The sequence below is a fragment of the Balaenoptera musculus genome, chromosome 1 (genome assembly GCF_009873245.2).
Source record: "Balaenoptera musculus isolate JJ_BM4_2016_0621 chromosome 1, mBalMus1.pri.v3, whole genome shotgun sequence".
In the NCBI taxonomy this organism is placed as follows: Eukaryota; Metazoa; Chordata; class Mammalia; order Artiodactyla; family Balaenopteridae; genus Balaenoptera; species Balaenoptera musculus.
The window spans coordinates 8,958,447-9,096,641 of NC_045785.1; the positions used below are offsets into that span (position 1 = coordinate 8,958,447).

General features: G+C 52.4%; 6 protein-coding genes across 21 annotated transcripts; 3 read left to right on the top strand and 3 right to left on the bottom strand.

The window, feature by feature from the left end:
* The first annotated feature begins 2,783 nt into the window (after positions 1-2,783).
* Positions 2,784-17,545, top strand: LOC118903569 (angiotensin II receptor associated protein). Of its 3 annotated transcripts, none has more exons than XM_036868748.1 (5): positions 2,784-2,925; positions 10,520-10,554; positions 13,150-13,255; positions 14,114-14,360; positions 15,810-17,545. In XM_036868748.1, the coding sequence occupies exons 1-5, from the start codon at positions 2,899-2,901 to the stop codon at positions 15,911-15,913; spliced, it is 519 nt and encodes a 172-aa protein (XP_036724643.1). In that variant the 5' UTR covers positions 2,784-2,898; the 3' UTR covers positions 15,914-17,545. The 3 variants fall into 3 exon arrangements, with proteins under 3 accessions (XP_036724643.1, XP_036724651.1, XP_036724660.1); XM_036868756.1 differs by having other exon boundaries at positions 14,114-14,309; XM_036868765.1 differs by having other exon boundaries at positions 14,114-14,288.
* Positions 17,546-27,891: 10,346 nt separating this feature from the next.
* Positions 27,892-48,237, top strand: C1H1orf167 (chromosome 1 C1orf167 homolog). Its single transcript, XM_036824583.1, is given in 24 exon segments — positions 27,892-27,961; positions 29,044-29,967; positions 29,970-30,277; positions 30,491-30,534; positions 30,607-30,726; positions 30,950-31,157; positions 31,988-32,124; positions 34,477-34,592; positions 35,052-35,238; positions 37,391-37,566; positions 38,072-38,252; positions 39,888-40,062; positions 40,204-40,334; positions 40,997-41,425; positions 41,543-41,627; positions 42,169-42,260; positions 43,291-43,622; positions 44,305-44,570; positions 46,129-46,234; positions 46,611-46,773; positions 46,971-47,089; positions 47,092-47,219; positions 47,464-47,565; positions 48,048-48,237. Coding segments are annotated over 24 exon segments (4,755 nt in total). The 3' UTR covers positions 48,204-48,237.
* A 475-nt stretch (positions 48,238-48,712) lies between these two features.
* On the bottom strand, positions 48,713-62,042 carry MTHFR (methylenetetrahydrofolate reductase). Of its 8 annotated transcripts, none has more exons than XM_036872406.1 (13): positions 62,004-62,018; positions 60,996-61,109; positions 59,378-59,623; positions 57,978-58,216; positions 57,006-57,116; positions 54,056-54,249; positions 53,086-53,336; positions 52,663-52,797; positions 52,308-52,488; positions 51,883-52,065; positions 50,950-51,051; positions 49,978-50,097; positions 48,713-49,592 (listed from the first exon to the last, which is right to left on the bottom strand). In XM_036872406.1, exons 3-13 carry the CDS (start codon positions 59,608-59,610, stop codon positions 49,374-49,376), a joined length of 1,968 nt encoding a protein of 655 aa, XP_036728301.1. In that variant the 5' UTR covers positions 59,611-59,623; positions 60,996-61,109; positions 62,004-62,018; the 3' UTR covers positions 48,713-49,373. The 8 variants fall into 8 exon arrangements, with proteins under 8 accessions (XP_036728301.1, XP_036728377.1, XP_036728172.1 ...); XM_036872482.1 differs by lacking the exon at positions 62,004-62,018 and adding an exon at positions 61,545-61,987 and having other exon boundaries at positions 59,378-59,620; XM_036872277.1 differs by lacking the exon at positions 62,004-62,018 and adding an exon at positions 61,545-61,987.
* A 149-nt stretch (positions 62,043-62,191) lies between these two features.
* Positions 62,192-90,716, top strand: CLCN6 (chloride voltage-gated channel 6). 7 transcript variants are annotated; one of them, XM_036871753.1, is made up of 25 exons: positions 62,192-62,474; positions 63,264-63,323; positions 69,122-69,187; positions 69,543-69,608; positions 70,475-70,609; positions 70,923-70,924; positions 72,057-72,120; positions 72,213-72,452; positions 73,085-73,211; positions 73,861-73,928; positions 74,965-75,023; positions 75,885-76,017; positions 76,836-76,949; positions 77,222-77,388; positions 77,931-78,057; positions 80,771-80,897; positions 81,159-81,312; positions 81,456-81,615; positions 81,706-81,812; positions 82,827-83,013; positions 83,805-83,962; positions 84,107-84,263; positions 85,858-85,965; positions 86,110-86,235; positions 88,665-90,716. In XM_036871753.1, exons 1-25 carry the CDS (start codon positions 62,388-62,390, stop codon positions 88,743-88,745), a joined length of 2,880 nt encoding a protein of 959 aa, XP_036727648.1. In that variant the 5' UTR covers positions 62,192-62,387; the 3' UTR covers positions 88,746-90,716. The 7 variants fall into 7 exon arrangements, 5 of the variants coding, with proteins under 5 accessions (XP_036727648.1, XP_036727729.1, XP_036727840.1 ...); XR_005022197.1 differs by lacking the exon at positions 88,665-90,716 and having other exon boundaries at positions 85,803-85,965; XR_005022218.1 differs by lacking the exons at positions 86,110-86,235; positions 88,665-90,716 and having other exon boundaries at positions 84,141-84,263; positions 85,858-85,963.
* Positions 90,717-94,593: 3,877 nt separating this feature from the next.
* On the bottom strand, positions 94,594-96,387 carry NPPA (natriuretic peptide A). The gene is made up of 3 exons (XM_036867639.1): positions 95,842-96,387; positions 95,417-95,743; positions 94,594-94,894 (listed from the first exon to the last, which is right to left on the bottom strand). The coding sequence occupies exons 1-3, from the start codon at positions 95,959-95,961 to the stop codon at positions 94,883-94,885; spliced, it is 459 nt and encodes a 152-aa protein (XP_036723534.1). The 5' UTR covers positions 95,962-96,387; the 3' UTR covers positions 94,594-94,882.
* Positions 96,388-103,908: 7,521 nt separating this feature from the next.
* On the bottom strand, positions 103,909-106,001 carry NPPB (natriuretic peptide B). Its single transcript, XM_036864687.1, has 4 exons — positions 105,840-106,001; positions 105,156-105,623; positions 104,638-104,893; positions 103,909-104,094 (listed from the first exon to the last, which is right to left on the bottom strand). The coding sequence occupies exons 2-4, from the start codon at positions 105,279-105,281 to the stop codon at positions 104,078-104,080; spliced, it is 399 nt and encodes a 132-aa protein (XP_036720582.1). The 5' UTR covers positions 105,282-105,623; positions 105,840-106,001; the 3' UTR covers positions 103,909-104,077.
* Positions 106,002-138,195: the final 32,194 nt, after the last annotated feature.

Here is a 138,195-nt window from a genome sequence, read left to right on the forward strand (position 1 = left end):
GGGAAGAGATATGGGAACATATGTATATGTATAACTGATTCACTTTGTTATAAAGCAGAAACTAACACACCACTGTAAAGCAATTATACTGGAACAAAGATGTTAAAAAAAGAACAGTTTCGCTTTCCTTTGTCCCTGTGGGCTCCCTCCCCACCCCTGCTGAGTCTGCTCCCACTCTGCCCCGCCCCACCCTGCCCCACCCCCATCCCCAAGTGCCTCTGGCCCCAGCTGGTCGGGGTGAATGCAGTGTCACTGTGTGAGCTGCAGGGACATTCCACAGGCCCAGCCTTGTGCTTCATCTGGCTCCAATCTGTCTTCCCCTCCTTGCCTTGTTCCATCCTTTGCATCTCAGCCTGGGCTGTATTTTCCTGTGACGTGGGCTGTGGAGCTGAGTGGCTGAATGTCACAGTCGTGGAACCAGACCTCCTTGGTCCCCAGCCCAGTTTAATACCAACTAGTGATGTGCCTTTGGGCAAGTGTCTTAACTCGTCTTAGCCTCAGTCATCTTACTGTAAATCAGGATGAGAATGGCACCTACACCACAGCAGTTATTGTGAACATTTATTATGAGCACTTTTCACACTGTCTGCCACAGAATAGTACTTAATAAATGTCAGCTCTAATCCCAGGAGTTGTTTTGCATTTTCTCCTTACAAGGTGATCACGGTTTTATTACACACCTGCAGGCTTGGATTAAACACCTCTAGGATCTGGGGTGGATGGGGAACATCTCTTAGAAGGAAATAATATGATAATAATGTTGTAATACCCACCAGTTATTGAGGAATTCCTCTTTTCTAGATACTATGCCAGTAATAATAATTAATGATAATTAACTAATAATGAATAACAAAATAGTAGCAAATCCTGATTGAGTGCTTACTGTCTGCCAGGCAATGTTCTAAACATTTTTTTGTGTATTAACAAATCCTAACAACCCGTTGAGGAAGATACTATTATTATCCTCATTTTACAGATCAGAAAACGGAAGCATAGAGAGGCAAAGTGACTTGCTCAAGTTGAACCAGTAAGTGGACAAAGATAGGACTCAAACTCTTGTTACTCTGGTCCAGCTCGTCCCCTGGGCTCTGAATCCCAAACAATCCTACCCAGTGCAGCCATTTGTCTGGTCTCTAAAGCTTACCAGCTCTCGGTTACTCTGGCAGACATTGTGCTGTTCTGCCCCCCGGCTGGAGGGCTGTGTCTCCAAAAGGGGCATTAAATTAGGCCAGCGGACCCTGCAGCCCTGCAAAAGTTCCCACACCCACCTAGAAAAGTCCTTCTTTGTATCTGAAGAGAGTATGTGACTTGATATGATCTCAGGACCCACCCAGGCAGTTTTTCAAGTTTCCACGTGGTCTCTCCCCTCCTGGAAATGAGAATAAACACTCAGACAGACTCAAGGGGACCCTCTAAATGAAAGCCAGAGTTATCCAAATGAAAGTGTTCTCTGGTTATGGGTGGAGGATGGGTTGGGGAGGAGGATGGAGGGGCTCTCTGGAGGGCAACCATCTTTAAGAGAGATGCCAGGTGGGAGAGCCCTTTCTTTCCTCGATCCCTTCCATTCACAGCTGGGGGGCAGACAGTGTCTTGATAGAATCTTCTCGTGTCTTCTTCCTTCTGGAGACAAGTGTGACTATAGGTTTTCTGCTGGTCTTCCAGGTGGATTTTTCTGAAGCTTTAAGTATGTTAACTCAAGAAGGCTCCAACCATAGGCCCCTTGTGTATTGATAATAACAATGTTTTATGTATATTGCCCATTTACTAAGTGCCAGGCATTTGTTCTGGGCACTTTACGTTGACAAAGACTCTACCTTTTTTTTTTTTTTAATATTTATTTAGTTATTTATTATTCTGTTTGCACCGGGTCTTAGTTGTGGCACGTGGGATCTTTTTTTAGATGCGGCATGAGTACTTCTTAGTTGCATGAGTACTTCTTAGTTGCGGCATGCCTGCGGGATCTAGTTCCCTGACATGGGATCAAACCCCAGCCCCCTGCACCGGGAGCACAGAGTCTTACCTACTGGACCACCAGGGAAGCCCGGACAAAGACTGTATCTTTAACCAAACTGTAGTTAGGCTCCTCTGAGCCCTCTTCTTGACTAGGCCTCAGCCCAGCCTTCTGCATCCTGCATAGGCCAGTTTCAGCAAGAATCCTGCTAAGTCAGTTTAGCAAGAATCCTGTTAGGTCAGGCTAGCAAGAATCACCCTATCCTTGATGTTTCCTCTTAGTCATACTTTTGCCATCCACTGACCCTTCACTCTGCTGCTTGCCTATAAACCCCTACTTGTCCTTGGGGTACTCCGAGTTGGGCTTGATCTCTCCCTCCCCTATTGTGTTACCCCTGCCCCAATAGTCTTGAATAAGTTTTCCTTACCATTTTAGCAAGTGTCAGAATCATTTTTCCTTCAACATGAATTAGTTCATTTATCCTCACAAGGATCGTCTGAGGTCCGTAACTGTCTCCACTTTCACTGGAGAAGGAGGGAGGAGAGAGGGTGCCCTCTGGGATGAGACACCAGCTGTTGCCGCATCTGCAGTTTGTACCTGGACGTTCCCCCAAGCTCTCCTGGCTGCAGGTGGTCCCGTCAGCCCACCTGCAGGGACTTCAACTCGGCGAGATATTGTGCCCTTTGCGACGCAAATCTGGATGTTCTCCAGCCGTGCCGGGAACTACCTGGGCAGTGGCGGGACTAAGGCGCGAGCAGCCGGACGCCGTCGCCTAGCAACCGGGCAACAGTCACGTGACCCAACTCACGTGCCCCTCCCCCCCTCCCCGGGGTGCGGGGGTTGGAGCTGGGGCCGCGGGCGGGGCGGAGCCGGGCAAGTTTGTTTCCCGAGTTCGTAGACCAGGAGCCCCCGCGGTTGTCGCGCAGATTCCCTCCGGCTTGGTCGTGATGGAGCTGCCCGCCGTGAACCTGAAGGTGGCGATAGGAGGGGCGGGGCGGGGGTGGCCCAGCCGCTGGCGGGCTGGCGGGCGGGCGCGAGGCGGGTCTCTCCGAGCGTGTTGGGCGTTTGCGCTTTTAAAGTAGGAATTTAGAGGTGAGAGGACCGAGAGTTTGGGGAAAGAGGGGTGGTAGGGAGAAAGAGAACGTACAGAGCCCAGGTGAGAAGGAGGTGGGTGGATAGACCATAGCAAGGAGAGGGATACAGAAGGCCAGCAGGAAAGACCGAGAGGAAACTGGAGGAGGAAAGGGAGGGAAGGGGCCCCCTCTTCCCAGAGTCAGACCGGTCCAGCTGGGAGCGCCGGGCCCCAGAGGCTCGCCTTGGCCTGCGCGCGCAGAATTCCCCTGGAGAAAGAGGAAGGCGCGGGGGGGGGGGGGGGGAGGGGAGGGGAGGGGCCCACCGAGAGCCCGAGGGGGGACTTAGAGGCGGCACACCTCCCCTCCACGGAGAGAGGGGCTAAACCTTTCACCTGCACCCCCAACACCAACCTGGTAGCCTCCTTTGTTGGCAGATCAAGCTGTGATCCCGGACGAGTGGTTTTTCCAAGTTTATAAATTCAACGTCTTTATTTCGTAAGCAACACAGACACCAATAGAAGTTACTTAAAAGCAGAAAACGCCAACTTTGCGCATTTAGGGAAACACTGGAGCTTCCTGGGGTGTCTTCATTTCCTGAGCCGTGTCCTCAGCTGTCAGGATGCCAGCGGCTGTTCTTTTTTTTCCTCCCCGCCCCACCAGCCCAGTGCTTCTTGGCTCTGTTTGCCACTGAGAGGCTGAAGCCTTTAGCTTTGGTCAGGAAGGTATGAACCTTGGCCCAAACCTGCCATTTTGGGTCTCAGTGCAGTTTCCTTTGAGACTGTATCCAGGAATGCCCTTTTACTCACGCATGACAAAGAATTTAGCACCCGTGGTGTCTGGTACTGAAGGAATCTCAGAGATAGATGACTACAGAATGATACATTATCCATATTTGGATTATTAGACATCGTCTGTACTGTGACTTCACATGGGAAGACGTCCCTTGATACTTTCCTTAATACTTGCTTCAGCAAACCTCCCCGAAGCTTTCAGTCAACGGCTAGGGGGAGAGATGGCTGGAACAAGGGAATGGACTTGGATTGAAGGTTTAGCTGGGAAGAAATTTACATGAGGGCAACTGAGGTTTGTTGGTGTCAATACTCACTCTGTTCCAGCCCATGTGGGGTTAACGTTGACCGCCTTTTCTCTAATTAGAGATTTGCCTAAAATAATTGCTAAGAGGGAATGAAATGAGGGACAGAGCCGCAGGAATTGAGAGGGGAGAGAGCCCGCATTTTGGGGCCATCTGTGGTGTGCCAGGTTATTTATTTAATCACATCAACCTTGTGAGATTTTTACAGATGAGCAAACTTCAGCTCAGACCAGGTAAGTAACTTGCCAAGGTCCCACAGAGATTTAGTGGCAGAGGCAGGATTTGAACCCATCAGGGTCAGGCTTCAAAGATGTGTCCTTTCCTGGCCACCAATTAGTTAGGACTGACTTCTGCCTTGACATTTTCTGTCCACGGGGAGGGCTTAGTCTGTTTGGGGCTTTTTTTTGAGCAACTTCATGGGTGGGACAGGCCACACACGACCCCAGATGTGAGCTGTGCTAGCTTTGGGTGCCCGGAATGAAATATCTGGTCCTTCCCTTGACTTGGGAAATAAAACATCATATCTCCAAGGGTCTTAGCTGATACCAATCAGAGACAAGTAAGTGCTGTGAGGTCCTGAGCAGCTACGGTTGCTAGGTAACATACAGGACATCCAGTTGAATTTGAATTTCAGATCAACAATGAATAATTTTTTAGTATAAGTATATCCCAGGCAATGTTTGGGACATTCTAGCAAATTATTCATTATCTGAAATTAAAAACTAACTGGGTGCTCTGTGTTTTTGTTGTTAAACCTGGCCACCCTGTGGAGAGAGCTGTTGATCCTTGTTCACCGCCGTCTGAGTGGGGTGTTCTGAGACCAGAGCCCCTTGGGAGCTGGGGAAATGCACCCCTGTGGCCCTGCACTACCCCCTCCCTCATTTCACACATTCCTTGGGCATTGGCTCAATGCCTGCTTGTGCCCAGCTGGAGTGGGCAGTGGTGCCAGGTGAGCAGAAGCAACTGCCCAGGCCCTCTGGGCAGTCGCTAACCCAGCCCCACCTGTGAGGCAAGTCCTGAGCTGGAGGAATGTCACTGTGACAAGCTTCGAAGGCACTGGGCTTGAGTTCGTGAGGTCTTGGGAGAAAGGCCCTTTGGAGGAGGGTGCAGGGGGTAGTGTAGCATGAGGGTTAAGAACTCTGGAAGCTGACTGTATAATAGTAATGAGGATGGCCACGTCTCGGGGGCTGACTACCTGGCAGGCATTGCACTGAATGTTTCGCACATCCCTCCACCTCTCTGTAGCCACGCAACACCCTCGTGAAGCATTATTGTCCCACTTTACAGAAGAGCAAGCAGCAGTTCTGAGAGCTCAGGTGACTGGCCCAGGGTCACAGAGCTCTAAGTCACGGAGCTGGGGTCCAATCCACATACTTGGCTGCAGTGCCCACACCATTAACCACTGCCCACCTCTGCCTCTGCTCTCCAGCAGCCCTGAGTGCCGTTCCCTAGCCTCAGCCCTCAGGAGTCCTCGGGGATCTTGCTGCCTCATGCAACAGGCCACCTAGTGTTTGCACAGGACCAGGAAGATATATTCTGGGTGTTTTTGTTTTTGTTTGTTTTTGGGTTTTTTTGGCCGTGCCCTGCGGTTTGTGGGATCTTAGTTCCCTGACCAGGGATTGAGCCTGCGCCCTCGGCAGTGAAAGTGCAGAGTCCTAACCACTGGGCAGCCAGGGAATTCCCTCCATACAGATTAATATAGAGACTATATTTTTCCTGGGAATTCCCTGGCGGTCCAGTGGTTAGGACTCAGCGCTTTCACTGCCCAGGGCACAGGTTCAATCCTGCAAGCTGAAAAAATACAAAAGTGTATGGTGACCTCAGGTCTGTCTACCACCCGTCTGGGAACTCCCACCCCAACCCCCTGTGGGCCCTCTAGTGGCAAACGAAGGGTCTAAGTCCTGGTCCGCAGGACCCTTCGGTTTCCCCCTTAGCCTTCCCTTCTCAAGGTCAAACCTCCTCATTTCCATCCACTCTTCCCTTGCTCTTCCAGATCCTGACCCTGTAGCACAGTGGATAGAGCACAGGCTTTGGGGCCAGACAGACTTCTGTCCAAAGCCAGACTTTGCTGCCTACTAGCTGTGTGACCTGGAGCAGATTTCTAAACCTCTCTGAGTATCAGTTTCCTCACCATAAAAAGAACATAAAATTAGGCCCTACCTTCTAGGGTGATAAGAGGAGGATCTAGTGGTCCAGGAGGTGGTGTAGCATCACATTTTTATTAGCAGGAAAACTCAGACCAGATAGACCGATTCTGAGATTTGCATCTGGGCTCTCTTGTTTATAAGCATTACCATTTGGGCCAATTTACTTAATCTCTCTTAGCCTCAGTTTTGTCATAAGTAAAGCAGGATTAAAACTCTACGCCAGACCGTTGCAAGGATGACATGGGCCGAGTGTTCAGGGTAGTGTAGACACGTGACAGGCAGGGCTTCATCAGTAGCAGGGGTTGATGTTGTTGACGCTGTTTCTGGATGCCTGTTGCACACAGCGCTTCCGGTTAGTAAACAGGTACATCCAATGACCGTCAGATGCCTGTCTCTGCGGTTGAGGCACCCCCATGGGACACGTGGGTGATGGGTGCTGCCTCCATTTCACAGGGTAGGAACCCGGGGCTCAGACACAGGGGGACGTGGCCCCTGGACCAGAACCCAGGTCTCCTGCCCCCAGTCCAGCATCCTACGACCCCTTGCTGCCTTGGCCCATTGGCCCTCCCTGTCCCCCAGTCTTCTGACACATCGGACACCGGCTGGGAAAGGGCGGGGCAGCCCCCCCCCGGGCCGAGTCTATAGGAGGAGTCCAGGAGCTCAAGTCTCTGTTTCCTCTTGCCCAGTCGGAATGGTCAGGCTGCCCAGGCACATTCTCAGGCCCCTCCCTCCCTCATTCTCTGTGGCAGTACCTGGGAATCCCCAGTATCCCCTTGGTTACCAGAAACCTCCCCCAGAGCCAGCAGACAGTTCTTTTGTGCTGAGATGAGGGCTGTCAGGAAGGGCAGAGCCAGTTTGGCTGGGTTTCTTTTTCTTTTCTTTATTTTTACTGGCATATAGTAGATTTACAGTGTTGTGTTAGTTTCAGGTGTACAGCAAAGTGAATCAGTTATACATATACACATATCCACTCTTTTTTAGAATCTTGGCTGGGTTTCCTGTTGGAGCTTTCCTGCACGTTAGACCCCTCTGGGCCTGGGTGGGTGTGCCCTCCCATTACAAAGGTGGGGAAACTGAGGCAGAGGAGGCTTAGTCTTTGTGGGTTTCTTTTCCCAGGGCTGAAGAGAAGTGATCCACTAATGCTACGTTTCCTAAATATTTAGAAAACAAAAGTGATGTCACACCGAGGGGATGTGTGTCTGCTAAAGATCTGCAGGATTTCCAGATTATACTCTGTTCTGCCCAAAAGAGAGGGCCTAGTTTTGGACCTTAGCAGGTGCTCACTCCATATTACAAGCTTTTCTGGCTCCAGGAAAAACTATCCCACAGGTTAAACAGAATGGTTTCCCCACAGGCTTCCCTGGGTCTCAGCCTTTCCTCTTACCGTGATAAAGCTGGGCTCTGCAGGCCAAGAGCACCCCTTTATTAAAGACCTGCAGTGTGCACAGTCTAGAGGTGGGAACCAGAGCACTTGGAAATGAAGACCGTTTCTGAAATAGAAGTCAAGGGAGGGATGGATTTGGTGTTGATTTTTGGGAGTAGTGATGTGAGCTGCCTCCCCTGTGGCTCCTTCCTTGGTGTCTTGTCTTAGTTAAAAACCCGACACCAGGACCACCGTGGCTGGCCACGTGTCATGGCCTCTGGCAGGTCCTTCCCCTCTGTGGGCAGGGTTTCCTGTTAGACAGAGGGGGACAGTGTTTTGCTCTTAAGATAAAGATCAGAATTTCGCCCCACACCCTCCAGGCCTGGCCCTGCCCCACCCCCAGCTTCCCGTCCCTCCTCTCCACTCTCCTCTTCCACTCCAGCCACATTGGCTTCTTTTCCGTTTCCAGAATGTTCCATGCTCCCTTCTGCCACACAGCCTTTGCAGGTGCTGTCCCTTCTGCTTGAAATGCTCTGCTTTCCCCTCTGCCCCTGGTTAACCCTGGCTCACCCCCTTCATCCCTCAGAGAAGCCTCCTAAGCACCTCTCCCTTGCTGCAGAATGAGGTTCCTTTTCCTTTGCTGTAACTTCCTTCACGGCAGGCTGTCTCATTGGGAATCCACACTCCTAAGGTGATTGTCTGGTGCACAGTGTCCCGCCCACCCCAGGTGTCAGGTCTGGGAGGGCGGCCCAGTGCTGCACCTGCCCAGCTCGCCTTTGAATCCCCAGGGTGGAGGCCAAGCAGGTGCCAGCGATGCCAGCTTAAACTGTACATGTTTCAGAAACTTAGCGCTGTGTGATCCCTCCTCTTCAGCCCCTGGGAAAAGAAACCCTCAGAAGGCTAGGCCTCCTCTGCCTCAGTTTCCCCATCTTTGTAACGGGAGGGCACATCTGCCCAGGCCCTGGGTCGGACAACACCTGGCTGTGCAACCTGGGGCAAGTTACTTACCTCTGAGCCTCAGTTTTCTCAACTGTAAAATGGGGGAAATTGTACCTCAGGATTGTAAGGAGGAAATGCATTCCTATGCACAAAAATCTCAGAATTCTGCCTGATGTGTGGGAGGCACTCGGTAATAAATGAGGGAAGGTGATGGCAAAGATTCCTTCCAGAGCTAGCCTTCTGTCATGTAGACTCAGCTTTTTCGGAGTCTCAAGACCTGTGTAAAGTCAGGTGCAATCGTCCTTACAGAATTGTTCTAGTCCTCTGTAGCCGGAGGAGGGATTCTTTGGGGGCTGTGGACCATACTCTGAGCTTTGTTCACTTCACTGAGCACTGGGGGTGAAGGTGGGGTATCCCGGGCGTCTTCCCCGGATGTCACCTGCTCCCCATGTGGAAAACGTCTACGTCCGTCTCAAGCCCAAATAGCTCCTCTCCGCTGAAGGCCATGCATCCAGCGTGAAGGCGAGGAGCCCTGGTTCTGGAGTCAGACTTACAATTTAATTTGAGTTTTGCCATCAGTGCAATCGTGATCAACTTAATTTACCTCTGAGCCTAGTTTTCTTGACTGTAAAATGGGAACGATTCTAGTATCTGCTCCAGAAGCTGTTATGAGGCCCAGAGAAGGTCATGTGGGGCGCTGGGCCCAGGGCCTGGCACATCACAGGTGAGCCATAAATAGTAACTCTTCTAGAAATGCAGCCAGAGTTCCTTGTTGCAGGCGGCTCCCTCTCCTTACCCCCTTGCACCAGACCAGAAGCCACTGCAGTCCTTCCGTCCGCCCTTGCTCTCTGGGCCCAGCATGCCGTCCCTGCCCCAGGCTCTTGGCTTCCCCCTCCCAACTTGACCGCTCCGTGCCGGGAGCAAAGCCCCTCAAGGGCCCCCGCCGACCACCAGGCCCCACTGAGGCTCCCGACTTGGGGCTCCTGGCCTCCCGCAGCCTCAGCGCCACCCCTGGCCCAGCCCTCCCCCTCCTCGGGGCTCTGGGTCCTGCGTCCCTGCCTGTGCTTCTGGTGTCCACTCTGGAACACCCCGCTCTCCCTCTCCTTTGCCTGGCTGGTCCCTGCGTCCCCTTTAGCACCAGCTCCGAGTTCCCTGCTTCTTTGGAAGCTCTAGCTGGCAGCTGCCCTGTCCTCCCCGTAGCATCTGTTCCTTCCTTCTTTACTTGCTTTGCAATCAGGGCCCTTTTGATTACCAGGAGTAGAGACCAGTTCCAGTAAAGAGGACTGTCTTTGAAGGACATATGGGGCAATAAAAAGGGTGGGATAGCGCAGAACTCTAGAAAAAAGCCAGGGGGATTTCTTTTCTTAACAAATCATAGCGTGTTACCTTCCTGCAGAAAAGCTTCTGGTGACATCCCTCAGTGCACTTGGGATGAAATCCGTGCTCCTTGCCAAGGCCCTCAAGGCCCACCTCTCCCCTCTGGTCTTCTGCCACCGGGCTGCTCTCCCATTCCCTGGACGCACCCGGCATCCCCCCGTCCCCACACGGCACCCCAGCCCCAGTGTCCTAAGAAATCAGCCTCATTTGAGCTCCCCCCCACCCCCATTTCCCACTGAGGCTCCTCTGATTCCAGAGCAGATTCCCAGGTTCCCCAAAGGAGCCTCCAGCCTTTGGAAGCAGGAAGGGCTGTAGGTGTCAGCTGCCCCGAAGGAGTGGGGAGGGGTGACGTGGCAGCATCGCCTGGCTTGTGCCCTTCCTCCTTCTCTACCTTCTCTTCTATCACTGTGGGTGGTATTTCGTTTCAACAGACATTGCTGAAGCCCTCCTAGGTGCTAGGCGGGGGCTTCCGGTGTTTTCTGGCTCCAAAAGCTTTCCTGCCCAGCCCCCTGCCACCACGGTGGTCACACTCACAGATCTCTTCTCCACCCACTCCCTGTTTTTTGTGTGCCACAGGCGATCCTCCTGCTTCACTGGCTGCTGACGATCTGGTGAGTGACTCTCTCCGTGTCCTGTTCTGTGTCCACCTGTCTCCCAGGATCTGGGTCCGCGTGTCTCCTTGGGGTCTTGTCCACGTGTGTCCTGGGTCTGCAGCCATGCGTCTCACGGACCTTGTCCACGTCTCCCAGCCCGTTCCGAGACTAAATAGCACCTTTGTCAAGAGCGTCATCAGCAAGCTCCCCACGTTCCAAGGATGTCAGAGGGGCAGGCAGTACCCAGAGGCCTTTGCCATCACTGCCCTAGGAGCTTCGAGCCCTCATCCTCAGGGAGGCAACAGTCCAGGGCAGTACCAACCGCTCAACCTTCCTCCAGACACTGCCCGAGCCCTTTGGGCTTGTCACCCCTCTGGTTCTTCCCCGAGGCCTTCGCATCTGGGGGGTCTGAGGTGCTGAAGCCTGGGGGCCGGTCTCTTATACTGTGCTGGGGTGGATGTCAGGTAGAGCTCTGTGTGTCTGTGACCTTGGGTGAGTCACTTAAACCCCCTAAGTCATTTTCTCACCTATAAAGTGAAAGCATTACTGACCCTCCCACTTGTCCTGTAAGGTCATCGGAAGGTGAAAGCGTAACTTCTGAAACTGTAAAACTGCTAACCTTTATTGAGGGTGTCCAGAGGCCAGCTGCCAGGCTGGGCGCCTTCTGGGGGTTAGCTCAGCGGCTCAGCAAGTAGGCGCATGACACAGGGGTGAGGTCACTTGCTTAGGGGTGGACCTTCACTCTCACTTCACACCCCCTGCCCAGAGACGGCAGACTCAGGATTCAGACTGACCCTGTTCAGGTCCTGGCTCTGCTATATTCCAGCCAGGTCACCTTGACCAAGTGACTCCACTTCTCGGGTCCTTGGTTTCCATCTGTAAAATGGGTACAAGGAAGCACGCCACTCAGGAGCTGTGAGGGAGAAGCGTGGCAATGCTCTGCTCACCAGACACTGCCCAGGCCTGCACAAGGGAGGCCTGAGGACCTCAGGATTGATTTTCGTCATTACCGTCTGCTTTAGCTGTTGAGTTTCTGGGGAGATTTCTCTGCCAAACCAAGACTGGAGACCATTGAGCTCACGTGTGCGTTTTGCAGTTGTGGAAGTGCAGTGCACACGTTAACGGGTGTGAATAATGGGAACAGTGATAATCATGGTTAATGACCTCGAGGAGCAGAGTCAAAATCCAGATTTCTCAGTCACGCTCCCCAAGATTTTGAGTTGGTGAGGCCTGCTTTCTCAAAACCAAAAAATGAGATTACGTATTCTGAGTAAGCCTCGTTGTGCCCTACACTTAAGTGCTTTGCACATGTTTTCTGTATGGTACACTTCAGGGAATGCCATTTAAATTTATGAAGCACTCCACTGCGTGCTGGGGCCATCCAAGCTGAGTGAATACGGTGGATAAGAGCACAGCCTCTTGAGCCAGACTGCCTGGGTTTAAATCCCAGCTCTGCCACTTAGCAGCTGTGTGACCTTCAGCAAGTTACTTGACCTCTCTGTGCCTCTGTCTCCTCATCTGTAAAATGAGGATAGCAATAGTGCCTCCTTACTGGGGTTGTTAAGACAAATGCACATAAATGAGCGAATTTTTTTTTTTAATTTAATTTTATTTTATTTATTTATGGCTGTGTTGTGTCTTCGTTTCTGTGTGAGGGCTTTCTCTCGTTGTGGCAAGTGGGGGCCACTCTTCATCGCGGTGCGCGGGCCTCTCACTATCACGGCCTCTCTTGTTGCGGAGCACAGGCTCCAGACGCGCAGGCGCAGTAATTGTGGCTTACGGGCCCAGTTGCTCCGTGGCATGTGGGATCTTCCCAGACCAGGGCTCGAACCCGTGTCCCCTGCATTGGCAGGCGGATTCTTAACCACTGTGCCACCAGGGAAGCCCTAAATGAGCGAATTTAAAGCACTTATAACTGTACCAGATACTAGTAAGGGCTCTGGGTTAACTGTTATTTTCTTTGAGTTGACAAACAAGTAAACAGTTCAGTTAGTAGCAATACCCTACAAAATAAAAGAGGGTGGGCATTGTGTTAGAAAGTGGTGAGGTGGTACTTGAAATGGGGCAGTCAGAGAAGGAGTCTCGGAGTTAACAGTTGAGGTGAGGCTAAAATGACAAAAAGGGACCAAGTGTTCAGGGTAGAGGGGACAGCAAGGCAATGAATGGGAGGTATAGGCTGGGCTGTGTCACCAGATCCCACAGGGCCCCATAGGCCATGGTCAAGAGTCTGAATTTTATTCCAAGAGAACTGTTGGAGAACTTTTAGCAGAGGAGTGACGTCCCCTGACTTACCTAACTGGTTGCTATTTATGAATGGCCAGGAGGGGGCAGGAGTGGAAGTACGGAGACCAGCGGGGAGAGGCTAGTAGGAGAGGATGGTGGTTTGGAGCTGGAGGGACATGGCCAGATTCCAGATCCGTTTGGGAGGCAGAGCGATGGGATGTGCTGACATTTCTGGAGCACGGGGGGTGGGAAGGAACAAGGCCATAGAATGTGGCCTCTGCTTGTAGGGACCCTGAGACCTGAGAGCCTTAGGAGGTGACCTGTGGGAGGGGTGGGCACCTGTGGGGCGGCCACCTCCTGACTTGACTCAAGTGCCTCCTTCTCCCACAGGGGCTGCATCGTGTTCCCGGGCGGCTACGCGTGGTCTAACTTCACCATCCTGGCCTTGGGCGTGTGGGCCGTCGCGCAGCGGGACTCCATCGACGCCATAAGTATGGTGAGCTGGGGGAGTGGTGGGAGAGCTGGCTTAAGGGTGATCGTGGGCCCGGCTCCGTCTTCCCCTTCGCTCGTCCAATCTCCTCTCTCTTCTTTTTTCCCCATTTCCCACTTTCTAGAGCCTGCTAAGTAAGCCCACCCAGGCTAGCAGCCCATGTGCACCTTCACTAGTCTGGCCTGCTTCTCTGCCTGCCTGGCTCTGAGAGCCCGGAGTCTGCTCATTTTCTCCCCAGGAGGGGCGTGGGGTGGGCTCCCACCAGTGTCCCAGACTGGCCCTTCCCCGAGGGCAGTGGGGCACGCGCCAGTAACCCACCTCTAGGGCCCTCCTAATAGGGAGAGATGTGGCCGGGAGGCCTGTGAAGAGGGAACTCCACCACCTTGTGAGGTCGGAGTGGACACGGTCTGGCTGAACTGTCCCACAGGGGAGCTTCCCGACACCCGCTCAGACCCAGATGGCTGTGAGCACCAGCACCGGCCTCTTGGGATGGCTGAGAAGGGATTTCTTTAGTGGTGAAGATGGAGCAAGTGAATTCTGAGGGACCTTCCATCTCAGAGGCTCTGGACCCAAGTCTTGTACCTCGTCGTGGCCTCAGGATGAGAGGAGGTGGGGGAAGGTGCTGTGGCCCTGCACCCCTGCTCGCGGCCTCACAGCCCCCAGTCGGGCATCTCATCCACAGAGTCCTGCCTGCTGGCTCGATCTGTTCTCCAGCAAACCCCAAGGACAGAGTAGGGCACGAATGGAGCTTCCGGTCTGGTGTATATGGTGGGAGAGTGAGGGGGTGGGACAGGGGGGCAGCGGGCTCGTAAACCCGGAGGACACGTGGTCACCCCTGGGCCCTGCGCCCGGCCTGTCTTGCAGTTTCTGGGTGGCTTGGTGGTCACCATCTTCCTGGACATCATCCACATCAGCATCTTCTACCCAAGGGCCAGCCTCTCGGACACAGAGCGCTTCAGCGCTGGCATGGCCATCTTCAGCGCGCTCCTCAAGCCGGTCTCCTGCTTCTTCGTCTACCAGATGTACCGGGAGCGCGGGGGTGAGCTCCTGCTCCACGTTGGTGAGGCCAGCGCCTCCGGCCGGCTCCCCGACTCCCCTCTCGCTGGCCCAGGTGCTGGCACGCTGCCATCTCCCCACCTCTCCCCAGTCTCCGCCTTGCCCGCCCCCCAGCCCCGGCCCCAGGGAGCCAACCTTGCCCCCTGAGAGAAGGGCTCGAGGTGCAGGGCGGGGCTTGGCGTGGGCTCTGGAAGTCAGGCTGAACCGTGTGCAAGTTTCTGGTCTCTGCTGCAGGAACCCAGTGGTTCCCCTGGCCGTTCCCACCTGGTATGACCTTTCCCTGGCACCAGGCTGCGGTGCCGGGTCCCCCTCTCAGCTCAGACGTGGGTGCAGCTTGGGGCGTGATCCAGTGCCCCAGGCAGCTCTGGGCAGTCTGTGGCCCGAGGCTTGTAGGCACCTGCAGGGCCAGCTTCCCCTCTCAGCTCCCTCCAGCCCCATCGCTGGAACCCCCCTCTCCTGCCACATACGGGGTCTGGGTGGCCAAGGGAGGAGTGGTGCTGGCCTAGGCCGTGGGGGCCCCGGCCAAAGCCAGCCCTGAACTGCAGGCGCTTTCCCTCAGCCCAGACCCGCTGCCCGCTCCCACGGCCTCTCTGAGCTGTACCCCTTCTCGTGGTGGCCCTTCCCCTGCCCTCTCTGACGCACATTCTCACCTCCTTTCTCTCTCTCTGAGAGAAGTGGGGAGAGGTGTGGTCCTCCGCCTTTCACATCTGTGAAAGGTGAACAGTCAAAGGCCCAGAGTGGCCCTTGACCGGCTGGGAGAGCAGCTGGGCTAAGGGCAGGAATGGCCAGGGGCCGCCCACCCTGGGCAACCTCAGCACTGCCCAGGCCTGCCCGGGGGCGGAGAGGAGCCAGTGGCGTTCCTCCATTAGACAGATGAAGAAACTGAGGCCCAGGGCCCTTGGGGCCTGTTCAGGAGCACAGGACAGGTGTGCAGAGTGCAGAGGGGAGTGAGGGGTGTGGCACTGAGAGCCCTACAGCCTGCCTTGCACCCTCTGGGCTCTGCCACTGTGCCAGCTCTGGGGCCTTCTGGACACAGTCACACTGTATCCGCTCTGTCTGGGAGAGGAGCCGGAGGGGAGCCCGTGGGCCCAGGGCTGGGCGTCCCTTGGCCAGATTCCTGAGCATGTGCTGCTCAGAGAACCACTGAGGCCTAATGGCTAAGAGCCCTGTCTTTGGGCTCGTGCTGCTTAGGTTTGAATCCTGGTGTCCTCTGCTTCAAGCTTTATAATCTCAGGCGAGTCAGTTTATCTCTTTGACCCTCAGTTTCCTCATCTGTAAAGTGGGGACAATAAAAAACCTGCTCTATAGGGTTACAGGAGGATTGAATAATATATGCTAAAGGCTTGGTGCCTGGGGCTGCTGCCACTGTCACTGTCCTGCGTGTTGGGATGCCCAGCTCTGGCCTTTCTGGTCGAGGGATAGGGGGATGTTGGTTTGGCCTTGTGGAATGTCCTAAGTGCTCACCCTTCATTTTTTCTTTCCCTCCATCTCCCCCGCCCCCTAGCTTTCCTTGGACCTTCACAGGAGCACAGTGCCTACCAGACGATTGACTCTCCAGAAGTGCCTGCCAACCTGGAGAGCAGGGCTCACGTCCCCCAAAGATACTGAAGCCAGCCCCGCTGCAGCTGGCCCCAGCCTAGGGGCCAGTTTGAGGAACTGCGGGGAGGGGTGAGAGGAGGCTGCATCACCTTCTTGGTGCCTTGGATGTCATCCTAGGGGCGCTCCCATCCCCCCACCTTTCTCAGAACTAATGTGGGATGTGTCCTCCGGTTCCCCATCTCAGGGGTTCCCTGAATCAAGTGCCCTGAGAGGCCAGGAGCCCCTGTGCACACCTGTCCCAAACTCCTCGAGGCCTCTCCTCCCTTCCAGGTGTCCCACTGGTGCCAGGCTGGGAACTGTGGTCGCTTTTGTCACCTCCACCCTTAGCTGCTCCGTGCAGGCCCCGGGCCGAGCCGTGCCTGAGCCTGGCGGGGTCAGGCCTCTTAAGAGCCAGTGATGCCTCTACCCCACGCCTCTCCCGAAGTTGGCCAAGCCCTCCCGCAGGAGCTCTGAGTGCTTCTGGTCACGCTCAGCCCCAGGAGTGCAGGGGTGAGGACCCCCGGCTTCTCACTGCCTAGTCACTTGGGGCCCAGGACCCCGGCACTGGGGGCTGGTGGTGTCTGCAGCCTCAGAGATCCACCACGGCCTCCAGCTGCCCTTCTCAGAGCCATGGCATTAAAGTTCAGGGAATCCTGTAGCTGAGTGTGTTTTGAGCCACGTTTAATCTCCCATCAGGGCTGGAGCCTGGGCTTGCCATTCCTGGGAAGACTCCGGCGAATCCCCAGGGCACCAGGCCTTAGGTGCCCATTCTCTTGTGGCAGGAGGAAGCAGGGGCTCACGACCAGCTGGGCCTGCTCTGTGCTCGGCTCCGGCCCAGCCGAGGCCCCAGCAGAGGACGGCACTGTTCAGTGCGGCAAATGAGTGTCTGTTTCTCCGAATTCAGATGCCTCAGGTATTGGTTTGAATCCCGCCCTGCCCCTGACTGTGTGGCCCTCAGGCCCCCGTGTCTGCTGGAGGAGGGCTAATGCCTGCCCAGAGAGTGATGACGCAGCTGAAATGTACGGTGCCTGGCCCTCGGGAGGGCTCCCTGCGTGACAGCGAGGTTGGCGGCGGGGCTGTTCCTGGAGCCCATGATGATGTTGGGTCAGTGGGCCAGGGGCGGTCTGCTCCTGGCAGACCCTGTGTCTTGGCCTCAGAGCAGACGGGGACACCTGTCCAGAAGCTCCAAGGATCCCATGGCCAGGGCCCTACCCCACTCCCACTGGGATGGCATTGACCACTGGACCCCAGGTACCTGGGCTCTTTCAGGCCATCCTGGCTCGTCCCCAGTACAAAGAGGTCAAGGCCTGGTGCACAGCCCCCTCCCCCCATTCTTCTGTATCCGTCCATCCAAAGAAGCTGAGTGCCTGCCACATGCTCTGCAGGGGCCTGGGGCTACAGGGGTGGCCTCAGGTCCTGCTCTCGGGGGGAACAGGCATTAGGAGTCCTCTGTCAGGAGGCGAGAGCCCTGAAAGAAGGAACATGGGGCCTCCAGGGAAGGGACTTGTGCTCTGGGGCCAAGGGATGCTGGGTGGCTGCAGCTGTGGAAAACCGGGAACAGCCTCATAGTCAGACGGGGGTGGACAGATAAGCCGTGGTCCGTTCATTCTAAGGAATACTGTTCAGCAGTTCAAATGAATAAACCAGGCCTATGTCTATCAATGTTGGTTCCCCCCGAACGTTGGTTGCAGAATGGCACATGTGATATGAGAGCGTTAGTGTGAATTTTAAAACCTCTCAGCAATACCCTGTATTGTTCGTGGCGTATATGCGGTAAGATGTAAAAGCATCAACTAGAAGGACCCATGTCAGGCGCATGGTTGTGGCCTTGGGTAGGGGAGAGGAGGCTGGCACTCAAGTTCCAGTTCTCTTGCTTATACCAGTTCCTGGCACATGGGAGGCTTGCAGCGTATACGCTCCTGCATCTGGATCCTGAGCGTGTCAGATTTCTCAAGGAAGGAAGAGGCGGGGTGGGGGGTACAGATAGGAGAGGCTGTGTCAAGCAGAGGGGGAGTATATTCAGAGACCCCAGTTCCTTATAGTCCCAGACCCCCAAGTTGAGCGGATCCTTGGGGAGAGGGCAGAGGAAGGCCCCTGTCTGAGGTGGAGCTCCCCAGGAGCAGACCCTGAAAGGAAGCGTGTGACGTGGTGCAAAACAGGGGAGCTGGGCTTTCTTGGTCATCTGCCAAAGCTACTCCAGGGTTGGGGGACAGTGACTTAAACTTTCAGGCTGCTCTGGCTCCCTGACCGTGCGGGCAAGGTGGCCCCAGGAAGCCATGGGCCGTCCTGCGAGGAGAGGCCATCAGAGGCACATGGGAACAGTGAGGGCCACCAGGGTGGTTGCCCCTTTCCACACAGCAGGTCTCATAAGGGAGAGTGTCTAACATTCATTCAACAAGCAGTCAAGAGTCGATGGGAGCTGGGCAGTGTTCTAGATGCTGGGGATACCCCAGTGAGGGGAAAAAGCCCCCAGTACCTGGGAGATTCCGTTTTGCTCGGGAGGTTTTAGGCAGGGCACAGCTCGGAGGAAGGCCTGAGCAGGCATGTGCCTGCCCAGTCTGTTTGGGGGCACGGTCAGGAGGCCAGAGTGGCTGCAGCCGAGGATGGGAAGAAGGAATGAGGTCAGGGAGGCAGCAGGGGCCAGAGGGGTCAGAAGGTCATTTCAAGGACTTTGGTTGAGTGTGAGATGGGAGCTGCTGGAGGGCTTTGGGCAGAGTCGGACGTGGTCTGACTTACATTCTAAAAGGACAGTGTTAGATGGAGAGGTGGAGGTGGCACTGGTTATCAATCCAGGGGAGTCCTCCAGGCACTTCTGCCCACGGCAGCTTGGTATTGGAGGCGCCAAGGAAAACAGACGCTCAAGCACTGATGGATGGCGCCGGACTCAGGCTGAGAAGAGACAGCAAGATCGGCTTCAGTAGTGGCGTCGGCCTTCCGGGGGCCAGCGGGTCTCTCCTGGCAGCTGACGGGCAGTTTGCCTGTGCTCGGCCCTCTCATGGCGCAGTGGAAGGACCCCATTCCCTCCCCGAAGAGGACAGATAGAGCAGTGGGGTTGGCCGGGTGCCATATGACACACAGGCTTAAGCAGAACAAAGGAGCACACACTGGGCCTGAAACCGGGAAAGATGCTCCCACACCAGGCGCCAAGCTCGGCAAGGCTGTGTGGGCTCTTTGTCTCTTGGTGAGGAAGTGTCCCAGGCCAAGCGGGATGGAAAGGCCACGTGACGGAGATTACCTCTCCCAACATGGCAGCTCTTGGATCTGTTTTGAAGGCAGAGCAGCAAGCTTCACTCACGGACTGGATGTAGGAGAAAAAGAGGAGATCAAGATTGCAAGGTCTGGGGCTCGAGCAACTGGAGCTGCCACTCGCCAAGAGGAGACAGGGAGGTCAGGTTTGGGGCAATGATGCGTGTGGCCCCCTTTGCCTGGCAGAGCAATAAAGCTATTCTTTTCTACTTCACCCAAAACTGTCTCCGAGATTTGACTTGGCCTCGGTGCACAGAAGCTGAGTTTTCAGCATGAGCAAGGCCAGGAACTCAAGTCTCCAGTGGGCCGCACTTGAGGTAACGGGGCTTTCCAGCCAGATATTCTCATTACCGTGTTCTTTTTATTTATTTATTTTTTTGGCCGCACCGTGTGGCTTGCGGGATCTTAGTTCCCCACAGGGATCAAACCAGGGCCCACAGCAGTGAAAGCCCTGAGTCGTAACCACTGGACCTCCAGGGAATTCCCCCGCGTTCTCTTTAAAAGGCCAGTTTCTAAAGGGATTTGGAAAGAGTCCATATTTTAGTCTATAGGGTTTTCTCACATTCTAGAAACTGTCAGCCACAGGAAGCAGATTCCTCTTATCTCTGGTCTCCTGCTGGCCAGGGCTAAAGTCACTTATCTTGTCTGCAAATCTTGTATCCCTTGTCTTCACAAAACTGAGCCTTCCAGATGGAGGAGCCAGAGGAATTGCCCCGGGAAGGTCAGTGTCTTTTCCCATTGGCCAAAACTGGACCAGAGCAGGGGCCCGCCAGGCATGTCCTCACAGTCTCCAAATCAGCCTGGAAATTCCAACTCTCCAAACCACCTCTGGAGCCAGCAAGTCTTGATTTTAATCCTAAATGCAGCCTCTGACTGGCGGTGTGAGAGACTGGATGGTCTCTTAACTTCACTGAGCCTCAGTTAGATAAATGATACATCTCATTGCCTGTGTTAATTATTCAGAGGGAGGGATGACCAACGTAGGGAGGAAAAAGTTTTTCTCAACCCTCCTAGGGTCCCTGGCTGGGTCTGAAAATTAAACGGACAGATTTTTTTTTTTTTTTTGGCTGCGCTTTCGGGATCTTAGTTCCCTGACGGGGGATCGAATCCACGCTCTTGGCAGTGAAAGTGCAGAGTCCTAACTACTGGACCACCAGGGAAGTCCCTAAACTGACAGAGATTAACGGGAGAAAAGCATACAAAGTTTTTGAATTTTTATGTATACAAGAGAATGGAGACCCAAAGAAGTGACCAGAGCAGGAAGCTTTTAGACAAAGAAAAACAAGAAATTTGTGAAGAGTTGACAAGACAAAGGTGTTTGGGCTTGGGATTGTAAATGGTAAAGAAGTAACTAGGAAGATAAGGGTTTAACAAGGTCTGTTTTTACAGAGTTTTTGGCCAGAAATTCCCTGTCTCTGGTGATAAGAATGTCTTCTTTCCTCGATACAGGGGGAGTTCCTTGCACATGGGAGTTTTATGATCTGTTTCAGGGAAGAAGGGCAGGGCGGTGGGGGAAGGTCAGAGGGACATTCCTGCTTCTGCTGTTTTCTCAAAAACTCCTTCAGGGACTTCCCTGGTGGTGCAGTGGTTAAGAATCCGCCTGCCAATGCAGGGGACATGGGTTCGAGCCCTGGTCCGGGAAGATCCCACATGCCATGGAGCAACTAAGCCCGTGTGCCACAACTACTGAAGCCCGCACACCTAGAGCCCACGCTCCGCAACAAGAGAAGCCACCACAGTGAGAAGCCCGCGCACCACAACGAAGAGTAGCCCCCACTCGCCACAACTAGAGAAAGCGCGTGTGCAGCAGCGAAGACCCACGGCAGCCAAAAGTAATTAATTAATAATTTTTAAGAAACTCCTTCAGCTTAAAATATTCAATATGCCAAGGTGCCGTATTTGGGGGTAGCATGTCTGAACATCCATTTATCTATTCGTTTATTATTAATTCTATAAACCTTTATTGAATGCGTCCTACGAGTTTTCAAAAGATTGCAAAAATTGTCAGGAGACAGAGGTCAACAGATTATTATAAAACATTATATCAGAGATCTAAACTCAGAATCACAGATTTGAACTTGAAGGGAGCTTAGAGCTCCCCAGCCCAGCGATTTGAAAAGTCTGTTTTATTTCAAACACTTTGTTCAAAAGACATCTTACCCAGTATACGAAACAGAGCTAGTCTGACAGAGCACACCACCCTCACCCCATCACCACCGCCACTCTAAGGTAGGGTCCCTGGAGCACAATATGAAAACTGGTCCCCTAGATCCTCCTTATTCCGCAGCTGGGGACACAGCCCCGGAAGAGGAGACCTGGACAGGGCACATGGAAACTTCTTGATTTTAGAGGCAGAGTGTGACAGTGTGGAGGCTGGGATGCCAGGTAGAGTTTCAAAGGAAATAAATAGAACTTCTACAAATGAAAAACACAGTGACTGAAGTTAGAAAGTCAATGGATAGGTTAATTCATAGAAGAGATCCACCAGAGGAGAGAATCGGTAGCCTTGAAGATAGATGTGAAGGAATTACTCAGAATTCAGCAAAAACAGACAGAAAATAAGAGAAGAAACAAAGGATAGAGTCAGAAGGTCCTATATAAATATAGTCAGAGTTTCTGAGGGAGAGAGTGGGAGAGAGGCAACATCCAAAGAAATAACGGTGGAGAATTTCCAAAACGGAAAGACACCAAGCCCCAGATCCAGGAAGTCAAACAATCTCCAGTCAGAATACATAAGAGGAAACCCACATTTACAGTCATCACAATGGAACTTTGTTCACTCACTGATGTATCTTCAGCACCTAGAACAGTGCTGGCACCCAGTAAGTGCTTTATAAAAGTCATGGAATGAATAGATGAATGAAAACAGTAGAACACCAAAGACAAACACTAAGATCCCAAAAGCAGTTAGACGAAAAGTTACTGTCCTAAACGGAATGAAAATTGTCGACTGAAAAAAAAAAAGCACAACCTAAAAGTTGAGAATTATGTTTTATTTGACAGACAAAACTGAGAACTAAAACTCAGGACACAGCCTCTCAGCTCTGAGGGACTGCTTCGACGAGGTGAGGGGGGAACCAGGATACAAAGGAGTTTTTGCAACAAAGACCAGGTACTGGGAACATCAAAAGATTACCAAAAATTAAAGAAAAGCAGACATCTCAGGTTAATGAATTTAGCGCTTTTCTATGTATGGGAAGATGCAAAAGTCTGGGCTCCTTGAAATCATTCCTTTGATATGCACCTCAGCTCTCTGGGGCCAATATCCTGTGCTTTCTCATCCTGAGCCTCCTCAGGGCGCACCTTTGGGGGCGGCTGTAATGTGGTGGCTTGATGGCTGGAGCATCCTTTGTTTACTGGTATTGGCAGCAACATTTTTTCCTTCACTCAATTATACTGGCAGCTGATGTCTCAGCAATAACAATAGGAGTCAGAAGACAGAGGAATGGTATCTTTAAAGTGGTGAAAAAAATGACTGTCAATCTAAATTGTGTACTAATGAGTTATCTTTCAGGATGAAATACATGTTCAGAGGAACGCCAGTGGGGATGATCACCAACAGACCTTCCCTACCGAAACGTATAAGAACCTTTTTTTGGAAGAAGGAAATTTTTCCTTAAGGAAGATCTGACACGCATGAGGGAAATAGTAAACATGTGGTTTAGTGTTCAAGACAATAATAATCTATGTCAGGAGGAGCTGACCAGACACAGTGTTACAAAGTCCATTTTTGTCTGGAAGGAAGGTAAATACCGGATTAACTTTACACTTTGTTAAATTAAATATACATATTAAAATGTCTTGGATGCCTACTGAAAGAAGAGAAATAAAATGTGTAATTTCCAAAACAATGGTGGGGAAAAAAATGAAAAAGAAAACCTTGGTCAATTCTAAAAAAAGGCAAGAAAGGAGAAAAAAAACATGAAGTTTGACCATTAGCAAGCATAAAAATAAGATGGTTATATAAATATATCATAATCATACATTTGTAAATGACTTTTTAAAAAATTCCAGCCACTTTGTGTTTTAAGAGACACACCTAAAATATACAGACACAGGAAGGCTGAAAGTAAATCAATGAAAAAGTTAAGCCAGGCAAATGACCGAAATAGAGCTGGTAGAGCTAAATTAATATCAGATCGACTGGACTCTAAGGCAGAAAGTACTACTAGACATAAAAGAGGACTTAAGAGGAAGTAATAATCATCCCCTCCTTCAAGAATTGCTTTAGAGTTTAAAGGCTCTTTGGCATTTATTTATTAAACGTCTGATTCTCCCATCAAACCCATGAGACAGTACAGTAGGTGTCAGCACTCCCCTTTTACAGAGGCGGAGCCTGTGGTTCAGAGAATTTAGGGACTTGCCCGAGGCCACACGGCAAGGGAACTGATGTTGATCACAGGTCTTCTGACTCCAGGCCCAGTGCTCTCCCTGTTTAGAAAAGAGAAAACATAAAGGAAAGAGCAGGGCAGGTCTGGGTGGGGAACAGCATGGGCAAAGAGGTTTGGCAGGTAGAAAATGCCCGGAGAAAAGTATGATTGCGCCAAGCACACAGCGCGGAGGGGAGGGGGTAGGGCGGAGTCCAGCCCGTTTCGGAGGGAGCCGAAGGCGGGCAGAGTTGTGTCTTGCACGTGGAGAAGTTTGCACGAGGCCACCTGCCTTGCCTCCGGGCACACCGCGTGGGGCCAGAACCCGAGGACCGGGAGCGTCACCCCCCACCCCGGCCACCCGCATCCCCAAGCGCGCATGCGCACAGACCCCCCGCTGCCAAGTTCTCAGCTCGCGTGGAGGCGCAGGGGGCACCCTCCATGCGGCAGCCCCGCACTGGGCAGGCGCGATCTTTGATGTCCCCGCACCACCACCCCCCCACCCCGCCTCCACCTGCCTGGATCGTTAGCCGTCCTGCCTGAGATCCCCTCCAGGTTCAAATTCGACTGGGTGAAGGTGGACCAGAGGAAGACAGAGGCGCGGGAGGGCAGGTCCAGGAGGGCAGAAAACTGAGTCCTGGTGGGAAGAGAAGAGAGACTCATCACCTTAACTGGACAAGGATGAGGGTGGAGTGGCGGGGGGCAGACAGGGTGGGAGTTGAGGAGCAGATAGATGGGCCGATGAGCCCAGGCGTGGGATGAAGGGAATTAGGGGTAGGAAGGGACACTGCGGATTGAGCTGTCTCAAATCTCCTTTGGAAAGAGGTGGGGTTCCGGGGCGGTCCTGGTTAGGAGCATGCGCTGCGGAGATAGCTCCCGGGGTAGCCCTCTGCCACTGCTAACCGGCTATAAGGCCTTGGGCTGGGCAGGTAGTCTCTTTAAACTCATCTCTAAAACAAGGAGCCTACTTCTTAGGGCTGCGGTGCAGGTTAAATGACAGGATGCCTCCTAAAGGCTGCATGATGCTTAGCCCGATCCAGTCACTCCTTTAACACAATGTATAAGCCCCTACTGTGTGCCACATACTCTTTATTCTATGTGCTGTGAATACAGCAGGGAAGAAAAGAGACAGTGGCTCATACATAGTCCACTGCAGAGAGAACAGCAAACACTAATTTCTGCAGTCTGTCAGGTGGTGATAAGTCATGGAGAAAAATCATGCAGGGTAAAAAGAGGCGAGCGTGGTGAGGGTGGGTGTGGGCAGAGTGGTCAGGGAAGGGCTCCCTGTGAAGTGTGAGCAGGATTGGAGGGAATGAGGGAGAGAGGGTTCTGGGCGGAGGGGACAGCAAGTGCAAAGGCCCTGAGGTGGGACCATGCACAGCATTTGGGAAGCACAGTGAGGAAGCTAGTGTGTTCAGAGCAGAGAGGGCGAGGGGAGGGAGTAGAGGGGGAGGGTGGGTAAGGTAAGGGTGGGGAGCAGATAGCATAGAGCAGGGGTCAGCCAACTTTCTTAAAGGCCAGAGGGTACATGTGTGCAGCCATAGGCAAGCATAACCAAAGAGATAAGGCTGTGCTCCGACGTCACTTTGTACATAATAATAAGGTCCCTGAGAGAGGGCTTCGAAGCCTTGGTTGAGGATTGAGTGGGTTAGGGAGTCTTTGGGGATGTTTGAGGTGAGTCAGGACACAGCCTGATCTCAGTGTTCACAGGGCCACTCTGCCCTCTGTTGGGAGGAGGCTGTCGGATGTGGGCACAGGGCAGAAGAGGGGAGACCAGTTCAGAGGCAAGAGGAGGGGATGGCTTGACCCAGGGAGGTGAGGATGAGGTGGTGAGCCGGGGCAGATGCTGGGTGTCTTTGGAAGGTGGAACAGATGGAATTAGCTGATGGACTGCACGTGATGGGAGGGAGCGAGGAGTCAGGATGTCCAGAAGGAGCCGCCCTTGTGGGAGAAGAGCGGGATGGGAGTCTGCGTGAGAACCATCCGAAGCTGAGGTCACCTGGGGTGCGAGCATCAGGGAAGTGGGGGTCCCAGGGATGAGCGCGGAGAACAGGAACCAGCAGAAGAGGCTGGAAAGAGCGCGCAGGCAGGGGGGAGGGAGGGATACTGAGAGGTGGCAGCCTGGAGTCAGGGAGGCAGGGGCTCCGAGGAGGCTGAGTGATCACTGCCCTGCCGCCTCTGCTGCCTCAAGAATACTGAGGACTGGGACTTCCCCAGCGGTCCAGTGGTCAGGACTCTGCGCTTTCACTGCCGAGGGCCCGGGTTCGATCCCTGGTCGGGGAACTAAGATCCTGCAACAAGCCGAAGGCTGAGAACTAGCCAGGGGCTTGGCACTGCGGAGGTCACCTGGAGGAAAGGCGCTTTGGGGTGAAGGGAGCCCAATTGCACTGAGGTCAGCAGAGATGGAGGTGGGGGAGGAATTGGGATTTGGGGGTGATGAGAAGGGGAGAAATGGCCTGAGTCCCTCCTGGAGGCTCAAGAGAGGAGCGGGGTTTTTTTGGTGTTTTGCTTTTTTTTTTAAAATTTATTTATTATTTATTTTTGGTTGCATTGGGTCTTCGTTGCTGTGCTTTCACTAGTTGCGGCGAGCGGGGGCCACTCTTCACCACGGTGCGCGGTCTTCTCATTGCGGTGGCCTCTCTTGTTGCGGAGCACGGGCTCTAGGTGCATGGGCTTCAGTAGTCGTGGCACACGGGCTCAGTAGCCTTGGCTCATGGGCTCCAGAGCGCAGGCTCAGTAGTTGTGGTGCACGGGCTTAGTTGCTCCACAGGGAACCTGTGTCCCCTGCATTGGCAGGCGGGTTCCCAACCACTGCGCCACCAGGGAAGCCCTTGCTTTTTGTTTCTAAAGATGGAAAAAAATAACCACTTGTTGAAGTGCTGATGGGAATGAATCCGTCAGGCAAGGGGAAGTGTTGACGATGGGGGAAGTGACTTTGGGAGCAGGGACAGGGCACGGACACATCATAGCCTGTGTCCCGCCCCCCAGCTCTGTGCCCCAGTGGGCGTGGGGGGCTGAGTCAGCTGTGGAGGTCGAGGGTGCTTTTCCTGATTCACAGAATGGGACCTCGGAGGCCAGTGGTGGCCCTGGGTGCTGGCCTTGGGCAGGGGAGACGGGATGGCCCCCAGAGCACAGAGGAGGGTCAGGCTGGGGGTGGGACCACACAGGATGGGGGAGGGGGTGGAAGAGGCTATGGGCATGAAGCTAGTGAGCGGGGACACTTGTGGCTATTCTTTTCTGATGGCCCTCTTTGGTGGGTGAAACAGGAACAAGGTCTGCTGCAGGGGGTGAGAGGAGAAGAGGCGACAGAGGCTTGAGGACAGCAGAGAAAGTGTGAAATAGCTTCTAAGAGGGTGGAGAGGAGGGGACTAGAGTCTGATTCTCCAGCAGCCTTGGAGGCCCGCTTGAGATTGAAGGTGGTAATTTCGGAGCGAGGCCACCAGTGCAGTTGTAGGGTTTCCTTTAGTCACTTTAACCTATGTTGTGATTTTGCTGCGTGAGTGGCAGAGAGAGGGAGCCAGGGGTGTGCAAAGGGGATGGTTATAACGCCGGATGGTTAAACTGCAGGAGGCGGGAGAGAGACCTCACGGTGGGTTGGAGGACGAAGGGTAGTAGGGGCAGAGGGTCGGGTCTCATGGAAGGAAGGATGGGGCACCAGAGGGAGGGAGCTGGAAAGATGGGTGTGGGCTCTGAAACTGAAATTATGGGGTGGTGCAGTTTTTGAGGATGACAAAGTCTGGGCGGACCCTGGGAGCAGGTGACTGAGGTTGGGTGAAGGACAGGATGGTGGGAGGTTAGAAGGTCAAGGACTCGCAGACCAGGAGTTGGAGGGATTGTCCACGTGCAGGGTGAAACCACCCAGAAGTTAGGCGTGTGCTGCAGAAAGTGACAGTGAGCTGGGAGCTGAAATCGTCAAGGAATAAATGACGAGGACTTCCTTCCTGGCCTGCCTGGAACTTAGAACCAGAGCATTTTAGAGAGGAGAGAGGGAGAATGGTCGGGAGGGGATGACAGGAAGCAAAGAGGGCCCCCCCTCCTGCCTAGAGGTCTGAGAGAAAGAGCCCTCACCTGACAGGGCTGCTTGGGAAGCAGGGTCCACAGGGATCTGTCATCAGTGTTAGGAGTGGGTGCCGGAAGACACGAGAAAATTACAAGGGAAAGGGGTGGTACAGGGGTTGGGGAGAGGAGACCCCAAGGGGCCCTGAACAGGACAGCCGGGGCTGGACCTCAGGGCAACCAGGGATGCTGGTGAAGCGTGGGAGTGGGGACCAGGGCTGGGCGTGGCTGGGTAGGAGGTGGGCACCCTATCCTCCCCCCTCAGAGTCCCTCTAATCAAACAGGACCGGCTGTGGTGTGGACCAAGGTCACTGCCACCCTGGCTTTGCCCTGGAGCCCATGGAGCTGAGACCTGACACCAGCCACAAGGAGAATGTGCCCCCCAGGCCGGCCACCCCCCTGAGGCCAGGCAAGAGGTTCAGGGGGTCTGGGTCAGAGGTGGCAGGAGCGAGGTCCCCTCGGGTAGCAGCCCAGCGCCCCTTTCCCAGACAGGCCAGCCCAGGGCCTTGCTAATTCCAGAGATTAGCTGTTCAGGGCCAGCTGGGCCCGGGACAAAGTCTTCTAGCCCGGGGCGCGAGGGAGGGTCAGGAAGTCAGGACATGAGGTGAGGAGGGGGGCGCAGGAGTGGGCCTGTCTGGGGCCCCTGGCAGAGAAGGGGCCCTCACAGGTCGGTCTTGTGGCAGCGCTGGTGGGCTGGGAACCTCCCTGCTCAGGTTCCTGGGGCTTCCAGAAGGCCACAGAGCCGGCGCAGCCAAGAGTGGGAGCAGCCCAAGAACAGATTCAGATTCCTATTTACTTGCCAGTTTCTCTGTGTTCTAGCTGTGTGACCGTGGGGCAAGGTGCTTAACTTCTCTGACCTTTAGTTCCTATCTACAAACTTTCATGGCCCACTCTACCTGCCAGGCCCTCCCAGGGCATCTCACCCGCCCCCAAGAGGCCTTGTCTCCCAGCTTCAGAATCGCCTGGGGGCTGGGGAGACCGGCAGGGAGGGAGCGCCACCCCCTCAGGGCCAGAGCAGCCTACGTTTAGCTGTTTGATATGTTGAGTCTTGCTTTCACCCCAGCTGCGGACGCCCCGGCACCTCTTTGCTCAAGCTGGACACCAGGGAGCCGTCAGTGACACTTCTCTTTCCTTCCCCCTCTTCTAGGCCTTCTCAGCAGACCTGATCTGTCTCCTTCTCTCCACCCTCCTGCCGCCCCCATCCCAGCCCCATCATCTCTCGCCTGGGACCCCTCAGCAGCCTCCCAAATACCTCCCTGCTTCCCTGTGCCCTCCTCCCTGCCCCTGCCCTGTCCCTGCTCTGAGTCCCTGCACTGTCACCAGGTCGCTGCTCTGGCTCAAGACCCCCGGGTGCATCCATTGGTCCACCTGGGATGACAGAGCTGACGCAGACCTCTGGAGCCTGGGCTCCCTCCCGTGTGGCGCCCTGTCCCTCCCCAGCACTGACCACCAAGTGCTCCCCCAGGGCATAACTGTCTGTCCTCTTTTTAGAGCAGTGGAGACTCCGGAAGAGCCTGGCCAGTAGACATGGCCGGTGGGTGCCCGTGGGCCAGGCCGAGAGCAGGGGGCCTGCCACCACACCATCCCCGGGGGCAGCGCTGTGCCAGGAGCCCTGCCGAGTCCAGAGCAACCTGACCAGCCCCAGCCTGGGCCTCGCCCTGAGGGACACGACTGGCCAGCTGACCAACTCAAGCTTCCGGTAGCAGAGCAACTTGCAGCCCCTGGCCGGGAGGCCCCAAGGGAGAGCCCAGGCGTTTGCCATCCAGCAGAGCAACCTGAGCGTCAGGGAGACCAGCGTGGCTGAGTGGGGACGTCGTCACCCCTGGTCAGGGGCTCAGGAAAGCTTCTGGCCGCACAGGATGCCCAGGGGAAGCCCCCTACCCCGAGGGCCACTGGCTTCCCCAGCCTCCCGCCCGAGGTGGTCCCGGCTGCTGTGCACCAATACCCCCTGCCCAGACACTGGGCCCGCTGCAGGCCTGGGCCCACTTGAAGGGCACACACGGCCGGACCCCAGATCCCAGTGTGGCCTGGGGGGCTGGACCTCCAGGCTCATGGGGGAACCCCTCACCCTGGAGGATCTGGCTGTCCCTGCCCAGAGCCGGGCTCGGGCTCCGTCCCAAGCTGCCCTTCACCAGCTGCTGGCCTCCGTGCAACGCCTGGAGTGTGAGGCAGTCTGTCTCAGGTGCCAGGCATCCCGGGAACCCCCAGGCCCTGTGCGGCAGGAGCCCTGGACCACAGCTGGCCAGATACTCGCTGCTCACCCCCCGCCCATCCAGCCTGTTCTTGCTTCCTGGGATGAGAGGAGGAAACATTCCCAAGGTTTCAGGGAAACTGCAGGTTTCCCAGAAGCACCAGGGGTCCAGGATGGTCTCTCAGACTCTCAGGCAAGCAGCAAGCCTGCATCACTGGAGACTACTTTGGAGATGCTGCCCAGGTTGCCCTTGACCCTGGGCAGGGGGTCCTTCCTGCCCACCCTGTAAGGTGAGGAGAGACGTGCTCCCCAGGGACTACATTCGGCAGGGGACAGAGGGAGGACCCCCTGCTCCCTCAAGGGGCGGGCAGCAGGGAGGCCAGACTCTGCTCTTCAGCCTCGTCCAGTTCAGCCCGGGGCATCCTCGCTGGGCGGGAAGGAGGGGACAGGACCCCACGGGAGCAGGTCGGCAGGGAAGAAGAGAGGCCGGCTTCCCGTCCGCCAGACACGGCCCCCGCGAGGAGTGCCCTGCAGGTAGAGGCCAGAGGGGTCTGGGAGTGGGAACTGGGGGACTCCGGGTTGGGGGAGGAGGGCTGCCTCCCAGGAATTCTCGCTCCAAGCTGGCTGTCACTCCTCTGTCACCCTCCCTCAGAAAGGGAGGCCGTGGGCAGGCAGGCTTAGCAGGGGGTGTCCAGTCCTGCTTGCTTCTTGGCCTGAGTGCTGTGTCGTGTCCCTTTGTTTTCCAAGAACGAAGCCGGAAACACTGTGAGCCTGGAGTCTGAGATAGGCCGGTGAGGTCATGGGCTGCGGGGTGGGAGCCGGGGCCATGGTCCTGGGACGCCTCCTCTCGCATTTGCCTGCAGACTCGGGCCTGACGGAGATCAGGCCCGGATGGCAGATCCTTGCAGAATTTCAGGGGGCGGGAACCTCCCGGGCCCCAAGGACGGGAACACGGGAATGCTGCCCCCGGGAATCCTAAACCCGTGAGGCTGTCCTGCGTTCATTCTCCTGCCCCCAGGAGCTCTCTTGTCTGGGATTTCCAAGGCTAGCCCCCCATAGAGGGAAGTTCTCGCGGGGTCCAGCCAGCTCTCCTGCCGCAGCGTGGAGCCTCCCTGCTGGAAAGGCGACGTGGGTGCTGCTGAGCCCCCCGCTCTCCCCAGGACTGGGGACCAGGCCCATCCCCTGGTCAGCCTGGTCTGTCCCCAGCTGGCAGTGGCCGTCCAGATGTTTCAGAGCGTGGCGGCACTGGGTGCAGAGGCGGCGGGCAGTGGCAGCGGCCATGGCGCTGGGCCGCCGGCAGCTGTTGCGCGGGGGCCCACGGGCGCCGCGGTGGACACTGTTGCTCCGGGAGGCCCAGCTGGAGGCGGCGTGGGGACGACACACGCAGGCCCTGCTGGCGCGGACCTTCCAAAAAGTTAGGGGCCTCCAGGCTGGACCATGGGGAGGTGATGAAGTGCCCGTGTGTCTGGGGAGGAGGCTCTCCTGGGGCGCAGGTTGTTCCTCCTGAGTGATTGGCAGTAGCGGGGAGGCGGTGTCAGCCCAGACGTGACCGAGCTCTGCCTGAATTCAAATCCTGTCTCCGCCACTTTCCTTTTCCCCACATTTTCTCACTGTGTGAGCTTGGGCAAGTTACTTAACCTCTCTGTGCCTTAGTTTCTTTAGCTTTAAAATGGGATCATAATAGTACATACCTCTCAGGGTTGTTGTGAGGTTAAATTAACAAATATAAGGAACTCAGAACCCTGCCTAGCACATAGCAAGCACTCTACTGTTTCAGTGGTTGCTATTTTTTGTTGTTTGTTTTGCTTTTTGTTTCTGTTTGGCTGCACCGTGTGTCACGCGGGATCCTAGTTGCGCAACCAGGGCTCAAACCCATGCCCCCTGCAGTGGAAACGCAGAGTCTTAACCACTGGACTGCCAGGGAAGTCCCGGTTGTTATTTTTCACTAGCGGTTTGCCAGCCAGGACTAAGAGGGAACTTCTATGTTCTTCCCTCCTTGGGGAAAGTGCTTTAGGAGGGCCCAGCTCCAGGTTTTGTCTCCCAAGGAAAACCCTGCCTCTTGGGCTCTATCTCTCCATTCATTCATTCATTCATTCATTCCCAAAGAGGCAGGGGAGTCTAATGGTTAAAACCACAACGTCTGACTCATGTCCCCGCCCTTCCTGGTGCCCCCCCCCCCTCCACTGCTCAGGGTACATTTGAGGCTACAGCCAACGTTCCTCTTCCCCTTCTCTCTTGTCCCAGTGGAGAAACTTGATTCAGCAGCAGAAACAAGGGCAGCTTCACATCCAGGCTGAGCCAGGACCCCTATCCGCCAGGGGAGGCCAGGACCGAGTCCCCTCAGGAGGGAAGCCGGTGGTGGACACTGCCTGGAGAAGCAGGTAGTCTGGGACACCCCAGGTCGGTCAGTGTGACCTGGGCAGTGCTGGTGGCCTTCCCTCCCTCCTTGTCCCCCGTTTCCCCTCCCCCACAAGAGAATGAGGATAAAACCAGCAAATGTGGACCAAGATTTGTGCAAAACGATGTCCATCATGGCATTATTTATACTTCGTGAAAACTTCGAAACAGCCTAAATACCCAACAGCGAGAGAGAAAATTGTAGTTTAGCCATGTGATAAACATTTGGCAACAGTTCAATATGATGCTTATCGAGATTTTTTAAATTCCTCCCCACTTTTTTTCTTTATTTTTTGTTTCGGTAGCTTTACTGGTGTTCTTTCTAATCATAACAGTAATGCATGTTTGATTTGCAAAAACATTCGAGATAGATGGAAGTATTTCAATTAATTTGAAAGTTTCACCTCCTTCCTTACGTATATTATTCCCCTTCCTGGAAGTAGGTTTATGGATATTTGCATAGAATTTTTAATGAGAAGAAAAAGGGTTATGGAAATGTTCAATGAAGAAAAAAAGAGGATAAAAAAATAGTACCTAAAATATTTTTTTCTATGAACGTAAGACGGTGCATAGAAAAAAAAACCAGAAGCAAAAATACTAAAATGTTGCATAACAATGTGAATTACTTAATACCACTGAACTGCTCACTTAAAAATGGTTAAGATGGGGACTTCCCTGGTGGCGCAGTGGCTGGGAGTCTGCCTGCCAGTGCAGGGGACACGGGTTCAAGCCCTGGTCCGAGAGGATCCCACATGCTGCGGAGCAACTAAGCCCGTGTGCCACAACTACTGAGCCCGAATGCCACAACTGCTGAAGCCTGCGTGCCTAGAGCCAGCGCCCCGCAGAAAGAGAAGCCACCACAACGAGAAGCCCGCGCACCTCAGCGAAGAGTAGCCCCTGCTCACCGCAACTAGAGAAAGCCCGTGCGCAGCAACGAAGACCCAACGCAGCCCAAAATAAATAAATTAATAAATTAATTAATTTTAAAATGGGTTAGAATGGGCATCATCAGAAAATCTACAAACAACAAATGCTGGAGAGGGTGTGGAGAAAAGGGAACCCTCTTGCACTGTTGGTGGGAATGTAAATTGATACAGCCACTATGGAGAGTCCTTAAAAAACTAAAAATACAACTACCATATGACCCAGCAATCCCACTACTGGGCATATACCCTGAGAAAACCGTCATTCAAAAAGAGTCATGTACCACAATGTTCATTGCAGCACTATTTACAATAGCCAGGACATGGAAGCAACCTAAATGTCCATCAACAGATGAATGGATAAAGAAGATGTGGCACCTATATACAATGGAGTATTACTCAGCCACAAAAAGGAACAAAATTGAGTTATTCGTAGTGAGGTGGATGGATTTAGAGTCTGTCATGCAGAGTGAAGTAAGTCAGAAAGAGAAAAACAAATACCGTATGCTAACGCATATATATGGAATCTAGAAAAAATGGTACTGATGGACCTAGTGGCAGGGCAGAAATAAGACATAGATGTAGAGAACGGACTTGACACAGTGGGGGAAGGGGAGGCTGAGATGTAGTGAGAGAGTGGCATTGACATATATACGCTACCAAGTGTAAAATAGATAGCTAGTGGGAAGCTGCTGCATAGCATAGGGAGAGCAGCTTGATGCTTTGTGATGACCTGGAGGGGTGGGAGGAAGGCTCAAGAGGGAGGGGATATGGGGATATATGTATACATATAACTGATTCACTTTGTTGTACAACAGAAACTAACACAACATTGTAAAGCAATTATACCCCAATAAAGATGTATAAAAAAATTCAAAAAGTAAAAAAAGAAAGTCACGATAATCACATCAGTATTCCTTAAAAAAAATGGTTAAATGGTAAATTTTATATTATGTGTATTTTACCACTATTAAAAATACAAGTAAATAAATGTCATCCCCCATCCCCCCCCCAAAAAATGCTAAAATGATGGTCATCTCTGGAGTGGTGAGATTAAAGGTGGTTATTTTCTTTTCCTCAATTTTCCATTCCAGTGATGTATTGTTTTTGTTCCTATTTTTAAATGAAACAAATGTGTTTAAAATAATTATTTAAGTAATATTTATTTTAATGCACGTGTGTTGTAAAAAACCCTAATAGTATTGACGAGTATTCAGCAAAAGCATAACCTTCCCCCAAAATCACTTACATAATCAGGAGTAGAAGGTACTCTCTGGAACAGAACAGGGGGTGGCTCAGCGCGCCTTTGCTCCTGCAGGCAGACGGCACTGCAGGACTGGGGTGGATGGGTTGGGACCAGGTGCCCTCCCTCTGCCTGGGCATCAGTTTCTCTCTGGGCAATTTTACTCTCAGTCCAAGTAGTCGGAGGGAGGAGGCGGGAGCCCAGCCGATTCCGTTGTGTTCTGGGCCGAGGCCAGATGGAGGAGACAGGGGAGTCCAGATCCTGCAGGCTCTGCAACAGCTGGCTGGTAAGATGTGGGGCGCTGGGAAACGGGGGAGACGGAGCCAGGCCGGGCAGGGGGTCCTCAGTGAGTGAATGAGTGTTTATCGAGTATCTACTCTGGCAACTTCCCAGACAAGATCTCATTTGATTCTCTCGTGGTGACCTCAGCAAGGCATTGTGCCCATTTTACTGATGGGGAACTGAGGCACAGAGACATGAAGTGACCAGCTCAAAGACACACAGTATGAGTTGCGCACATCCTGCATTTGTGTGCCATGGACGCTGGTACAGGCCGGACAGAAGCTTGAGTGTTAGAATTGGCAAGTCCTTAGACATGACTCACTCGTGGGGAAACTGAGGCCCAAAGATGGAGAGGGACTGGCCGGAGGCCACACGGCCTGGGGTCCCAGGAGTCAGTGGTCCCTCCTGGCCCTGATGCTCCCCTCCGTTCACTTTCTCTTCCCCCTCTCTTCCCTCCCTGTAGCCTTCCTCCTGTGGTGCCATCAGAAGGAATGGGCCAGGCAGGAGAAGGGGGTCCAGGGAGAGGCCTCTGGGGCCATGCTGAGGACTCAGAGGATGGAGAGGCCCCCCCAGGCCTGGTGCTCTCCTGCTGCAGATGCAGCCTGGGTGTCCCCACTGGACAGCCAGTGCCAGAGGGCCTGGCTCTGCAGGTAGGGGGAAGTGGGAATGGGGACTCCCTCCCCTGAGGCAGAGGGTGGGATGCAGCTGGGAGATGCCCTTTAAGTCAATTCTTGACTCCTAGTGTTGAAATGATGAAAATAAGAAATGAATACATGTGCCATTTACTGAGATGCTAAGACCTGCCAGACACCACCCAGGGGCTGGGATTTAGTCATAAGCAAAGCTTAATGCCCGCTGTCACTGGCCCTCATGGAACCCATGGCCCAGTGCAGGGACAGGCAGGAAATTAACAATCACAAAGGGTGTATGTGTGTGTGAATACCACCAAAGTTAAGTGTTGTGAAGGGAAGAAACACAGATCTACATGAAGTTGTTTTTTTCCTTGTTAACTACTTTATTATGGGACATTTTTATCTTACATAAAAGTAGGGAATATAGGATAATCAACCTCAGCGTACCCATCATCCAGTTTCACGAAAATCACCTCCTGAGAAAATTTGTTTAATCTGTACCCTGGCTACTTCCCCCACTACATAATTTTGAGGCAAATCCCATGCATCCTACCATTTCATCTGTAAATATTTCTGTAGCATCTCTAAAACATAAAGTGTCTTTTAAACAACAGAACCACCATGCCAGGATCACACCTAAAAAATGAATAATTCCTTAATACCAACAAATATCTGGTCAGCATTCAAATTTCCAATTGTTTTACAAGCAAATATGTTGTTATAGTTTTTTTTTTTTTTTTGGTATTTATTTATTTATTTATTTATTTATTTTGGCTGCGCTGGGTCTTAGTTGCGGTACGCAGGATCTTTGTTGTGGCATGCAGACTCTTAGTTGTGGCATGCACGTGGGATCTAGTTCCCCGACCAGGGATCGAACCCAGGCCCCCTGCATTGGGAGCACGGAGTATTACACGCTGGACCACCAGGGAAGTCCCTGTTGTTATATTTTGTTTGTATTGGGATCTAAATAAGGCCCACATGCTGTCATTGGTTGAGGAGTCCTTAAGCTCTTTTTAATCTAGGGACTCCCCTCTGTTGTTTTAGTTTGTTTGTTTCCTTGCAAGTTATCTGTTGAAGAAACCACGCTGCTTGTCAGGTAGAGTTTCCTACTGTCTGCATTTTGCTGGTTGCATTCCCCGATAGAGTTTTCTTTTTCTTTTTTCTTTTTTATAAATTCATTTATTTATTTATTTATTGTCTGTGTTGGGTCTTCGTTGCTGCGCTCAGGCTTTCCCTAGCTGCGGCGAGCGGGGGCTACTCTTTGTTGCGGTACATGGGCTTCTCCTTGCAGTGGCTTCTCTTTGTTGCGGAGCGCAGGCTCTAGGTGTGCGGGCTTCAGTAGTTGTGGCACAAGGGCTCAGTAGTTGTGGCTCGCAGGCTTAGTTGCTCCGCGGCATGTGGTATCTTCCTGGACCAGGGATCGAACCCGTGTTCCCTGCGTTGGCAGGCAGATTCTTAACTACTGCACCACCAGGGAAGTCCCCGATAGAGTTTTCTATGAGAACTTTTGACAAACTTTTTTTGCTGCCCAGGGTTCAGCAGAGATGGGAAGGGTGCATGGCTGACTGGTGGAGGGACAGCAGACAGGAGTGCCAGGCAGAGGGAATGGAACAGCATGTGCAAAGACCTCTGACAGGGAGAGGAACATGGAAAATTCAAAGAACGGCAGTCCAGTCGGAACCCTGTTAGTATGGGGTTGGGGGCTGGGGTGGTTTGAGATGAAGCTGGAAAGGTGTGTAATGGTGGGTGGGGGACAGACCATGCAGAGAGTGCCTTGTTGGCAGTGGGGAGGAGTCGAAATTTTATCATCAGAGCAAGGGGACTGCTGCTGGAGGATTTTAGCAAGAGAGTAAGGTAATTTGATTTGAGATTTGAAAAATATCACTCTGGTTACCGTGTAGGCACTGACTGGAGGGGTGGGGGCAACAGTGGATGCAGGAGGGCAGGTAGGATGCTGCTGAGGCCATCCGGGCACCCAGAAGTGACGGCGTGGCCTGAGCAGATGGCATGCCGCACCATCCTTACAGCAGCCCCATTTTACAGACAAGAAAGCTGAGGCTCACAGAGGTGAGTGGCTTGCCCAAGGCCTCCGTGGTGTGGCTGGCACATGGCAGGAGGCTGCAGCTGCAGTCATTACGATGAGCACCAGCACTTTCTCTTGGCTCTCCAGGTGCTTTGGGGCCTGGCAGCGGTTCGTGCAAAGAGGGACCCGGTACCGAGTCCACATGGCCAACCGCCGGGCAGGGACCCTGAGGATGTGCCTGCAGCAGTGGGTGCAGATGAAGCAGCTCCAGGCCTCAGATGGGGCGAAGGTGACCCAGCTGTCCCTTTGTTGGCGGAAGGCAGGTGAATGAGTGGCGGGCCGAGGGGCTCACTCTCCCTCCCACCCCAGCGAACAGCATCACTTAAGCTCCTTCTGCAGTCGCCCAGTTGATTTATGGATTCTCGTGGTGGGAGGTGATGGGATCAGGAGCTTTCTCGGGGATGCAGCCTGGCAGGCCTGGGAGGGTCCGGAGGGGTCCCTGGAGCAGCAGGCTTTGGTGGGCCCCATCCTGACCTCCATCGTGAGCTCCTCTAGGCGAGAGACCTGTTCAGTCTTCCACCTGCAAGAGATGTAGCCCCTGCTTCTGGGAAGCTCCTGGTCTTAGGGGGATGCACAACCCCTGCCCCCGACCGACCAAAACCTGACAGAGGAAGATGGGGTGTTCCAGGTGTCCCGGTGGGGAGGGTTTGGGGGTGGTGGGAGGGGGCAGTAGCCACGAGGGGAGAGGTCCTAAGGGGCCTGAGGCAGCGACCACCAATGGCTTTGAGCAGAGGGAGGTCACTGATTCAACTCTTGTCTGCTTCTCAGGGAACATGGCCCTCCTCAGCTCGGCCCCTGGGGGGGCCACAGCCCAAGGCCTGGGGGTGGTGGCCCAGGCACTGCCCCAGGAGCAAGGCCAGGGCTCCCTGCAGGAAGCCGGCCGGAGGCTGGCCCTCCACCGGGCGCTGCTGCTCTGGAGGACGCCGCTCTCCCAGCGCCAGCGGGCGGAGTAGGTGTCCATGAGTTTGTGACCTGGGGTTGGGCCTGGAGGGCATGGGGTGGGAATGTGAGCAGTCCTCGGTACCGGATGGAGTGTCCCATAGGGAATGGGCCACATCCTGCTCCTCTCTGTGGCCCCAGCACGGGGCCTGGCACCCTGTGGTGCCCAGCAGGCATGGGGCCGGGGGAGGTAGCCTAGGGACACTGAGACAGTGATTGAGCAGAGAGCTGTGGGGGACAGGGAGTGGTCAGGGGCACAGACACGGAGTCCTGCCAAGGTGGCTGGAACCTGATGGGGAGGTTGGTTTAGTGCTCGTCTCCCTCCCCAGAATCTGGACCCACCTCTCACCCATCTCCTGGCTAAGTGGGAGCCCCCTGGTGGTGGGAACCGTGTCTGTCTCCTCACCACTGTCTCCCAGCGTCTTGCAGATGCCCAGGCTGCCGAAGGCACAGAACAAATACCGTAAATGAATCAGTGAAGGAGCCACTTTTTCCCCTGCCCCCATTTGCCTTATTACACAGCTAGAGAAACTGAGGCTCAGAGGGGTCAAGCAGCTTGCTCTAAATCACACTGAATCAGGAGCAAGAAGGTGCCTATAGTGAGACCCTCTTGTGATGCTTTTTATACAAGATGGGATGCTGGGATTCAGAGCCCAGGCTGATGGTTATGGGTGAGAGGGCCCATGGAGGTCAGGAGGGACCAGCTTCACTGACGGAATGTCAGCAGGAATGTAAGCCAGCAGCTGCAGGGTTAAGAATTCTGTCCTTAAAAGCTATACACCTAGCAGAGGAGCTCCCTCGCTGCGATCTATTGAAAGTCAGCCCTCGACACAAGGGGTTGTAAAGAAACAAACAGACAAAAAACCCAAAATAACAAACAAAAAAGAACAAAACAAGAAAAAAATAAAAACAAATCATAAAAAGCTATACACCTGGCATCCATCAGCCCCACACCCACCTGGTCCACTTAGACCCTCAGTCTCTTTTAATGCGTCCCTGAAACTCTAGGGAAACTCAGTTCACCATGACCCTTCAGAACGCAGCCCTCCCTCCCCCAGTCTATCCTCTGGCCTTTGGGAACCGGGTCACAGTCCATATCTCCCTGCAACATATCTGAGGCTGCCCTGTAGCCTGAGATGAGTGCTTGGATCCCAGGTCTGCTGCTGTTTGGAGTTTGGGGAAATGACCTTCCCCCAGGCCTCAGTTTCCCTATCTTTATAACCCAGCGGAGGCAGAAATACTGTTGTGGGCTCTTGAGTCTTGGGTACCTGGGCCTGGGCTCGGCCCCACCCCCCATCAACTGTGTGGCCCCCACGCACCCAGGGAGTGTGGCGAGGATCAACCAGGTGATCAGGGCAAGTAGCGCTGTGGTCTCGGCCTCAGCTGCTCACGGGGGGTCACCCTGGGGGCTTTGGAAAAGTTGGGAAGCCCAAGCTGCACCCAGACCATTACATCAGAATCTCCGGGGCTGGGACCCCAGTGAGCATCGGTATTTCTTAGAGCCCCCGGTGGTCCTAGTGGGTGGCCTGTGTGGGAGGTGGGGTTGCCCAGCTCTGGCCCAGCGTTTGGCTCATGGTGGCACCCTTCCAGCACCCCCAGCCAGGGGTGAGGGGGGGCCCCGGCACTCACCTGCCCCCTCCGGTAGCTCCTTCTTCGAGGGCGTGCAGCAGCGTGCGCTGCGTCACAGCCTGAGGGGTTGGCGCCTGCGGGCGTGGGATCCAGGCAGTGCCAGGGCCACCTTGGCCCCAGCGGTTCTGGGTGGCATCCTGGGTTGGGAGGCCCTGCCGGGCCGCAGGACACCCCGCAGCTCCCTGGAGAAGGCCAGGGGCAGAGGGTGGGGAGGGGAGGGGAGGGGAAGGGGGAGGGGAGGGGGAGGGGAGGGGAGGGGAGGGGGAGGGAGGGACGGGGGAGGCGGGGTGGCAGTGCCCGGGGCACCCAGGACTCCACACCTCCTTCCCCAGTCTTCCCAGGCCCCCGCCCTCCTGGAGGCGTTCCGGGTGAGCTTTCTGTGGGCATCTGGGCAGCGGCAGCAGGCGCCGGCCCAGCAGTCCTGGGGCGCGGCAAGGTGGCACCAGCGCACCCTTCAGAGGCGGTAGGGACCCCTCCCCAGGATGGGTGAGCCATGCTGCCCACCACCCTTGGATTTACTGTTTCCCATCAATCCTTGCCCTTCCCACCGCACCCCCTTGGGGTCTGCATCCCAGAGGGCTCCCCTCACACCCCAGACTCAGATCCTCTCAGAGCCTCCTGCCCTCCTACCCTGCCCTGCTGAGAGGTGTGAGGTATTCGTTTCTCCCAGAAATTTCACGGCTGTGGTAATCCCAGCTTTGTCCCTCACTGGCTGTGTGATCTTGGGCAAGTTGCTTAACCTCTCTCTGCCTCTATCTCCCCGTTCGTATGGGGGTAATAATAGGACTCACTCCAATGGGAATCAGCGAGGGAGGGGCACGCACATCCCCTAGCACAGTGCCTGGCGTTAGTAAACACTCAGCCCGTAGCGATGTTCCTCACTAGGAGCTGAGCACAGCACTTGGCATCGGGGGTCTGGGGTCCCACTGTATCCCAACCACCTGTCATTGTGACCCTCGGAGCAGCATTTAAGCCCTCCAGCCCCCAGCAACCCACTCTCCCCCATGATGGATGGAGGGAGAAGAGTCACCCTGAGCCCTCCCTGCTTCTGAGGGGAGGGGAGGGGAGGGCCGGGCTGGCCCAGGGTGGCAGTGACCACCTGAGGGTGGACACTCCCCTTCCCAGCATCCTCCTTGGCTGGAGCCACTGGGCAACAGCCCAGGGGGCCAGGAGAGAGCTGGCTGCCCGCCGGGCCTGGGATCAGAGCTGCAGGGCCGCGCTGGGCCTGTGGCGGCAGCGGCTGGTGCAGCAGCAGGAGACGGAACAGTGGGCCCGGGAGTGGGGCGGGGACAGCAGCGACGTTTACTGGGCCACTGGCACTGCTGGCAGAGTGAGTCGGGGACTGGGACGGGGCACCAGGGGTGAGAGGGGGCCAAGGTCCGTCAGGGACACCCAAGATTCTGGTCCTCTAGCACAGAGTCCAGTGATGGGACGCTTTCACAGGCCCCCCGCCCCCGCAAAGACTGGGTGGCAGAGCAGGACCGGGGGGCGTGGATGCTGTAGGCTTGGGTTCACGTTCCCCGCTCTTCCATTCCCTGGCTGTGTGGACTTTAAGTGTGCTACTTAACCTCAGCTTACTCATCCGTAAAATGGGGATAACAGTGGTACCCACCCCTGCTAGAGTGATTGCGGGAATTCTGTGAGACAATCCACACAAAGTGCTTGGCTCAGAACCCAGCTCCTCGTGGGTGCTACCATCATCATCACCATCTTCATCTTCATCCTTGTCATCCTCACCCGGCCTTCAGGAGTCACAGTGTCCTCAGAGCCCAGCACAGAAGGCGGGGATCACTGGGGGCAATTTTAGAGGCTTCTCACTCCACCGCTATCATATCAGTGGGCTGGCAGGTGGGGATTTGGTTGTGCTGGAAAGTTCGTGTCCTGTCCACTGGGGACAGCTGCTTCCCCAGCCTAATCATTGCCCAGGAATGTTGGCCCGGTGTTGCCAGACCTCTGTTTTTACAGAAAAGCTGGAAATCTGTATTTTTATGTGAATTCTCCTGATTCCTAAACATCGTCAAGAAATTAAAAAAACAAAACAAAACAAAACTCTGAGTTGGTTGGCCTGGTCACCAGTAGGACACCTGTAAATGGGAGCATTTTAACCCAGACAGTTAGGTGGCCTCCTTGGTTCCCACTTGGGTAGAGGGCGGAGGCTGGCAGAGCAGGGGCCCGCGGTTCCTTGGGGCCCAGGCTGAGGCTGGAATGAGCGCCTAGGGGCACTTCAGCGTCTCTCTGGCCACAGGACAGCAGCTCCGGCGTGAAAAGCACCAGCGGTGTGTGCGGGCCGCCTCCAGGGCCTGCGCGGGGCCGTGTTCCGGGGCTGGCAGGAGGCAGCAGCTCGTCAGAGACCCACGGCGGCCGGTCCAGAGCGGCTCCTACTGCAGAGGTGGCCGGGCCTGGGGGTGGGAGAGCGAGGGTCACCCCCACCCCAGGAAAAGCAGGGAGAGAGCCTAGGGATGGGAAGCTGGGTGGCCTCTGCAGCTCTAGGGGCAGGCCAGGCTGGAGGCCTGGGACCCGGGCATCATGGGCGTGAAGGGAGACCCCAGCCTGGAGTCAAAACCACCACGCTTCCATTATATGAATTGTTTGGGAGATGGGGGATGGCAAGCCCCTAATCCCACCCAATGCCCTGACAAGCCCCAGGTCTCCACCTCCTGGCCAGGTCAGCCCTTTGGTTTCAGAGCTCACAGTTAAGATGGGGAAATCAGGGACTTCCCTGGCGGTCCAGTGGTTAAGACTCTGCGCTTCCACTGCAGGGCGCACGGGTTCGATCCCTGGTCAGGGAACTAAGATCCCGCATGCCTTGAGGCCAAAAAAAAAAAAAAAGATGGGGAAATCAACTCCTCAAACAGCCACCACAAAGAGAGAGAAATCTGAAATAGAGATGTTCTAGTGACACACATATACCGTTCATGGGTGCATGTTTAAAAGCAGAGGGGACAGATGACACCTTCTCCCAGGGTTGGTTCTGTACAAACTCACACGCGTTCACAGTGTCCCCACGGGGGCACTGAACCATTCACCGCAGAGTGGCTGATGTTTTCTTGGTCCATCTGGGAGCGGGGACCACATTCTCCTCACTGACCTCCTGCCCCAGAGCGGCCTTGTGAGGGCAAGCAGGGCGTTCATGTTCTCTTGGTGGAGAGGGACCTGAAGCCACGACTGCCGGGTTCCTACACCCTCCCGGGCAGCACCTGCCCCCGGAGCGGGGGTGAGTGCGTGCCAAGGCCCCTAAAAGAAAGCCAGAGCTTTCACGCGTTATACATCCATCCATACGTTCTTAAGGCACAGGGCTGTGTATGCAAAACTGTGAAGAACCAGTGATGGTTTGTGGGGAATTTTCGGGTGTAATTTTGAATTAATGTGACTTTTGACTGGGAAGGCGGCTGGGCCCCTTCTCTGCACCTGTTCTGCAGCCACTTCCAGGCCTGGTGTGGAGTAGTGAGAGACACAGGGATGGCCCGGGCCAAGGGTCCAGCCTTCCAGGATGGCCTGAGGAGATGGGCACCAGGGGCCACATTTGCCAGTGAAGCCCCAGAAGCTGCAGCCCGGCCTCGGGAGCAGCGCGTGGCCCGGGCCTCCTTCTCCTGCTGGAGAAGCCAAGAACAGGGACACCAGGTGGACATCAAGCTGAGGAGGGCCCGGGCCCAGCAGGCAAGGCAAGGGGCCCCGGGCCAGTGCTGTGGGGCCCGCCAGCAGGCAGGAGAGAGAACCCAGGCCCAGGCCCTGCGCTGGATGCTGTGGGCACGTGAGTCCTTCCTGCAGTGGGTCAGCCGAGACCATGCTGCCCCGAAGCTGAGCGCCAGGTGGGTGCCCATGGCCTGAGGGCAGCCCCGCACTGTGCTTCCAGCTTAGGCCTTGAGCTTGTTCGGGGTCAGGGTAGAGGGTATTTGTCAGCCGGTGGCAGGTCTCAGGGGGCTAGGGGTGATGGGGAGAGGAGGTCCTGGTCCCTGGGGTCAAATTCCAGCTCTGCACTTTCCAGCTATGCCACCCCTCTTTGGGCAAGTCTAACTTTGAAGGTCCAAGGAAGATTACAGGCCTGCCTTGCAGGGTGGCCCCGGGGATCAGGATAATAACGTGTGCAAGTTCTCAGCTCAGCTCGGGCCAGACACATACCGGGTCCTGGATGATATAAAGCAGTGCTCGTGGGGGGATGGGAGGGAAGGAGCAGTTGGCAGGACTGCTTTCTCTGTGTCCCCAGTACAGGATGCCTGTCCCTGTCATGTGATAGTCTGCTGCTCTCTGTGCCCATTTGAAGGTGATTTCTCCAGAAGAGGGATGGGGGAGGAGGAGCACAGGCACGGGCTTTGCCTGGAGGGCCCCTCCTGCAGTGCACCGGCGGGGGCAGAGGAGGGATCCCTACAGCCCGCCCTAGAGTCCCGGCCCTGACGGCCTCGGTGTGGGCTCCTCCCTCCCTGCCGGGGTCCTAGAGGCCTGCGCCCACTCAGCGACCGGGGGCCGTGTCCAGCGAACTGCCATCACCCAGTTCCCGCAGGCTGGGCCCAGGCGCCTCCTGCGAACCCACTGGGCCCACTGGCGGACAGCGCTGCTCAGAGTGTGGCTGGAACCACAGGCCGAGGCCCAGGAGGCCAGCACCGCCCACCCCAGGCCCAGAGCCAGCCTCAGGCACTGGCCTAGGCTGGCCACCAGAGGGCACCTCCTGGTGCTGATGAGCGCTCCAGCCCTGGGGAGGCAGGTGAGGCCCGGCCCAGGTCGGGTGGGAGGTCCAAAAGGACCTCAGGGCCACTGGCCTCAGTCAGCTTGATTCAGCCCCGATGGTGAGGGTGGTTGCATGCTTTTCCAGGACCCCAGCGGCCTTGTGGACACCACCCCTATGGGTTCTCAAGAGCCTCCTGGCCGGGCAGACAGCCAATTACAGGTCCATCAGCACTTACTGAGCACCGAGTGCCAGCCCAGTGCTGGTCTGCTACAAAGAAGCACCCTGGGTCGCATCTGTTAGGGAGACAGACACCTAAACTCATTATAAGTCATGGTACAGTCTAGGATCAAGAGAGGTAATTGGGGTCAGTAGAAATTTTTTGTCTTTTTTTTTTTTTCTAATTAGAAAATGAAACATGCTCATTATAGAAAACCCAGAAAATATAAATGAAAAAATATTCCTTCATGACTCTCTCTACCCAAAGATAACTGCCAGTCCGTCTCCAGACCAGAAGCATTAGTTCTGATACCAGCAAATGGTGACAAAGAGCTGGGTGGCCTAGCACGAGGGAAGAGGCCACAAGGAAACCCAGGCACAAACAGTGACACTGCATGGCAGTCTAGGGACATGTCATTGCGGGACACATAGCCCCAGAGTCACTGGCAGGCCACAGAGTGTTCCTCAAGATGACCTGGCATCATCAAGAACCCTGTTTCAGGATGCCACAAAGTATGTCATAGACTCTAGAAAGTTTCTAAGAAAAAAGATTAAAGTGGTTTGTTTTAAATGGAATTGAAACGGACTGGCTTTGGTTGTTTGCAGAATCCACATATTTACCTATGTGGGGCTATGGTGACAGCAGATTCTGGGGTCTCAGGGTATTTAATTTCTAGATCTGTGTTTCAAGAGAATTTTATTTTCAGAGTATGTTTATAAACACTTTCATTCCATTCCTGTCAGCAAAGGCAGGCAGGGATCCCGTTTACTGATGGAGAAACTGAGACTTGTAGAAACAAAGTAAATGTCAGGAACGGTAAATGGTAACTAGGGGGCTGAATTCCAGGCCCCCCCTCTTTCTACCGCACGCACACGCGCGCCCAGGCAGCCCTCATCTAATGACGGGGGCGGGTTTTATGCCATCTCATGGTGGCACAGACTCCCTTAGAGAGCCCCTGGTGTCCGTATAGCTCAGTCGCTGGGGCTCGGGCCCTGGAGTCAGACCGCTCCCAAGAGGTGAGGCCTCAGACAAGTAATTTGACTTTATGAGGCTGAGTGGGGAGAGTAATGCCCACCTCACAGTGTGTACCTGGCACAGGTAAGCTCTGTGGTAGCCATTTTTGGTCCACTCACCTTCCTGGGTCTCGAGCCATGTGGGAGTATGGGGAAAGAGGCAGTGGCGTGTACTGATGGCCATACTACTCTCGGGCCTTTCCTGTCTCCTCTGGGAGCCTCGGGGCTCGTGGGAGAATCCGTCCCACTTGTGTGCACACAAATAGGAGGCCCTGTTACTGGTCGGGAAAGGAATCCTGCCAGGTCACTTGGGCCCCTAGATGTCCAAGCCCATTGGTTCAGGGTTTCCTCTTTGTTCCCTCAGGCCCGCAGCTGCAGGCCACAGGCCACAGGGCCTGGCCTGCCCAGCCCAACCAAGCACCACAGCCCCAGTGGACAGAGGAAGCAGAGAGAAACGTCCCGGACTCAGAGTAAGGACACTCTCCCTCGGGGAATGAACAATGGCTGAAGTGCAGGGATGAGACCGTCACCAGCCCTCACGGGCCCGGAAATCAGCTTTGAACTCTTGGCGAATCTGTCTTATGTATTTACTGTTTTCCCCACCCATCTCCTCTTCTGGAATATTTCACAATTTTGAGAAAACAATTACAATTTCTCCGGCCCCACCCTTCGGGGCCGCAGCCCAAGCCTTTGCAGGAGGCGTGGGCAGAGGTGGTGGAAGCAGGGACACAGGCTCAACACCATTTCTTGTTAACTCTCTTCCTAGGGCTCAGCTTCCAGAAGTACCGGGGGGAGAGCTTACTCCCCTGAATGATGTGTTAACCTCTTCCGACGCCCCTTTGCCAGGTGACAGAGAGCCTCCCCTCCCAGCTGGGAGCCCTGCCTCCCAGCTCCAGCTGCAGGGGCCCAGATGCGCCTGCTGGGCGCAGGGCCAGCGCCCTATGGGGCCAGAAGGGGACCGCAGCTCTGAGACCAAAGACCTCAAGGGCAAAGGCGAGGCCGAGAAAAGGTGTCTGGGGTGGGAGCAGAGCGTGTGTGTGGAGAGGAAGGGCTGAGAGTAGGGGTGGAGAGGGAGGGCTGAGGGTGTGGGCGAGGCTGGGCTGAGGGGCTTGCCTGACCTGGGCCCTCTCTGGCCGGTGCTCGTCCCGCAGGATTCTGCGGCCCAGGTCCAGGCCTGTGGCTCTGCCCTCTTTCCTGGCCATGAAGGGGTCGTGATGCCCTTGGCTGTCAGGACACACACCAGGGCCTCTCCCCTCAGGAGGAAGTACCTGCAGTGCTGGCGCCCTGAGGCACTGCTTCGCCGGCTCCGGGGTTCCCCGCAGGCCAGGGCCGGGCAGCTGCATGGCAGCGCTGGGTAGATGCTCGGGGGACGGACAAGCTGGCGCCGACACTGGTGAGTGGGGCGGCCCCTCCCCACCCTCACGCTCATCTCCCGTCATGTCCCGTTCCCAGCCCTAACCCCTGGAAACACAGTCTCTGAAAGGAAGTTCAGGCCTTCCGATCTACGAAGCCTGAAAGCTCGGGAACAGCTGCAGGAATCTGCATTGTTAACACACCTCAGATGACACCTCCTCGTCACATCCCCTTCCTCCCGGTGCCGCAGAGCTGCAGGCAGGGAGAGGCAGCAGAGGGGCTGCGGGCTGCCGGGCCGGGGACAGTGGTGGGCCCAGCTTGGGGCCTCTCGCGACTGTCCCCATAGCTCAGGCAGCGGCACCTGAGGCGGGCCTGGCGACTGTGGACCCTACGGCTGCAGGTGTCTCAGCGATTACAGCAACAAGACGACGGCTGGGTCCACTCCCAGGTACTGGGGGGGCGGCCCCGCCCCCAGCAGGCCCTTCCTAGCAGTGCCACGCCTGCCCATTCCTGAGCTGCAGCCCTCCCTGCTTGGTGCCCCCAGAACCCCTTCTTTTTCAGGGGAGAGGTCAGTTCAGTTAGAGAAAACAGCCTGGATTCCAGAGCCCTTCGTTCAGCTGGTGACCACGTGCTGAGCACGGTCCTGCCCTGTCACTGGTCTGGGGACAGGGCTTGGCCTGTGGCACAGCTGCTGCTCACACGCGCCTGTGCTGAGCGCCCCTCCCTGGTACGCGAGCGCCCCTCCCTGGTACGCGCTCAGAGCCCAGCTTCCCTGATCACAGGTCCCATCACTTCCAAGCCTGTGCGTTTGGCCTGGGGCAGAGGGAAGGGCCTCCTCTTCCCTGGGGGCAGAAGGAGCTGGGCCCCGGAGTTCTTCCAGCACTGACTGCACGTACCCAGGAGGGAGCCAAAGAGCTTCCTGCTGCCTGATTCCAGGCCTCTGAAACATGGCACCAGCGCCTGGCAGCCAGGGGCCTGAGGAGCAGAGCCAGCAGCAGTGGGAGGCCGGGAAGCAGGTGGGAAGCTGCCAGAGCCCCTGTGCTTGGTGGACTTGGGGTGAAGCAGGGGGCCCAGCAGCAGCTGTGACCCGTTCCCCTGGAAAGGAAAACGGATCGGAGCCCCACCCACCTGAGGAGTACAGGCTCAGGCACAAGGCACTCAGGCCAAGAGCTCTGAAGGACAATGAAACGCCCTCCTTAGCCCCAGCTGCTTCTCTCAGTCTCTTCTAAAGGCTGCCCCCTGCCCCACCCAGCCAGCCCCTCTGACCTGCTTCCTCTGCCGTCAGGCTGCCCTGTGGACGACCGGCCCCCTCTCCTTGCCCTGAGCGGTGAAGACCCGCAATGTGCACGTGTCAGTCACAGCCCCTGGGTAGTGCGGCTTGAGGGCTGAGGCCTGGGCAGCACTGCCAGACAGACAGCTTCCGGGACAGGGTGCACGGAGGGGAGGGAGCAGCGGGCAGGAGGAGGTCCTGCCCGGAAAATAAGCCAGGAGGAAGTCAGTCCTGCTCGGGCCAACCTCATCTTCACCCTCGATGGTAACAGGCAGGGTATCCCTTCACCCCTCAGAGCCAGGGGAGAAAAGGTAAGGCCAAGGGCTCCACCACGCACAAAGGTTCAGACACCTTTAACCCTTCAGAGGTACTTTCTCTCTCGAGCCACGGGAACAGAGACAACTGTTTCAAAAAGCAGCGCTGTAGAAAAGGGAGAAACAGCTGAGCTCTCGGCTAGGAGGCGAAAACTATTAGGTTTCACTCCTAGGTCCGTCCAGGGGCCAGTGCCTGGCAGGGCAGTGGTCCGCCCCTTCATTCCCGAGCGGGTCGTGCCTGGCTGCCAGCGCCTTGGAGGTGGAAGCCTGCAGCGCCTTGACCTTGCCATGTCTCCTCTGCAATCCCACAGAGCCCACTGCCATGTTCGCTTTGCTTGTCCTCCATAGGCCTCAAAAGCAAGGTCACTGGCAGTCCCAGGCTGGCTCCTAAACCCTTCTCAGGGAGGTTGCGTTCTGCCCACGTGCTCCTCGGGGGGGTGGGGCTACTTCCCACCGGAGCACAGACGCTCAGCCCAGCAGGGAACACCTGGCTCCCGTGTGGGGCGGACTCCGGTCCAGCCAGAGCCTGGAACCCTCACACCAGGCTAGCTGCCGTTGTCGTGTTAGGGGGTGGGGGGACGTGAAGGAGAACAGGGGTCTCCCAGAGAACCAGGACGGAGAGGAGGAAGGCGGGACACAGTGGCCTCAAGCTAAGGGTGTCAGGGCTCAGGCTCACGGCGCCTCCGTCTCGCTCTTGTTCTGGGGGGGCCTGTTGAGAAGCTCAAACGTGTCTTCCACCACCTGCCACAGGCAGCTGTCCAGCGGGAACTCGTTGTCCACCAGGTTGACCAGGAAGTAGTTGTCGTGGATGTACTGGATGATCATGCGGGACGGGGACTCCTCCTCATACAGCTTGCCCCACTGCTCGATCCACAGGGCGAAGGCCTCGTCCTGCACGCACGCACAGGCGCGCACGCGCAGACACACACGGAGACACCGGCACACACACAGACAGAAAGACACAGGTCCATACGCGGTCCCACGTACAGACATACAGACACACACTCAGACACGCCGGCCAGGTTAACAGGGCTGCCCTAGGGCCAGGGCTCCACACTCAGCACCCCAAGGGCCTCTGCTGCTGCCCAACAAGACGTTTCCGAGAACAGAACCTGGCCCACTGCCAGTGCCACCCCCGCTCCCCAGCCCAGAAGTAAACACCATGCGTCAGAGTCAGGGCGCTGCCAGCCCTGGCGGTGCAGCCTCCAGCCACCCCGTCTGCCCGCCCAAGGCTCTGGAGGTGGCAGGGCAGGCCTGCTCCCGGGTCCCCCCTTACCTTCCAGAACATGAAGCTGACCGGGTCCACCACTGTGGGCTGGATGATCTCTCGCCCAGGGAAGATGCCCCACGTGACGGCGTTGGGCTGCAGCTCGGGGGCGTTGGTGATGTTGTCACCCTGGGGGGGGGAGGGGGGCGCGGTGGGTAGGGGCAGACTTGGGGTGCAGACAGCTCCAGCCCTCTCCCCGGGGGTGTGCTCTGCCCCTCCTCCCACCGTCACCACCCCACCCCCGCCCCGGCTCTGCAGCTCTGTGACGGGCCACAAGCCTGAAACCCAGACGTCATCCTGGGCTTCTCCTTCCTCCTCCTACGTACCCAGTGGTGCTCTCACTTCCTCTCGTGTCTAGCCTCGTGTCTAGCCTGGCCAGGCCTCTCTTTGCTACTCAGACCACCAGGGCTGCTGACTCTAGTCTCCCCTGGCCCTGTTAGCCACACAGCTGTCCCCTGGGACCTGCCCAAAATAAGACATGGCGCCAAGGCTCCCTCTTGCCTATACGGGAAAACCCAAATTCCAAGCAGGACAATTGAGACCGCTGAGGACCAGGCCCCGGCTTAACGCTTCAGCCTCACTCTGACCCCATTTGGCAGTGATGCCTTTGCACGCCCTCTGCCCTTTCCCTGGGATGCCCTTTTACTCCTCATCCTTAAAGATTCAGGCCACACAGGAACTCTGCAAACACCTCCCCTGATCTCTCAAGCTGGACATCCCTCCCTTGGATCCCCAGCTTCTTCCTATGCTGAACTTTACTGTTATAAAGTGCAACTGCTTACACCCATTCATAATTATTCACTGATGGCCTCCCTCGCTAGGCTGGGAGCTCTCGGAGGGCAGGGACCTGGCTCTGTCTGCATATCCATCTGGCATGATGCGTGGCCCCGCTGGGGCGCTCCATGACTGCTGAATGGTGGAGTAAACGTGGTGCCCTCACCCCGGCCCTGCTGAGCGCCCTTTGACCCAGGGCCGGCCCACCTTCACATCCACGATGTGGTAATTCACCCGGAGCTCGTACTTCTTCAGCACCTGCAAAAGCGCCTCCACTGTCTCTCGGGAAGTGAAGAACTCTAAGTAGGCCTGCGGGAGGGAGACAGGTGCCATCACGTAACCCCCAGTCCTTGCTGGATGCCTTCGCTGGGCGCTGCTGAGTGGGCCATGTGCTATGAAACACCAGACGCCTGCCCTCCTGACCGTCCCAGGGAGGCATCCACGAGGACACTTGTAGCAGAACACTTAAGGCGTCGGGACTAGCGGTGGCCACTAGTTGGGAGTTGAACCCATAAGCAAATGGAGGGGAGCAGGTACGTGAGGTTTCTCAGTCTGGACAGGTCTGAGGGACGTCTGCCAACCCTTCGTCCAGCTGGGGAAGGTACCATGGAGAAGTCGCTCCAGAAGCTGTACAGGGGGCCCAGTTTGGCAAGTAAGGCAAGAGAAGCCTGACACACCCCATCCCCCTATCTGCTGGGTGGAGGGCTTCTCCAGCACCACCTGGCCACCAGGGATTAAGCTGGGCTTACTTAAATTCACTTCCCAGAGCCCTCAGGCTTTAGCTTAGAATGTAATTTTAACTCCAGCAGCCCCAGGAGAAAGGGGTCCACAAGGAACAGTAATAATAGCTCCCAGTTAGGGGATGCTTCCCACGTGCTAAGCACTTTATGTGCTTTGCCATGTTTCATCCCCAGAACACGACGTGACATATCCCCATTTTACAGAAGGGAAAGCTGAGGCCCAGAGTGGTCAAGCGACCAGCCTACCCAGGTCTGTCCGACTCCGAGCCTGAGCTCGCATCCACTCTGATCCCCGGCCGCTCAGAACAAACAGCCCCCGAGACGAAGGCCTCTGTCCCCAGCCCCGGGGAACCCCTGCAGGCAGGTCAAGCGGGGGTAGCCCCGTGCGTCCCTGCCACACCTTCTGGAAGACATAGCCCCCGCCGGGGCCCCAGCCCACGACGGGGTCGGAGGACGGCTTCCCGTTGATGCTGGGCTGGGAGTTGATGGTGAGGATGCCCCGCCGGTTCACTCGCAGCAGCTCCTCCTTCATCAGGCTGGTCTCGGCCGCCAGGGGCTCATCGTTCCAGGGCAGGCAAGTCACCTGGGGAGGGTAAGCCGGGCTGGGTCCCTCCCGGTCACGGTCCCCATCAGAGGCCCAGCCTGTCTCTGCTTCCGTAAGCCCCTTCCAGGCACCCCACGTGGGGACCCCCCAACTCACCTTCTCCCTTTGCTGAGGTGCCACCTCCAGGCACAGCAATGAGGCTCAGGGCGGGGCAGTCACGCCCGCGCCTGGCCCATGGGGCGAGGGGAGAGACCCAGGGATCCCATCCCAGCAGCACTCACCTTATAGCCGTTCTGGTTGGGCTCTCCTGAGAGGTAGTGGGCAAAGACTTCAAAGACACTTTCTTCACTGGTCAGCTCCTCCCCCCACATCTTCAGCAGCTCTTCCTTTGGGGACTTGCTCTTCAGGTAGAAGAGGTAGTAGTCCTTCAGCTCCCCAAAGGCCGGAGAGGAGGAGTTGCCCCTGGCGGAGGAGGTGCCCGGAGGTCAAGGCACACCCCTGACCTTGGGCTCCAGACAGGAGCATCCACCTGCCCCGGGGCGGGGTGTGGGGGGCATTCCTGTGAGTCCTGTCCCGAGGGCTCCACCGTGATGGGTCTCCCTCCTCCCAAGAAACGGTTCATTTGCAATGGCTCACCAGCGGCCGTTGGGGAACTCATCCCACTCCTGGGTGCGATAAATGTAACTCTTTGGTCTGGAGGCCCAGAAGATGGGACGGACATCTTCCTCCCGGCGCTTGGGGTGGGCACTGATGGCCCAGGGCAGGGGACGTCTGGGTAAGAATGGAGACAGAAAGGGTCGGGGCTTGGCCAGAGGGAGAGGGCACCACTGAACCTGGGTTCTTCCATCTTGACTCGTAAACGTCAAGCCGGATGGCATTCCCGCTGAGACTGGAGCCCTAAGGGTGCCACTAGCCACGGCACAGACATCCCTCTGTGCCCCCGTGGCAGCCAGCACTGCCAGCTAGGGCGCACGCATTCTGTGACTTCTCTCTGATCTCCCTGCCCACCCGACTCTCCTCTGTGGCTCCAGGGCCTGAATTCGGGGCCACTGGCCTCACCTGGGGTCCTCGATCCACATGCCCAGGCGCTTCAGCACCTCTGTGGTGGCCATCTCGCGGTTGAGGGTGTAGAAGTGCAGGCCCGGCACCAAGCCGCTTGCCAGAAGCTCCTGGCACAGGCTCAGCGCCTGCTCGATGCCGTAGTTGCGGATGGCAGCGTCGTTGTCTTTGATTGGCTCGATCACGTCCTTGATCTGCTGCGGCACCTCCAGCCTGGACAGCTTTACAAGCTGCCGGAGGGAGTGGTAGCCCTGCCCAAGACACAGGGGGCTGCGGGTCCCATCTCCCTGCCCGTCTCTCACCCCAAATACTTATCCCCCCACCAGGCCTCCTGGCTCTGCAGTGTGACACAGACTGACCCAGGAAAGTCAGACCGTATTGTACCAGCACTTTTTGTACTCTGCAAGGTACAGCAGCTGCCCACAGCATTGTTGCCATTGGTCTGAGCCGGCTCTTTGGCCCCTAGATGTATCTATTGATAAATGGTGGTCATCTAAGCCAGTGGTTCCCAAGCCTGACCAATCACCAGAATCGCCTGCCAAACTTCAGAAATGTACAAATTCCCAGGTCCCACCTCAGATCTATTAAATCAGAACTTCTAGGCATGGGATCTGGAAATCCATGTTTTAAAAGAGCTTATTAAATGATTCTGGTGACAGCCAAGTTTGGGAAACACTGATTTAACCCAAATTTATAATGAGAGTAATAATCCCTTTTAGTGACACTTATCAATAAGCCCCTCCAACAGTTACTGTTGCTATTTTGGGGAGACATAAGAGGTAGTCAAAAGAGGGTGGCAAGACAACATTTTGCAAGGACTGAGCACCTGTCTGACGAAAACCTAATGAGCATCAAAGAAGAACTTTGGCCTGAACTCGGCACTTCAGGTTCACTTTGGCCTGAACCAAGGACCTGGCCTGTGCTAGGCCGGGGGGTGGCGGGAGTCCATGAGCCCTCCGGGGACCCTCACCTGAATAGGGAAGATTCCGGGGAGGATGGGGCAAGTAATGCCTATCTCGGAGCAAGCCTTAACAAAGCGGAAGAAAGTGTCGGCCTCAAAGAAAAGCTGGGTGATGATGAAGTCGGCTCCCGCTGCCACCTTCTCCTTCAGGTGCTTCAGGTCAGCCTCAAAGCTCTCTGAGTCGGGGTGGCCTTTGGGGTAACCTGCCAATAGGGATGACAGAAGGGAGAGACTGGCTCCACCTGCTCAAGGTGAGTGACGAAGCAACCGGAGAGCTGGGAACGGAGAGCTCCGGATCCATACCTTCCAACCCCACAGCACGGACAGGCTGAAGCGGTGATGGCTGGGCTCATCTGATGCGCCCCTCACCCTGGAGGTGACCCTCGGTGAACGCTGCCTTAGAGCCGCCCTCCCAAGAGTGGGGGTGGATTGCCCCCAAACACCCGCACTGTCCTGCAATCAGCCAGGCCAATCCGGCCTGCACTTTGTGGCCACAGAAGAGAGGAAATGCTACATTCACACTGGCCGGGCAGCCTTGGGGTAATGGGCTTGACTCTAGGTACTGGATTAAAACAGTGCTTGTAATTTCATATTAAAATAACTCCGGGGTCCCAGACAGTGCAAAGTCAGAAACCACGTTACACAAGGAATAAGTGAAGAGAGTAGAGATGTTGTGCTTGAAGAAAAGAATGCAGAAAATATGGTAACTATTTCTAGACGCCCACAAGTCTGTCACTGGGAAAAAGGAGTCACCTTAGTCGAGTTCCTCATTCATCATATTCTGTGCTGCTTCTGATGGCAGAACTAGGATCAGTTTCAGAGAGCTGCCCGACAATGGAACGAGCAACCCCACAAAGGAATGAACTCCCAGTGTGTGAGAACGATGCGGCAGGGCGATGACCCCGTGCCGGGGATGCCGAAGATGGGATTCCGGGGGTGCCTGGGAGGTGGGGCCAGACGTCCCCTAGGTTCCTGACTAGCTCAGGGAACGGCGCACTCCCTTCCCTAAACGACTGAACTTACTAGTGGCTCGGCCTGCACAGGCCTTAATGAGCTACAAGCAGAGTGCCGGCTTCCTCAGCCCGAGGCCAGGGCAGGACCCCGAGCCAGGAAGGGGCAAACCTGAACCCACCCTGTTGGGTAGCCAGGCTGCTTTGCTGTGATAAGGCAGTTTTGTTCTTAAGAAACCCTGAGTCATCAAAGATGGATATAAAAACTACTACTTTCGGGGATGGGCGTGGGAGGATTAAACACTAGCGCTTTATACTTTCAATAACAAGGCTATTTTTCCAGCAGAAATTTCAGAAACAGAGGTTTTAATAGCTGAAACTCTACAAAACCTCAACAGCACCCAACAAATCCAGCAATTGCTTACATCTGGATTTTGCTCAGTTTTACTATATTCTTGTTCTGTCGTGGCCAGCTGGGTGCCTTGTAATCCACCGGTCCTCTTTTTCATCCACTTTACCATAAGCAAAGCACCAAACCGCTCACAGCTCTGCTGGTTTCCCCTCGTGACCGTCTAATGCCCACCACACGTGGGCACATTCCCCAATCAACCGACTGTCTCGTGGCCGCACGACCAACGACACTTGAATTCCTACCTCCTCATCGGGGCCTCCTAGACTCATCCACCTCAATGCCCTCTTCTCAACACAAAGAACAGCAGACATGTACGTGGGGGCCTGGGGGCGCAGCCCAAAGTCCCCACAACAAGTAATTTCCTTGAGGCCACGTGGCTTGTATTTTTAAATTCAGATCACTTTGATTTGCTGCTCCATAACGTAGCCATGTTCATTCTAATAAGAATGATATGATTTTCCCCAAAATATTTGAGAAAAATTGTCATGCCAAGGTGATGCGTCAAATTAATCCCCGGACTTCCTGTGTCCCTGGCACACACTGCCTCACCACACCCAAGCCCCCGTTTGAGAAGCTGAAGGCCCAGACCCCATGAGTCAGGGCAAAAGGGAAGGCCATGCCATCTGTTTCTAGCAGGTGAACCTTGCCTCCGGCTGTAGCTAAAGAAACTAGAGTTGAGCCGATGCAGTTCTCTCTCCTGAGGATTTGGAACTGATGCTGAGACCTGTCAATCAGTCTGGGAGAGTCAGGAGCAGGCGGCGGGTCACATGTGTACCGTACATATCAGAGACAGAAACAGCGTACATATCAGGTCTACTGGATGAAGCATGAAGCAGCGGGGGGTGCAGAGAGAATGAGGGAGGGCCTTGGATTCTGCCTGCCTCCTGGTTCCAGCGCTTAATGAGGTCTGATGCCATTTCCTGACCTTGTTCTGAGATTCCCTGCCCCCGGAACCTTAATAAATATACCTCTTTTGTTTAAAGAAGAATAGGGCTGGGAAGCAGGCTAAGAGCAAGAAAAGGCAGAGGAAGGGACGTCCCTGGTGGTCCAGTGGTAAAGAATCCGGGTGCCTTGCAATGCCTAAGATCCCACGTGCCGCGGGGCAACTAAGCCCACGCGCCACAACTACTGAGCTCGCACGCCTCAACTAGAGCCCGCGTGCCGCAAACTACAGAGCCCACGCGCCACAGCTACAGAGCCCACGCGCCCTGGAGCCTGTGCGCCACAACTAGAGAGAGAAAACCCGCAAGCCACTGCTAGAGAGAAGCCCGCACACCACAATGAAGAGCCCGCGTGCCGCAACGAAGACCGGACGCAGCCTAAAATAAGAAAGAAAAGAAAAAGAAATAAATAATAAAAAGAAAAGGCAGAGGAACGAAAACTTAAGGGGTGGTGGCACGCCTGGGTGGACAGCGGATGACAGAATGATGAGAGGGCAGACGCTCTTTGATTCACCCCTGCACCTCCGTCACCCGGAGCGGGCAGGCCGGCGGTGCGCTGAGCTAGCGGGTCCTGACCTGAACGCCGAGGAGGCTCTCTGTGCCTCTCCTTCCTTCCCCTCTCCGGCCCCACCCACTGGGATACCCCAGCCTCTCACCTGCCACACAGACATCGAAGTAGTCACCAAACTCGCTTCGGATGTGCTTCACCAAGTCTACGGCATAGCTGAAGCCTCCTTCCTCCTCTTCCCACTGGTCACCTACAGGGTCTGCAGGGTTGGAGGTCACAGAGCTGGGTCTCACCCAACCTCCAGGTAGCCTCTCTGTTCCTTCTCCCCCCACACCCAGGACCATGAGCACCTCGAAGGCAGAGCCTTCATATTACTCAAGTTGGGGTCTCCGCTTTCTAGCGTAGCACTTGGTAAACAGCGGGAGGGAAGACAGCAGCCAACCCATCAAACAGTCACTGAGCACCGACTCCGAGGGCCCTGTGCTGGCAGCAGCAGACAGGGAGCAGCTGCAGCTCTGCGTTCAGCCTGGAGCATCGGAGATCCCTTCCCTACTCACACCTGGGTGTGTCCACGCACCCTCACCCAAGCCCACTGCTCGTTCGCCCACCCCCTTGGAACCCTCGCCTCCCGGGAGAATCTTCCAGTCATCTCAAGTGAGAGGCGGTCTCTGGGGTGGGGAGCATGAGGTCACAAGTGCCCACCCATCAGGCTCCCACTTCCCACACTTGTGTGGCCCAGTGATGGTGCGTGCCAGAGGCATAACCAGCTATTCTCACTCCTAGGACACATGCCAGAGCTGAACTCTTCGACTGGGCCAAAAGCCAGGTGCAGCCAGGGATTGATTAATTGATTAATTGATTGTGTACGTCGGGACAGAGGGTTATCAGGCACCGGCCGCAGGCCCAACTGAACTCCTACTGCGAGGTCAAGAGGTCAAGGAGTGGCTCCATCTGTGTGTTGCCCATGGTCCTCCTGACCCACACTGCCTATTGATGCTACTGGCAGGGACGGTACCCTGAGTGTACTCAGTGTGGGACCTGGAGAAAAGGAAAGGACCGTTCCAGGGACAGAAGTCTTCAGGAAAGCAAGACCCCAGAGAGCAGAGTGCTGGCTCCACACCTCCCCTCAGCGCCAGGATGTTCTTCAGGCCCAGACGCTTGGCCTTGTGCAGGTGGCCCGTGATCTCTTCCCGGCTCTGATGGCAGCAGGTCATGTGCAGGATGGTCTCCAGGCCACAGTAGTTCACGGCGGTGCTGGCGATCACCATGGACGAAGTCTCCTTGTCTGAGCCAGGGTCCCCTGCTGGATGCCAGGTCACATCTATGAAGAGGGGACCACCTGCCCCCATCCGGTCAAACCTGTAGGGAATTTCTCTCTGAAGACGGGCTCTTGGGGGTACACCGCCCTTCACCACCTTCCCATGGGGTCTGGGAGTTAGAGAAGCATCACGTGCAGGCTGGAATCAGACCGACCTGCATTCATATCCTGGCTTTGCTACTCACTAGCTGTGTGATCTTGGGAGAATGACTTGATCTCTCTGAGCCTCAGTTTCCTGATTTCTATAATGTGGCAGAGGACGGTGCCTACTTCATAATAATACTCTGAGGATATCATGACAGATGGCTCCACAGCTCTTAAAACAGCGCTGGGTACACGGCAAACACGCAATCAATGTGCTATCGTTACGATTGCTCTTACTGTGGAGATAATATATAATGACGATAAAACCAGTCTGTGTGAGAGCAGCCCTCTGGACTTTTCGAAGTGCTTTGCACATTAATTGTCTCCGGTGAGTTAAGACATTTCAATGGTCAAGGGTTCGGGGAACCCTCAGAGTGGCAAGCAGGGCCTCATTCTAGGGACAAAGAGGGTCAGCAGACACAAGTTTCTTTCCTGCCGCCCCCCAGTTCCGGCGCAGCAGCCAAGAGTCCTGCAGAGCACGGCCACATTTCCATAACTAGAATCAAGAGCTATACGTGTGCACATGCGCTGTGTTACAAGCTATAACGTGGTGCATTGAAACATCTTTGTGCCTTCAAACGTCACAACCTTGGGAGTGACACATAAGAAGTGCAAGTGATAAAAAGCATAAACTTTAAAAAAGGAACTGCGATTCATCAAGTGCTAACATGATCCAGTTGGCATTTCTAGATTTCAAGATGCATAATCCAAATTCCTAACTTGCTGAAAATGTTTTTCAGCCAAGCCGCCGTTTTGTAACTTCCTAAACTCTCCTCACGATCCAGCCCCAAGTTCCGCCAAAGAATTTCGTCTGAGGGAATCAACATTTTTAGCACATGGAAGAGTGTGTCTAAACATTCCAGGTGCTTGGAGGGACTTTTACAGACAACAGAAGCTGCGTATCAAAGGATCTACCCTGGCTTTGCTTTTTTCCAGCCCCTGTGGCTGCCTTTTCCTGCTGGGTCAAAGTGCAGCCCAGCCTCAGGGCGGACAGCTCATCTTTTCCCCCTGCCCCCATCCCCCAGTCTGGCCCTACTCCTCATCTTGCGTTGACTCACCTTGAGATGAGATTGACAGCTCCCTCAGCAGTTCGAGGAGGGAAGAATTCTAGGGAGAACCACTTGTCACCAGATTCCATCCTCCGCTTCATCTTCTCCCTGAGCCTCTCGTGTCGTTCCGGGTCCAGCACCGGTGTGGAACACCTTGAACTATCCTTGGAGCTCTCGCTGCCACTGCTGCTGCCCTCCCAGCGGGGGCTGGGGCCGCCATGCCCTCTGGGTTCGTTCACCATGGCCGAGCTCCTGCTGCACGGGGTGAGGCAGGGGGCGTGAGACGGCAGGCAGGCAGCCGAGCCCCAGCAAGGCAGGGTCAAGCGAGAGATGCTGCATTTCCACGCAGGAGGAAGGCCGGTGAGGGTACGGGTGACAACGCGCCCACCCGGTGGCTCCACACGCCAGTTACGACTGTCTGCGCTGCCTCGCTCCAAGCTTTGCCCTCCGCTGCTGCCTGATTCCGCATATGACAGCCCCCACCCAGCACAGAAACATGCTCCTGCAGCCCGTGGATCCTCCGTGACCGCTACCTGATGGAGGGTGGCACTGAGAGCCTCGCGCTGCCGGCCTCCCAGGCCCGCATTCCCAGGGAGGGGCAGCAGTGCCCCGCCGGGAGGACCTTGGGTTTTGGACGGTCCATCTCTGCCAGTGTAAACTCAGACCCCAGACCACTGGGGAAGAAATGGAGGAACCTTCCCCAGCGGGTGTGTCCGACTGGGCGGAGCTGTGACAAAGGAAGAGCTGAGAGCAGTAGCCGGGGCCGGCGCGAAGGGGCGGGGGCAAGGCTTCCCGGGCGAGAGGGAGGGCTGAGGCTCTAGCGGCCGAAGGCGGATGGAAGGAGGGGGACGTGGGACTGCAGACTGCAGGGTTCGGGTGTGATGAGGCCAACAGATGTTCAGGGTGACTGGATCACATGCCAAGGAAAGCACGGCTCAGCCATGGAAACATCTCCTGTTACTTGGAACAGTTTGTATGCATGCAGGCTGGAAGGGGTGAGGGCTTGACAAAGCAGCCTGATTTCTCCCGAGTTTGTGCTTCTCTGAAAAGACCATGTCATGGGTTAGAACATGACATTGGCTGGGTTCCAAAAATAGCCAGACCCAAATTCAATATGGGCATGAATTTATGTCCAACTCAGAACAAAGGTTGAACAGTCTGTGCCTGCCTTCCAGGCTGTTCTCCTTACACACACCAGTGAAGTCAGTTCAAGTGATTACGGCAACTGCAAAGCCACCACGGTTGAAGCCCTGAACCATGGCAACCACAGGCTGGCTGACAAGAGGGCACAGCGCCGTTGGGCAGTTTGGTGGGGAAAGTAAGACAAAAACTAAAACAAAACACTACTCTTGCACAGCAAGATGCAAACACACAGTCGTGAAAATCCAGGGTTTGGTGACCTGGAGCATTAGAGGAGCAACCAGGCCAAGTTCACGTCTTTCAGGGAATGTCCACGGCTAAGCCCGTGTTCTTAACCATTTTGGGGGTCCTAGACGCTTGAGAAACTGACGAGATCCAATGCTCCTCTCCCCTAAAACACACACAAGTGCACGTAACACACCTGGTACACCCAACGTCAAGCAGTTGAGACCAGACCACCCCCAGGGATGCCCATTTTGATTCTGACCTAAAATTCCAGTTTCTCTGTGGGGATGAACGTCAGGAGTAAGAAAGGGGAGAGTGTCAAGATCAGCCTAGTCTGGTCTTTCTTCCGAACTCCAGAGAGTGCCTCATTAATTGTCTGCTGGAACAAAACCAAGAGGGGAGAGGAGGCTGAACCACCCACAAACTATCTGCTCTTTCATTTGTTCATTAAGACTTACTGCATTCCTAGTATGTGCCAGGCACTAGCCTTCTTCCAACATTTTTCACGTGCTACCACTTAACCCATTTTAAGCTAGGATCCCATAGCACCCTGGGTTGCAACTGTGGGTTCACATATTTGTCTCCCCTCCCTCTTCCCAGCTCCCTGAGACCAGGGCCGGGTATTCTGCCTATGGTATCCCCGTGCTGGCACCCGGTAACAGCCAGCACTCACTGAGCGCCGACGGGCCAGGCGCTGTCACCCCGTCCTCAAAGCAACCCTCTGCCATTTGATGAGCACTTAATCGGTGCCAGGCACCGAGCAGTGGGGGCATACGGAGCCCACCACTCCCAGAGGGGTCCCGGTGGGCACCTGTGAGCCGCCCGATGCAGTGGGCGTCGGGGACAGCAGTGCCAGCGGCCCACGGCTCTTCTCCAGGTGCTCGGCAGGGAGCCGGAGAGATGCCTCTGGCGCGGGGGGCTCGAGGGCCGCGAATCTAGTCACCGGGTCACTAGGTCACGGGCGGGGGCGGAAGCGAAGGCCCAAGTCCACCTCCAGCTCAGGACCGCCTCAGCCCTGCGGTCCTTCAGTCCAGGCCGGCGGCCGAAAGTGAGTCTCCGCTTCAGGGTTGAGGATCGCGGGGGTGGCAGCCAGGGGGGGCTACTCTAGTCCCACCGAGGGCATGTGCGCAGAGGGGGCGGGCCGACAGACCGCCACCGCTCCCCGCCCTCCGTCCAGAGCCCGCCCCCGGGTGGGTGGCCCCCAAGGCCCCCAAGGCCCCCAAGGCCCTGGTCTCCCTCTCCGGCGACAACAAGCCTCGCTGCCACTCACCCTCTGGTCGCTGATGACTCAAAGCGCGCGCCCGTCGCAGCTGCGTGGCCCATAAGGAGGCGCGAGCAGAGGGGGCGCGGCTCCGGTGGGGGCGTGGCGCTGGTGTCAGGTTGCTTAGGAAGGCGGGGCCAGAGGGCGGAAACCACCCTTGCGGACGCCCGGAAGCCCCGCCCCCAACATGGCGGCGCCCAGAAGTCTCGTTGGAAGGCGTCCCTCTACCGTCATGTGACGCGAGCCCTCGCCTCACCCGTCCGCAGCCACTCCCCGTCTTCTTCCCAAGCTCGAGAGGGCCACGTGACACCCCCGAGGCCAGTCACGTGAGGCGTGGATCCCGGGTGGGAGGGGGTTGGCGGAGGGGGTCCAGAGTGGCAGTAAAGGAGGAAGATGGCGGGGTGCAGAGGGTTCCTGTGCTGCTGCTGCAGGTGGTGCTGCTGCTGTGGTGAGCGTGAAACCCGCACCCCCGAGGAGCTGGTAAGAAGCGGGTGGAGCCGGGCTGGGGAAGGGGCGGTTGCTAAGGGACAGCGAGAGGCGTTGCCGGGGGTGGGGCCGGGCCGAGCTGGACCCGCAGGTGGCAGCGGGTGGGGCCTGGGGACCGCAGCCTGGGCTCTCGAAGCATCTGCCAGGCTTCACGTGCCCAAGTCTGGGGTCATTTCTCAGAACCCTCTCCCTGGAATCTGAGGGAGAACCCAGGCCAGCTCCAGTTAATCCCATCCTTATTTTTTTTATTTCCATCTGAAAGGAGTTTTGAATGAAACGAGTGTTTTCGGAGTGAGCCCCCTCGCTGGACTTTGTGCATATCATGCAGCTGGCTTAGTTTTTCCAGCCCTTTCTCACTCTATCCCTCACCCTTTCTGGGTCACTGATAATCCAGCTTCCCTCTGCAAAGCACCCTGGGAAAACTTGAGTTGTTGTGTCCCCAGAGTTGACAAGTCCCTCCTGATTTCAGACTCGGCATGCTATCAGACGGAACCTGAACTCTTTCCTCCTTAAACTGGCAAGTGACATCTTTGAAGTGTCCTGAAGATGAGAGGTTATTTGGAGAATGTATAAGTAGGAATGAAGCGCTCAGCTGATGACTGTAGATCCCCACCACATCACCCCCATCCCAAAAGGTTTTTTTTTTTTTAGGTCTTGTTCCCATTTGATGATAATGGCTCCAGATGATTTAGAAACTAGTAGCTGGTTTCAGTAAATACTTCTGCCTCTTTCCACTTTTAAAACCATTAAAAAGGTCTTCCTTCTCTGCATCTGTTTTTCTAGACCATCCTTGGAGAAACACAAGAGGAGGAGGATGAGATCCTTCCAAGGAAAGATTATGAGGTAAGATTCTTAGATGCTGTCTTGGGTAACATAAGTAGTGAGTGACCTGCTCACTTCAGAGCGAAGCATTAGGATTCCAACCAGAGATGCTCTTTGACCTTCTCTCCCAGGGAGTGAGTGGGTAAGATGTAACTTCTTTGTGGGAAGGGGCCTGTTCAAGAAGCCCTTTTCTCACCTCAGCCCCAAAGCAGGGTCTGGGTGTGTCTCCAGGCTTTCATAGATCTGTGGCACCTTAACCTGGATAGAGCATGTGTTTGCCATTAGACCGTTTGCTTTTTTACAACTTGTAGAGACCCAGAGTCAAAGCCACTGACAGTGTTTGCTCGTAACAGGTGTGGGCCAGGAGACCTTGCTTCTCTTCTAAGAGAACTGAGTTTTCAGATGATTGTTTCCTGCCCAAGCAGCTTCTCTCAGAATTATCAGTTCTTGGTTTTAGTTCTGGATTTCAAGCATGGGACTCTGAAAGTCTGTGGGGGGTGTGTGTGTGTGTGTGTGTGTGTGTAGTAAGGCCAGTGCTGCTGGAGTGCCTTTTATCATTTAATCAGTTTATGATGACATTTCTATGATTTTTGAAATGGCAAAAACAAGCCATAGTTGTGATAGAGGATTTGTAAATGATTTACAAAAAGAAGCTAGGGAAAAACCCGTAACACTGCTCGTTAAAAGATGATTATTCACTTTACTAAACGTCCTTTTCCATGTTTTTTTCTTAAGTAATAAAGTGAGACTCTACTAAATACATTATTTTAACATGTTTTCCCCTCCCAGTTGATAAGAATTTTTGTAGCAATAGATACTTTTCTATAATATCTTTCTAAATAGGGGAATAACATTTCATTGTGCCACAGTTTCTTTAATCTGACTTCTCTATATTATGAACTGCATCGTTGTGACCATCCTTTCTTGTTCATCCTTAATTGCTTCCTTAGGATCAATTCCAAGAAGTGGGCTTAGTCATGTCTATGTTTAATGCTTTAAAGAAAATGTCAGGTAGACTTAAAAAAATCAATATCCTAGAGCAATAACATACCCAGACTAATTTTCTTTCTAATATTTTATCTTACTCTGGCTGTAGAATTTAGTGTAACTATTATGATTTATAGCTTCGCATGGAATTTTTAAAAAACTTTTATTATAGAGAATTTCAAACAGACAAAAATAGGCAGAATAGTACATTGAAACCCCCTGTACTCATCACGCAGCTTCAACAGTCATTCAGCTCATGCCTAACCTTGTTTCATGTATGCTCCCATCCACTTCCCCCTTCCCGTATTATTTTGAAGGAAATTCTATACATCACATCATTTCACCCACAAGTAATTCAGTGCCTATCTCTAGTATATGATGTCTTTTTTTTAGCATAACCCAATACCATTTTCATACCTAAGAAGTTCATGATAATTCCTTGATATCAAATAACCAGTGTTCAGATTTTCCAGTTGTCTTATAAATGTCATATGTACTTTTTAATAGTTCGTTTGAATCAGGTTCCAAATGAGGTCCTCACCTTGCATTTGTGTGATATATCTTTTAAGTCAAGTAGGTTTAAGATGAAGTCAATTCCACCTTCATCTTTTTTTTTCCCCTTGCAATTGACTTAACAAAATAATTTTAGGAGTCTAGAACTTGCCAACTGTACCACAGTGGTATAGTGTAATGTGCTGCTCTGATGTGATCAATCAAAAAGCACTGTATCCACTGATGTATTGTCTCGTATTTCTTAAATATTTGTTTGCTTGTACATAGTTGAGAGACTTGCAGGAATTAGTATGAGACAGTCCATATTGTGCTGTCACCTTGCATTCCCTCATTGAGCCTGAGCCTGAGCCTGAGCCTGAGCCTGAGCCTGGTGATATCCTGACTGTTACTACGACTGACACTGTCTCAGCCTTCATCCTACTCCTGGGAGCTCACTACGGCATCTGTGCTCCATTGACCTACTGTTCCCCCGGCTCCTTCACTCCTTTCACTGTATTGCACTCATATTTGTAATGCATTTACTTTCAGCTGATATGCATATTTATGTAAATTTTATGGGCTAATGTTCTTTTGTGTGAGTCGTTAATATTTCTCAATTAACCATCTCTGCATATGAGCTTCTTGAGAGCATTTGCTATGTGTAAGAGCAAATTTAGCTAGGCACGTAATCAGAAAAGTCTGCCCAGATTTTATTTATGAGGGATCAACTAGAAAACCTTTCTTTTGAAGCTCTTTCTAAGATGTGTTCTTTCTTGCCTTAGAAAGAGTTCATTGCACATACTTGACTCTTTGATAAGTTGGGGGTCTTACAAGATGTTAGAGTCCCTGTTTTTTTTTTTTAAATTGAGGTTTTTTTTTTTTTTATTTTATAAATTTATTTATTTATTTATTTATTTTTGACTGTGTTGGGTCTTTGCTGCCACACCAAGGCTTTCTTCACTTACAGTGAGCGGGGGCTACTCTTTGCTGTGGTGCACGAGCTTCTCATTGCAGTGGCTTCTCTTGTTGTGGAACACAGGGTCTAGGCGTGTGGGCTTCAGTAGCTGTGGCATGCAGACTCAGTAGTTGTGGCTCATGGGCTCTAGAGCACAGGCTCAGTAGTTGTGGCGCACGGGCTCTAGAGCGCAAGCTCAGTAGCTGTGGCACATGGGCTTAGTTGCTCCACAGCATGTGGGAATCTTCCCGGACTAGGGCTTGAACCCATGTCCCTTGCATTGGCAGGCGGATTCTTAACCACTGCGCCACCAGGGAAGTCCGTAGAGTCCCTGTTTTGACATCTATTTTCATTATAGGTGGTTTGAATGATAACAACTCCCTATTTATGGGATGGGGCCATTACCAAACAGTATTGTTTTCATGCAGGGCCTGTAGTGCCTTTTTGAGTTAGAAAAAGGCACCCCTCAGAGCTGGGAGGACTTAGAATAAAAGGCCTCCCCCTCTGAGCCGTTGCAACGCCCCAGCTAAAGGCCCATTGAAGGCGCTTTTTGTGTGAGCCCTAAGCTGCCCTTCCTGAGTGAATTTGGCCTACATCTCAGTCCCCATATGCCCTCATGGCCAGATGGCATTTTTGCTCATAACCATGGGCAGCAGCCCTGCAGGCCACCTATACTAATTTTATTTTTAAGAAAGTTCTTAGTCCCCCAAACCAAAGAGCAACATATACAGCAGAAATAAAAAGGAAGTTAGTCATGGCAAAGGAGAAGTAACAATATCAGGTTTTAATAACAGATCATATAGTTCATTGGTACCTGTTTACCAAGTGTCCAACTTTCAGGTAATTTATTTAAAAAAAAAAAAAAAAAGATTGGTGTTCTGGTGTTGCAGTTGTTTCTAAATGTCCCTTTTAACCGCTTTACTGAGCTATAATTCACATGCTATACAACTTTCCCATTTAAAATGTACAATGCAGTGTTTTTTTAGTATATTCACAGAGTTGTGCAATCATCGAATCAATTTCAGAACATTTTCATCACCTGGAAAGAAACCATGCACCTGTTAGCAGTCACTGCCCATTCTTCTTGCCCCTGACCGTAGGCAACCACTAATCTACTTCCTATCTTTATACCTTTGCCTGTTCTGGACATCTACAAGCGTTTTCAATGTTCATGGAGCCATAGTGTTATTAGACAGAACCATCAAGCAAATAATTAATTGCCAGTGATTTTTATACATATTTGGTATGAAGGATAGTCATATTTTTCAACATGTTAATTTTCTTCTGTTTGTTCCTAGAATGTGCTGTCACTTAATTGATTTAAAAATATATACATGTGTGTATATATGCACACACACATATACACAAACATGTGTGTGTATACATACAGCTGACCCTGAACAACACAGGTTTAAACTGCTCAGGTCCACTTATATGCAGGTTATATGCAGTGCCTGTATTTTCATTTTACAGATATTTAAATTAACTAAGTGTGGGGAAAACTTTGTGTTCCATTAGAGATCACAATATGTGGAATCAAAAGAGCTAGTATCCAAACTGTTTCAGCTTCTTGCCCTTGGGTGAGTCATGTATCAGTTTCTTCATTTTTGAGGCAGAAATAGCAAAATTCGGATTTTCGACTGTGTGGGAAGTCGCTTCCCCTAACCCCTATGTTGTTCAAGGGTCTACTATATGTACGTATATGTGTAGAATATGTATGTGTATATATATATATATATAATCATTAAATACATATATATATTTAGTCATTCACGGATGGGTCTGGTTTCCCAGCAGAAGTATAGTTTACAGATTGGGTTTTTTTTGTTTTGTAATCAGGAAAACAATTTTGTTTCTAATATAAAAAGTACACCATGTTTGCTGGGAGAATTTTAAATCATATCCAGATGTGAATGCCTCCTAAAACACCAGAGATAACCACTGTTAACAGTTTTCCCAAATGTTTTGCATTGTATGCTGACATACAAATCTTAATTTTATTTAATCAAAATAGGATTATATTATACATTTTATTCTGCATCTGCCTTTATTTATTTATTTTGCATCTTGCCTTTTTTACTTAATTTTTGCACATTTTCCCCATCTGTCTTTGTAGACCTGTCAGAATTATTTTATGGCTATATAGTCTTCCGTATTTGGCTGGATGATAACTTATTTAATCAGTCGCCTGTTGTTACTCCAGGACCCTTTAAAAAAAGGAATTTGGACTTTGGGTAGTCATATAAATGGAAAAAACTGTCACGTGTCATACCTGTGTTTGTTTGGCTGACTCTGAACTCCTGCCTGGGAGTGTGGCCACCGGGCCAGTGTCCAGTTTGTTCACTAGCTGACATGTAGGTAGCAACAGGTTATGGGAAGAGAGCACACAGAAGACTGTTTTCCTTTGGTGCCAAACTGCTGCTTCTCATGCAAGACGTAGAAATAAAATTATTTCCTTTGAATTGTTTCTTGAAATGACTCTGGCCCACCTGCAAAGCGTTTGCAGAACAGCTGTGTTCTGTGAAGTTTAAGGAAAACAGTCTCCACGTTTGTCTCGTGACCTCTTTTTCACAGACACGAACTGCAGAAGATACTTAAAATTAGACTTTCTAAATTAATTTGGTTCAGGTTAATTGAAGTATTTGTTCATCTAATAGAGTAAGTTGGGTAACACTAGTGACAGCTAAAGGTCTTTTAATGTTTGGCAGAAACAGGACACTTGAAAATACATAGTTTAAAACTTCTTGGGACTTCCTGGTGGCTCAGTGGTTAAGAATCCGCCTGCCAACGCAGGAGACACGGGTTTGAGTCCTGGTCCGGGAAGATCCCACATGCCGCGGAGCAGCTAAGCCCGTGCGCCATGGCTACTGAGGCTGAGCTCTAGAGCCCGCGAGTCACAACTACTGAGCCCGTGTGCCACAACTACTGACGCCCACGCACCTAGAGCCCGTGCTCCGCAACAAGAGAAGCCACTGCAATGAGAAGCCTGCGCATCGCAACGAAGAGTAGCCCCCACTCGACGCAACTAGAAAAAGCCCGCACGCAGCAACAAAGACCCAACACAGCCCAAAATTAATTAATTGATTAATTTAATTTAATTAAAAATAAAACAAAAAACTTCCTAAAGTGTGACGTATACACCTAAAGCAGTGCTGCTGAAATGTCCGTATAAAGCACAGATTGCGATACTGCAGGTCTGAGGGGGCTGAGGGTGTGCGTTTCTGACAAGCTCTTCCTGGGTGCTGCTGTGCCCGTCTGTGCTTTGAGTGGCAGGAACCGGGAGTTTTATCCCTTTCCAGGTTTCGGTAATTCTTCCGATCGGCTTGTGACTTTTTTTTTTTTTTTTTTTTTTTTTTTTTTTTTAACTCACACGTCCCTCTTTCAGAGTTTGGATTATGATCGCTGTATCAATGACCCTTACCTGGAAGTTTTGGAGACCATGGATAATAAGGTGAGTCCCTTATTGATATCTTGGGACCAAGTAGGTCTTAGGACAGCTTCTTTTTCTGTTCTAAATACTCAAGTAAATTTCTTTACCCCTTGGCCTCTTAACCCTTTATATGAGATATCTGCATTTATTACTTAGTCCTTCAACCTGCCAACCAGAGTGCCCACTGTCAGTGCTCCTGGCCCGGCCCTTAGCGTTCTTCATTCTTACATTGTAAAGCACCTGCCACCCCAGACATCATCACCGTGCTTGCTGTCCGTATGGAATTTAGTCTAAAACTGGTTGGCTGAAATGTATTCCCTCCCTGCTGTCATCATAAGCCTGCAGTGATGCAGTCATTTTTTTCCTTTGTGAACAGAAAGGTCGCAGGTATGAGGCGGTGAAGTGGATGATGGTGTTTGCCATTGGAGTCTGCACAGGGCTGGTGAGCAGGCGGGGCGTGGGGAGATGATGGGCCAAGGGGCGGAGGGGGTCAGAGGGCAAGCTCCAGCCGGCGAATAAGTTGTTTGTCTTTATAACAGAGACTGCCTCCCCCCCCCACTCCTTTTTTAAAAATCATAATCCTGACACTTTTTCATACTTCTCTTGCCACGCAACTCTGATGCCCTTTAAAGCACGCAAAGGCTTTTTGACACTGCATTTGGAAAGAGTGGAGCAGGCCCTCACACATCTCTGTACTATTCCTCTCCAAGCACTAGTGGTCTTCCTTGGTCTCAGATCTTTTTTTTTTTTTTTTTTTTAATTTATTTATTTTTGGCTGTGTTGGGTCTTCGTTTCTGTGCGAGGGCTTTCTCTAGTTGCGGCAAGCGGGGCCACTCCTCATTGCGGTGCGCAGGCCTCTCACTATCGCGGCCTCTCCTGTTGCGGAGCACAGGCTCCAGATGCGCAGGCTCAGTAGTTGTGGCTCACGGGCCCAGTTGCTCCGCGGCATGTGGGATCCTCCCAGACCAGGGCTTGAACCTGTGTCCCCTGCATTGGCAGGCAGATTCTCAACCACTGCGCCACCAGGGAAGCCCGGTCTCAGATCTTTTTTACCATCCTTTTCCCTCTGTGTTTTAACTCTCCTTCTGATAACTTAGCTGCACCCCTTTCTTTTGTGCTTGGAGGGGCCGTGGCGCCAGGCTCAGGTGGCGCCCTCCTATAGCCACAGTGACTAAGGACGCGTGGCCTGTTGGTAACATCGGTGCAGGTGACCAGCGAGAACAGGCAGTGGGGGGAAGGGGCGGTGCCTCAAGGGGAGCGCCTGTGACAGCGGGGAGACCTGGGTGACCGCTCACGTGCTCTTCACAGGTGGGTCTCTTCGTGGACTTCTTTGTGCGGCTCTTCACCCAGCTCAAGTTCGGAGTGGTGCAGGCGTGTATCCTTTTCACGGGTCTTGGTGTTTCCGGACGTCAGCAGTTGCTGACGCTGCTTTCCTGTCTAGAAGTGAGTTTAACAGCAGATGTGATCTTTGAAGAGCTACGTATTAGCCACTTGGGTTTGAGGTTTTTCATTATCATCAAGGGACACGAGAGGAAGACTTTAATAGAGAGATGCTCATGTTCATGGTTAGTAAGACATGAAGCACAGATGCCTATTTTCCCTGATCAATCTATGAATTCATGGTGGTCCCAATGGAAATTCCAATAGATTTGTTGCTGGAACTCAAAAAGTCTCTTCCTAAATTTGTGTGGAATAGTAAAGAGCCCAGAGTAGCTGAGACAGTTTTGAACAACAGACAGGGAACTAGCCATCCTAGACGTCAAGACATGTAATTGAAGCTACAGTCATTGAAACAGTATCCTATTGGTGCGGGAATACCCCATTAGACCAGTGGGAAATAATAGAGAAGCAGGAACTGGCCCACACACATATAGAGATGTGGTGACTGACAGAGCTAGTGTTATAAATTAGTGAGGAAGGATGGATTAGTTAATAAAAGATGCTGGGACATCAGTTATCCACCTGGAAAAATACAAAATTAGATTCTTTGTACTATAAATTAATTCCAGATGGACTGCAGATGTCAATAGGCGAAACAAAACTTGAAGAGACTATGTAATGTTGAGAGTACAGAATAATTTCTAAGGACTCCAGGAGGCACAGAGTGAAGGGGAAAAGATCAATAAACTTGACCGCATCAAAGTAAATATTCTATTTATACACACACAAAAAAACCCCAAACAACAATAAAACACCATAACTAAACTGAAAAACAAGTTTACAGCCTAGGAGAGGTTGTTCCCGTGCATTTAAGAAACAAATAATTAGTATCCAGAATAGAGGGAGAACGGCCACTCAGTAAGAAGAAAGCCCAAACAGCCCAATAGAAAAACAAGCAAAGGATGTGAACAGGCAATTCTCAGAAGAGGAAAATTAGCTGATAAATAAACCTGCGGAAAAGGGCTCACCTCACCACCAGCAGGGAAATGAAAATTTAATACATAGGAAGGTGCACCTTCCTGACTCCTGAGTTTCTGTTCTAAATGTGGCCCTCAGACATGCACAGAGATGTTCATTGCAGCTCTGTGATTGCAAAGGATTGAAATTGCACCAAATGGGAGAGTGGGAAAATTGATGTTCATATGATACAGTTTTATGTAGAAGTTAAAATAAATGAACCAGAGCTTTTATATCAACATGACTAATTCTCAGAAAGCGTTGAGGGAGAGAAAAAAGGCAGCTGTAGAATGTGCGTCAAGTGCAATGCCATTGTTTTAATTTTAGAAGCACCTAGAACAATGTGGATGCACGTGGAAACTTGCAGGGGAGGATGTGCAAGAGTTTCAGCTTAGTGGTTTCTTCCAGGACAGAGGGAGGGACACTGGAAGGGTTTTGTTGTTGTCGTTGTTGTTTTTAATGGTATCTAATGTTTTCATTTTCAAAAACATAGCTGGGGCAAATGTGGCGTTACACTGAGGTTTGTCAAGGCGTGGGCTGTGGGAGTACAGGTGTCTGTACGTTACCTCTCATAATGTTTGAAGTATTTCATAGTTTAAAAATGGTTCCTAATGTAGGAGACATCTCAGGCAGTTGTGTTTTTTTTAAGTTTATATACGGAGAGCAGGAAGGTGTGCAGGAAGCAGTCACCATGCTTCAGAGGAGGAGAAGCTGCCTCACTTCAAGCGACGGTAGGGCCGCCCCAGCTAGCGGGCACGGTTTCCTTAACCCCACGTCTGTAGCGGTGGAGGAGTGCAGCCAGAAAGGCTGCCTTGCCCTGTCCCTCCTTGAACTCTTGGGTTTCAACTTGACTTTTGTCTTCTTCGCGAGCCTTCTTGTCCTAATTGAGGTGAGGTGGTGGGGTGTTGCCTTTTTGCTCATGAGGTTTTGCGCTCATTTTTTCCATCTCCATTTTCGAAATGTCAAGAAACTGATCTAACTTCGAATATAGATTCCCATAGAAAAAGTGGTCTCTCATTCACTTAGAGATGTTTTCGGAAAGTGGTTTCAGCCTCTGGTGAGATTAAAGAGGAACAATCTAGACAAGGAGGTTTGTTCTCAACCTTGGTAGCACATTAGAAATACCTGGGGAACGGTAAAAATGACTTTAAATACCTTTAAAATACTTCAAACTTAAATACTTTAAACTTTAAGAGACGTTAAAATAACTTTAAAAGTGACTGATACCCAGCTTAGACGAATGAGGTAAGACTCTGCATAAGTGAAGGCTGGCATCGATTGTTGAAAGGCCCCCCCAGGTGATGCTGAATCACCAGGAACTTGCTAGAAATGCATCAGACCTACTGAGTCAGAAGCCCGGGGGGCAGGGGCAGCCTCTGGTTTCACAGGCCCACGGGGGGCAGGAGGGTGGGTGCTGCTCTGGCGAGGAGGGTCAGTTCGCCCTCTTGAGTGAGGCTGTCCAGGGTGAACCGCAGACCCAGTGGAGTCTGAGTTTCTGGGTGTACCTGCTTTCCCCATCAGCCAGTGGCAGCGGGTTCTGGGATACCCGAGATCAAATGCTATCTGAATGGTGTGAAGGTGCCCGGAATCGTGCGTCTCCGGACCCTGCTCTGCAAAGTCTTTGGAGTGCTGTTCAGTGTGGCTGGAGGTAAGGAGGGTCTTTCTGACCTTTATCCTTCAAGCGTTCAAGGGGCGAAGATGACAAGAAGCATCATGTGTGTACACTGAGTAGGTTCGGATTTGAAGGCCCCAGCCTCAAACAGGTTTCTGCACTGTTTGTTGATGGGTTATTTTTTAAAGGCAGACGCTGTGAATTAGTTACCATTCAGAGATATCTGACCAGCACACCACTGAGTCTTGAAGTAGAACTACTGTCTGTTGGTTTGTGGAGTTGGCTTTTAGCAAAGTCAGCAAGTTTTTGTGCCAGATAGTAAATATTTTAGACTCTGTGGGCCAAGAGGCAAGAAAAGAAGCTATTAGGTAGGTGCTTAAACTTACATAACCACTTAAAATGTATCCATGTGAGAATGTAAAAACCACTCTGAGCTCTCTCAGGCTGTACAAAAACAGGCAGCAAGGCTGTCTTGGCCCACAGGCTATGGTTTGCTGACCCCCGATGTAGAATTTCAAGACTATTTTCTCCTGTTTGATGGGAATTTGACTCACTCTTTCTCTTACAAAGCCATAGGATCATCTTTGTTTTATAGTTGTCAAGAGAAAGGTCTATGTAACAAAGGTCTCCTGACCCAGACCGTTCTGTGCTCACTGACGGCCTCCCCCTTTTCCACCTGTTCCAGGGCTCTTTGTGGGGAAGGAAGGCCCCATGATCCACAGTGGAGCAGTGGTAGGGGCTGGCCTCCCGCAGGTAAGGGTTGATGGTCTGCGGGGGCGGGTTACCCCTCCGAGTGGGCCTCCTGCGCAGGGGCGTGTCTGTGGCTGAATTTGGAAAAAAATCCGTCGGGAGCATCCCAACACGGCTTCGGAATCTGCTGTCACTTTGGGTTGACGAGAAAATGATGCGGTCTGTCTCCCAGGAGAGCAGGTAGTCGGTACCTCGAGGCTTTAACGAAGCCCTGCTGAGTCCTAGGAGCAGGAATGGGACAGAGAGAAAGTCTGTTCAAATGAAAGTCACCCGGTGCTCCCGCAGCCTTTGCCGAGCGCTTCCACACAGGGTGGCTTTGTGGAGCGTCTCAGGAGAGGCTGGAAGCCTCGGCGGAGATGGCTTCAGGCGCAGGTCTGTTCCTTTGGAATAGATTCCTTTGGAAGCAACGCAGGAGTAACAGCTGCTGTTCATTAGCGTTAGGTGCTGTCTGGGCCAGACTCTCATATACTGACTCCTTTCTTTAAAGCCACCTCAAAGGTTTAGCTGTCCTCATCTTCCTTCTCAGATGAGGAGCTGAGGCTTAGGGAGGCCAAGGAGCTCGCTCAGGACTCCCCGGCTCCCATTCTCGCGGGCTGGTCCACGTGGCGAAGTCTCAGTTCCTTGTGAACTGTCACTTACAGACGTTTACATCTCATGTTCTAAGGGGAGGGAGTTGCTGTGTGGCGGCCTGAAGTTTTGTCGAGCAGGTTAAGAGTTGGCCCCCTTCCTTGCCTGTTCCTCAGTGACCGCCTCGTTACATCTGCAGCAGCTTTCAGTTCCGCCCAACCCTTCGCTCAGCTCTTTCCCCTTTTCCTTCCGGACTCACTCACTATGTACAAAATGCAGTTTCTGAAGAGCCTAGAAATTTGGGGGCAGGAAAAGAAGTTCCTCCCCAAAGTCACCTCTCTTTTCCCATCTGCTGCCCTGGACTCTCCTTCTCACGGTCCCTGTGCAGGTGCGCTCAGGCTACAGGGACCCCCCGGCGCTGTGGATCCTGCAGCTTCGGGCCCCTCTCTAACTTTGTTTTCTCTTGTTTTAGTTTCAGAGCATCTCTTTACGGAAGATCCAGTTTAACTTCCCCTATTTCCGAAGTGACAGGTATGGAAAGGTTGGAAATTGGGGGTTTTTTTGGAAAAAACAAGCCGTTCATTTACTGCCACTGAGACCCTACACTTGCTCTAGTCCGGCTCACAGCCTCCCCTGCTGGGCGGGCTGCGTGCAAAACCCGACCGTCCAGAAGGAGGTGGGCTTTGAATTATTCTTCTGAAGATTAGGAGCACAAGGGCCAAGCAGGCATCATGGCTTCTATTTTGTCATAACGTAGGGCCTAGAAGCATCTCAGACAATGAAGAATGTGGTCCAAGATCAAACATACGACCAGGAAAGTCCACAGGCATGTTATCAAGAATGGAGTTTATTTGCTTGGGCAGCCACGTCTCGGGGTTGGAAGGCTTCTTCCGGGCACTCTTCAGCCCGCGGGCTTTGCGTGTGTTACTGACCTGCACACCTGGCCAGGCCCTTGCGGTCAGGGGCCCAGGGCCCGGGCTGCGGTCGCCTTCTCGCCTCGGCGTTCCTGCCGCTCAGTCACCTGCCCCTCTGCTCACAGCCACACTTGTACGTTTTCTCTGGTGCTGGGCTTTCTGGAAGGAAGGTCTGATGAGCCAGTGGCTCAGCGGTGACACCAGAACCCTCCAGTCTGCCTCCTGAGAATCCATGTTCAGAGTCGACTGACATCAGGGAGCCGCCCCAGCTGGCGGAGCTCCTCCTGGGGAGAGCTTTTGGCTCGTAGGTGAACTGCGATGGCTGCCGAGTTGCCTCCCCAGAGACCTGCCCTTCATGAGCCCTGACTGTTCGTGCGTCTCGAGATGTTAAAATGTCAGTGCATAAGGAAGTGAAAAATTGCCTTTTGCAGCCTGAGGGCTGTTTCTCAGATAAACCGTCTCTCTCTTCTCTCCTCAGAGACAAGCGGGATTTTGTATCAGCAGGGGCGGCTGCCGGAGTCGCTGCAGCTTTCGGGGCCCCCATTGGGGGTACCTTGTTCAGTCTGGAGGAGGGCTCGTCCTTCTGGAACCAAGGGCTCACGTGGAAAGTGGTGAGGAAGACCTTCCCCTGAACTTAACCACACCCCCCAAGTTTAAACTGGACATCTCTTACTCGTTACATTTACCAGTAGTTTTTTTTTTTTTCCTCTTTTACTGTTTACCAGAGTCATACTTTAAATACAGTTACAAATATCTGGAAATAACGGGAGCAGAAAAGGTATACCATGCAAACACTAACCAAAATAAGGCTGGTGTAGTAGTTTCTTAATGTTAAAGGAGACTTTGAGACAAGGGGAATTACCGAAGTGAATGAGGGACGTTTCATGGTGATAAAAGGCTCGATTTAATCGATAGTTTTAGTTAACCTGTGCTTCTGATGAGACCAGGAGAGTTGACGTTACTGGAACCTCCTTTGCTCTAGACACCCATAACCTCCAAACTGTGGACTTTGCTGTACTTCCCATATTAACACCCTTCCCATCCTTAGTCAAGCTGCTGTTATTCTCTCCTGAGGAACCATCCGACCCAGTAGGTGAGACCGGCTGTGGTCCTGATGTGAACCCCCGTCTCCTCCCTCAGGGGAGCACATTCTTCCTCTGGTGTTTACTGTTCCTTTTTTGGCAGAGGGTCTGGTGCATAATAGGCTGTAAATAAATAGTCCTTCACAAAAGGCTGAGTGAAAACTCCTAATAGCCTGATTTCCAACTTTTCACACCTGTGGTGTATCTACTGCCGTGTTTACCAGAGCCCTGTGTCCAGACCTGGAGTTGGCAGGTCTCTTGCGGAACAGGAGGCTTATGGGGACATGTCTGGGAGGAAGCAGGACCTGTCGCTATTGAGCGTTCTTGTTTTTTCACCTGTCCCCTAGCTCTTTTGCTCCATGTCTGCCACCTTCACCCTCAACTTCTTCCGTTCTGGGATTCAGTTTGGAAGTTGGGGTTCCTTCCAGCTCCCTGGATTGCTGAACTTTGGCGAGTTTAAGGTACGTTTTGTCCTTGCCCCCAAAATTTCTTTCTTGACCCGTGAAAATTGCTCTCAAGTACCAGAGAGAAGCTGTCAGAAGGGTAGGTGCGTCTCGGCCCCTGTCCTCTCCGCATGCCCTGTGCTCAGCGTGGGCAGGATTCCAGCACTGCTTTGGCTCTCGTAGGGAGAAGGCAGGATCGCTTCTCGTCTCTGTCTTTTTCTGCTCCTGTCCCTTCCTGTTCTCATGGGCACTCTGGTTTTTCTCTCTCCCTCCCTTGCCCCTTCTCTCAGTGCTCTGACTCTGATAAAAAATGTCATCTCTGGACAGCTATGGACTTGGGTTTCTTCGTCGTGATGGGGGTCGTTGGGGGCCTCCTGGGAGCCACATTCAACTGTCTGAACAAGAGGCTTGCAAAGTACCGTATGCGAAACGTGCACCCGAAACCTAAGCTCGTCAGGTACCCGCGCAGTCACCTCCCCTCCTGCCGTGGTCCCCCAGGCCCCGTGTGGACCGGGCCATCTCTCCCGGGGAATGGACCCCACTTGCCACACCAGCTTTCATGTCATGTCTAAGACTGAGAATGGAAATCTGTTTGTCAGATGGGCCAAGAGACTGAGGCTGAGCTTAATTTATATCAGAGCCACTGGCTCACTCCCAGCCTCTCTGGACTTGGTCACCAGGACACATGACAAAGTCAGTATTGGCCCCGCCGAGGGGTGCACTCTCACGAGACTCTCGCCTCCGGACTTAAAATGGAAGGCCTTTCATTCCTCGGAGAGAGATGATGTGGCCGCAGCAGCCCACGTTACTGGCTACCCACTTTTTACATGCAAATTGCCGGAATGCAGCAAGTCACTGATAAATTCTGCACGCGCGCTAACTGAGCAGGGGCTGCTGTGCGTGCTCTTGGGGGAAAGGAGGGTTGTGGGTAGGGAGTTTCTGAGTTCCCAGGACCAGGTGACTTTTTATCCACAGTAACAGCTGCGCTTTGCCTCCTAGAGTCTTGGAGAGCCTCTTGGTATCTGTGGTGACCACCGTGGTGGTGTTTGTGGCCTCCATGGTGTTAGGAGAATGCCGACAGATGTCTTCCGCAAGTCAAGTCGGCAATGACTCCTTCCCACTCCAGGTAACCCTGGTGCACCTGCTACCTTTGTCCTACACCCGCGAAGCAGAAGAATCCAGAAATGTACGGCTTGCCTCGGTTTAGAGCTAATAGATGTGTTGGGTTCATTGTTCCACACCTGATTCAGATTGCCCGGGGTGGGGCGGGCATTGTAGTAGTCTTTTTACCTAAGAGAGGATGTGCACCAAACTTTCTCTTTCTCACTTTTGTGAACAGTCCTGGCTCTCATAGAGGGTACTCCTCTCCCTCTCTCTTTTCCCCCCCCCGTCCCCCTCCCTTCTTCCTTCCCTCCCTCTCTCTCTTTGTTGAACAAAACTAATTGGAAACAGACGTTCAGGATGCTGACTGTCTGCTTCTCCTCCGAGCCTGTTTACTCTTCTACCCCCCACCCCTGAAAGGTGCCCGCCAGCCTCACCCTCCGGATGTGAGAGGCACCCCTCAGATGGGAGAAAGGAATGCCTGCCTCAGGGCACACGGTGGTCCTGGCTCTTCCTGCATCTTCTAGTTTTTCTGGGTTTAGGTCATTTACTGGCATACCTCCTCTTTGCATTTCTCCTTTTCCTTTCCTAGGAGTATGTGATGTTTTCTAGCACCTTTGCCCGAAAGAGCCAGTTGAGTGAGGTAGGCATTAGAGCTTACTGCACCCTGTGTTTTTCGGTCCAGTCCGGTGGGTCTGAGAGCTGGCCTCTAGGGTGGAGGCTGGAGGTTCTCTAAGTACATGTCTTGTTGCCCCCGGGGAGCCACTCGAGTCCCTCTGAGCCCCTTTGGGCTTTTGTCTTGAGTGGCTGCCTCTTCCGTGTCCCCAGGAACAGTCAGTGAATGGCTAGAATGTACTAGGTCAGAGGTCAGCAAACTGCGGTCCATGGGCCAAATCTGGCCCTCGGCAACTGCTTGTTTTTGTGTAGCCCCCAAGCTAAGAATGGTTTTTACATTTTTATAAAAGCGTTGGGGGGAAAAAAAACAAAACAAAACAGAAGAACATGTGACAGAGACTGTGACCTGCACAGCCTAAAATATTAACTGTCTGGCTCTTCACAGGAAAAGTTTGTTGATCCCTGTTACTGGCTATTCCCCAAGGCCACCTCGTTACCAGACCAATATTTTCCAATGTGTGTTCTAAGGAACATTGATACACGTGATTCAAGAGCAAACAAATGGAAAAGGATTCTGTGGTCAGATGAGTTAACCAGAGCTGAGTAGGTTTCTTTAATACAGGACTTCTCAGGGCCTTTAAAGTTCCAGTAAGTGTTAGGAATGTTTGGAGTGTTTGTTGTGTGCCAGGTGTTCTACTAAGCACTGTACATACATGACCTCACGTAGTCCTTACCACTGCCACGTTGGCTAGTATTGTTCCCATCTTACAGATGAGAAAACTGAGGCAAACTGAGGTCTTGCCTGAGATTACCCAGCTAGTAATATATAGCATGAGGTGGGTATTATTCCCATTTCATAGATGAGGAAACGGAAGCTTCACAAAATGAAAGGCCTTTCCCAAGGTCACTAGAGGGTGGCAGCGTGAGAGTCAAATCCGCCTGATCATGGAGCCTGTTCTCTGCTTTTCACAGATACACCGATTTCTAGCAAGTGCTGTGATACTTCTGTATGCGTTTGACCACAGGACTCTTTCCAGAGCACCTTCGGGACTAAGTTCCTCTAGACATAGTTTGGGAAACTGCATGTGCTGGTGATTAAGCTGTCGCCTCAGCTTGTCCCCCCCTTCACTGTTCTGCACACGCGTCTCCTTTGCCAGCTCCTCCCTGCCAGGCTCTGCCGATAGGGGGCGCTCTCCTGTCTCCTACAGCAGCCTTCACCCGGCTGTGTTGCCCAGCCAGGTCCACCTGGTAGGGTTATACAAACCCATCGCCTAGTATTGTTACAGGGTCCACATAAGGGCATCTTTACAGTGTCATTAATATCGATAGAATGGAATCCAGGCAAAGTCTGTCTGCTTAGTTAACTTTGCAAGAAACACTCTCTAATTGTTTGCCCAGTGATAGATGTGAGGTCTGCCCCCTGTGCTACTTGTACATCGCCAACCAGAAAACAGATACCCTCGCCCTATAATGAGTCCAGCAGTGCCCGGATCTCATCTGCTCACACAAAACGATGAAGAGAATGAGAGGGCTGGGATGTGGAGAAATAACCTCTTCTCCCAGCTTGGGTTTTGTTCAGCCAGGTGGGCGAGGCAGCCAGGAGCGCAGCGTCTGCATCGGGCCTCGTGTACGTGGGCTTTCTTCTGCAGCAAACTCGGGTGGAGGCTTTTTCCATTTGGGACAAAGTTGGGGCGTTAGGTCAGGCCATGCCCTGGACTCTCCTCCGCAGACGCCTGTCCCCTCCCGGCCACTTGTCGGTCCCCTGCCTCGTCCTCCACCATCCATGGTGCTCTGGGGCCAGGCTTCCCGCAGTACCACTGACAAAATTAGCCCTGGGAGAGGAGGCAGAGCCAGACCACGGTGAACCCGAAGTGTAGTTACATTTTTGTTACGAATGTGCATGAACAGGGCCCTCCTCCTGACTCTTTCTTTCTCAGAACGCAAGGAACATACCGTATCACGGTTGGCTGCTCTTGGGGATCGATCTTTTTTCTGCTGCCTGTTTAATTTACGGGTAAAGCTTGCAAACCAGACTTTTTCGACCTCGTTGGAGACATCCCACTTGAAGTCTCAAATGCCCTACTCAGGGGCCCTTATTTGACTTTTTGATTCCTGCTTCTTAGGTCACGTCAGAAGAAGTGAATTCCAGCATCAAGACCTTTTTTTGTCCCAATGAGACCTACAATGACATGGCCACACTCTTTTTCAACCCGCAGGAGTCTGGCATCCTTCAGCTTTTCCACCAGGATAGTGAGTATCCGGGAGGGTGCGGTTTGGGGCAGGGAACAAATGGTTACTCCTCTGTCAGACACAGCCAGTCTTGCCCTTCATTCTGAGCGAGAACAGGGCTTTTCATTGGTAATGCCAACCCAGACAAGATTGGGGTGTCTGCCTCCGGTGCTGGAGGTGAACCGGTCAGGGCACAGAAGGACCTGGTGGGAGCCAACGCAGTCTGATGGGCCTTGGCAGGCATCTTAGCGGGACTCAGGTCGGTCTGTTCTGGCTTTGCAGGTACTTTTAGCCCCATCACTTTGGCGTTGTTCTTCGTCCTCTATTTCATGCTTGCATGTTGGACTTACGGCATTTCTGTTCCAAGTGGCCTTTTTGTGCCTTCCCTGCTATGTGGAGCTGCTTTTGGACGTTTAGTTGCCAACGTTCTCAAAAGGTACTGTGTGTGTGTGTGTGTGTGCGCGCGTGCATGCGCCTGAGCGTGCACTTGAGTACGTATGCACAGGTGTGCAAATCACAGCTCCCTCCCGCACCCCCAATATGATTCTAAGGCATGTTCTTGGTTTCTTTCTTCACCAGCTACATTGGATTGGGCCATATCTATTCGGGAACCTTTGCCCTGATTGGTGCTGCGGCTTTCTTGGGTGGGGTCGTCCGTATGACCATCAGTCTCACGGTCATCCTGATTGAGTCTACCAACGAGATCAGTTATGGCCTCCCCATTATGATCACCCTGATGGTGAGCACGCCCCCTTTCTAGGCCTCCTTCAGGTTCAGGGCCAAGTTCCCCCACAGCAGCCTCTTTTCAAGTCTTTGCTTTGTGTTTCAGGTGGCCAAATGGACAGGGGACTTTTTCAATAAGGGCATTTATGACATCCACGTGGGCCTGCGAGGCGTGCCGCTTCTAGAATGGGAGACGAAGGTGGAAATGGACAAGTAAGGCCAGGATTTCTCTTCATGTCCTAGTTCCAGAATTTACAAACTCTAGGGCCCAGGAATGTTTGTATTAGGTAGGAAACGGTAATTCAGATTTTTGGGTTGGAAGAAGGTAAGTAACAACAGCAAGGTCCTTCCAACAGCAAGCACGTCTGTACCCAAGTGTGTTCGGGACGGTGGAGCGGCCCCGTGCAGCTGGGGACTGGGGCGGGCAGGGCCGCTTCGTGGATGGTTCGGCCGCTGTGGCGTTCTGGTTAAATAGGAAGTGTTATGATTGAATGTTTAAATTCAGGGTCCAAACCCTGTGAGTGAGAACTAGCTGCCTCGTGTGTGCCCAGCGAGGTGTTGTCCTATCAGCAGTGATTCCTCTGGGCATAATCACCAGCTTATCCATCAGCCGACAGATAGTTCAGGCCTCCCATGTCTGGGCTCATGCAAGGTGCTTAAAGTCTAAAGTAGGGGTCAGCCAACTTCTGGAAAGGGCCAGATAGTAAATATTTTCAGCTTTGCAGGCCATGTGCTCTCTGTCCTGCCGTTTTAGTGTAGAAGCAGCCACAGACAACATGTAAACGAGCGAGCGTGACCAGATTGGACCTGTGGGTGACAGTTGCCTTCCCTGGTCTAAAGGGACGCCCGAACATTTTTATTTTAATTCCAGTATAATTAGCAGTTCAGTGGTGATACTGGCATGTGCCATGGGGTGCTGAGGAGCGATGGCCAAACCCCTGAGCAATTGGATGAGGTTTGTGGAGGGGGGACATTCATATTGAGCTGAGGGTCTTGGCCCACGCGTCTGACAGAGCAAGGAAGGGCATTCCAGGCATGGGGAACAGCATGAGCGAAGGGGATGGAAGTGGCAAGGAGCGGGTTTGTTCCAGGAACTGCTAGAGATGGTTCGGAAAAGGGGCCCAGGTGGTCCAGGCAGTGCAGGAGAGGCAGTGCAGCTCCGTCACGGCTCGCTCCCGGTGCCGTGGACTCTGTCGTGAGGCTGGACCGCTTCCCTCCCTCCCCCAGACTGCGAGCCAGCGACGTCATGGAGCCCAACCTGACCTACGTGTACCCGCACACCCGCATCCAGTCTCTGGTCAGCATCCTGCGCACCACCGTCCACCACGCCTTCCCCGTGGTCACGGAGAACCGGGGCAACGAGAAGGAGTTCATGAAGGGCAATCAGCTCATCAGCAACAACATCAAATACAAGGTAAAGGAACCGGCCGCGGAGGAGAGGTGGGCGACGGGCAAGCGGTTCCCTGCTGCTCGCGGTGATCCCGTGCTTGTCACACCCCGGAGACGGGGTGGCCCTGGTTGGCTCGTGTGAAAGTCGGCGCTCTTCATTGCACGCGACAGAGAGTGTGGACTGGACGGCGAGTACAGACTACCCAGTGAGTAAGGACTGCGTTAGGCCGTCAGGATGTGTGTTCATTCCCACTCCAGCAAGCACGTGGATAGACTGTTGTTTTACCCAGCAGTCTTGAGTATTCAGTGCAGGTTGTATCGGGGAGGGTTCTGAGTTGCCAACAGTGGACTTTGACCTACTTAAGAAAGAAAAACGTCCATTGGAAACTGCAGGGCGGACAGGAAAGCTGAAGACCAGGAGCCGTGCGCTCTGGGCGAGCAGGTGGCTGGGGGCCCCTCTGCAGGTACCGGGAGGCACCTGCGCTGAGGGAGAGTCCCGCTGCCTCGCTTGGGTCACGTGCCCACCCTTGGCTTTGGAGGCTGGGGGGGCACGTCAGTTGACAGGACCGCCAAGACATGACGTAGGAGCATTGAGATGCTGTCCCCAAATCAGAGGAGCAGGGGGGTTGGGCTTGCAAAAACCTTGGGCTCCGAGAGGCTCCTTTGAATCACAAGCCCCTGAGCCGCTGTGAAGGTTTCTTGCAGTTGCGGTGGAGGCCTGTGCTTTTGACCCGCACTGTCCCCCACACCCTCACCCGCGTGGGTGCTGGTGCGCCCGCACTAGCTGGCCGTCGCCGCCGCCCCTCCCGCCCGCAGAAGTGCAGCATCCTCACCCGCGCCGGTGAGCAGCGCAGACGGAGCCAGTCCATGAAGTCCTACCCGTCCAGCGAGCTGCGGAACGTGTGCGACGAGCACGTGACCTCCGAGGACCCGGGCGAGAAGGAGGACCTCCTGCAGCAGATGCTCGAGCGGAGGTGAGGGAGCGCGGCCGCCTGCGGGGCCGTCAGCCCCCCGCCCGCCGGGGCTGTCCGGGGGAACTGGGGGAGGGGCTTGGGGACGTGGACGGGAAGTGGTCCTGCTGAGGGTGTCCCAGGCAGCGTCTGGTTTTTGTGTAACAGATACACTCCCTACCCCAACCTATACCCTGACCAGTCCCCGAGCGAAGACTGGACCATGGAGGAGCGCTTCCGCCCGCTGACCTTCCATGGCCTGATCCTGCGCTCACAGCTCGTCACCCTGCTCGTCCGAGGAGTTTGTTATTCTGAAAGCCAGTCGGTGAGTCGCCTGTCTTGTCCCCACCAGGATTCTGGGAGGCGCGAGGGTGGCAGAAGCGCAGTCCCTGCACCTGCCGTCCAGCGGTGTGTGTGGCCCCGTGGCCCCCGCTGCAGGCAGGGTCCCTGCGCTGAGACCGAGCAGGGCTGTGAGTCGCCCTCCAGGGCCTCTTCCCATGGTCTCCTCACCCGTTGCTAAGTGTCCTTCTGGCCGGTGGGCTCTTAATATAGTTTGTGCTTTTAATCTCTGCCATGAATGAGCTTTGTTACATGTGTCATCCAGAGAAATACCCTTCTTCTCATCAATTCCCCTGTAGTTTTTTTCTTTTTTCTCTTTGGTTTTTGTCGAGATAGCAGGCGTGGGTGGGCTGTGTTCAAAGTGGTCCCTATAGCGACCTGGGACACACTTCACCCCTTCACATGGAGCCTGAAAAAGTCACCCAGAGGACTGGTTTCCAAACTGACTCTCCTGCTTTGTGTCTTGCCTGTGGGCAGCCAGCTGAGGTCACTCGTGGTCTCACTGGCCTGCAGAAGAGCAGCTCACATGGGCAGGACAGAAAAGGCCATGGGTGGAAAGGCTCAGGCTTGGGGGGGTGGCCTGTGGGGAGGCCCAGCCCTGCTGGAATGGGGGAAAGGTCACGTGCGGAGCACAGGGGACAGGGAATTTGGAGGCATGAAGTGGGCCAGACTGCACAGGGCCTTGCCTGCACACAGGAGCCGCCAGAGCTGGCCCGAGTCAGTGGTGGACGGCGAGGGCTGTGTGCAGAGGGGAGGAGAGCGGGGCGGAGCGGTGACCAGCACCCGTGCTTCCTGTGCCCCGCTCGAGAGCTGGTAGTGGCGGCCCCGCTGCCCGGTGACGGTCAGCAGCAGTGAGAGCTGAGGGAAAGTCCAGAAGACTCAGAACACAGGAGGAGTAACAGAGCTCCCTTGTGAGTCTCCTGTGGCCGCCATTTCCAGTCGCCGCAACCTGGGCGACTTCAAACAACAGCAGGGTATTCTTTGAGAGTTCTCAGGCCACAGGACGAGGTGCAGGTGTCGGCAGAGCCGTGCTTCCTCCGGAGGCGCCTTCCTCGTTTGTGGTGGGCGCCAGCAGCCCCCGGCCTGCCTCGACTGGAGGCTCCTCTCTCACGTCTGCCTCCTCGTCACCCACTCTCTCCCTGTGTGTTCTCTCCTCTCTTATAAGGACAGCAGTCATTGGGTTTAGGGCCCACCCTAATCCAGTATGACCTCATCTTAACTTGATTCCATCCACAAAGGCCTTGTTTCCAATGAGGCCACGTTCACAGGTACCAGGCGTTAGGACTCTGACGTATCTTTTGGGGTGACACAAGTCACCCCACACAGCTACTATTAGCACCTTTCTCGTTGAAACTCTAGAATAGCTCAGGTCTGTTTTACAGATGAAAGGGAAGTTCAGAGAAATTAGGAGACTGGCCCAGGGAGATACAGCTAGGAATTGGCAGAGAACTGGCTGTGGAGCACCTGTCCTGGCCCCTGCTCTGCCCCGCCCTGCTCTCAGACGCAGAGGGGGAGGTCTCTAAAGGTGACCCTGCCAGTTGCCGCGTTCGGTGCGAGGACTGTCTCGGTTGGGATTGCAGAGCGCCAGCCAGCCGCGCCTCTCCTACGCTGAGATGGCCGAGGATTACCCGCGGTACCCTGACATCCACGACCTGGACCTGACCCTGCTGAACCCGCGCATGATCGTGGTGAGAAGGGCTTCCCTTGGGGACGGGGCCAGGCATGGAGGCCGAGGGCCTGTCCTGCGTGGACCGCTGCTCGTCTGCACGGTTGGCATCTGATCCTGGGCGGGCAGGACAGGCCACAGGTCCCCTGTGTTGTCTCCTCTGCAGGACGTCACCCCGTACATGAACCCCGCACCCTTCACTGTTTCCCCCAACACCCACGTCTCCCAAGTTTTCAACCTGTTCAGAACGATGGGCCTGCGGCACTTGCCCGTGGTGAACGCGGTGGGAGAGGTGAGCGTGAGGGCGTGTGTGCCTGCGGCCGCACCTTCTGGAAAGGACCCTCTAAGGGCAGCGCTGCCGGGGCGGCGGGGCCTCTCACCCAGGAAGGAGCAGCAGAATCCCGCAGGGAGGCTTCTCAGACCCGACCTGCTCTGCGGCTCCCCACCGGGAGTGAGGGGCCCAGGGGTGGAGGGGGAGGCTGGGGTAGCTTCGGGGACCTTCCCCTTTGCCTCCGGGGTGTTTCTTCTACGCCGTCTCCTGTGTGGCCGGCAGATGTCGCCAGCGTCTCACTGGTCTTCCCTTCTGAGGCCCAGAAGCGCTTAGGGCCTTGTCTCTGTCCTGAAACCTTCCTCTTCACCTTTGACCTGACGGCGCCTCCTTGAGGAGGAGGTCAGTTCCCCACCTGTTATGGGAATTTGTAGCAGTAAATGAGGGAGTTTCAGACAAAATACTTGGAGAGTTTTGAAAGGTAAAATACCTAGTGATTATTGCTACAGATTTTTCCATTGTTTTCTTTTTCTTAGAACTCCATTGTTTTTCTTATTCCACGAACATTGGTGTTTGTAGAAACATATGAAAATATAGATATAGGCGGGAAGAAGCGATGCCGAACCCTTACCCCTGTAGAGGCAGCCACGTTAATGCAAAGTATATCTTGTTCTTTCCTCCGTGTCTAGACATAGAGGTTTTATATGTCAAGGTTTAGTGAAGATGTTAACACTATTTATCCTGTTTAATACCTTAATGTTTCAATTAACCTATAGGAAATGACTTTCCACAGCAGAAGGTGTTCCTCGGGATAACTCTGACAGCTCAAGAGCTTTCCGTTGCGTGGCAGTCCGGTCACTTACTCAGTCGTCCTCTGTTGTGCAATATCTAGTTAAATTTCACCATAACGGTCACCTGTTTGAGGCTTTCGGTGGGTGTCACCTCGTTGCCCTCCAGGAAGTGACGCCTCTCCAAAGTGAGGGTCACAGCAGGACCTCCAACAGCACGGCGTGTCCTGACGCGGGTTTAGTGGCAGGGAGTCAAATCGTGTTCCTTGAAACACAGCCGCGCTGACAGTTCTAACGCAGTTGATCGTGTGGGACACCCGCCTCAGTGGCAGCTGTGAGTCACCGCGATGACTGGGGGAACTACCCGTTTAGGGAGGACTCTGGTTCTCTGGACTCTCAGGCTCTGCCATGCGTCTGTCCCTGGCTTGGCGGCGGAGACCGGGTGTTCCCCACACAAAGCAGTTCTCTGGTTCTCCGGGTGCCAGCTGGGCGTCCTAAACTCAACTCGGCCCTGGCGCTGTCTGCCGGGGGCGGCATCGGGTCCCTCGGGTTGAGGGCTCAGCCCCACAAGACTGTTCATCACACCCGCCTTCCCCCACTTCAGTTTTCAACGGAAGGTCCAGGTTGTCACCTGCGCTCCTGACTCACTGGCTGTAAATAGGAGGTTCCCATGACCCCCTGCTCACAGAACTCCGGAAGACAGTTACTTACATCCTTTTATAGTAAACAGTAATTTAGTAACCCCGGAACGGCCGGATGGAGGAGATACACTGGGCAAGGCATGTGGGATGGGGAAGGGGTGCCGAGCTCTGCGTCCTCTCTGGCGCCACCTAGCACCTTACGTGTTCACCAGCCTGGACACTCTCCAAACCCTGGAGTTCAGGGATTTTAATAGAGGCTTCATGACACAGGCATGATTGATTACATCATTGGCCGTTGGTGATTGATTCAACCTCCAGCCCTCCCCTCCCACGGCTGGGGGGATGGGAATGAAAGTTCCAATCTTCTGGTCACACACTTGGTTCCCTGGGAAACCAGCCTCCATCCTTAAGGGCTTTCTAAAAGTTACTTCATGAACATAAACTCTGGGGTGGTTGAAAGGAGCTTGTTATGAATAGTAAGACACCCTTATTACTCATCACTTAGGAAATGCCAAGAGTTTTAAGAGCTTTGTGCCAGGAACTAGGACAAAGTCCAAATATGTGTTATTATAAATCCCAATATCACAGTGACTCAGGTAGTTCTGAAAGATGGTATTTCTGGCCTGGAGCAGGGGTCACCGCCTCTCAGAAGCCTTCCCTGGGCTCTGTGTCTTGCACACGCACACGAAGCAGGCTGGGTGTGGTGGCTGAGAAGCTAGAGAGCGTGGGCCCTGTTTAAAAAGACATTCATGTGCAGATTCTAGCCGGCCCAACTAAAACCTTTTGGAGCTAAATTTGTGCCATTGGCCTCCAGCTTGTGATCGCGAGTTGTCTCTTTATCTCCTTCCCATCTAGAAATTAGGTGGCCTTTGAAATGAGTGTCCGGATCCTTCCAGGACCTGATTCTGGCCCTGCCGTTTATTGAGACGGGCCGGGCAAGCTCTGTCCACTCCTGTTCCTCATGTTCTCGTCCCAGTGGGGTTCACTCTGCAGGTGACTTGGGTCTTTTTTTGCTTCGTCCTAGATCGTTGGGGTCATCACACGGCACAACCTGACACACGAGTTTCTGCAGGCACGGCTGCGGCAGCACTACCAGAGCCTATGACGGCCCGGCTCGGCCTCGCCACCACGTGCCAGCCCGTCCACTCGGGGAGCTGCAGCTCGGGCTCCGCCACCATGGCTGGCCAGGGCTGTTCCCGTGCACGGAAGATGCCCAGTCGCCCGCGCGCTTGGAAAGCCTACAGTCATCGAACGCTTTGCCATCAGAGCTCCCGGGGGTAGTGTCAAGCCATCAGAGTCTGGACTTGTGTGAGCTCTCCGCCAGTGTCTTCCCGTTTCCTGCCCCCCGCGCTCCCCCATCCAGTGCTGGCACAGGCCCCAGCCCCTCCTCCCCGCTCGCACCAGGACCGGAGGGGAAGTCAGGCCTCACCCACTGGCGGGGGGGCACTCGGAGCAGGTCCCCCGCCACCTCTTTGCTCCTTTCCTAGGGAACCCAGCTGTTGCCTTAAACCATCATGGGAGGGACCTTGACCGAGGCAAACACTGGGTGGAATGCCAGTTGCAGAATTCAGTCAATTACTAAATTGAGGAATCGGGCCCTGAGAAAACTACGCATGTTTCAGGGAGGCCCGCCTTCACTGGGACTCTTAAGTTGACATCTTCAGCAGTTCATTTTGAGGGAAGTTCTGCTTCTGGGTGTGAGCTGGTGCTCTGGTCTTGCCCCTGTGCTGTGAATCTCCCTAGAACCCGAGAAGCACAAAGCATTCAAATCCCACTAATTAGTTCCTGAACAATAACTCTGACAGTAGGGTTAGATTTATATCTGCCCTAGTTTTGAGCATTTCGGCTTCCTCTCCATTTTCCAGATTACCCATGGTCTCCGAGTGCCACGTTTTCACCCTGATCCTTTTCTTCTCCATGGAATTACTAAACTTTCCTTAAGTTTTACCTGCATCTTCCTGGTGAAGCAACCCCAGCCCAGAGGATCTTGGCATCACCACTAAAAGCAGGGCACCCCTAGATGAAACTGCTTCACTTGCCTCTGGGCAATGGTGCAGTTATTCAGAAGATGGAAAGGAGTGAATCCTGAGCCAGGTCCACTCACAGGTACACGATGTGGCTTAAAAAGCCGGAGTGTGACAGTACAGCAGATGTTTATTCGAGGAAGAGGGTGTCTGCCCTTCACGAGCACTTCTCACTGGCCTCCTGCTGGCCATCCCCAGCCTACCGAGCGGCTCAGCAGTGGAAACTTCAGGAGAGGTTAACAGTGGGGAGAGGGAGGTGCCTCCTGCCAGCACGTGCCCCGGGGTTTTAACATCAAGCGGAGGAAGCCTCCCTCTCTCTTTCAGTGACTTAGTTTCCCTCTGGGCTGGTTGGTCCTCTCTGAACAGCCACCCAAAGGCATTTGCGCTTACTTTCCTCTTGCGCGCTCTCTACGTGTTTAGCAACGTCTTAGCCCGTCGTGCAACCATGTGGCAGATGCGCTCTGAGAGTCAAGGTGGCATTCATTTGCATTACGTTAGTTGTTTTTTGTTTTTTTTAATCATGGAATTTGCCTGAGGACGTCAGTGCCAGGCCTCAGCAACGCCGTTCTCTCCCCTAGCCTCCCGACTTCTTTTGCCGCCTTTAAGCCTGGGGGTGGGGGTGGGGGGGGGTGTCCGCCCGGCTTTGCTGGCTCAGGTCTTGTGCGCCACACACTCTAGGGAACAACTCCATCTACGCCGGGGGGCTGCGTCAGCACCATTGCCAATGACTCTGGCCCCTCCGTTCCTCCTATTTTCTTAATCTCTTTGACCAAGATTACTTCAACCTATAAAATTTTCAACTTCCTTGGGTGCACTTGACTTATGAAACACAGATGAAACTCCCAGTAAGTAGTTCGGGAAATCACAAGGACCAAAAGGGCAAGCCCTTCTAAATGTGATTGTGTTCAACCAGCTGCCACTATTTTAAGGCAGCATTCGGAACTTGACCGCATTATTTCTTCCTTTTATTAAGAAGGAAACCAATGCCCAAGTCAGGCGGGTGGCATGACCGCCCGTACCAGGAACCTGCTTTCCTCTTCCCTCTCCTTCCCTCGCCTTCCCTCGCCTTCCCTCGCCTTCCCTCGCCTTCCCTCGCCTTCCCTCGCCTTCCCTCGCCTTCCCTCGCCTTCCCTCGCCTTCCCTCGCCTGAAACTGGTAGGACTGAGGTCCTGCATGAGGATCCCCCGCCTCCAGAGGGTGGGGTCACGGGCTGCTGGCCTCCAGGACACCCTGGGTGAGTGGTGTTGGAATTTATGCCTCCTGCACATCACGTTGTGTTTAAGTCACCAGATATTTTGTTCCCCTCAGTGTAGCCCAGAGATAGACAGCAGAGTGCAAACGCCTCCCTCCCCCAGAAATGACTGGACGGCCGCCAAGGAGGACCCAAACCCAGCCCCTCTGGAAAGGCACGTTATTTCCTGTCCTCTCCTGGCATCTTGCCCTTTCCAGACAAGCCCAAAGACAAGCACGGCTCCACTTGTAACAAAATAACTGCAAGCCTGACTCCTTTGATTTCTGTTAGTTAGAAATCCGCATTGCAGCATCCCGCCTGTTAGCAGCCTGATCACCTCCCCGTGAACGTGGCACCTGGATAAACAGAAACCCTCGGGGGCTGGGCCGGGGTTGGCTAGAGATGGTTTCCTGTTTCCCCAGCTGAGGTGATGGGGGAGGGGGCCAAGAGTCCCCACCCGACTGGGGGACCTTTGTGCTCTGGGGGACGATTTACTTGTGACCTTGTTTAACAGTTCCAGACTGGAATGGACACTTGCATACTTGACCCAGCTGACCATATGACATTTCTGATGCAAAATCACACACTGACACGGCCCTCGGGGGACAAGAAAGCCTCTGGCAAGGCCAGCAGCGCCCTCCCAGGCCTGCAGTATTGCCCCAGGGCTCGTGGACCTTGGTCATTTCAACAGTAGCAGCTTCCTTCTTTCTGTTTGCACTGTTTGTTTATACGGTAATGTTAGCTAATTCTACTGTGTATATAAATTGTTTTTTTATTTTAATTTGTAAAATTCTATTTTTATTTGAACTCTTGGAACTTGGAAGTTCTCACTGTAACTGTAACATGTCAGAATAAAATGTCTTCATCTCCATCATCTTCTTGTCTCCACCGTGCACTTTCTTTAGAGTGGTACATACTTGGTTTTCATTTCACTCCCTCTCTCTAATGTGTCAAAATTGCACAGCTGGGGAGGGGGTTTATAGTCTCAGGTCTTTTTCTATAGCTCTCCCAGCAGGACTCTTCATCTGCAGGGGGCCACTTACCACATTAATATAAGAACCAGTTTAGTCCTGAGGATCTTAGAAAAAACCACCGGTGTTCCCCCTTCACATCGACGCTATTGGGCCTTGTTTACAGGCCCTTTCCTCCTATAAAGCCACCTGTCCTTCCAGCCATTCCTTCCTGCAGCAGTCGGTGGAGAAGCCATTCGGTTCCTGTTGGTGTTGCGTTTAGGAAGTTGCCCCACAGGCAGATTTCCCCGATGTCCAACCAGAACAAATGGACCTGGTGCTGGGCCTGAGGACGTTTAGCCCTTGCAGCCAGCTTCCGTCACTGCCACCTGCCATGGCTCTTTGCTCACATTTTGTTTTGCCGGAAACGTGAGTTTCTTGGTCTCCAGTTGTCCTGCCTCGAGTTGCCACCCCACAGTGGCAGAAACGGTCTCAGTCGACTCAGGTCCCTCCACCCATCCCCCCTTCCACCCATCCCCATCCCCGAGGGTCCTCTAAGTTCCAGGGGCGTCTCTTGTGCGTTTGGGTATTTGGCACGTTCAGTGAATTCCATTGGCGAGCATCCGCTGTGTCACTGCGACACCTTGGCAGTGAGCCCAGGTCCCCACTCCTCTCAGCAGCTCCCGCTCCCCCAGTGCCGGACCTCAGGAGCCGGCTTTGGACAGATGCCTCTACCTTGCTCTCCACCCTCCTGATCCTTGTGAGTCCTCTGTTCTTGGCTTTCCGCCCTCTGCGTTCAGAGTCCACATAAGGAACATCTTTATGAGAAGTGGTTACCTCAGTGTTCTTTCCCCACCTCCCTCTCTAACCATCAATTAATTCACTCCTGGCCTCCCCTTCCCTCTACAAGGAACAAGTTGCTAATTTATTTCCTCTTTTCTCAATTTCTGTACCAGACCAAGACAATTTGACCGACATTTATAGAGCACCCAATGTGCCACGTGCTGCAGGGGCTGCTGAAGGGGCATTGACCCTCCAGGGGCATTGCAGTTCAGGGACACAGACACAGTTGCATACCAAGACAAATTGTGGTCTATGATAATAGCTATACGATAGTTATAACATGCTGCCAGTGAAGAGCTTGATTTGTCCTGGGCATGTGGTATCAGGGAAGGCTTCAGGGAAGAAGTGACATTCTCAACGAGCCTTGAGAAATGAGCAAAACGGTCTCAAGGGCTCTGGATGAAGGGCATTCTAGGTGGAAGGAACAGCGTGAATAAGGGCGTGGGGAAGCGAAGGTGGAGGGTTGTCGGAGGAGTGTCGTAGAATCTGATTCGGAGAGCGTGGTGTCAGGGGGTAATGGCTGGGAAAATTGGTCAGAGCACTGCTTCACGTTGCAGGTGAACTCAGGGCCTGGTATTTTCTGCTTTGGGCAGCACCCTTTTCAGAAGCAGATACAAAGATACAAAGAAACTTCTCCAGTGGCTCCCCCCTCAGTAAAACCTACAAGTCCAAACACCTTGGACCTGAATTTGGGAAAGCCAATGGCTAATTTTTTAATTTAGTGCCCAAAAGGCACATAAACTTGAAGTTTGTCAGCACAGCAAACATTTCTTTCTTCACTTTGCTCAGCTTTTAAACCCAAATATCCTGCCCACTCTTCTTCAGATTAAAAGTGCAATTCACTCAGCTGCCGCACTACCTCTCTAAAGGTGTCAGAGAAGAGTTAGTGCCCTCATTTTACATATGTGCCTCTAAAAAATAATAATAATAACAGTAACCAAAAAACACTAAGTGTACAAAAAGTGTCATATTGAGTACAAGCTACGTTCGATGTAACCAGAAAAAAAGCCCAGATGTTTGTAAGTTTTCTTTTCAATAAATAAGTACCCTGAATGTGAGCAAATCTGAATATAAAGATGAATGCCCTTTTGGTCTCCAGGGGCTTTTTCAGGATCCATGGTGAGGCTGCAGTGTGAGTGAGAGCAAGTTGAGAGCTGTGGTTTGAGACCCTACCCCTTACACACACACACACGTGCTCACGGAGGGAGAAATGAAAGGAAGTCGAAGTTGTCCAAACCCATAGAATGGACACCACCAAGAGTGAACTGGATGTGAACTACGGACGTTAAGTGATCATGATGTGTCACTGTAGGTTCATCCATGGTAACAGATGTCCCACTCTGGCAGGGATGTTGATAATGGAGGAGGATGTGCATGTGGGACGGACAGGGATATGTGGGAAATCTCTACTTCCTGTTCAATTTTGCTGTGAACCTGTAACTGCTCCCCAAAATAAGTTTATTATTTTTTTTTAAAAAGGAAGTGGGCTTCCCTCGTGGCGCAGTGGTTGAGAATCTGCCTGCCAATGCAGGGGACACAGGTTCGAGCCCTGGTCTGGGAAGATCCCACATGCCGCGGAGTGACTAGGCCCGTGAGCCACAACTACTGAGCCTGTGCGTCTGGAGCCTGTGCTCCGCAACAAGAGAGGCCACGACAGTGAGAGGCCCGCGCACCGCGATGAAGAGTGGCCTCCGCTTGCCGCAACTAGAGAAGGCCCTCGCACAGAAACGAAGACCCAACACAGCCAAAAATAAATAAATAAATAAATTAATTAATTAATTATTTAAAAAAAAAGGAAGAAGAAAAGAACTGAGCATTATTCTCTTTGACAAAAGGTAAAATCCCAAGGACTATCAGGCTGAACTCCCTTCCCCAGGAAATGAAAGAAATCACACCAAGCCTTCAGCTTCTGTCCGTGGTGCTGAAGTTTATTCATTTTCAAACCGATGTCAGTAACAGGTGATTAAAATTTAACGCAAGGGTGGGAGAGGTGGAGAAGCCACAACTAAACCACTTTATCTACATTTAGCATAAAATGTGAGAAATGTTGACAGGAGGCTGATGCTTGAATAGGACACTCGTCACAGCTCAACTTGATGGCAACGAGACGGGACAAAGTTGAGTGAGAGATCCCAGGGGATGAGGGTCTCTCGAAGTCTGCCCAGGGTCTGGCCCACCTTTTCCTCCCTGGCCGTTATCTTCGGTACTACAAAGAGAGCAGAGACATGTTTGGCTTGGTGACCTGCCTCCACTGGAAAAAGTCAGCTTCATAGGACCGTGCTCCCTTCCCCCCAGCCCCTGCTCCAGCCTGACGACCCTCTGAGTTCCATGAACTGGTAAACAAATTGCCCATTAGAAGCTAGTAAAGTCAATCCTGGTAAATTTAGATCCTTCGGGATCTGACAATTCCTCGAGGGACGTGAACTGCCAATCAGCAGTACGCAGGTGACTCGGCCCCATGAACGTGTTAAGTTCCCAGTGCTCCTGGCAGTAACTTCTTTTCTTCTTAGCATTTTCTCAGCAGACTGTAGCTGAGGATGGTATCATGGTTCTGAGACTCGTGGGCACCTACCCAGTTGGGACAGAAATTTCAAAGGGAGTAAGCGTCTATGCTGTTCCCTTTCCTGTTGAAGGTGTCCCCTGGTGGTATTCTTTCACAAGATTTGAACCTCAACAAAACCACCATTTCCTTCCCGCCCACCCCATTTCCATCCCCAGTTCCTCTTACCCGGAAGCTGTTGCAGCCCAGCCCGCTCTGGGCTCCAATCCTGTCCATCCTTCCCCCGAAGCAGCTGGACCTCCGCAGGCTCCGAGGGGCAGCGAGCAGTGCCCTCAGCTTGCTCTTCAGGAGGGCAGATCTATCGGAGGATTCCCAGGGGCCCCGCCCAAGGGCACCCCCATCTCTCTGGGCCGGGTTGACCTCCCCGGTCCAGGGAGGCACCTCAGAAAGGGGGCTGAGAGGGACCCCAGCTTCCTCATGCTGCTCACTTAGTACTTGTTGGGGCACAGCCTCTTCTTCTAAAGGCATCTTGTCCTCCAAATGGTCCAGCAAGTTCTTTACAAAAGGAAAACAGGGAAAGGGAGAAGTCTCACTGCCTGGCACAGTGTCACAAAGCCCCCTCATCCCAGACCGTGCCCCTTTCCTGGCCCTACCTTGAAATCCATCAGGTCTGCGTTGGACACAGAGCCATACACGGGGTTCGCTCTGGTTCGCCCTGGGAGCTGAAACGCCAGAAAGAGGAGGAAGCTCGCGGCGATGGTGGCGGAGCCCATGCTGGCGTCGGTCAAGGGGCGGTCTGGTGCTTGCTGCCTCTTCTCTCTCCTCTCTGCTTTCCCACCCTCGGCCTCCCTCCGTCTCCGTCTCCCAGCTGCCCTGCGCCTCCTCTTTTTATAGCCCCTTGGCTCTCTGAGAGCACAAGAGGGACGGAACCCTCCCCATTCTGTCACTTGCAGCGATAAAGCAGCTGAGTGAGGAGCCAGCAGAAGATGCCCTTTTAAAGTTATCAGTCCAGCCAGCTCGTCACAGCCCCTCCGCCTTGAGCAGCTCCGACAAGCCCGGGACCCTCAGCGGCAGGAGCCACATTCTTGTTGATTGGCCTCAAGAGGTTCCCACTTCAAAGGTGTGAGAAGAGCAAAAAAGTGTCCTTGGTTATCTCACAGCGATGCCTCAGGCTTCTTTCTCATCAGCCACCGGACCCGTGCGGGGAAGCCGAGGGTGACAGTTGGCCGGCGCCCAGCTCCCCTGTTGGTTTGCGGCTCAGCTGTCAGGGGCTCCAGATAAGGGCGGGAGGGGAGGAAATGGTAGGCAGCCGGCAGCTCAGCTCAGGACAGATTAGTCCGGATGCTCAAGCTGGCCTCATACCTGATTCATCGGCGGCGAGGGCAGACCTCTCCCTCCACAGGGCTGTCCTGACCCCTGGCTGTCACCCTCAGTGGTCAGGTGAAGAGGGAGTTATTTTTTAGAGTACTAAGTCAGCCAGAACCAAATGTGACAGATGTCCCGAGAACTCCGCTCCCAAATAGAAACGCAAGAAAAGCTTTGGGGACACAATCATTCCTCTGCAAAGCTTCCCCTCCTTCACCGCACGGCTCCCCCCCAGGGTGTTGGGGGAGACTGGCGCTGAGAGGATGCCAGCATTTTCATTTACAGAAGCTCGCTGCTTCTCCGACTCTGGGTTTGAAGCTTGTAATGCCTCACACCTCGCCGGGAAAGCTCCCGTGGCGAAGCTGGCTGATGGAGCGAGGTGGGATGCAGCTGTGGCCCGTGGAATTTCCCTTAATGCCTCCCATGTCCTTCTCCAAGGCCAGGCAAGCGATGAGCCACAGAAGCCACCATTTTCCTGGCCCCCGAAAGAGAAGTACCAGGTAGCGAGCCTGTCCACACGTACTGAGTGGCCTCCACTTACTAAGCACTGGACTCAATGCTCCACACTCTTCAGTGTAACGTATCCGGGGGAAACACTACACTTGAAGGGATGAGAGCCCTGCATTGCACCCCCAAACAAGCCAAATTGCGTACATCTTTGGGGCCTTGTTCTTCTCATCTGTGAGGCTCATAAGAGCTATTAATATGTGAACGTATTTTGAAGAGTGAATTGCTATATAATTGCACGATGCTCACAACGGTTGTCCTTACTGGTTGGTTGGAATGTGCCAGGCACCGTGCTGAGAGCTTTATATGGACTCTTTCCTTTTCATCACCAGCCCCAGAAGGTGGGTAGTATTGTCCCCATTCACAGAGGGACAGAACTGAGACTGAGAGCATCTGTCACTTGCCCAAAGTCACTCGGCAGAACCAGGACTCGGACCCCAGGTCTGACGCCGACGCCTGTACGCTCCACCCACTTCCCAGATCCTGCTGCTTCTTTGCACGAAGGTTCCTTAACAAGCCCTTTAGTCTCAGTTCCTGATTAAACACCACCCTAATCCCAGCCTCTCAGGTTGCCTCTGAGCACACCTCCTCGCCTTCCCCCTGCCCTGGGACTGTAGTTTTTCGTGCTTGGCAAGTCTGCGAGTGTGTGGACTATCTCAGGAAAGCACCACATCCAAGTCCCATGACCTATTTACACACCTAACATGTTTCAATCTACCCCGTAGAAGCTCAGGAAATGTGGGTGGAATGACAGCTCTGTCCTGGCCGGATCCTCCCCCAGCTGTGCTCACTCCTTGGCTGATCAGAGAGAGAGGCTGTTACTCAGTGAAAGAGCAGGAAATCTGGGCATTACGTGGCCAGGGGTCATGAGAGGTGTTCGGGTTGGTTTTTATTCTAAAGGAGAAAAGATTTGGGTCGGCCAAACTCAACTTGAAATCCGAAATGAGTGCAATTCTGAGTAGGAGCTCTGGGGGCAAAGAAGCACTCTATCCTGACGAGTCTCTGGAATGTGCTCACAGCTTAGTAGCTCGGGTGGCAGGGTTATTATTAGCAAAGAGGATTCAGTGAGCAGATACCCTTAGAGACGGACCTTTGATGCAGGCAAGACTTCCGGAAGGGCATCACGGCAGGTGGTCCCTGCCACGGCTTGGCCTCTGGAGGAACGCCGTTCCTGCGTCCTGAGCCACTTCGGAAGTCTGTTGGTGGCCCAAGGAAAAGCGGAGATCCCGTCCAAGGTTCCAGAAGGGGAATTTCAGAATTTTCCCAGCTCCTTTTATTAAAGTTACGTTTCGTCTTCCAGCGTGAAACTGGAGTGGGGCACGAGTGTCATTTGTTGAGTTGCTTCTATTGTTTTTGGTTTTTTGTGGAAGGTGGGTGGCAAAAAAAAGGATACTTAGGTTTATTGCCCTGACTTTGTATAGGACCAGCACCACCCCCTCCACTAACAGGGCCCAGGGAAAACAGACAATCCCCAAATATACTTACCGCCCAACGCTCTTAAAGCCTTTGATTTGTCCCTGAAATGGAAAATGCCTTGACGTACAGTTTCTCTTCATTTTCGTGCCCCTGCTCCACTTTGGGGGGTATGTGTGGAGGAGTTAATATTTAAATGGGGTATTTAGAAGCCAGCCTGTGGGAGTGAGAGAGAAGAAAAGCAAAAGGCACAGAAGACCAGGTCCACCCTCCACCTCCACCTCTCCCACTAGCTGAAAAATCAAAAGGCTTTATTTCCTTATCACTGGAAAGAAGTCGTCTTAGTCATATGATGGAATAAAGGTTGCAGATGGGTGGGAGGATCCAGAATGGGGTATCTCGAGTTTCTAGCCAAGTTTGGTTTCATGACTCTCCATGGGGATGCTGTGGGCTGCCTCGGGGAGCCATGAGGGCCCAGCAATGTCACATGTGGGCAGAATTGGTGTGAAAAACCCCTCACATTCATGGGACAAGTCTGTTAGACCTAAATAGTCTAAAGCAGAAGCCCCAGTTGGGAGAAATTGGTAAGACATTGGTGCGTATTTAGGAATGATTGCTTCGGACTTTGAGAATGATGTTCTGTTTCTCTGGTGCAACATGGAGGTCACTGAGACTGGAATTTGGGGACAGGTTCCCCAGGAAAAAAAGGCCCAAGACAAGTTGATTTGCTAAAACTTTATGGGGGTTGTAGTTCAAGGGAAGTAAGAGTGAGGAGCAAAGGGAAGTGAGATAGTGCATTAGTCAACAACTGCTGCGTGACAAATTACCCCAAACCTTAGCAACTATACATTGATTATGTAATAGTTCCTGTGGACCAGGAATCTGGCTCTGCTTTAGCTGGGTGCCCCTTGTTCAGAGCTCACACAGGCTACAATTAAGATGTTGGCCGGAGCTGCAGTCATCTCAAGGCTTGGCTGGGGATCTGCTTTCAAGCTCACTCGTGTGTCTGTTGGCAGGTCTTCGGGTCCACGTTGACTGTTGGCTGGAGATGTCAATTCCTTACTGCGTGGGCTTCTCCATAGAGATGCCGCTGACTTCCTTTAGGTAGAGAGGGAAACGTTATGTAAGCCACCATCTCTTTGTAACCTGATCTTGGATGTGGTACCCCATCACTTCTGTTGTACTGTGTTCATTAGAAGTGAGTCATAAGGTCCAGCCCATACTCAGAGGGAGGGGATTACCAAGGGATGAATACCAGGAGATGAGCTTCACTGGGGGCCATCTCAGAGGCTGCCCACCACAGGTAAGGAAAGAGAAAGAGCAAATATAAAGTGATATGTTACCAAGCTGGTCACAGCTTTGCAAAAACAGCTTAGTGGTTGGTTGGTCGGTTGGTTGGTCATGTTGCACATCTCCAGAGAGCGTCGTGGAACCCAGCACCTTCGAACAGTCTATGAGGAGAGAAAAGGATGAGGGCACTGCATTAGATCCCTAGGGCTGCTGTAACAAAGTACCATAAACTGGGTATCTTAAAACAACAGAAGTGTATTGTCTCACAGTTCTGAAAGCTAGAGTCTGAAATAAAGGTGTCAGCAGGGCCAGGCTCCCTCCACAACTTGTAAGGAAGGATCCTTCCTTGTCTCTTGCAGCTTCTGGGACCTGCCGGCAATCTTTGGCATTCCTTGACTTGTAGATGCATCCCTCCAATCTCTGTCTCTGTCATCATATGACCATCTTCCCTCTCTGTGTTTCTCTCTTTTCTTCTTATAAAGACACTAATCATATTGGAATAGGAGCCCACCCTACTCGAGTATGACCTCATCTTAACTAACTACATCCACAATGACCGTGATTCACCAACACCCCCTCCAGCATACCACCCAAGGACATACATGAGGGCCCACCCCTGCACCTTGCCCTCCCTAGGGGCCTCACAGGGAGGGGGGAGTCACCCGCTGGCTAAGGCATGAAGGTTCTGCTCTCTCCCCCGATGCAGGAAGAACTAGGTCGGGGAGCCCAGGGTAGGGAGGCCAGTTAAGAAGCTGGTGCGCCAATATGAGTGGTGAGGGAAGGAAGGAGGAGTGGACATGGTACCTGCCTGGGTGGTCCAGCCAAAGAACGGAGTCAAGGAAGATTCCAAGGGCTGAAGTCATCGAGGGTGGAGCCCCGGGAGAAGGTTTACTCATTCGGGAGTGTCATAGTTTGGGTTCTCCTGAATCTGAGACAAGTATTCAAGCAAAGTAGTTTATTTTGGAGATAATCCCAGGAAATACTGGCAGGAGAGTGGGGAAGTGACCAGGGAGAGAAGGAGTTTAGTGATCACCGTGGGCAGTTGCAGCTTAATCCCAACTCCCCGCAGAGAAATCCAGTAACCGGCGAAAGATACACGCCACCTGTGAACCGAGGGCGCTCCTCGGTGTTGGTTGAGTGTTGCGCTGGTCCATGTCAGTTCCCCAGCACTTCCTGCCTGCCCACAGGAAGTGGACTCTGGCTGCCAGAGAAAGTCCTCGGGCAGGAAAGTGCCGTGCTGCTGGATGAAATTAGGGCTGGGGTGCACTGAAGCAGCAAGGGCAGGGGCTGTACTTGGCAGTGCCAGAGACAAGATACTGGGGGCACAAGAGTGGGAGCCAATGTCCCAGGGCTGAAATGTTCCAGGATGTCCAGGCAGCTGTACGGAGCCTGGCTCTTGACCCCATGGGAGAAACGGGCCACTTAGTGGAAAAGCACTGATTGCATGAAAAATCCTACAGAGACAGGGATAGAAGGTTGAGAACTGCAACACGAACAAAGACAAGTGGCCAAGTTCATGACTTTATTTAGACCTGGTTCTGCATGAGGAAAGAATGCATTTTTTTTTCTTGCCACAAATCATTCTCAGAAGGGTCAAAGCTGGGAATTCCTTGGCAGTCCAGTGGTTAGGACTCTGTGCTCTCACTGCTGAGGGCCTGGGTTCGATCCTTGGTTGGGGAACTAAGGTCCCAGGTCCCACAAGCCGCGCGGCGTGGCCAAAAAAAAAAAAAAAAAAAAGAATTCAAAGCTGCCACAAGAGGGATGGAGAGGGGAATGCAGAATCAGTGACATGAGATGTAGCGTTCAGGCCCAACACTGTCCTGACTTCAGTAACCTCAAAACTGGAGACCCGGCAAAGCCAGTCTACCCTCTACTGAAGCTCCTTCCAGCTGTGAAGCCGTGGGCTAGGCATCCTTGGGCCTGTGTCCACCAACATGTCTTTCTGGGTAGATTACACTGACAAGCATCCACGGAGATACATAATCTGGCAGCTTCTTTGGAGGATGAGGTTGATAATAGGAAAGTCAGGGAGGTTAAGGCCATGGCTATAGCTACATGGGGATGTGTCTGAAGGGGCCAGGGTCACAGGTTAGGGAGGGCTGGTTCTAAAGGGCATCCATAGATGATGCATGTGCCACAGCACTGCCCACAAACACCAAACCCAGGGGGAGCTCAATGAGATGTCACTTCATTGGGTACATCAGGCCACCCACTCCCCATCCTCCAGAAGTCATATTTGCTTCCTTCACAGTTTGTTTTGGAGTCCTCTTTCCTGGACTTTTGCTTGAGGAAAAGGCTCAAGTAACAGGATATATCTGTATCATACATACAGACTCCACTGCCTGAGCCTTATTTATGGAAGAGCTGGACTTACCTGGAAGAATTCTGAAGTGCTGGTTGGGTTTGTAGAGTGGGCGTTCTGGGAGCGGGTCTGTCTTCATCCCCTGAGCAGGGGGAGAAAGTTGCCAATACGCAGCAGCCCCAAATGGTGAACTGAGTGATGCCATTAAGAGGGGGACCTTCCAACCCACCAGCAAGCCTAATTCACTGGCTTGGGAACGGTTGGGTTGTGCAGTGGTTAGGGGCCTGGGTGCTGGACCAGCCTGCGTGGGCTTGAATCTTGGCTCTGCCACGTACTAACTGCGGGACCCTGAGAAAGTCACGTGACCTCTCTGTGCCTCAATTTCCCCATCTGTAAAATGAAGAATAATAAGAGTTCTTCCTGCATAGTTGTCGCGAGGACTAATATGAGTTCATGGAACTGGGCCTGGTACATAGTGAGGCCTTTATAAATGTTAACTGTGCTAATTACTCATTACCGCCCTGGGTCAAAAACATTAGGCAAAGATGGCTCACAGTTTTATTGGAAAATAAGTTGGTCCTAAAACCTTATTTTCAAAATCTTAATCTCATTAGATATGTCTAATGCACACTGGGTTAAAATGAGAAGTAACACCAAGACCCACCACTTCTCTTTCCCTCTGACTCAAAGAAACATCAGATGAGAACAGCAGAAAAGCCATAAGAGAGTCACGTGGATCTCTGCTCAAATCTCAGTGTTGGCACTTAGCAGCTGAATGCTTTCAGGTAAGATGCTTCCCTTTTCTGGGTCTCAGTTTTCTCATCCATAAAGAGGGGATAATAATAGTCCTGTCCTCCTGCAGAGCTGGGATCATAAAAGGCATTCCAGGCAAAGGAAACTGCATGAGCTGAAGCCTGGGAGCCTGAAAGCAGGAGAGAGTTCTGCAGCATGACCTGGGATGCCTGGAACCCAAGATGCAGGGGAAGGAGGACCCTGAGAGGAGAGGGCAGTGACCTCTACCAGGACTCCCTGCTGATTAAGGCAACACAGTAGGATTCTAGTGCTTGTCTCCTTTTCTGCCTTGGAATAAAGGTCTTCTCTCTCTAGGGCAGAGAGGAAGTGAAGACGTGGGGTCCCAAAGGAAGGGCACCCTGAAATGCTGGGCCTCTTTCAGGCACTTCTAAACTTATGGGCTCAGGAAATGAAAATGCTATTAAACTCAGGGTTTAGAAGCCTCCTTTCCAGGATGACATCAGGAATTGAAGACTTGAACCTGAGGTTTGGGGCAGATGGAGTGCTCACCCCCATCAGGAATGCAAATAAGCTGGCATATCTCTTTCTCTCTCTCTCTTTCTCTCTCTCTCTCTCTCTCTCTCTCTCTCACACACACACACACACACACACACACACAAAGCGCCCCCAATCTCTGAGAGCTTCTGGAAACAACAAATACAGGGAGAGTGCCTCTAATGGCAGAATTCCAGGCAGAGGGAAAGCTATTGTCAAGGGGCAGATACCTTGACACACACCCTCATGTCACAGGAATACATCAGGGCCCATTCAACTCCCAGGGAGAAACTGCCAGCCTTTGAAAAGTAGTTTCTGGGAAGTGTCTCAAGTGCTTGAGATATTTAGAGACATTTCAGAGCATGAAAAGCCCTTAAAGAAAAGCAGCCACCACCCCCCGCGCCCCCCCCCCCGCCAGCTGTTTGACCAGCCCTTGAAGCCGTGTCCCTGCCCCACCACTAGGACATCTTTGGGATCTTCAAGAAAACACAGGGTTTGACTGTTTTTCAATGATGGATTATTTTTTAGAACACGGAGACAAATCAACTTCAAAAGAAAAAGCTATAACATTGACTTTATTTCATCATGGAAAATTTGTGCTCAAAGATAAGAACCATCTTATATAAAACAACCAAATAAATAAATAAATAAGTAAAAATAAATAGGAGTTGCTTCAAAGGGGAGCAGGGGGTTGAAGGAGAATCAGATGCAGCCAGGACCTTCTCTTAATACCTCCTCAGCACTGTGTGGGGAAGAGAGAGAGTGGTGATTACATTTGGGTGGGAGACAGGCAGGACCTGAGCTTCCCCTCACCACGTGCCATCTGTGCCTCCCCCCTCTTCAGTTCACCTGGATGTTTGAGGCTTTGGAGTAATCTATCTCCCTGGACCTTGCTTTCCCTGTTGTAAACTGGGGATTACCATCACCCTGGTGATCCTGCCCTCTGCCTTTGCAGCTCTAGACAGTTCAGGGGAAACCAGGAGGAAAATGTTTAATACTCCTTCTGCGCCAAGAAGGGGCTGCCAGGCAATGACCGAATTACATCCTAAGGTGATTCTGCCCCTTTTGGTAAGAGAGGCAGGAGGTGGTTAGAAGGTGGGTGGGAACTCAACAGGCATGGTAATGAATGTTGTCAAAATTTAATATTTCCAGAAAGGCGCTCCTTGACCCTGAGGACTGTCAGCAAGAAAGAGTGATATCCAGGTGTCCTTTGCTCAAAGTTTGGTCCCCAGAGACATCAAACCCAGAAAGGTGGCACGCGGTGGGAATGGGGGTGGGTGCTCACCATTGCAGCCCAGGCCGCTGAGGGAGCCGATCCGGTCCAGCCTCCGCCCAAAGCAGCCGGAGTCGCGCATCATCCTGGGGCTCCGCATTCCCCGCAGGGCCTGGAGGACGCTGCTGCCGGGCCCGAGGAGCCCCGCGGGGGCGGCCGCCCCGGTCTCCCAGGCTTCTGCGAGGCCGTGGCCCTGCTGGAGGGGCTCCAGGCCCTTCTGCTCGGTCTGCAGCTCCAAGACCCTGCCTCGTAGACGGCCCAGCAGCTCCTGCGATGGGTGGGGGAGGCGGAGCCTCAGGAAGCCGCACCTGGGCCCAGCCGCCCTCGATGGCGCCAAGGCAAACCGACCGCCTTGGGGCCGGGGGTCCCCGCACCCAGTCTCGCCGCTTTCTCATTCTCTTATCACTAATACCCAAGGGAGGGTGGGGACCTCTTGGGACTGTGGGTGGGGGTAGGGGGGGACCCGTTAGCTGCTGCTGTCGTCGGTGCCCTCCCGGCGAGCCGGGTTTACGCAGTTCGGCAGCGCTCACCTGTATCCCCCGCAGTTCCGAGGCCGGGCCGGGGCCACCTAGCGGGTGGGAATGACAGCCTAGCAGCGACAGGTGCAAGCACAGGAGGAGCAGGGGCGCTCGGGGCAGCGTCGTCTGCGGGTCCATGTCGCTGGAGGGGCGGAGAGAGGTTGCCGCCGCTGCCGCTGCGCTGGGTCCCGGTTCACGTCTCACCTACTGGGTCCTCGGGCAACCGCGGCCTTTTATCCCCCGTCCTGAGAGCCGGGCCGGCCCTGCCCCTCTGGGTTATCTCTGATTTATCGGCGCATTCCGGCCCGGCCCGCTGAGCTCAGGGCGGGGGAATGCACCTCTCCGCGCGGAGGGGTGGAGGCCGGGGAGAGCAGGCCTTGTATAGAAATGGGCCTGGCCGGGAACGGGAGCGCGCGGCGGGGGGAGTTGGCGGGGTTGGGTAGACACCGCTAGGTCCTTTGTCTCTCGCTTCCCCCTTTCCTGCAAAAACCCCGGGGCTTTAGAGTGGCTCTTTTCTCTTTCCTCCCCCCCGCATTCCTGGAGAGGGCAGAGGGTACCCCAGCGATCAGAGGCCTGACGCAAATGCCGGGCGCACGGGGTGACTCAGAGAAAGAACAGGCCCAGCCGACACCCCACCGCTGCAGCGCGTCTTCCCTCCCCGCCTGCAACTCGGCACCCGCCTGGAACTCTCCGCACCTGGCTCGGCGGCGGGTCTTCCGGGCGCTCTGATCGCTGTCCGTGGTCCTGATCGCTCTGAGCCAACAACGCAAGAGGACTCGCTCTCCTCAACTTAGGTCTTGCCAGAAAGACAAGCGTAGGGCAGGGGCAAGAGACGTCTGAGACCCCTCTCCGCCCTCTCACAACCTCCTGCACTAGGATGCTAATTCTCCAGTGTCACCTGATTAAAAGTCTGGGTATGACAAGGAACTTCTGGAATGCTGACCCTTCTTCCATCCCTTAAAGGGTAGAGCTGATTTGACAGGAATTTTGAGAGGCAAGGCCCAGAGATGAAGTCATTCAGGAATGCCTTCTATCACATCTCCTCCAGGTGCCAACACCTCCCTCTCCCACCAAGCCAACATAACGGAAAAAGCAAGGATGACTGGAAGATGGTTATCTATTTGGTGGGACACTAAGGGTATGAAGGAGTGCCTTCCACAATGCCTCCTTCACCTGGTCGTCCATGATCTCATTCCCATTCGCAGATGGTCTGCGCCTCCTGTCTGTGATTACAAAAGGGGCTCCATAGAAAAATGGCCCTGGGAAGAGCCACAGCAGATTAAATCCCCCCTAAAGTGTGCATGACTGGTGTCACCACCCTTACCAGATAACTTGTGCTGACAAGCAGCAGGATGAGGGAGTAGCATTGTTTAGGAAAGGAAATGTGTTATGACAGAAGTGGAGAAAGGGGCAGCAAGGAGCAGAAGCTGAGACGTCTAAGCAAATCTTGCCTGAAAAATAGCATCTTCCAGGTATTGAGTGAGAAAATTGTTATTGTAGTTCTTCACTTTTCAGATAAGGAAACTGAGCTCAGTGAAATTAATCTACTTTCTTTTCTTTTTTACACCTAAATTGATTTTTAATTTTTAATTTAAGTATAATTGATTTACAATATTATTTTAGTTTCGGGTGTACAACGTAGTGATTCAATTTAAGGTTACTATAAAATATTAGCTGTATTCCCTATGCCATATATTGCATCCTTGTACCTTATTATTTTATACCTTGTGGTATACCTCTTAATCCCCTACCCCTATCTTGCACCTCCCCCATCCCTCTCCCCACTGGCAACCACTACTTTGTTCTCTGTATCTCTGAGTCTATTTCTATTTTGTTATATCATTCGTTTTATTTTCTAAGTTCTACATATAAGTGAAAACATACAGTATTTGTCTTTCTCTGTCTGACTTATTTCACTATGCATAATACCCTCTGGGTCCATCCACGCTGTTGCAAATGGCAAAATTTCATTCTTCTTTATGGCGGAGTATCATTTCATTGTCTATATATACAACATCTTTTTTATCCATTCATCTGTTGATAAGCGCTTAAGTTGCTTCCATAACTTGGCAATTATAAATAAAGCTGCTATGAACATTGGGATGCATATGTTTTTTTGAATTAGTGTTTCCATTTTCTTTGGATATACCCCCAGGAGTGGAATTACTGGGTCGTATGGTAGGTCTATTTTTAGTTCTCTGAGGAACCTCCATACTGTTTTCCATAATGGCTGTACCAGTTTATATTCCCCCTGACTGTGCATAAGGGTTCCCTTTTCTCCACATTCTCGCCAACATTTGTAATTTGTGGTCTTTTTTAAAATGTTTTTTTAATTGTGGTAAAAGTCACATAATATAAAACATACTATTTTAACCATATTTAGCTGTACAGTTCAGTGGCACTGAACTGTACATTCACATTGTTGTGCAACTCTCACCATCATCCATCTCCTGAATTTTTCACCTTACTAAACTGAAACTCTGTCCCCATTAATCATTTTGATGATAGCCATTCTGACAGGTGTGAGGTGATATCTCATTGTGGTTTTGATTTCAATTTCTCCAAAGATTAATGATGTTGAGCATCTTTTCATGTCCCTGTTGGCCATCTGTATGTCTTCTTTGGAAAAATGTCTTTTCAGATCTTCTGCCCTTTTTAAAAATAATTTATTTATTTATTTATTTATTTATTTTTGGTGGGGGGCTGTGTTGGGTCTTCGTTGCTGCGCGTGGGCTTTCTCTAGTTGTGGTGAGCGGGGGCTACTCTTCGTTGCGGTGCGCGGGCTTCTCATTGTCGTGGCTTCTCTTGTTGCGAGCACGGGCTCTAGGCACGCAGGCTTCAGTGGCATGTGGCACGTGGGCTCAGTAGTTGTGGCTTGCGGGCTCTAGAGCTCAGGCTCAGTAGTTGTGGTGCACGGGCTCAGTTGCTCCGCAGCATGTGGGATCTTCCTGGGCCAGGGCTCGAACCTGTGTCCCTTGCATTGGCAGGCAGATTCTTAACCACTGCGCCACCAGGGAAGCCCCTCTTCTGCCCATTTTTAATTGGGTTTTTAAAATATTGACTTGTATGAGCTGTTTAGATATTTTGGATATGAACCCCTTATCAGACACATCATTTGCAAATATTTTCTCCCATTCAACAGGTTGCCTTAATCTATTTTCTTAAGGTCACACAATTAACAAATGGTAAACCTGGATTCCAACCCAGGCAGTCTGATTCCAGACCTGAAGCTCTTAATCACTGCCAGAGTGATTGCAAAGTTCTTCTACTAAAAGAAAAATTAGGATAATCTATTGCCATCTCTAAAGCTACAGAGAGCTGTGCAATAAGGGATGTGAGTCTGGTGGCTGACAAAAAGGGAAGGATGTAAAACATGGGAAAGATGAGAATTTTGCAGGTGAAGATGGGAGAGAGGTAAGGGCTGTCCTGGGAAGATTCTGGGGGATGGAGTGTGTGTGTGTGTGTGTGTGTGTGTGTGTGTGTGTGTGTGTACATGCACACTATAGGAAGAATATCCAAAGATTAAACAACAGAGAGAGAGACAACAAAAGCCTGCCAAGAGCAGAGCTGAGTCAGAAGTCTGGGGCTGCTGAGGGTGTAGAGAATCCCTAGAGCTGGGTGTCATGATATGAAGGGTTGGGAGCAAGGCATAGTACATCAACCAACAGTTCTATCAAGAACTGACTCTGCATCTAGCCTGAGCCTCTCTTTACTCTTCCACAAAATGGACATATGCTCCCTCCTTGCAAGGACTAAAAGGGAGAAAATGGTGTCTTTGAAAGTCCATAGCAGTGTGAAAAGAGCCAAAGAATTTGGAATACATGTGAGAGTTCATCCTTGCATCAGCGGACATTGTGTCTCGCTGGGGAGACAGAGCCACCCCAGGGGAAAACGATTAAGTGCTCAGCACTATGACAGAGCCTCTATCTTCCCGCAGTGGAGGGGATTGTGGAAGAAGACTTTAGGGCAGACACAAGACTGAATACATACTCCAGGGACTTCTGTCCAGGGAAGGACCCCTCTTACACCAGATCATCTCCACAAATATTTATTGAGTGCCTATGACATGCCATGCACTTTCTACTTCTATTTAATGGAGATAATCACACCATCTATGTCACAGTATTACCACTCAAGGATTAAATGAGATGGTATATGTGGTAGGCTGAATAATAGCCCCCCAAAGATGTCCATGTCCAAATCCCCAGAACCTGTGCATATGTTATTTCATGTGGTATAAAGGGCTTTGTGGATGTGATTAAGTTAAGGATGTGGAGGTGGGTAGCTTATTTTGGATTATCCAGGAGGACCAAGTATAATCACAAGGGTCCTTACTAGAGGGAGGTAAGAGGATCAGGGCTAGAGAGAGGACATGGAAGGGTGGAAGCAGGGGTCAGAGGGGAGAGGTGTTACACGGCTGGCATCTGTGAGGAAGGCTTTGAGGATGGAGGAAGAGGCCATGAGCCAAGGAATGCAGGTGGCCTCTAGCACCTGGAAAAGGCAAAGAAACGGATTCTTCTTACAGCCTCCAGAAGGAGCACAGGCCTGCCTGCCAGCACCTTGATTTTAACCCAGTGAAATACATTCAGACTTTAGATCTCCAGAACTGTAAGAAAATAAATTTGTGTTATTTGAAGCCACTACTTTCAGGGTAATTTGTTTCAGTAGCAATAGGAAACTAACTGAGCACAGTGCCTGGCACTTAGTGACCACCCCCCCCCGTAAAGGTGGTTGTGGTGGCAGTGTTGGCTCTCTCCAGTATCAGACCCTAGGTAGGGGGTGCTAGGTGCTGGCTGTGCTGGCTACAAAGGAAGAAGGAAGACCCTTACTTCACTCAACAAGTCTTCACTGAAGGTCTGGGCTCACAATGGTCTGGAGTCCAGTCCCTGGAATCAGATTGCCTGGATTCAATCCCACCTCAGTCTTTTGCTACTCGGGCAAGTTGCTTCGTCTCTCATGTTTTTTTCATGTCCACCTCATAGGGTTGCTGTGAAGATGAAATGGGACTGTGCAGGTAAAACTAAGCTTTCTGCTGGGAGGTGGGGATGCGGAGTGGACAAGACAAATCCCACCTTTGAGGAGCATACAGTGTAGGGAGAGAAACAGACACAGTCACAGGCCCCTAGGGTGACGTGGTGACTGATCCAGCACGGAGACCTGGGTGCTCTGGGAACATGGCAGGAACACTCAGTTGAGGAGAGAGCTTCCTGGAGAAGGTGGTTCTGGGCTAATGCTTTGAGGGATAAGAATGAATCAGCCATGAGAGGGAAGATGAGGAGTGTTCTGGGCAGAGCTGGGGGACTGGTTAACTGCTCAACTACCACCCCCAGTGTCTTAGTCCATTCAGGTTGCTGTAATAGAATAAATACCGTAGATTGGATGGATGAAACAGCAAAAATTTATTTCTTTTAGTTCTGGAAACTGGGAAATATAAGATCAAGGTGCTGGCAGATTCAGTGTCTGGTGAGAGCCCCCTTCCTCATTCATAAGCTCTCTTTTCACTGTAACCTCACATGGTAGAAGGGGTGAGAGAGCTCCCTGGGGTCTCACTTATAAGGGCACTAATCCTATTCATGAGGGCTCCACCATTACACTGGGGGTTAGGTTTCAACATGTGAATTTTGTGGGGGACACAAACATTCAGTCTATAGTACTTTGCTCTTGGCAGAAGAAAGATTCAGGTAAGGAAATGTCTTTAACCTAACCCTAACCCTAACCCTGGGGAAATTGGGCCCGTCAGGTAGCATGGCTCAGCTGCAATTGTACTGAGCTACTTCTCTGCAGCTCCCCTTCTCACCCTGTCTCTAGCGCAGCCCTGGGCAGCTATGGGGCAACATAAGAGCACTGGGCACCTAGGAAAAGGGGAAAGAGGGAGCAAGGAGCACTACCCCGGGAGTCAGCTGGTGGCGAACCTCTGTCCACTGCTGTCTCACTGAGTGGCTTTATGCAAGTCCTTTCTCTGCCCTGGCACTCTGTTTCCCCTGTGTAGAAAGAAGGAATTAGACAAGGAATTCTCCCAGCCACAAAAGTGTTGTTATAGTCAACTGCCCCTAGTTCATGGTTAGGTCTGCTTGCCAGCTCCCAGCCCCCAGTAATACCTCCGTCTTCTGTGACCCTTAGACCTTCTCCAAAAGCCAGAAATCACCTGCAGAGGGACATCAGATCCTTCACAGCTGTGATAGGTGTGTGTGGGTGTGTGTGTGTGTAGTGTGTGTGGTGTGTGTGTGCTCGGGGTTCTTTAGAAACCAGTCTGAGTGTGTAGATCTTCTCTGCTCTTGAAGTGAATCTCTAGACTGATGGTTAACAGAGGAAGGTCTGAGTTTGGCAGCCTGGAAGAAAAGAGCTATTAACTCTTCCCATCCCATGTCCAGCCTCGCCAGCAATATTCAAAGCATCTGACTAGAGTGGAGGTGTTGCCTATGTGTTGCAGGGTAATAGTCTCTCTCTCTCTCTTTCCTTTCTTTCCTCTCTCCTTCGCATTGCTACAACCTCATAAGGAAAAAAGAATTCTGAAAGGCTCATCTTATCCCTCCCACCACCTCCAAAAAGGATTGTACTCATTATTTGTCCCCATAGCTGACATCCTAGTGACATCATTGGGGCCCCTGGACTCAGCAATGCTTGAAGTCAATCTACTTTGGCCTCTTTGGTTATGTGAACTTATAAATATGCCCCCCTTTTTTGCCTAGACCAATTTAAGTTAGATTTCTATCACTTCTGTCCCAAAGATTCCTAACCGACACAGTCCCCAAAAGAAACGGCATGCCTTTCTCTTAGAAATGTATCTTGAGAACAAAATATCTCAGCCCTTGGTAACAGCCCAAGGTCTAGAGCCTTTGCAGACAAAACTGCAGAGCATTGTCTAATTTAACTCTCTCCTCTTGTAATGTGGGTTTATCCCCATAGTCAGACAGAAAACATGTTCAATAACTTTCCAAAAGGCTGGAAAGTCGGAGCTGCATCAGCTGGTGGGAGAGATGCAGGAGGAAGGATGAGAGGTACACCTCAGAATCCACATCCCACAGGAGCTGTCCTGGCACAGTGGGGATAGATGGAGGAATTAGAAGGTCCAAAGCCTGCCTTCAAGTGGCTTACAGTCTAAATGGGCAGACAGACCTCCCCCTTCAGCAGGCTGAAGAGGGCTCCTTAAGAAGCAGGGCTAAGGACACATATGTTGACCTCCCACCCACCAGCAGACATCTGTGCAGCCTGTGATGCTGAGGCAGAGACACCATGGGAAAGTGGTCCCTCTGCCTCCCGAGGCGGTTCCCTCCCAAGGTCCCCCTGATCCAGGAATCTCGCCTCCTTCCTGCAGGAGAAGAGACAAAGGACTACCTCAACTCAGAGCCAGGAGCCTGGAAATGGGTGTGAGATTGCTCTCTGACCCTGCTAATCCAGTAGAGACACGGGGTCTGCATTCAGTGTCCTCCAGGGATGCCACGCTTAACCTCAAAGGGCGGGGGTGGGGGCATTGGCTTCACTCAGCCTGTCTGGTTTGAGTGGCTCAGGGTCACCAGCTAAAGGACTGGTTTGAGTGGCTCAGGGTCACCAGCTAAAGGACTGGTTTGGGCTCCAGTGGAAACGGCCACGTCAGGGAGCCCCTGGAGGGATGCTCCATGGCCCACACTGGGGGAAAGCCGCCGACCTCACGGGGAGGAGCTGACCGTGGACAGGCTTGTGCCCTGCCCCCAGCTGGGAGAGTTTGTTCCCACGCCTGGGACTCCCTAGTTAAACGTCTCCTATCTAGACTGGCCCGGAGAGAGACCGTTAATGAGTATCCACCTGAGGCCAGGTGCTAAGTCCGGGGCTCTCCCGCAAGGGGAATCCCTGCTGCCACAGCTCAGCCCAGTAGACTGGGGCTTACTTACACTGAGAGGTTAGTCCCTAGTTGTCTGAAACTCAGGTTTAACTGGGCGTCCTATATTTTTACGTGCTCAGCCTGGCAGCACTAGATGGGGAGAGGAGGGTGGGGCTTGCCGCGCTTCTCCCTTGCACGGGGTTCTTCTGTCCGCAGGTACTGGAGGTGAGAGTCAGAGTGAGGGGGGCGTTCCCCAAATTTCATTAGCACCCGCACCCCGTTCCACCTCGCGGCCCTTGGGTACCCGGCGCCTGCCTTCACTGCGAGGGTCCCCCGCAGCTCGCCCTCAAAGGCTCTGACATCCCATGTTTGACCACCTCGCGGCCCCCCGGGGCGGGGACAGCGCGACCCTTGGCTCAGAGGGTCGAGAGGGTCGTGCCCAGTGGCGACCTGTATCAGAGGAAAGAGCACAGGCTCACGACCCCAACCCCTGATGCGAGCCCTGCCTGGTCACTGAGCTGCCGGCTCTGTGGAAGCCGCATCCCACGGGGGCCCCATTCTCCGCATCCAGGCTGCGGAGGTGGGGCTGAGGAATGGGTGAGGCTTTAGCACCAACCCACCCTCAGCTCTAAGAGATACCGCTGTGCCACCTCGAGCAAGTCACAAACCTCTCTGTGCCTCTGTTTCCCCTTCTGTAAAATGGGAACAGTATGGTCCTGTGTGAGGATCAAAGGGATTAACCCGCATACAGCGCTTGGGAGAGCAGCCGGTAGGTACCAGCTCTAAGAAACTTTGTCTGCTCTGCTGGTTGTTTTCTTTCTTTTTCTTTAACATAAATTTATTTGTTTATTTATTTTTGGCTGCATTGTGTCTTCGTTACTGCACGTGGCCTTTCTCTAGTTGTGGAGGGCGGGGGCTATTCTTCACTGCGTACGCAGGCTTCTCATTGCGGTGGCTTCTCTTGTCGCAGAGCACGGGCTCTAGGCACGCGGGCTTCGGTAGTCGTGGCTCACGGGCTCTAGAGCGCAGGCTCAGTAGTTGTGGTGCACGGGCTTAGTTGCTCCGCAGCATGTGGGATCTTCCCAGACCAGGGATCAAACCTGTGATCCCTGCATTGGTAGGTGGATTCTTAACCACTGTGCCACCAGGGAAGTCCTGCTGGTTGCTTTCTAATCTCTGCGCCCTGCACTTCCCGCAGCTCGATCTTAGATAAGGGCACTTGGAGCCTCCATCGTGTCCTTGCCAGAAAGCCTGTGGAATCTTTCCCTAGAGATCTTTCACATTAGGACTTGACATCTTCACCATCAAACATTTATTAAACTAACTGCATGTGGCATACGTTTGGCCCTTGGTCCTGAGGGGCTCCTTTTGCAAGCGAGCATTCTCTAAAACTTCTGTAGTCAAACAGCTTCATGTCTTCTCAGAACTTTCTGCTCAGCATCAGATCAGTGGAGTTTGCTTTTCCCACACACTTAGTTCACCAGCACCTTCTTGCCTGGGACAGGGTTCCACTCCCACTGGGCAAAGGAAACGTCTTGGGTAGGAGCGGAATAAAGAATAGGATGCAGTCTAAGTTCATCTCTCCCTTAAGCCCACCCTAGCATATCAGCTGGAGTCAGGATGATAATGAGAAACATAACTGGACACCTAGAACAATCAAAGGGCAAGGATGAGAGAGGCCCTTTTTGTGTATCTCCTCTGACCCTGTGAATAATTATAACTTAGTGAATGGGTTCTTTTTTTTTTAGGCAGAATAATTCTTTATTTATTTTATTTTTTTTTATTTTTGGCTATGTTGGGTCTTCGTTTCTGTGTGAGGGCTTTCTCCAGTTGCGGCAAGCGGGGGCCACTCTTCATCGCGGTGCACGGGCCTCTCACTATCGCGGCCTCTCTTGCTGCGGAGCACAGGCTCCAGACGCACAGGCTCAGTAGTTGTGGCTCACAGGCCCAGTTGCTCCGCGGCATGTGGGATCTTCCCAGACCAGGGCTCGAACCCCTGTCCCCTGCATTGGCAGGCAGACTCTCAACCACTGCGCCACCAGGGAAGCCCGAAAAAAATTTTTTTTAACATCTTTATTGGAGTATAATTGCTTTACAATGGCGTGTTAGTTTCTGCTTTATAACAAAGTGAATCAGCTATACATATACATATATTCCCGTATCTCCTCCCTCTTGCGTCTCCCTCCCATCATCCTCCCTATCCCACCCTTCTAGGTGGTCACAAAGTACCAAGCTGATCTCCCTGTGCTATGCGGCTGCTTCCCACTAGCTATCTATTTTACATTTGGTGATGTATATATGTCAGTGCCGCTCTCCCGCTTCATCTCAGCTTACACTTACCCTTCCCTGTGTCCTCAAGTCCATTCTCTATGTCTGCGTCTTTATTCCTGTCCTGCCCCTAGGTTCTTCAGAACCATTTTGGGTTTTTTTTAGATTCCATATACATGTGTTAGCATACGATATTTGTTTTTCTCTTTCTGACTTACTTCGCTCTGTATGACAGACTCTAGGTCCATCCACCTCACTACAAATAACTCAATTTCGTTTCTTTTTCTTTTTTTTTTTTTTAAATTATTTATTTATTTATTTATTTATGGCTGTGTTGGGTCTTCGTTTCTGTGCGAGGGCTTTCTCCAGTTGCGGCGAGTGGGGGCCACTCTTCATCGCGGTGCACGGGCCTCTCACTGTCGCGGCCTCTCCCGTTGCGGAGCACAGGCTCCAGACGCGCAAGCTCAGTAGTTGTGGCTCACGGGCTTAGCTGCTCCGCGGCATGTGGGATCTTCCCAGACTAGGGCTCGAACCCGTGTCCCCTGCATTGGCAGGCAGATTCTTAACCACTGAGCCACCAGGGAAGCCCTCGTTTCTTTTTATGGCTGAGTAATATTCCATTGTATATATGTGCCACATCTTCTCTATCCATTCATCTGTTGATGGACACTTCGGTTGCTTCCATGTCCTGGCTATTGTAAATAGAGCTGCAATGAACATTGTGGTACATGACTCTTTTTGAATTATGGTTATCTCTGGGTATATGCCCAGTAGTGGGATTGCTGGGTCATATGGTAGTTCTATTTTTAGTTTTTTAATGAACCCCCATACTGTTCTCCATAGTGGCTGTATCAAGTTACATTCAGGGTGGGTTACTTTTGAGGTCCTCTCTCTTTGGCTTGTAGGTAACCATCTTCTCCCTCCATCTTCACTTGGTCTTTGCCTGTGCATGTCTGTGTCCTAATTTCCTCTTCTTATAAGGATACCAATCCTATTGGATTAGTCCCACCTGAATGACCTCATTTTAGATTAATCACCCCTTTAAAGACCCTTTCTCCAAACGCAGTCACATTCTGAGGTACTTGGGGTTAGGACTTCAAAATACGAATTTTGAGGGGATACAGTTCAACCCTAACACCCCCTTACTTCCCTCTAGTCACTGCCGCGTCTCCAAGGACCATTTCTCTATTGTTTTGTTACCTTTTGCTGCATAACAAACCACCCCAGAATATAGGGGCTTAAAATAACCATCATTTTATTGTGTCTCCTGGTCCTAGGGGTTGATGAGGCTCAGCTTCCTTGCTCTCACTTGAGGGGCCTCAAAGGGTTATCCTCAGATGATGGCTGAGGCGACAGGAATCCCCTGGCGGTCCAGTGGTTAAGACTCCGTGCTTCCACTGCAGGGGGCGCGGGTTCGATCCCCAGTCCCTAGTCAGGGAACTAAAATTCCGCCTGCCATGCAGTGGGGCCAAAAAAAAAAAAAAAAAGATGATGGCTGAGATGAGTGGTCTGAAGACTTCATTCACTGCCGTTACCTGAGCTGGAGTGGCTGGAATAAGGAGGCCAGCCGAGTCCATCTCCCTCCCCATGTGGCCAGCTTGAGCTTCCCCAGCAGTAGTGGTTTTCCCCACAGCAAGTGGTCCCAAAGTGGAAGTTGCCAGTCCTCTGATAAGCTAGGCCTGAATGGTGTGTCCTCCATCATTTTCTATTGGTTAAAACAGTCACAGACACCCTCAGATATAAGGAGAAATGGTTTCCACCTCCCAGTGAGGATTATGAATTGAACTGTGTCGCCTCAAAATTTAATCCCCAGTACTTCAGAATGTGGTCTTATTTGGGAATAGGGTCTTTACAGAGAAAATCAAGTTAAAATGAAGTCATTCAAGTGTGCCCTAATCCAATATGACCGGTGTCCTTACAAAAAGGGGAAATTTGGACACAGAGATATGTGTAGAGGGAAGAAGATGTGAAGAGTCGCAGGAAGAAGAGTCACAGCCATCTACATACAAGCCAAGAAGAGTCCTGGAGCAGACCCTTTCCTCACAGACCTCAGAGGGAACCAACCCTGCCAACACTTTGATTTTGGACTTCAAGCCTCCAGAACTGTGAAACAATGAACTTCTGTTGGTTAAGCCCCCTGATCCGTGATACTTTGTTACAGCAGCCCCCGCAAACTAATACAACGGGAGAGAGGCATGCATCTATAGGAAGGGCAGGAATTGATGGTGAGCATCTTGGAGATAAGCCACCGCATCTGTTAATGGGATTCTCTCCCAAAAGCACTGCCTTATCGAAGCTGCCACCTTTGACCTACTCACTTTCAAGCCCCTTCCCCGTAGTTGGTGCCTTGAGCCACCAAGTCCCAGACCCAGGATCAGTATTTGGACACACAGCTGGACTTACTCTTTCTAGGAACAATTCTGTCTACACTTTGTCTATGAGCTCTGCTGTCCTCTCCCTCTCCCTCCTCCTCCTCCTCCTCTTTTTACTGAATCTTTTAGGCCTCCCTCCTCCGCTGTCCCCAACTACAGATTTACAAGGGCAGAGTAGCTCTGCTGGAGTTTGGTGTTTGGGGCTTACAGGTAATTTTCAGTTTGTTGAGTTCTCTGTCTCCTAATAATGTTGAAGAAGTGGGTCATGTGTGGTTGTATTTGCGTTCTTTGTAGACCTTATGTACGTAGGAGAGGATGTGTGTAGGGATTTGAATGCAGGTGGTCACTGTTAAGCTTGCCAGTATACTTTAGAGGTATTAACTGAGTTAATCCATTTGATGGCTACGTTTTCTTGATAAACAATAGCTGCCTTTTGTGCTGGAAATCTTCACTGTGCCCCTGTGGAGCTTCCCTACATCCTTAACTCTGCTCAGTGCCCCAGGAGGCCGACTTTTATGGCTTATATGGACTGGCTTACGTGCCCTCTGGCTTCGTGTTGGAGCCACCGGGTGGTGGAGGCAGCAAAATATCCGAGGGAGTAAGATTTGAGAGGGAGGCCATGGTATGTTTTCTGCCAGCTGCAACTGCCCCGTCTCTTGGGGGTAGCACCTCCCCCTCCCCCCTCTCTGTCTCAGGTTGCTTCCAGCTTAGGTGGGGTCATCCAGACACTGCTACTTCCCCTGGACACTAGTCTCTGTGGTTTCTCTGTGTGTAGGCCTTTTTTTTTTTTTTTTTTTTTAATTTACTATTTTAAAAAAAATTTTTTTATTGAAATATAGTTGATTGACAATGTTGTGTTAGTTTCAGGTGTATAGCAAAGTGATTCAGTTTTATATATATAGATTCTTTTCCATTATAGTTTATTACAAGATATTGAGTAGAGTTCCCTGTGCTATACAGTAGGTCCTTGTTGGTTATCTATTTTATATATAGTAGTGTGTATATTTTAATCCCCAACTCCTAATTTATCCCTCCTCCCCTCCCCTTTGCTAACCATGAGTTTGTTTTCTATGTCTGTGAGTCTATTTCTGTTTTGTAAATAAATTCATTTGTATGCTATTTTAGATTCCACATATAAGGGATAGCATATGGTATACGTCTTTTGTTTCTGACTTACTTCACTTAGCATGATCATCTCTAGGTCCATCCGTGTTGCTGCACACGGCACTATTTCATTCTTTTCTATGGCTAATATTCCGTTGTATACATGTATCACTTCTTCTTTATCCATTCCTCTGTGGATGGACACTTAGTTTGCTTCCATGTCTTGGCTATTGTAAATAGTGCTTGTGTGCAGGCCTTTATACTCTGTGTCCACACCTTCATAAACTGCCCCCTCTTTTTTTTTTTTGGCCGCGGCACATGGCATGTGGGATCTTAGTTTCCCGACCAGGGATGGAACCCACGCCCCCTGCATTGGAAGTGTGGAGTCTTAAATACTGGACTGCCAGGGAAGTCCCAAGAGCCCCCTTTATTAAACCTCCTTGAATTATTCTAAGTCTGCTGCTTTCTGCTACCACCCTCACGGATACCCTTTCTCTTCATCGCCATCATCGTCACATAATGTTTTTGACCTTGGGTGCTTATTCCTCCTGGTTACGGCTGCTGTACCTGCTCTTCAGACAAGTCTCACAGCCTGTCCAGGTCAGGGCCGGCTCAGCTGAGCCCTCTGTGTGAGGGGGAGGAAGGCACCCCAGGCCCGAAAATGGGGCAGAAGAAGCCAGGACAGTCACAAGGCCCTGCGAGGAACTTATTTTAAGGCAGCTCTTTGGCCTGTCACCCGACCTCAGTCACCATCTCCCGCAAGGTTTCTAGGACCTGAAGGCTCGGACGGTGACGGGTGACACACATACTCTGTACCAAGCTCTCCTCCCTGGCCTGGCAGGCTCTGGCCAACACCCCCCAGGAAACCACACTCTCTTCCTGCTGGACGGGGCTGGTGGGGCCTTGGAGGCACTAGATGGTCGCAGGTCAGGAGTGACGGGCCAGTCTCAAGTTCTGTCCAGGACAGAGCAACCCCAGCAGACGGCTTCCTGACAGGGGTGGGAAGGGCAGGCCGGGCGGCCGGGCCATTCAGAGGTGAGGAGCCACTCGCTCTCTTTTTATAGCAGTTGCGTTTAAACTGGGCACCGTTCTTACTCATTCATTCACTCAACAAACATTCATGGAATGCCTGCTTTCTTCTGGGTGCTGAGGATACAGCAGTGGACAAAAGAGGCAAAAAAGCCTTGTCTTTGGGAAGATGATGGGGTTTGGGGGAGTTTTTGTTTGTTTGTTTTGTTTTGGCCGCTCCACGCAGCATGTAGGATCTTAATTCCCCGACCAGGGATTGAACCCATGCCCCCTGAGCTGGAAGCGCAGAGTCTTAACAACTGGACCACCAGAGAAGTCCTGGAAGCTTATGTTCTAATAGAGGGAGATAGACCAAAACAACCAAACAACTATGGGCTTCCCTGGTGGCGCAGTGGTTAAGAATCCGGCTGCCAATGCAGGGGACACGGGTTCGAGCCCTGGTCCGGGAAGATCCCACATGCCACGGAGCAACTAAGCCCGTGCGCCACAGCTACTGAGCCTGCGCTCTAGAGCCCGCGAGCCACAACTACTGAGCCCACGTGCCACAAGTACTGAAGCCTGCATGCCTAGATCCCGTGCTCCGCAACAAGAGAAGCCACTGCAATAAGAAGCCCGCGCACCGCAACGAAGAGAAGCCCCTGCTGACCGCAACCAGAGAAAGCCTGCGTGCAGCCAAAAATAAAATAAATAAATTTAAAAAACCAAATAACTGAAATATTTAGTATATTAGAAGGTAATAATTCTAAGGAGGAAAATAAAGCAGAGAAGAGGGACGGCTGTGTTAGGGGTTGTTGAGTTGTTAGCAGGAATCTCAGGAAGAACTCATCAGGGAGGTGATATTGGAGCAAAGACTTGAAGGAGGTGAGGAGGGTGCCTCAGTGATATTTACAGGAAGAGTGGGCCAGGCAGCCTTACAGTGTGTTGGAATGTCCACAAATGACAAAGAGGCCAGCATTAGGGAGTGGAGTGGGTGAGAAAAGAGAGAGAGGAAATGAGCTCAGAGAGGTGGTGAGGGCTGGACAGAGCAGAGCCTTCTGGTTAGGACTTCAGCTAAATTTATTCCGAGTAAGATGGGGTCAATGGGGTGTTTAAGGCCAAAGAGGGATGCGCTCTGACTCATGACTTCACACTCAGTGTGACCCCGCCTGTTCCAAAGAGCCGGCCCCAAGTACCTCTTCTGCTTCTTTTCCATCCTCCTCAGAGGTCTGGGTCCCAGCCCCATGGGGCGCCTCCTCCAAACTTCTAGTTTTAATCATTTCAACCCTTCGTTACTCCGGTCCGGGGGCACAGCTTCTTCTTGCACTGTCTCCCTCCTTGACACCCAGTGTTCTCTTAATTTTTCAGGTTTTCATGCCTAATTAACATTTTTATATGTTAAATTCCCCCTGTTAAAATAACTGGAGTGGCAACTGTTTCAGCTGGCCCCTAGCTGTACCCTCGATGGTGGACCTTCCACTGTGAACAAGACCCAATCTCTAGCTTTGAGGATGACTTGAAGGTGATGAGAGAGAAAACGCCTTCCCTCATATTCACTGCTTCATGAGTTTCCCAGGGCTGCCAAAATAAATTACCACAAATTCCTCAGCTTGAAACAACAGAAATTGATTCCCTCACCATTCTTAGAAACCGGAAGTCCAAAATCAAGGTGTTGGCTGGGTCTCGCTCCCTCTGAAGTTTCTAGAGGAGGATCCTCCCTGGCCTCTTCCAGCTTCTGGTGGCTCCAGGTGTTCATCCCTTGGCTTATGGCAGCATCCCTGCAATCTCTGCCTCTGCCTTCACATCACCTTCTCCCCTCTGGGTCTCTGAGTCTCAAATCACCTTCTCTTTTTCTTTTATAAGGACACCTGTCATTGGCTTGAGAGCCTACCCCATATCCAGAATGATCTCATCTCAAGACCCTTTTCCCAAGTAAGGTCACATTTGCAGGTTCCAGGGGTTGGGACATGGACATATCTTTCTGGAGGCCACCATTCAACCCTTTACAGCCCTCCATGCCCCACTGCCGACTATTGGTCTTATTGCCCCCAGCTCTCTGCTCAGATTCACCCGGACTTCCTGCCCAGTCTCCTGAGTCCCTCCACAGTTTGGCCCATCTCACTTTCCACTTTTCTTCTCTGCAGCACAAGCTGCTCCCTTGAACTGACTGACAGACAGGCCCTGAGTCCCCGGGCCCTTCACAACAACTTGGAGAGCTCTGCTCAGCTTGGTGTCATGTTCACCATGACCCTGGCTTTGACCCTACTATTCACACCCCACCCCTCACCTTTCTTTAGCTCTGCTTCCTCCCTCCCTGTTCCTCCCGGAGACCGTTATGGACCTCTATCGCCAAGCTCCTCACACTGTAGCATAATTAATTACCCATGGCTTGTCTGATTTCCCCACTGGGGTGGGAGCTGCACAGGATATGAGTCAGATGCACAAGGGATGGCTGGTGCAGGGCTGGACACATGGAAGGGGCCTCGCCAGACATGTGATGACTGAATGATGCATATATATGTTTACTTTTCTTTTTGCATTTACATCTTTTAATCCATGTGTGTCTGTATTTTTTAAACAACTTTATTTGAATATAATTCACATGCCATACAATTCATCCATTTAAAGTGTATCATTCAATAGCTTTAAGTATATTCGCAGATATATGCAACCACCATCATAGACCATTTTAGAACTTTTTCATCACCTCAGAGAAACCCCATGCCCTTTAGCCATTATCCCCTACCCCCCGTCACCACCTCTAGTCCTAAGCAACCACTAATCTTCTTTCTGTCTCCATAGATTTGCCTATTCTGGATATTTCATACGAATGGAATCATAACCTATGTGACCCCTTGTGGTAGGTTTCTTTCACTTAGCGTAATGTTTTCAAAGTTCATCCATGTTGTAGCATTATATATCAGTACTTCACTCATTTTTATAGTCAAATAATATTCCATCGTGTGGAAATATCACGTTTTGTTAATTTTGTTTATTCATTCGTCCACAGATGAACATTTGAGTTGCCTCCCCCTTAGGCTATTATGAATAATACTGCCATGAACCTCCATGTACACGTTTTTATGTGGACATACGTTTTCGCCTCTCTCAGTTATATACCTAGGAGTGGAATTGGTGAGTCATACAGTAATGTTCATTCAATTGTTTGAGGAATTCGTATATATAATTATATATAATATTCATGTATAATTTTCATATACTTCTCTATGTTGCCAAAGAGCTGTCATATTTATCTTTTTAAATGGCTGTGTTATAGTTCTCTGAGTTTAATATTCCGAATATAATTAACTATTTTCTAATTTGATAGCGTGTAGTTTTTTTTGTTAGTTTTAATAATGCTGCTATAAAAGTCTTTAACTATGTAGGCTTTTTGTCCTTTTAGATTAGGGTTCCTCAACCTCAGTTCTATAGACATTTGGAGCCAGATAATCCTTTGCTGGGGTCGGGGGGCTGTCCATGTGTTGTAGGGTACTTAGAAGCATACCCGATCTCTACCCCCTTACCCAAATTGTGACAACCAAAAATGTCTCCAGACGTTGCCAGATGTCCTCTGGGGGCAAAGCTGCACCTTACTGAGAGCCACGGGCTTAGATATTTTACTCAAGATAAACGCCCAAGAATGAGCTTCACTGAATTGGAGGCTAAGAGCCTGTTCATGGATCTCGATGTCAGCCAGTGGCCGGCCCTCCAGCAGTTCACAGCCTCTTCACGAGGGTCAGGAGAATGGGATCAGGGATCCTCACGGACACCTGTGAAAGAGCAGACCTTACACACGGGGCCAAGAGTGGCTTCCCACTGCTGCTCGCACACCTGCAGGGGGCGCCTTTCACACTGAAGCCCCTGGGAAGGGCTGCGCAGGGCACGTATCCAGGCAGACACTGCTCATTCAGCGTAAGATGTAAACACAGTGCCTCTAACTCGGTGGCCTCACTGTCAAGAATAAGCACACGGTGGCTTAGATCCTGCAGACGCTCTGGAAACAGATCAGGGGAGGGAGGGAAGGAGCAGAGAACGGAGAGAGGGCACAGGAGAGGGGGAGGGAACCAGCCCAGCCTGGAGGGTCACACTCATGAATGGCGTCGTGGGGGGGCACACGTGAGGACGAGCTCATGAATGGCCGTCCCGGAACGTCCACATGAGGGATATTAATAGAGCTGTTCCGGGAGAGGACACCCTGTGCTGGGCAGGGTCAGACACAGGAGCAGGGCTGGGTGTGCAGGAAGCAGGCCCTGTGACAGCCCCACTGTGGGACGTAGGGGAGGCGCTGGCAGGGCAGTGATGTCGCCCTGGCTGGCTCTTCTCCCGATGCTACTCCCCAGGGAAGGTGGCCATCCCCATGCGGGCTAGCTGCATCCTCCTGGATGTGGCCAGGACCTGGAGCCATGCTCCCCCATTTAAAAGGCTGCGTAGAGCAATGAGAGAGACCAGGAAAGTAGCCAGGGTATGACAGGAAAATCAGAAAGGGCCATTGTACTGGGCTGAACAGTGTCCCCTAAAATTCATGTCCACCCAGAACCTCAGAATGTAACCTTATTTGGAAATAGGATCTTTGCAGATGTAATTAGTTAAGGTGAGATTATACTGGACTAGAATGGGCCCTAAATCCAACGTGACTGGTGTCCACATAAGAAGAGGAGAGACACAGGTACAGACAGACATGCAGGGAGAAAGTCATGTAAAATCAGAGGCAGAGATTGGAGCCATGTGTCTACAAGCCAAGGAACATCAACGATTTCCTGCGAACACCAGAAGCTGGAAGAGCCTCGAGCCTTTGGAGAGAGCATGGCCCTGCCGACACCTTGATCTCTGACTTCCAGTTTCTAGAACTGTGATAGCATGAATTTCTGTGGTTTTAAGCCACCCAGTTTGTGACGCTTTGTTGCAGCAGCCCCAAGAAAGGACACGGGCATCTTGTATTTGCAAAGCGTCTTTGGTCTGGGCTCCTGCGTCCTTAGGTTTATGCCTTAGGTCTCTGGGGGGCTTAGCCTTTAATGGGACAACACAGTACAGCAAGGCAGAGTTTGGGGTCCAGGAGTCAGCCTGCCGTCATTCAGATTTCAGTGCCCCCTCTTACTAGATTGAATCTCAAAAGAGGGACACGTGATCCTCCACCCTTCATGCTCTTCCTACAATGGGGCTTTGACTCTCCTCCCATTGAAAAGTGGGTCCACGTTCCCTCCTCTTGAACCTGGACAGGCTTGTGACTATGGCAGAAGTAAAGCTCTGTGACTTCTCAGGCTGGGTCATAAAAGGTGAAGGAGTTTCCGCTTTGCTTGCCCAGCAGAACACTTGCACTGGAGTCCTGAGCGGCCGTGTAAGGAGTCCAACAGCCCCGAGACTGCCTGCCATGCTGTGAGGAAGCTCAAACCAGCCTGATACCAATCAGAGTTCTTGGCCTTTCCCAATCAATAGAAATTGATCAGAGGCCAGACAAGAAACTCAGGCAAGGCTTTATTGAGGCCCCTGCTGCAGCAGTGGGGAGAAAAAACGAGTAACAATTTCCCTTGCTCACTCCCTGAGGTGGGGGCCAGCTGCTTCCTTATATGGGGCGAGGGGGTAGGGGTGTGTCCAGGGGTCGGGCTGGAGGGGTGGCTTAGGTGGTCTGCCCACCCCTTTGGTGGTGGTGTGTGCAGGGGGCGTGTGCAGTACCCTGCTTTTGCTCCCAGTGCTCTGTTTTTGGGCTCTTCAGAAGTGGCAGTTGGGTTTTTGGTCTTTTTGTATCTTGTTGTCCATAATTTGCCCCAACTGCACATGCACACAGTTATTTTTAGTCCCTTATAGTTTCTTTGTATTTTGTTGCTCAAGGAGATGTTTGTCCAGGTGCAAGCACTGCAACGAACGGTCCCAGGTCCCAGCCTGTCTCAAGCCCACCTGGAAAAGCCCTGAGGCCACATGAGGAGAGAGAAATGCCCTGGCTTAGCCCAGAAAACAACCCCCTTATAACGGATTTAAACTTCCCAAAGGCGCAAACTCTCTCTCTGAGTTCGCCCGTGCATCTTTCCGCATGTACTTTGCTTTTCCCAATAAACTTTTTACCTTTCTCTTTACCTTCTGCCTCCTTGCCTGAATTCTTCCTTGACAAGGCAGGCCAGAACTGGGGATTTAGGCCCTAGCTGCTGGCCTCTGTGGTCCAGCGGTTAGGACTCCTGGTCAGGGAACTACGGTCTCACTTCCAGCTACTGCAAGCTGCCGCTTACTGCTGCATGCGTCCGAAATCACCAAGAACTAGTTAACATTTACTGAGCACGTCCCACAGGCTCTGACCAGTTCTACACGCCAAAGGGAAGCATCTCACTTGCCGGAGGAGGAAGTGAGCAGAGCCTGGCTTTGCAGGACAGATCGGGGAGGCGGCCGGGAAGGGGGAAGAGGTTCGGATTTTGTCCTGGGGCACCTTCCCCACCCTTCTCTCACTCACCTCCTCCCGCCTCTCTCTAATGCGCCCCAACACGTCCCACCCCTTTTAAAATAATTTAACTTGTTTCAGTAAGCAGGCATCAGCTTTGAAACTGTACACACAAGTTTTAAGTCTTTGAAGGCAAGAAAAGCGGGAAACAAAGCAAGTCCCTCTACTCATCTCTCTTTATCCTTGCCATCCTCTCCTCTCCTCTCCTGTCCCCGCAATGTGCACCTTCCGCCCTGTAGTGGGAACCCGAGGCTCTGAGCAGAAGCTGCGCCCCGCTGGGCCGGGCTCCTGGCTGTCAGCACCTGCGGCCAGCAGGATTGTTGCAAACTCCGTCACTCTAACGGCTGATAAAGCCCCACGACCCGCTCGTCTGCAGCCCGGGCTTATAGTCCTGATAAGTTGGGCCTGTCAGCACTGCGTCCACACCTACTCCTGGCCCGGCCTCTGCGAGCCCACCCCTGCTCTGGGCTTCCTGCTGCCTGTTTACAGCCAAGCCCTGGCCACCGTGCCTAGGCCAGGCCCCAGTCACCTTGAGATGACCCCAGGGAGCCAGGCTTGCAGCTGCAGGATTAGGAAGGACAGTCTGCTCAGGACATGGAGTGGGTCCTCAGTGCTGGAGATATTCTGTCCCCGGGGCTGTTCAGGCCCCTACTTGCAGACTGGTCTGTGTGGGATTCTGACTGTACAGGGAGGTACAGAAACATCCTGGCCCTTCCTAAGGCAGCCAGCTAGACCAGGGCTGTGGTCTTGACCCCGGAAAGACTTGGCAATGTCCAAGACATTACTGGTTGTCATAACTAGGGAGGGGGTACTACCTGCTTCTAGTGGGTAAAGGCCAGGGATACTGCTGGGCACCCTACAGTGTATAGGGCAGCCCCACAAGAAAGAATTATCTGGCCACAAATACCAACAGTGTGGAGACTGAGAAACCCTGAGCTGGACAACACAGGGGCAAGCCTGGAAGTTGGACCTCCAAATGCCTCACCCCCAGATGCTAAAGCCAAGCCCATGCACTGCCTGGGAGCCTGGACCAGAGCAGGGCAGGGATCCTACCCTCAGGTACCAAATGGCTCGGGGGAAAAGGCCAACAAACTACTGCAACCTCTCCCCAGGGCTGGCTCCCCACGGGCCCCGCCAGGCCCTGCCCTTCCCTCAGGCATCAAATTCAGGTACATCCTGACTAGCAGCCCCTTGGCTGATCTCATCCTAGGAAGGACGTAGGAAATAATAGTGGCTGTTTTCCTGAGCACCAACTATGATCTGGGCGCTGTGTTTCTAAACAGCAACTATGGGATGGAGGGATTATTACCAACCCCATATTACACATAAGGAAACTGAGGTTCAGAGCTGTTATCTGATTTACCCAAGGTCACTGTTATGGTCATGTTGAAGTCCCAAACCCCAGTACCTCAGAATCACCTTATTTGGAGGTAGAGTCTTTACAGAGGTAATCAAATGTAAATGAGGCCTTTAGGGTGGGTCCTAATCCAATAGGATTGCCGTCCTCATAAAAAGGGAAAACTTGTGCAGAGACATGCACACATTCAAACCTAAAGGCAGAGATCAGGGTGATGCGTCTACAAGCCTAGGAATGCCAGAGATTGCCAGGAAACCACCAAAAACCAGAGGAGACAGGACAGACCCTCCCTCGCAGCCCTCAGAAGGCATTAACCCTGCTGACACCGTGATCTTGAACTTCTAGCCTCCAGAATTGTGAGACAAGAAACTTCTGTTGTTTCAGCCACCCAGTTTGTGGTGCTTTGTACAACAGCCCTTAGCAGACTAACAGTCACACAGCTCCTAGGGGTGGGCCCACCGTGGAGCTCAGACCTGTCCAACTGCAGGCAGCCTCTGACCATGTTTCCATTATTTCTTCTGGGGCAGGTGCCCTAGCATTCAGCAGGCCCCTTGAAGCAAGGCTTCCGTTTCCAGAAGTTTCATTGGGTTGCTGCTCATTAACCTTTTTTTTAATAATAAGTTCTTGTGTTTTTTTAAATTAATTTATTTATTTTTATTTTTATTTTTTGGCTTTATTGGGTCTTTGTTGCTGCGTGCAGGCTTTCTCTAGTTGCGGCGAGCGGGGACTACTCTTCGTTGAGGTGCGCGGGCTTTTCATCACAGTGGCTTCTCTTGCTGCGGAGTATGGGCTCTAGGCACGCGGGCTTCAGTAGTTGTGGCTCGCAGGCTCTAGAGCTCAGGTTCAGTAGTTGTGGCGCACGGGCCTAGTTGCTCTGTAGCATGTGGGATCTTCCCGGACCAGGAATTGAACCTGTGTCCCTGCATTGGCAGGCGAATTCTTAACCACAGCGCCTCCAGCGAAGTCCCTCATTAACATTTTTAACATAATGCTGCTAAATAACATACAATCACTGTAAGTAAGCATCACCCCAGGCTGCTTGCAGCAGGATGGTTTTTACTGTAATGAATAATTCATCAGGACCATGTGATTAGTAGGAACACTAGTAGGTGAGTCATTGGGAGTAGAACTTGGACTCTGGAGGTCTGAATGACACACGCAGGTCCAAATCCCAGTTCTACCACCCACCAACAGTGTGCTCTTAGGCAAATCTCTCAGGATCTTCCAGCCTCGGTTTTCCCAGTCTGTAAAATGGGTGTAAAAATAGTGTCTGCCCTATGGGGTTTTCATGATGATTAAGTGACATCATGCTTGTGAACTGCTCAGCACAATTCTTGACACATTGTACTCCCTCAGTAACTAGCTGTTATTGTGATTATTACTATTAGTGTGACTCTATCGTATGGTCCCAGGAAGACCGAGAGATGTGGCTATTGACGATGACTGAATTTCACCTCTGGGTCCCCCTGCCCTGTTTTCCAGTGCTCTGCCATGTTTCTCAGAGCTGGGCCTAAGAAGACCTTGGAGATTCAGGATCGAGGTGCTGGGGCCCGCCCAGCACACTTTTCTTCACACGGTTCCCAGAGGAAGTCACATGGTGATCACACACAGAGCATGAAGTGCTGTCAGCAGCTCTGCCACGTTCCAGGAATTCTTTAGCCCGTGTGGGACCCAGGGGAGTGTGCAGTCTGATGCGAGCCTGGGCTGCCATCACACAGGATGGCTTTGCCCCTCGCACAGAATAACCTGCCGCCATGTGGTACATCGTTCTCCCATCCCACGTCCCAGCAGGAGTCCCAACCAGGCCCAGGGCTGCTCCCACTAGAACCTGTTACCAGAGGGACCGTATTTGCCGTCCTGGCAGGGAGGACAGTCAATGACTGGTGCCCTTAAGAGATCCTCCTGGGCCTCCTGCTTCCGGGAGACAGGCTGGGTCCTCTCCCAACCCCGGGACTCAGCAAACATCTATTAACACTGACCATGATCCTGACACTCTGTTGAGCAAAAGGGACCCCCAAAATGTCCCCAATTTCAAGGAATTTGTAGTCAAGAAAGAGGGAAAGACCAATACATTTTTTGTTGTATTTTACTTTGCTACGGTATTAAATGCAAAGGCCAGATCTCACAAAGTTTCTGGCCAAAACCCAGAAATAAGTGATAGAAAGAAAAACAAGGAGAAGTCCCCACACCACAGAATAAAAACTGGGAACACAGGCTGGGGTAGGGGACAGAGTGGGGATGAGGAGGTCATAGCAGATGACCAGCCTTTTGTTTTCCTTAATTTTACTGTTTGAGAAAAAGTAACACATGTTCACAGTAATAAAAAGGAAATCAGGGACTTCCCTGGTGGTCCAGTGGGTACGACTCCATGCTCCCAATGCAGGGGGCCTGGGTTCGATCCCTGGTTGGGGAACTAGATCCCACACGCATGCCACAACTAAGAAGCCCATATGCCACAACTAAAGATCGCAAGTGCCACAACTAAGACCCAGTGCAGCCAAAATAAATATATAAACAAATAAATATTTTTTTAAAAAGGAAATCAAACTTTTGAAAAGGATGCATCTCTCCCGATTTCATGCCTCATTTCTACTCCCCTCCCGGACACGCCCTCATCAATTTCTTCCATCTCCTGCCATGGATATCTCATCCACACACAAGCGCACATGTCTGTGTCTAATTGTGCTCTACCATTTTGCATTTTTCTGCTTTTTTACTTAAATTATTAAGCTACACAATTACTAATTATCAAATTATCTTAGAGATGATTCTATATGATCATATATAGACCTAATGGCATAATCATGTAACATAAGGTCCAAACCAGGATGCTTTTGAGCATGAAACAGGTGGAATTAACCCAGGTGATGGACGTCAACTGGACAGCCTGGACAACCACGTTGTAGAAGGAGTCGTGAGCAGGATCCAGCTAAAACCAAGTTGAACGTAGATCAGTGAATGAACACATCGTTTCTGAGTGTTTCACGTATTTCCAAGCAGGCGACAGGAGGCCCGGGGGTGGGACACACCTCAGGCCAGGCTCTGGGTCCCCCCAGTCTCTGAGCCACCAGCCCTCACATCTGAGAGGCTCCTGGGGGAGACGGTGCGGGTTCAGAGGGGACCTGGGCTGGCCGGTAAGTGACAAGTCTCCGCCGTGGGTGAGCCCTGTGGACACTGCTGCAGCCCCCGTTCCAGCTGCGCCCTCCCTCCACGTGCCCTTCAGGCCTCCCTCGGGGCACCCATCCTCCTTCACCCAAGCAGCCGGCCTGCAGGAGGACACAGCCACTTCCCTGAATTCTAGACCCCTGTTGTCCAAGAGGGACCAGGGCACCGCCCTCTCGGGTTCCACGTCAGCTCGACTACAGGCGTTTTCGAGCACCTACTCTGTGCCAGGCACTGGAGTCACAGCAGTAAGCAGCACTGTGGCTCAGTTTACACGGGTCTCCCACCCCAGTGGGGACCACAAGCAATGGGCCTGATGAGTGTTAGCAAAGGGGAGAGGGTCACAGAGAGAAAGGAGCTCTGACCTAGTGTCAGGTCTGGGCAGGCCTTTCTGAGGAAGTGACATTGAAATTGAGTGTACGAGGCTCAGCGGGGCAAGGAGAGGTGGGCAGGCCTCATCAAAGGAACCTGGCGAGCTAGGGAACGGGAGAGAGGCCATGCGGCCATGTGTGGGGTGAGAGGTAGGCAGGGCTGGACCTCGTGGGCCTTTTAGACCCAAGGGCCGCGAGCAATTGTTAAAGGAATCCAGACAGGTGCGGTGACAGGATCTAATTTGCCACCTTCCCTGCCCTAGAAAACAACTTGGGACAAGAGCAAAGGCAAATGACAAAGTCCTGGACCCCGGGCCAGGGCGCTGGGGAGGGAGCGAGAGGAGGCATCTCAGAGCCTGAGGCCCACGAAGCCTCACCCCCAGCTTCCTCGGCAGACACATCCCTGAAGATAGAGGTGAAGCCCAGGGACCAAAGAAGGAGACAAGGGAAGAAAGCCCAGTGCAGTGGGCTTCTCTGACCTGGAGGCCCAGGCCCCGCACTGGCTCACACTCTCAGCCCAGGCCTGGGAGCTCCAGCTCCAAGACGGTCGCTTCTTCTGAGCAACCTCCAATCCCCCTCCCACACACACACACCCCTGGAATGGAGCAGAAAGAAGTACAGAAGGCAAAGGGACAGTCACAAAGGGAAAAATGCAGCCTGGAGGGCCAGACGGCGCCGGGACTGGGGAGCTCTGCCCCCTCCCTTCCCGCGCACCGGGCGCAGACAGGAAGCGGTTGGAACCAGCTCCAGAATTCTGCAGGCAGTGCCGCTGGGGGAGAGGTGCCCTGACCACTGGCCATCGGGCGGTGCCATTGGTCCCGCAGGCTGACCTCACTGCCCAGGCCCGCGGAGCCCTTCCTGGGGTCACATTCCGCGCTGAAGAGCCCCTCTCCAAGGTCTTGGTTGGCGCCAATGTCTTTTTAGGAACCAAGGGTCTAATTTTAGTGTCCCAGCCTTCGACACCTTCCCGAAATAGCTCCCTGTTTTCCCTCTTGTCCCTGCGCCTTCCTTGGAGAAGGTGAACCCCCTGCGTCCCCGTGATCTGGGCTGGTGAGCGCAGGCCCACAGCCTTGTATGGGTCTCGGTGGAGGGACTCATGTCCCGGTGGCCTGTTCCCGCTGACCTGACCCAGAGGGCTCTTCTCAAGCAGGGCGGCTCAGCGCCCACTAGGCCAGGGGTCCCACACTCAGGGGCCAAGCTTTGAAATGATCAGAGGGACTAATGATCAAACACCTATAGGCGCCAGCTGGGTAGCGTAAGGAGGGAAGCAAGCCAGGTGACAAACAGGACCTGACCTTTGATCTAGGTGTTGAGGATGTCACAGGGCTGTGGGGACCCAGAGAAACTTGTCTGAAAGAGCAGTTCAGCCTGCCTGAGCGCTGTCTTGAGAGGGGCACCTCTACTGTCAAATGTGGAAGTAAATTCAAAATCTGCTGTAAAAACCTGATTTTTTCATCTTGGTCAAAAATTATTATTATTATTATTATTATTATTATTATTATTTACTGCTGAGAGCTTCTAACAAAACATGTCTGCAGGCCATATCCAGCTATGGAGAGGGCTGGGGAGGCAGCATTTGCTGTGAGATTACGCTTTTCTTGTTTACAAAGTGCATTGTCTTGTGTAATTGTCACCCCGACCCTGTGAGCAGACTGGGCAGGTCTGCTGTGTCTATCTGACAGATTAGGGAAACTGAGGCCCACACGATTGAAGCACTTGGCAAGTGTCACACAGCAGTGGCAGAAAGACTCAAACTCAGGTCTCTCTGATTCCCAAGGGGTGCAGGCTGTGCGGGGAGGGAAGGGGTGCAGCTGCCTCTGGGAATGGGGGCGACTGTCTGCACTTTTGCACAGCTGACCCCACCTTGTTACCTGAACCCCCAGTTCCCTGCTCTCAGCACCCCGAGAAGAGCTAAAGGCAGAGATAAGGTTGCCGAGGTGCTGATGGGGCATGTGACAGGAAGATTTTTGCAGCTTCAAAGATGGCTCCCACCCTCCCCGTCTGGCTGGAGGAATGCAGAAGAGAAGGTCAGGTGATAGGGTGTCCGTGATGGGCAGATTCCAGTGTCAATCCCAGGGGCTCCATGCTGAGACCTGCCTCACTTCCAAGGCCACCTCCCCATCCGTGGGTTTCCTGGGTCTGACCAGCCCTGGCTCCTCGCCCTCCAAAGGGTCCTACATCACTGGGTATTGCCTGCCTCTTGGGATCCCACAGCCCTGAGATCCCAGGTGCCTTCAATTGGACTCATCCGTTCCATAAGACAGGGGCAAACACGTTTGCTGTGAATCCTGTCTTTGAGACCAGATGGCATTTCTGGTGCCCTAAAGGAGACCCCAGAGAAGCTACTTGGGACCCCACCAACTCGACCCACCAAGACGAGAGGCTCCAGCCTCTGAACGCCCAAGACACAGACACTTCGGAAACACCTGTTTCCCTGGCCCTGGACTCGTGGATCTCTGCCCACTCCTCCCCAGGGTAATCACTCACTGCCGCTCCCCGGGCGAGGGTCTGTCACGGGTCCTGTCACTCTCCTGCTCTCCTCGCTGGGGGTTCTGGCCGGCCCCTGACATTCTGCTGTCCCTGCTAAGAAACATGCCCCAAGAACCACGGGTTTACCATTGGGGCCGACCCAGCCTTTCCAAGGGAACTAAACTGAATCCCCACCTCTAGGACTGGGTTTTGTTGTTTTTTAAAGAAATCCCTGATCTTTTATATATTTTAACTTCACATGTTAACATTATGATGTTTGCCTTGCCAGGCTTTTTCTAGAAAGCAATGATTTTTGAAGTAGCACTTTCCCTCCAGTCTGTTGTGAAAGAAGTAAGAGTTACTGGAAAATCAAGGTGATGCACCCAGGTCTCCCAAAGTGGGGACAGACGCTAGTGTGGCCGTTAGTGGGCTTGAGGAAGCAGTTTCTGGGACTTTCCTTGCCTGGCCCCTCAATTCTATCTTAGCAGGAGCCCAGTTCTATAGTGGCTCAGGGGACAGCATAGAGTAGTAAGAAGTACAGGCCCATGCTGGGCTCTGACTGCTGACAGGGTCACCCACACGAGGCCTGCAGACGGAGAGAGAACCAGCACTCGCCGACGACCTATAACAATTTGGTGCTTTTACATGCTGACCCATTTAATCCTGATGCTAACCTGAGCATTATTACCCCATTTTACTGGTGACTAAACTGAGGCTCAGAGAGTTGAAGCAAGTTGCCCACAGTCACACAGCCCTTAACATCAGAGCTGGGATTTGAACTGAGGTCTGTGTAACTGCAAGGTCTATGCCTTTTCAAGGCACCAGGCATGACTCTCAGGGGAGACAGGGGGAGTTTGGCTCTGAGTGCTATGCAGCCGATCCCAGACCAGAAGGGAGACAAGCCCTCCTGCACTTTCCAGGAATGCCCACGCAAGGACTAAAATTTCATATGAGAGTTTCCTTGCCTGGTCTGCTGGTCTGGGGCTGAGCCACTGCCCTGTGTTCCCACATCTGGCTGGCCTGCTGCTTCCCGAAGCAAGGGCAAAACAGGCAGTGTCACCCAGGTGAAGAGAGGCCTTTCAGCGCCACCTGCTGGAGATACTGTAGCAGCATCTCCAGCGGACCCTGCATCCCCAGAGCATGTCATCATCCCTGGCCACTTGAGGGAATTGAGGGTGAGATATGAAGGAAGGCAGGGAGCAGGGCCAGGCTGCCTCTCTGGAGATTAGTCCTATACTTGACCCTATAAACAGGTGTGGGTATTCCTCCTGCCAGAACCTCAGAAAGCTGCACCTGGAGCTCAAGGTAGGCGCCTGACATTGCAAGGACAGATGGATGGATGGATGGATGGATGGATGGATGGATTGATGGATGGATGGATGGAGGCGTGTCAGCTTCTGAGGGCCAGGCTAGGAGGAAGGTTGGCTAATTGCTGTATCATGGAAACAAGGCAATTTTCTGCAATTTTCTGAACAATGCCGTGGCTGTTTGAGTCCAGAGAGAAGATTGGACAGGCCAGCTGGAGCCTCATGTCATCTCTATTTCTGATCAGCCTGAAATTTTCACAACAATCATGACTATTAATGAGCATGTGGCCACTGCCACTATAAACCTCCCCTATCTTCCCTCTCCCAGCCTAAGTGTCCACAGAGCTTCCGCTGAGGGGGGTCTGGGGTGACTGGCCTCAGGAACCCAGGAGAAGCAGGCAGCTCAGCCCTAGGGAGGGAAAGGAAGAGATCCAGGCTGTTCCCCATAGCTAACATCTATCAAGCATGTCCTTTGTGTCAAATCCTGTGCCCACACACAACACACAGGGTCACATTGACCATGGCTGTGACCAGTGAGGGAGGAAGTTCATAACCAGAGTAAGGCATCAGCGTCCACAGCCCTCTGTCTAGATGGAGGTCTCCAGGACCCAGTCCTCCTGACCACCTTCCGCTGTTCAGGCCACAAAAGGAGAAGCATGGTTGGAGTGGTTAAGTGGGCAGCCTCCAGAGCCAGACTGCCTGTCCTGGTCATTCCCGATCAGCAGTGTGATCTTGAGCAAGTTACTTAACCTCTCTGAGCCCCATTTTCCCTGTCTCTGATATAGAGGTTGTAACAGCATGTACCCAGGGCTCCTGATCCCCTAGCTGGCACAGCCAAGTGTCAATTCTGACTGGTGACTGTGTCATATGGTTGTTACATTATTTTTCTATTATAAAAATGTCAAACATCATAAAAGTGGAGAACGTACTATATAAGAATGCCCACAAATCCATCATCATCATTCTGCCATATATCACCTGATCCTTTTGTTATTGTTAAAGCATTATACACATAGAAAATGTTCTTACTGAAAGAAACATATATAAAGTAGACATCTTGATGGATTTTTCAGTGAATCAGATCAAAATATAGACCATTTCCAGCCACCCCACCTCCACCCTGAAGTCTCTCTCATGGCCCTTCCCAGACATGGGTAATCACCATTCTGACTTCTGTCATCATTGATTAGTTTTGCCTATTGGGGGAATTTATAAAAATGGAATCACCCAGTGCGTACCCTTTTGTGCCTGTCTTCTTATTTTCGGCATCAAATTGGGAAGATTCATCCACACAGTCATGTGTTCTGTGGTTCTTTCTCATTGTGTTTACATTTACGAATGTATCACAATTTATCCATTCTAATGTTCACGGACATTTGGGATATTTTCTGTTATAATTCTGCTGTAGACATTCTTGTCCATGTCTTTTGGTACATAGGTATACACACATTTTTTTTTGGTTATGCACCTAGGAGTGGAAATACTGGATCATAGGACATGTACATGTCCAGCCTCATTAGATGCTTCCATATAGTTTTTCTTTTATATAAATTTATTTTATTTATTTTTGGCTGCATTGGGTCTTCGGTGCTGTGCACAGGCTTTCTCTAGCTGCGGTGAGCGGGGCCTACTCTTCGTTGCGGTGTGTGGGCCTCTTGGGCCTCTCATTGTGGTGGCTTCTCCTATTGTGGAGCACGGGCTCCAGGCGCACAGGCTTCAGCAGTTATGGCACACGGGCTCAGTAGTTGTGTCGCGGGCTCTAGGGCGCAGGCTCAGTAGCTGTGGCACACGGGCTTAGTTGCTCCGCGGCATGTGGGATCTTCCCGGACCAGGGCTCGAACCCGTGTCCCCTGCATTGGCAGGCAGATTCTCAACCAGTGCGCCACCAGTGAAGCCCCATATAGTTTTTCAAAGTGATTGCATCCCTTGTCACTCTCTCCTGCAGTATATGAGACTTGCTCCACATTCTCACCAACACTTGGTTTTGTCAGTTTTTAAATATTTTATCAGGAATTCCCTGGCAGTCCAGTGGTTAGGACTCAGTGCTTTCACTGCTGGGTATAAATAAACAAACAAACAAACAAACAAACACACATTTTATCCATCCTGGTAGGTGCACAATGGTATCTCATTGCAAAATGATCTTAATTTGCATATCCCTGATGACTAAAAACATTGAGCACTTTTCATATCCTCTTTTGTGAAGTACCTATTCATGTTTTTTGCCCATCTTTCTAGTAGACTGTCATTTCCTTATTGATCGGTAGGAGTACTTTATATATTCTGGATAAAAATCCTTTGTTCAATATATGCATTGCAACTGTCTTCTCCAACTTAGTGGTTTACCTTTTAACTCCCTTAATGATGTCGAAGCAGATCTTAACTTTAATGTAGTCCAGTTTATTGCTCTTTTCCTTCATGGAAAAGTGTTTTTAGACTCCTGTTTGAGAAATCTTTCAAGGTCGTGAAATACTCTCCTACTTTTTCTTTTCGAAGATTTATTGTTTTACCTTGACTTGTAGGTCTATGGTCCACTTGGAATTGGTCTCTGTGTATATGTAAGACAGGTGTCAAGGTTCTTTTTCTCCATTTGGATGTCCAGTTGATACAGCACCATCTATTAAAAAATAACATTAGTTGACTAATATATGTGACTCTTGTACATCAGGTGACTGTATATACGTGGTTCTATTTCTGGACTTACTATTTTGTTCCATTTAACCATCCTTGCTCCAATACCACCCTATTTTAATTTCTGTCGGTGATAATAACTTTAACATAAAAAGCTTTATTTTAGCCAATACCATAGTCCTCACCAACATTTGGAGAAGTAAATATTTTTAATTTTAGCTGTTCTGAAGGGTGGTATTTCATTGTGGTTTAATTTTCACCGTCCTGATGAGAGATGATGTTGAGCACCTTTTACATGCTTACTGGGCATTCATATATCTTCTTTGGGGAAGTGTCCATCCAAGTCTTTTACCCATTTTTTCTTGGGTTCTGTTTTTATACATGGATTTCCAGGATTTCCTTATATAGTCTGCATACAAGTGGTTTTCTAGATGTATGTATTGTGAATATTATCACCCTGTCTGTGGCTTGTTTTTTCATTTTCTTATTTTCATTTTCATTGACTTAATGAGCAGAAGTTTCACTGTTGGTGGAATACGAACTATTTTCTTTTCTATTTAATGCTTTTTTGCTTATCTCTACAGGTGGTTTTGCCTATGCCAAGGTCATGAAAATATTCTGTTTTCTTCTGGAAATGTTATGGTTATACCTTTTATAGTTAAGTTTATGACCTATATTAATCCCCACTTTGGGGTTAATTTGCTTTTCTTTTTCTAGCTTCTTAAGATGGAAACAGAATATTTATTTTTAAATGTTTCATTTAAAGCTACAAAATTCCTTCTAA

Coding starts and splice junctions, on each gene's coding strand:
- LOC118903569 (XM_036868748.1), top strand. CDS start 2,899: ATGGAGCTGCCCGCCGTGAACCTGAAG. Junction 13,256..14,113: donor CCATCGACGCCATAAGTATG/GTGAGCTGGGGG, acceptor CCTGTCTTGCAG/TTTCTGGGTGGCTTGGTGGT. Junction 14,361..15,809: donor CTCCCCTCTCGCTGGCCCAG/GTGCTGGCACGC, acceptor CCCGCCCCCTAG/CTTTCCTTGGACCTTCACAG.
- MTHFR (XM_036872223.1), bottom strand. CDS start 60,011: ATGGACCGTCCAAAACCCAAGGTCCTCCCGGCGGGGCACTGCTGCCCC. Junction 52,798..53,085: donor ATGTGGATCGAGGACCCCAG/GTGAGGCCAGTG, acceptor ATTCTTACCCAG/ACGTCCCCTGCCCTGGGCCA. Junction 52,489..52,662: donor GAGTTCCCCAACGGCCGCTG/GTGAGCCATTGC, acceptor CTCCTCCGCCAG/GGGCAACTCCTCCTCTCCGG.
- CLCN6 (XM_036871753.1), top strand. CDS start 62,388: ATGGCGGGGTGCAGAGGGTTCCTGTGCTGCTGCTGCAGGTGGTGCTGC. Junction 81,813..82,826: donor ACGAAGGTGGAAATGGACAA/GTAAGGCCAGGA, acceptor TCCCTCCCCCAG/ACTGCGAGCCAGCGACGTCA. Junction 84,264..85,857: donor GTTATTCTGAAAGCCAGTCG/GTGAGTCGCCTG, acceptor TTGGGATTGCAG/AGCGCCAGCCAGCCGCGCCT.
- NPPA (XM_036867639.1), bottom strand. CDS start 95,961: ATGGGCTCCGCCACCATCGCCGCGAGCTTCCTCCTCTTTCTGGCGTTT. Junction 95,744..95,841: donor CAGACCTGATGGATTTCAAG/GTAGGGCCAGGA, acceptor CCTTTTGTAAAG/AACTTGCTGGACCATTTGGA.
- NPPB (XM_036864687.1), bottom strand. CDS start 105,281: ATGGACCCGCAGACGACGCTGCCCCGAGCGCCCCTGCTCCTCCTGTGC. Junction 104,894..105,155: donor CGGAACTGCGGGGGATACAG/GTGAGCGCTGCC, acceptor CACCCATCGCAG/GAGCTGCTGGGCCGTCTACG.